General features: G+C 36.5%; 2 protein-coding genes across 2 annotated transcripts in view; one reads left to right on the forward strand and one right to left on the reverse strand.

Moving 5' to 3' along the window:
* Positions 1 to 33,397: 33,397 nt before the first annotated feature.
* stac.L (SH3 and cysteine rich domain L homeolog) lies at positions 33,398 to 118,507 on the forward strand. Its single transcript, XM_018267565.2, has 11 exons — positions 33,398 to 33,851; positions 59,188 to 59,470; positions 79,770 to 79,870; positions 82,083 to 82,164; positions 84,481 to 84,596; positions 100,051 to 100,129; positions 101,783 to 101,859; positions 103,391 to 103,473; positions 105,850 to 105,901; positions 109,400 to 109,537; positions 116,592 to 118,507. Exons 1-11 carry the CDS (start codon positions 33,744 to 33,746, stop codon positions 116,688 to 116,690), a joined length of 1,218 nt encoding a protein of 405 aa, XP_018123054.1. The 5' UTR covers positions 33,398 to 33,743; the 3' UTR covers positions 116,691 to 118,507.
* Positions 118,508 to 141,785: 23,278 nt separating this feature from the next.
* dclk3.L (doublecortin like kinase 3 L homeolog) overlaps positions 141,786 to 144,179 on the reverse strand; it is a 13,696-nt gene continuing 11,302 nt past the window's right edge. The window contains exons 4-5 of the mRNA XM_018267566.2: positions 144,111 to 144,179; positions 141,786 to 142,880 (exon numbers count right to left, since the gene is read on the reverse strand). The exon at positions 144,111 to 144,179 is cut by the window's right edge and continues 99 nt beyond it. Coding sequence (XP_018123055.2) covers positions 142,684 to 142,880; positions 144,111 to 144,179 — 266 coding nt within the window. The 3' untranslated portion in view covers positions 141,786 to 142,683. The remainder of the gene's footprint in view (positions 142,881 to 144,110) is intronic.

The raw sequence follows: 144,179 nt of genomic DNA on the forward strand, positions 1-144,179 counted from the left end.
AAGAATATATTTTAAGGACTCTGTAGAATGAAAGGTTATTCATCAATACATTTTCCTAGTAGACAAGACATTAAATATGATAAAAGGAAAAAGGATTGCAAGGGCCATGATAAAAGAATTGCTTGAACACTGTAATTTGTACTGGCAATGAAATTCCATTACTCTCATCAGGTGGCTTCACATTTAGTTGAACTAAAGGGCTCCAGGGCACTGCTTCTGAAGCTCATTGCAGACAGCTATGAATTTCTTTTAGCTTCCTCTGGATCTAGAATAATTGTGATTTGTTTGCAGAAAAGGTTGAACTTGAAACCTCAAAAACTACACGTATGTAAATTTGACGTGCAATATATTTACCTGTTTATGTTGCTGGTTACTAATTGTTTTATGGATTTAATTTAAAGCGGCCTGTCATATTATTTGTGAAGGAAGCATCCACATTTTAATTTCAGCGAAGCACTGGAAAGTCTTTTCTCTGAACATGGAAACTCATTGTGACCTCTGCTTGATACCGATAGTGTTAAAAGGTTAAAAGGTAGATTTTCATCCGACTGATACATAATGAAATACAGTAGACTAATTCCACCAACAAATAGCTTAGTGTTCTCAATAGAAATACCTAATATGTGCCTTCCTGTTTACTGTTCAAGCATGAAGACAGCAATGAAATGTGATGCTGAAAATATCATTAAATATGAATTTGTAAAATCCCATTACTGTGGCACATTTTTGATAAATTGTTCTGTTAGAATTAGCACACTGATATACTTACTGAGCAAGTGACATTTAAGGGCAGATTTATCAAAGTGTGAGATGGGGGGTAATTTATTAAAGTCCGAATCCCAAGAAATAAAAAAAAAATACGTTTTTTGTGGAAAAAAACTCAATGTTTTGAGATTTATTATACCCCAGGGAAGAAAAAAGTCAGAATCTGAAAATCTGGCATCTCAAAATTACCAAGGTTGTATATAAGTCAATGGGAGAGGTCCCTATCCTATTTGGAAATTTATGTGGTCTGCTCTAGAATTAGCACGATAATCTATTTCGGACTTTTTGGGCAAAAATTTTAAAAATTGTGGCTTTTCGGGAAATCTATGTGAATTCAAAGTGAATTTTCCAAAACTTCGAATTTCGAAGTAATTTTTGGGTACTTCAACCATCGAATAGGCCAAAATTCGATTTGAATTGTAAAAACTTTGAATATTCGAAAATCTAATGACTCTTTAAAAAACTTCGACACTTCGCCACCTTAAACCTGCCGAATTGCTATGTTAGCCTATGGGGACCTCCTACAACCTATAGCCAGTATTTGGCTAAGTTTTTGAAAATCGTTTTGATCGATCGAGTAAATCGGTCGAATCGTTCGATTCGAACGATTTCTACGATCGATCGAACGATTTGAAATCGATCGAAAACAGCTAAATTCACTCCAAAAAAACTTTGACTATCGAATTTCGAAGTTTTACCACTTTGAAATTTGACCCTTAGTAAATGTGCCCCGTAGAGTTGTATAAAATGATGAACTTTAACATTCATCCATTGATATATACCCCTCTAAAAATCCAATAGAGAGCAGGGGTTAATGTGATTGAAACACACACTTGCTGCCAGCACTCAAATGGTTAACTAGCATACAGACAGACTAGCGTTTCCATTCAGCATGCAGAGGGTTAAGGCTAACAGTTACACTATTTCAGGATAGGTTTGTTTAGAGCACTTCAAACTTATTAAGTTATATTTTTAATATTATAAAAATATGATATAACAGTGCAATTAACAAAAAGATGTTACAAAAAGAGACATACATTAATAATACAATGCAAACAGTTGTAAAATAAAAAGAGAAAAACATAGAAATCTATACTTTTAACAAAGAGGAAAACTAAACGGATAACTTCCAACAACAATTGGTCCTCCTAAGTGAATCCAATTCTTAAGGTGGCCATACACGGGCCGGTAAAAGCTGCCGACAGACCGAGTCGGCAGCTTATTGGCCCGTGTATGGGGGCCCCCGACGGGCTTCCCCGATCGAGATCTGGCCGAAAGTCGGCCAGATCTCGATCGGATGGGATTAAAAATCCCGTCGGATCGCGGCCGCATCTGTTCGTTGATGCGGTCCCGCGATCCGACCGCCCGTTTGGCGAACGCTAGGATCCGATCGTTGGGCCCTAGGGCCCACGATCGGATCAGCCCGATATTGCTCACCTCAAGGTGGGCATATCGGAGGGAGATCCGCTCGTTTGGCGACATCGCCAAACGAGCGGATCTATCCGTGTATGGCCACCTTTAGTCAGAAGAGCTGACTATTTATCAGTGATTTCAGGGGCATCAGGTAACTGCACACTCCACCCTTCCTCGGGAATGTAAGGGGTGTGGCCTAGCAGGACACAGATTGAGTTTTTTATGACCTCCTGTGAGTAGGAACTGGACCAAGAATATAATGACCATAACTCCCTATAGGAACATAGGAGAGAGATGATATTATATTCATTGGTTATTAATTCTCTCATGGATTCCATTGATACTAAACATCAATACTGTGTGACCTGCCCCTGCCAAGATATTCACATTTGATATACAGAGTACCTAACCTAGTCATGTTTGGACTTAACTGAAAGCTGATATTACTTTGAACCCATCACCAGTTTTTATACTGTTGGTACAACAGCTCTGGGTTCTGTGAGGATAAATATGTTTGAGGATATGTTGTGTGACCTTCACTTCACCTGTGAGGGGGCCTTGCTGGCAACTTTGGGCTTTCCCTCCTTCACATGGAATGGCTCAGCTAGGGCTTGGAGAAGGGCATCACAGCTCTGACCCCATTACAAATGGCTGACTCCAGACCTTAGTGAAGAGAGGCCTGTTTTATTAACTATAACAGGCCTGTATCATGACACATATGAATGAGAAATAATGCACAATTTTAGGCTCCACATATTACAAAAAGAATGCTGAGGATATCAGAGCCATGACTCCTCAATTTTCGGACCTGCAACTGTTGTTTGCCAGGTCCAAGAATTACAATCTTTAGGCAAAAATTAAGAAACCCCCACAAAATCTTGCATGCTAAATCCTTACAGTAGATGTTGTGAGAAATGTGTCAGGCTGGGATTCGAGCCAGGGACCTTTGGGTTTCTGGCTCTGTGCCTTAACCTTTGGACAAGGTTAACAGCCTATCAGGCTGGCTCACTCTCTATCACCGGGCCTTTGTAGCCCTTTCCCAGCAGCAGCCTGATTGGTGGGTTGGGGTCAGTCAATCAGGGCTTACCCTGCCCTTTATAAGACCAGCCCTCCTCACCCTCAAGGCCTAAGCATTGGCTTTCCAGAGCACTGTGGCTTGCCCCTAGCTCTGGTTTCCTGCTGTAGCCTTTTCCTTTGAACCTAACTTGTACCTTGTTCTTCTACTTTGCCTTGCCTTGTCCTGACCTTGCCTTGTCTGACCTTGCTCCTGCTTCAGCCTTGTACATAGACCTTGCCTTGAACCTTGCTATCCTGTCCTGTCTGCCTTGCCCACTTGTTTCTGCTCCAGTCTGCTCCTGTTCTGCTATGCCTGTTCCTTCCTGTCCTGTCCAGTCTGCTCCTGATCTGCTACACCCGCTCTGTCCTGTCCAGTCTACTCCTGATCTGCTATGCCCCCTCCATCCTGTCCAGTTTGCTTCTGATCTGCTATGCCCGTTCCATCCTGTTCAGTCTGCTCCTGATCTGCTACACCCACTCCATCCTGTCCAGTCTGCTCCTGATGTGCTGTGCCTGCTCCATCCTGTCCAGTCTGCTCCTGTTCTGCTTCCTTTGTCTGCACCATCCTGTACCAGTCTGACTCATCAGCCTCTTCACTCTGTTCCTGACCAACCTCTCTGTTCCTTGTGTGCACAGCCAGTCCCTACCTTAAGCACTCACCTTCCATCCTCTGCCTCCACAGTGCGCCCTAACCTCACCTTTTACAAAACATTACCCTTGCAAAAGAAAGGTTTTTGAAAATTTTGGTATTAGTACGTCTGTGTCAATGCTTTAGATTCTAAAATCCCTGGTATTTAGGGCAGTACTCATCAACATTTTCTGAACTACGTGTGAAGTCTAGTAGAAGGTATGTATGATTAAGACTCTGTTTCTAAGCTGTAATAAGCTGTATACTGTATGTCTGAAGTGATTAAAGCATCTGACCTTCAACAATCAGATGATGAACAGATCATTTCAGCTCAACACAACAGCTGACCTTCTGTACATCTGAACATATTTGTTACAATGTGACCTTTAGGTAGTTAAACATTATATAATGAATGGGATTCTCTAGAGTGAATACATTTCCTTGTACTGCACATAGTGGAAAATTGTGCTACTATTTTTATTCCTCTGTCCAAATAAAGCAGTGCATTGTATCTTTAATGCCATATGTATTACACTTGCTGTCTGTGACGTTCCTTGACTGATAATAAAGAATTTACTTTCTGTTGACATCATTTGTTTGGAGGGATTACATAGTTTAATATTTGTCATAAAAGGTAGCACAAACCATGAAGTAATGATTAAGCTGATGAATAATATTAATATTCTGGAATATTTTCCGCATACTAAGGAATATGCATTGTAGATTAATGCAAGAAAAAATTAGAATTATACAAGAAAAAAAGAATGTTGTAGTCCTCACAAATATACATTCAAAAATAAGTATATCTGTTATACCCTTCTTTAGGCAGAAATCATATGACATAATATATAGAATATATATGCAAGATACTGTATAATGACCTACTTTTGTGAAATGAATGAATAAATACAAGGATTCATTTCTATATTGCTTAAATTTGCCTTTTCTGTTGCTGTCATGAAATGGCAAAGTTCAGTTTTCATTTTGGAAAGTTTGCTAGGGACTTTGGCACATAGACAAAAAGCTCATCAAAATCCCTGGATCAATCAAAAAACCAAGTCCTGTTAATTATTCTGATGACCACATCTGAGTCATAGAATGCAGTCCCAAAGAAAATCCAGCATATGATAAATGAACAATTTATACAGGTTACCTCAATACAAGCAAGTAACACAAACTAAACTGTTGAGAATAATTGCTGCAAAAAATGAAAATGGTTACTTGTAATTAATTTATATCACGTGTTCAAATAGTACCGTTTGTCAACCTGCCTGACAGAGAAATTGCAGGTTCCATGGTTTCATTCCTAAATAAAATAAATAAGCAGACTAGTTGCTTCATGTCTGTAAACCCAAAAATAGTATAGATCTAGGATCCAGAAACCGTTATCTGGAAATCTCCAAATTATGGGACGGCCATATCCCATAGACTCCATTTTAAACAATTAATTAAAATTTTTGAAAATGATTTCCTTTTTCACTGTAAAAATAAAACAATACATTGTACTTGCCCCACATTAAGATATAATTACTCACTATTGGAGGCAAAACAATCTTATTGTGTTTATTTAATGTTAAAATTACTTTTTAGTTGAACCGGAAAACTCCAGGTCTTGACCATTTTGGATAACAGGTCCCATAGCTCTTAGCTCTTTAGACCAAAACTTGTATTGGTATTATACTGATCATTAATGGGTTTTAAAAATGTAATTTGTTGGTTGTTCTTACTAAGGGGCCAATTGAAGTAAAACCCATGTGAGTTTACTAATGTAAGTTTTCATGCCAAAAAAAACTTGGTAATTTTTGTAATTGTGCCCAAACAGGCTTTTACAATAAAGAAAAGCCATGAGAAATCTAAAACTGGAAACCGTTTCTATGAAAACTCACCATTATAGACATTCATTGCCATCTAAGTATTGTTTTTATTTTACCATGCAAAATGTATTGCAGCCGGCACGCATTTAATGCACAGATATAGAAAATGGTAGACTTATCAAGGTCACTGAAGTATACTTAGAAAAGGATTAATAGAGGCAGAGGGGTTTTTTGGAAAGCGTCAAATCAATTTAGCATTTAGAGAACATGTAACAAGATTTGTGGTTTTCTATTTTTTTTAAAAAAGCTCCAAAAATTGAGATTTATGAAGTGTAAAAACCACAAAACCACTAATACAAAACTTTACCAATTCAAAGTTGTTGAGGTCCTACAGAAGTCAAGAAGATGGGAGCTGTGCTGATCCTATTGGACCACTTTAAATCAACTCAGAATTTTAGAAGTTGTAGTAATTTTTTTTGCTAGGAATTGTTTGAAAAACTAGAATTTTTTAAGGTTTTCTACGTATTTTTTTAGTGTATCGTTGAGCGTAAATTTTCTGTTCAAAATTTTTTATTTGGATTTTTTAATAAATCTCATGACATCCGTAGTTTTAGAGTTTGTGAGTTTAGTTGTGGTTTCAAAAGCCTCTAAATTCTGACCTTTGATAAATAGGCCCTCACATGTAAGTCTCATAAATGGTCGGCAGAGAGATATAAGAGGTAAAACCAGCTACAAATAAGAATAAAAAGTATTGTTTTGCACTTCTATATAGTTGCACCAATGGTCCTTAAGTCTGTCTTGCCTCTTGCGTTAAATCCCATGTAAATACACATATTGATGCTATTGAACCGTGGAGCTATCATTGCCTTTAATTTGCCAGTAATTTCAGGGTATCTACAGTCCGTTAATAAGCACAGCAGGCTTGCACCAAAAGAATTGCACAAACATCATTTTGAAAATCTGTAAAAGTTAGTTGCAGCTTGCACCCATTTGCTATCACACAATCACAAACATGTTCATTTTAGACACAATTGCACCAGCTGTAACTCGCTGTGCAGCCACAAATATGAAAAAAGCTGCAATAAGGGCAAAAAACATGGCCATGTATGACCATGCACTTGCAGTTACAAATGATCCTTTCTATAAATGCAATTGCAGCTGAAAGCAGTACGGTACGGAGCATATTTATTAACATTGGAGACAAAAATCACCGCTGATTATGCTTATAGCAACCAATCAGCAATAAGATTTAAACAGCCACCTACCTACAAGTTAGAAAACAAAAGCAAAGATCTGATTGATTGCTATAGGTAACATCACTGGTTATGTTTGTTTCCAGTGTTAATAAATACAATTCATATGTCTGTAATTGACAACTCCATTGGGCCAGATTCAATTTGATCTGCAGCAATTAACTCTCCTCCAACCAAAACTCAGATTCCCAGAATGTCTTGCATTTTCTGTGATTAACAGACATGCGAAGGGGAAGAATAACAGAAACATGCAAGGCATTGTGGAATTAATTTCTGCAGTCAGGCAAATTTAGAAGGCAGTAGCAAAGAACAGAGAGAAACTGCATTCAGTTGCAATTACATTGGCAAATAACTGTAAAATGATTAAACAGTTTTAATAACTTTGGAAAATGGTTTAGAACTACTGGTTTAGAACTACATTTCCTTTCATTGTGCAAAAAACCTGAGAACTTCCCATTTAACTTTAGCTACAGCTAGATCACAGGTGTCCATGCAATTATTTGCATTATCTGTAAATCCTAATTAACACCTTTATAGGTTTTAGTTTAAATATGATTTTAAAGATGATGGAAAAAGATGAGTGTGCAACTCATATCTGCAACGGTTTGACTGTTTCATTTTGCCATTAACTAGGTATTCAGGCTGCAGTTCTACTAAAAAAAAAAACATTCTAATGTTCATGTATCTGATACAGTTATGCTCATTCCTGGTATAATGGAAGCAAACTGTAATAAGGCACGTTATGTTAGGACTAAAAAATATACCATTTGCTCCTGCCCTTTGCCCTTACTCTATTCCGGCATAGGGTTGTACAGAAGTCTTTGTCTGGCATCCTATTAAAGTTGTACAGGGCAATACATTATTTATGGGATTTTTCCTTTGTATCCAGTCTACTGTTGTACCGTATCTAGTTCACACGAAAAAAAAAAAGACATTGCTAACATATATTTTTTGTAATGTTAAAGTGTAAGCAATGAAGTGGTGAAAGTTTCACTTAGCACCAAAGCAAATGCTTGGCTTAAAATAGAGCACAGAACAGGAACACGAGAATAACATACTTACTAATGCTACTTTTAATTTTCAGCCATTCCCTGATGGCTGGATTAAGTACCAAAATAAAATGCACTACAGAGCTGCCCTCTTTTCTCCCTGTGACACACTATTAATGTGTTCTACTTTCAGAATGAATGTTACCTGAGGAAAAGCAATTACTTTTTTGTGTGCAGTGATATGCACCAATGTGTGTCTTTCCTAACCCATAGGGTGAAAAAGAATATATATATATATATATATATATATATATATATATCTCAATAAAAGACAGTTAATGGGAGAAAAAAGTCTATTTTCAATGGAACAAAGAGGCAATGTTTTATATCCGTTCTTTACAATGATGGCTGAAATCTAGGGCAGAGCGAAATTAAACAGACGTCTATGGCCTCTTTTAATTGCAGTTAATTATTTCTAAAACAATGAATTTCAGTCAGTGTCTGTCTTCTGACCCTCCAGTGCTCCCACAATTGTTTTTGAAATGGAAATGGGTATTGCCACCTGCCGAGTTGGAAATGGTGTAGGAGTGTAGTAGACAAAACACCCAGAAATATGCGGTGTGCTATTACCTTAAACGTTTTCCAAATTACACAATAGGAAAAAAATGCTGAAAAGTCTCAATTACAATCACAAACACAAGGGCAAAGCACTAAAAGGGATGAACAATTGAGCATGAACTGACACAAAGGCACTTGCTTGTAACAACATGTGGCAATTGCACTCATGTTCTGATAAATTACACATTATTCATGCATTAAACAAGGGAATTGTATCGAAAGGCTCTGCTAATGCATCAAGCATATTGGCTGCTAATGCCATTAATAAAACGATGCTTTATTAAGGCCAGTCTAAAACAAATCTTGCGGAAACTGCATCCATCTCAACTTGTAAAGGATTTGCCAAATGGACATTTGTATTCATATTAGTGTATCTTGCACATATTGCAATGGACACAACTTAGCATGTGACTGCAATTATGCTAGAATTATGGAAAGAAAATGTGTGTGTAAATGAGGCTTAAAAACTCTATTTAGGAATCATTGGAAGGTAATGAGCTAAATCATATGTTGTTCAATATGCAATGAAATGTTATATTATGGATGGGTTATAGGCAAGATATGATGTACATTACACATATTACGCAGAGAAGTGACACAGTCCTCTAACCTTTCTCTTATACCTACACGTATCTCACATTTTATAAAACAAATTGCAAGATCATGCATTACAGAATCACATTTAACAGCAAGTGTTTGAAAGCATGTGTTCAATCATTGCTGACCTTCGGGGTATGGAAGAACAAAAGGAAGGCACTGTTTTGGAGGCCTCTAGAGGTTGCCGAGATAGAAATACAGTACTTTTGTTCTCCTTTAAATATGCATTCATGCCTGGTTAAACAGTTTGTCCATATGGATGTTTTTTAGATTAAAAAGGAAATGGTACAAAGTTTTTTGGACAGGCATAAGTTACAGATTATTAGTAAAATTATATTGTGAAAATTTGTAGATAATCCACTAGTGAGAGCCAGACTAAAGATGGCCATACACCTTTAGATACACGTTTGATGACCTCAACAAACGAGTGGGGATCTTTGTTCAATTAAGAAGCCATGTACAGGGCCAAATCTTGGTGAACTGATCATTTGGCCTCCTGGACATTAAAGTAAATAAGGACTTGCTGGAAGTGACTGGTGTAACTAATAGGAAATGTAAGAATATTAGGAATTATGCATAAAGGAAAACTATACCCTCCAAGCAATGTAGGTCTCTATTAAAAGATATTGCATAAAACAGCTCATATGTAAAACCATGCTTCATGTAAATGAACCATTATCATAATAATATACTATTCTAGTAGTATGTGCCATTGGGTAATCATAAATAGAAAATTGCCATTTTAAAAAATAAGGGCCGCCCCCTGGGATCATACGATTCACAGTGCACACAAACATACCAAACAAACCATACATGTTAGGTCACATGAGCCAATTAACAGACAGAGTTGTGTCTTTTGCTTCCACACTTCTTCCTGTTACAGTTAGGGGCACATTTACTAAGGGTCGAGTTTAAAAACTTCGAAATTCGACCATCGAATTTGATACTTCGATAGTCGAAGTATTTTTTTCGATTGAAAACTATTCGAACGATTTTGCAAAAAAATACTTTGACTACTCAAAACTTAGCCAAAACTTATAGGAGGTCCCCCATAGGCTAAACAGCAATTCGGCAGGTTTCAGGTGGCGAAGTGTTGAAGTCGAAGTTTTTTAAAGAGACAGTACTTTGATTTTTGAATTTGAAGTTTTTTCAATTCGAATCTAATTTTGGCCTATTCGATGGTCGAAGTACCCAAAAATTACCTCGAAATTCAACGTTTTTGAATTCGAAAATTCACTTCGACCCTTAGTAAATGGGCCCCTCAGAGTTGCAGTATTTCTGGTCAGGTGATCTCTGAGGCAACACACAGACCATCACGAAATGGTGGTTCAAGGCAAGAGATGTAAAAGGCCAATATTTACTTTAATATATATATTCCAGTTTGGTAAGATTCTTTAATATACCACTTAATTTGATATAAACTTTCTGTTGCTTAAAGGGATCCTGTCATCGGAAAACATGTTTTTTTCAAAACGCATCAGTTAATAGTGCTACTCCAGCAGAATTCTGCACTGAAATTCATTTCTCAAAAGAGCAAACAGATTTTTTTATATTCAATTTTGAAATCTGACATGGGGCTAGCCATTTTGTCAATTTCCCAGCTGCCCCTGGTCATGTGACTTGTGCCTGCACTTTAGGAGAGAAATGCTTTCTGGCAGGCTGCTGTTTTTCCTTCTCAATGTAACTGAATGTGTCTCAGTGAGACATGGGTATTTACTATTGAGTGTTGTTCTTAGATCTACCAGGCAGCTGTTATCTTGTATTGGGGAGCTGCTATCTGGTTACCTTCCCATTGTTCTTTTGTTTGGCTGCTGGCGGGGAAAAGGGAGGGGGGTGATATCACTCCAACTTGCAGTACAGCAGTAAAGAGTGATTGAAGTTTATCAGAGCACAAGTCACATGACTTGGGGCAGCTGGGAAATTGACAATATTTCTAGCTCCATGTCAGATTTCAAAATTGAATATAAAAAATCTGTTTGCTCTTTTAAGAAATGGATTTCAGTGCAGAATTCTGGAGCAGCACTATTAACTGATTCATTTTGAAAAAAAAAAAAAATTCCCATGACAGTATCCCTTTAAGTATTAATTTTGGGGGTAAAGTTTTCCTTTAAGTTTAATAAAAATGGAAAGAATTTTACATTTGTGTTTCTAATTTTAATAGGGGTGGACATGTGTAAGGGACATATTTATTACATCCTGAGGTTCAGATTTAGGAGATATGATTTCAGAAACATCAAATGGGGCATTTAAAAAAACAAACAAACAGTTTTTTTGGAGGGAAGCCTTTTTTTTTGACAATTGAAGGTAGCGGCTAAATCAATCTATTCTCAAAAAAAGGCACATCACTAGTGCTATCCTACCCACACCAGGAGGAAGCTTCTGCTGAGGGCATCAATGTTTCCTGAGGTGTTTAAATATACCTGCTAATAAAATAAAAGAATCTGGCAAACATAATTTCCATCAGAGCTGGTTATTTTTAAAGAGTGAGCACCGAGGTTAAGGGTTCAACCCCCCCCCCCAAAGGATTTATTAGACCGAACTGTCAATCAAAAACTGACTCCACCTACTGCATGAAGAGAGAAAGGTTGCTCAGAGGGGAAGCATAAAGAGTAATTTGATTATTTCATATACAGTACATTTGATTATGTTTAGAAAGTTTCTTATTTTAATGAGATCAAGTGATAAAGGGGGTCAACCCTGAAACATGTTGTGTATGAAGGCACACATCTGCAGAGAAGCTTCTGCAAAACAAGTCTGCTTCTTTATCCACACCGTTATCATGATAAACAATTTTACTAAATGGTCTTTTGTTACCATTTTACACTGCTGTCAACTTTGGTATTCCAAGCACAGCTCTGACAATGCTGAATGTGCAATTTATTATGGCAAATGGTGACAGTCAAATGAATAGCTGCAACAAGATAGAGGAGGATTGTGAAAAAAGCATTAAGAAAGCAAGCCATGAATCAAGGTAAAATGATAAATATTAGTCTTGTCTAGCCCAGTCTGAACAAATAAGCCAGCAGCAGCCAAAGGTAATCACACACCACTAAAATGTGTTAAAACAATAAACATTATACAGAATACTGTACATGCTTAATACACATGATACTGCAAAACTGATGAATACTTCTTTTGTGCTCTGCATTTCAGTGTTATAAAACAAGAGCCATGAGAGCCATGGGCAAAGCACTAAGTATTGGAGCAAAATAAATGTGTTTAACCCACAAAGCAACATTTTTCCCCAAAACTTCAACGTCATTGCCAATTCTGCAAACTAGTGGCTGTGGTATTCATGCGCGGAAAATTGGTGGAAAACTGGAAGTAAGCAGCAGAAGCAGGAGAAGTGCTTTTAAAACAAATTGTGAGTGAATGGCATAACTTTCCCTTGCATTCACAAATGACCCTTAAACTCATCTAAATGCATCGGGATACAGACTTAGAAACAAAGATAACCAACAATCCCACAACACTTGTATCCAGTATTTGTAAAGTATAAGTGCTATATTTCATACCCCTAATAGCTGATTGTGCAGAATTACAGAACCGATTTGCACAAAATATGTGAACCTGCCCCACATACTTTTGTACAATACTGTGCCAAATACAAAGCTAAAAAAAGAAACGTTTTTTTTCAAAACTCATCAGTAAATAGTGCTGCTCCAGCAGACTTCTACACTAAAATCCAAAAGAGCAAACTGATTTTTTATAATTTTGAAATCTGACATAGGGCTAGATGTATTGTCAGTTTACCAGGAGCCCCCAATCATGTGACTTGTGCTCTAATAAACTTCAGTCACTCTTTACTGCTGTACCCCCCCCCCCTCCACAGCAGCCTAACAACAGAACAATGGGAAGGTAACCAGATAACAGCTCCCTGGGAGAACAGCACTCAATAGTTAAAATCCAGGTCCCACAACGACAACTTCAGTTACATTGAGTAGGAGAAACAATAGCCTGCTAGAAAGCAGTTCCATAGTGCAGCACTGGCTCTTTCTGAAAGCACATGGCCAGGCAAAATGACCTGAGGTGGCTGCCTACACACCAATATTAGAATTAAACAAAATTACACTTATTGGTCCAGGAATTAAATTTTATATGGTAGAGTGAATTATTTGCAGTGTAAACAGTGTAATTTAGAAATAAAAACAACTCCATAAAAATCATGACAATCCCTTTAAGTAAAATTTTAGTATGCTATAGAATGGCCAGTTCTTAGCAATGTTTCAATTAGTCTGTATTTTTTATTTTGCATATTTTTTTAATTATTTGCCTTCTTCTTCTGAATCTATTCAGCAGCAGATATCAAATGGAATCACAATTTTTCATGTTTACTAATTTACGTGGTTAAAAAAACCAAAAAAATATTCTCATGTCCCCACATTTAATCAGGGATACCATAATCCTTTAAAAGGACATAATATTCTTTCAGTAACCTTGTCAAAGGCAATGGCATCTGCTACTACCTTATGTTAACGTTCAAATGTTGACTTAAGGGCACAACTATGATACTTGAATACACTGTTCCATGTTCCATATAAACAGATGCTTTACTTAAAGCAATCCATCATATATTGCTTAGAAATATAAACAAAAGGCAATGTGCATTGGGTTATAGGCTGATTTTTTTAAATGCCCTTTCTTATGTTTGGGCAAATGACCCTTAAGGAATAACTGTCCTTAAAACATATGAGGGTTTTATTTTTAACTGTACTTGATCAGTAATAGATACAGCAAATATCAATTTGTTATTACTTCTGGTCTGTCTCATAAAAGGTAATAGTGTTGATGCTGACATTCTCTTTCTCAGGGTTTCCTAATCATACATGTACACCACCCTGACCCACTCCCTTTGTATATCCACTGACTAGGAATTTGGTATAGATTCTCTTCATACCCCCGTTCAATATATTAAGGAAAATAAGACATTATGTGTATTAAGCAACTAAAAAATGCCCTTCTCTGTAAACAAATCAGGAATCAACTGTCGTTGTTGGGAAGTTGGGAATAATAAGACCCACAGCAGGGAGCCAGCCACAGCTCCTGTATTAACTATAGCAAAAAAGTGAAAGTTGTGCTCACCATTAAACCTTTTAAACCATTGGGGGGGTGCAATGAGGCTGTGACCGCAAAGTTTATACAGACCAGAGATCCTCTGTATTCATCCATATCAATATATTTAGGATATTAATGAATTTTGTACATTAGGCTACTAAAAATGGAATCCGCTTTAAAAAAATAAACAGGGGTTGTTTCTCCATATATGGCCTTGTGTCCTCAAACAAATTTGATGTAGTTGACGACTTGAATTTATTGCAATATATGGACAAACAATCCCTGTTTTATTTCAAGGGGAGAGCTTTTTAGTAGCTTAATGCACACAATGTCTTTATACTTTTTTAGTATAGGTATGGGATCACTTGTGGAAACCTGTTATGCAGAATCATCGGAATTATGGGAAGGGCATCTCCCATAGAATATATTTTAAACAAATAATTATTTTTTTCCAATGATTTCTTTATGTATGAACACTATATATGTATGTATGTATGTATATAATTTTTTTGTAAAGTACTGTACAGGACGCACAGCACTGTACAATTTATAAAAGTAAAATATATAGTGAATAAAGTACCAATTTTGTAAAATATAAGGATATTGTTAGTTACCGAAGAGTTCCATGACCATAAAAAAAACAAGGGCCGAAGGTATGGTGATCTAAATTATGGAAGGACCACTTATCCGGAAAGCATTCCCGATAATAATATTACCACCAGGATTGTACAATTTACATTAGCAAATAAATGGACAGAGCTATGTCTTTTAATTAGTATCAAAATTCGTGTCTCACTAATTTGTCGCCGTTTCGTGAATTTTACGGGAAATTCATGAATTTTTCAACAAAACGGGAGAAATTCGCCCATCACTATCAATAAGTCATCCAAGACATTAATAGCATATGCACACATCATGCTCACATTATTGCCCAGTAGGGTATTTTATGATCTCCCAGCCCTCACAGTGAGGAACCACCTATGCTGCTTCAAATGAAAGTTCTGTTCCTCTAGTCTAAATTGGGGCCTGTGATGCATTCATCCTTTTTATGGGAAAAAAAAGATCCCCCGCTTTTTGGCTATAATGCCCTCTAACGTACTTGTAAACATAATAATGTCCCCTTGTTAACATCTTTTTTTTCAAAGAAAATTACCCCAACAAACACAATCTACCTTGACTGAATGCTCTGAACCCTGATGTTGCTTGTGATCTTAAATTGAATTTGTTTGTGATTTTCTTGCTGACCAGCCAGTCTAGTCTCCTTCTTGACTGCTCTTCTGGTATCTTTTTTTCATAGATATTTTTGCCACCTGTAGAAAGACCCAAGGCAGAAGAACATAGCAAATACTGTACTATTTGTGACAATAACCATGGAGAGAGAAAGAGGAAACAGGTCTGCTTCTAGATATAGTATAATGCTATAATCAGCATAAACAAGGACAAATATGCTAGATAAGGATATTTTGTACTGCATATTTACCCCAATGGAGACTGTGTTTTGTAACCGGAAATATTGCTCTTCCAGCATGGCAGAATTGCCAGGAGCACCCCTATGTGTATCTTAATAGATGTAGTAAGTGTACACACTGTTTATCAATCAACCAACCAACCAAGTAGTAGCTACTAATAGATAAGGCCCACTCGTAGAAGAGCTACAACTCAAGGAACTATAGTATGTGTTCAGTTGTATCCGTATAGTATGTGTTCAGTTGTATCCGCAGAGGCGACCAACAGAAAGCTAAAATAGTGTGTCAGCTAGAGAAGATAGTTTACTCTGCCTGTCATGACATTTATTTAAACCACATTGTGTGAATGTTAACTGTGAAGGCAGTGCTAATTCAAAGTAATAAACTAAAACAGCTTAGGCTGCTGTCTTAGGTGCATATTTATAAAGCTACTGTAGGTATTTAAAAAAAGACCTGCGTTGATATTGACCATGCATCTCTACTTCGACATGATGATACAATGCTTCAGATCACATGTAGTTCTAACGCTTTGTAATGCATTTTGGTTTATGTGTTTAAAATATTAGTGTGAAAATGGGCAGTAAAGTAAAAAAGGTTATGTAGAAACTGGCATTGTGCCCAGCTGCTTTTTATACCTCTTTTGCATTCTACTTCTCCATCTAAATGTGCATAGGCGGAGAGTGATATTTGTGTTTGGGGAGGCTAAAGGTGGGGACACACAGGCTATGGTACACAAGACAATTCATTGGCCATAGCAAACCAGTGCAGTCAAACCAAGTTTCCGTTCCACTGGCAGTAATGTTAATTAATGGTGGGAAACATACTTCGGGCTAATTTAGTGATGTGTATGTTTTCCCATCACAAGTCCCATTACTGCTGGTGGGAAGGAAACTAGGGATATTTTGTCTGCAGCCATTGCTCCGAATTACCATCTGCAACAAAATGTCCCGTGTGCTATTGCATTAAAGCTGATTTTTAATCCTGCGGAAGTATAAAATGATGGAACTTGGAAATATAGACTCCTAGTAAATGAACTTTACTTTTTACTTTAGTTTTGAGGTCAGGGTTAAATTACTCTGTATAGAATAAGTGAGTACTGGCCGGAGCACATTAAACATAGTAATAATTTAAAATAATAATAATAAGTGGGTACTGGTACCCCAAGTATATTATACACTTAGGGCACTAGATTTTGGCACCACAAGCATGTTAATAAAGTGAAAGACAGTGGATTTTGGCAGCCCAAGTACATACTGTGACTAGTAGTGGGCACTAATACCCCAAGTACATGACCCAAGCACAATGCTGTCAGATTAGGCACAGTCTAATCTGCTACCAACACAGGCACTGTTGGGAACGGGCCCACAACCATATCATACTGAATGTTAAACAATTTGGAACTCCACACACACACATTCCATTTTGTTCTCCTTTCTTTCTGGTTTTTTGTTATTTGCTTTTTATTGCTGTGTCTTTCTCCTGCTTTCCTCCACTTTCGCATTTATGTGCTCTAACTTTCAGTGTTTCAGCTTCCTTCTCCTACTCTGATCCAAGTTCTTCTTCTTCTGTAACACTTTTTTTCTGCACTTTCATATTTATCTGTTCTATCCCACCATGACTCATTTCCCCCCATTATGTTCTATGTTCACAAATAAAAATCATGTTCACTGACCTGCTGGTGTAAAGGCTGTGTAAGATAGCAGGGGGTGGGTGCTGATGGCAGCCATTAGGTTATAACACTCATAGGGCCAGAACCATTGGGGAATGTTAGTTACTGCATGCCTGGACACTATTCATGGCTACTGCACTTGCCAACAAAGTTTAAGGGCCAGAGCATGGAGCAGAAACTGGATTGGCTGGAAGGAGGTGCAAGTTTCATTCTACAGCCAATCCTATTAATAGCAGCTGCACCGGGACTTAAACTTAAAGCAATGCACCAAAGCTGTAGCAGATAAAGAAAATATACAGGTAGTTGATCTTTGTTGTGAATGTTTAAATATGCAGACACGCCCCATCTGACATATAGGCTGTTATTAGTATTCCCCATACCAACTCAAGACAGACTGCTCCAGTAGTAAGGGAGATATAAATGCCATTTTGTTTGTCTTTTTTTTCCTGTGTCAGGCAGGTTTGGGGAGGATTAGCCTCCCCAAGCCTTAATGAAAATGCGCCCATGTAAACGTGTCCTTTTCATTCCAATTAGGTTAGCTCTAACATGGTATGAAATGATGGTGTCATTTTAGATAACCTAGCATAAAAAAAATAGACAGCTAATAATTGTCATGGATTGCTAATTATTTCCATACTCTGACTACATAGTTTCATAACTCATGAATACACCATTTATTTTACACAAATTTTGACATATTTTAAACATATTTATGATAGTAAAACAGGGTCGGACTTGGCCAGCAGGACACTGGGAAAACCCCAATGGGGCACATCGACCCTGACCTGCTCCCTACCCAAGACTCTGGGTGCTGCTACCTCCCCCACTAGCCCTGACTGTGGGTGAAAGAAGAAAAAACATGGTAGAAGCAGAGGGGGTGGTGGAGGGGGGTTGCGTCTGGGGTGGGGTAGGGGGGTTGTGGTTGGGCCAAGGTGGCATGGGGCTCCTGAGGAGGCAATCTCGGTGGGCCCCAGACCCCTAGTCTGACGTTGTTTCTAGGAATGTAAAAATTAAAGATTTGTCCAAATCCCAGCCTTTTTGTAGGATTCAGATTGAACCAAATCCTTAGTATTCAGTTGAATGGAATACGAAGCATGAAAGCTGTCACTTTAAAGTACTACAGCTAAAGGTGAATGTTTTCCCACATTTATGCAGTTTTGAAGGGATTTGTTCATATGAAAATTATAACTTGGATTCAGTTTGGTAGGCTGGTGGCCAGTATAGCATTTATATAAGGGTGAGGGGTTTATATAATGTATATATTAGCAAAACAAATTATTGAAATACAAGAACATCCAGAATTACCTCTTTAACCTTTTGGTAATTATAAAATCCCATTCATTCACAGAGGAGCCAACTATGTCTAAAACTATTTAGAGGAATTGTTTCTGTACTAGGATCTAGACTCTCATAAGCTCATGAAGAACAAAGCTATTCATCAGATTTTGCCTGCATTCTTGGGGGGGGGGGTCAACCATACCTGCTGGATAGGAGAGGAGTAACAGCCACAATAGAATAATATGACTTACCTTTTTCCTACCACTTGCCAATACTTACTGCACTTTGATTTGACAATTTCCCATTAGGTCAATACAGAAATTACTGTATTGCTCTAGGGTTCCTCACCTCCATGTACATGTGTCTTCTGGATTCCCGCTTCTACCTATGGTGGGGCATTGGTCCCTGGGACCCTTAGCCTGTAATGGAGAGCTGGGAGTTTTTAAAGCAAGAGTTTCAATAGGCCCTACCTCGTACTGATGTATATTGGAATGGTGAAATATAGAAATATAGAATAAATGGAGGAATGTGATAAAAGTCAGTAACAGAAAAAATATTCGCAATGAGAAACGTTTGCCTATGCGTGAATTTAATTTACTGTTTAGCGACCACTTCTGACAGGTGAAGACAGTTTGGTAATTTTATAGTTTGTGTTCTCCAACATTGTCATAAACCAGATAGCATGAACATGCTTTTACAGCTACAGGGTTGTTGGGGCCTTGGGTTGTCTCTAAAATTCAAAATATAAGGTGCAACATTTCTAGTCATTCTTTGTGGTACTTTAGTTCTCTCTTAATGGGTTAGATTTGATAAGTGAATATGGTGCAGATCTCCAAGATGTGCCATCACTGAATGAGCATATCATGATGACAATATCAGTTAAAATTTAGCTAACTTGTTATTATGCATTAATAATCTGAAAATGACTGCAATTTTCCCACAGAGAAACACAGTTTACTATAGATGAAGTTTTGTTGAAAAATATTTCTGATCATTTTTAGATTCCAGAAGCTGGAATGGATACAACTTTTAAACACAAATTCCTGTGCTATGGAGTGCTGTTCAGTAGTAAAGGGGCACAGATGTCCAACAGTGAATTTATTGATACAAAAATAACTTGCAGAAATGTGTGACTTTAATCTCCCATTGTGCTAATTAGTCCTTACAGAGATGGCAATAAAATTCACAGTAATCATTGTGGAGATGAACTGTGAATCTCACTGCAGGGTTTAGGGAAATAAGAAAATGAGCCATTTCCAGTGATTTGCTTTCTGATTCATCTTCTGTCTCCAGGGAGCTATCATTTGCACTCATGTGTGGAGGCGGTTTTTAGTGGACTGCAGTGGGGCATAAGGTTGTTTCACTGGGAATATAGTAGAATTCCTTATTTAATGGTTCAAGTTTCACTTTAAGAATCTCTGAATATTTACTAGATTTTATTTTTCACTATATAATGGCAGCCACACACTGGTATATAAAACCAACAGTAACCAAGTATTTAATTATTTTTATAAACGGCAGCTTTGTGTATGTAACACTACATTTAGGGGCCGATTCACTAAGGTTCGAATATCGAGGGTTAATTAACCCTCGATATTCGACTAGGAACTAAAATCCTTCGACTTCGAATATCGAAGTCGAAGGATTTAGCGCAGATAGTACGATCGAACGATCGAAGGATTATTCCTTCGATCGAACGATTAAATCCTCCGAATCGAACGATTCGAAGGATTTAAATCCAACGATCAAAGGAATATCCTTCGATCAAAAAAAGTTAGCCAAGCCTATGGGGACCTTCCCCATAGGCTAACATTGACTTCGGTAGCTTTTAGATGCTGAACTAGGGGGTCGAAGTTTTTTTTAAAGAGACAGTACTTTGACTATCGAATGGTCGAATAGTCGAGTGATTTTTACTTCGAATCCTTCGATTCGAAGTCGTAGTCGAAGGTCGAAGTAGCCCATTCGATGGTCGAAGTAGCCCAAAAAAAACTTCGAAATTCGAAGTTTTTTTGCATCGAATCCTTCACTCGAAGTTAGTGAATCGGCCCCTTAGAGTTAAATATATAATATAGCGCATTTGTTACTTCACTTGCTTTTTCATTGAATTATAAAACAGAGTATTCTTGGAATATTTTATTTAATGGTTACATTTAGTGATGGGCAATGAAGGGAAAATAAATTTGGCAAGCATGGATTAGCGGCGAATTTCTGCTTTTCGCGGCCCGCAAATAAATTTGCGAAACTGGCGTGCATCATAAAAATTGTAGGGCATCAAATTATTCGGACATCCGTTGACTTTAATGCATTTGGACAAATAGTCGCACATATAAATATTGTCACTAGCATCAGAATTGACGCGCATCAAAATTATTTGACGCCCATTGACTTCAAAGTGTTTCTCGAATTTTTTCATTGTTTCGCAAATTTTTTGGTGAAGTTACATTATTTATTTTGTAAGAAGCTGTGGCATTTGCATTTTTACTTATAATTCCATTTAATTTTATATAGGGTTTCTATTTGAATTAAGCACTCTACACCAAATATATAGGTGCTACAAGTTACTGCCCTTAGGAATTTATAATCTAAGGTTTGTGGCTGAGGCACAGGGTCCATATAGGACTGATCTTAGGTTTCATCATGGGAATATAATTGAATGAAATAATATAACTACATAATATGTGATAGATTCCCTTTATAAAGTAAAAAAGAGCTAACAGTATCATTATCTATTCAAAGTAGAGAATCAGCAGGCCTGGATTTGTGGCAAGGCCACAAAGGCCCACGCCTAGGGCAGCAGAATTTGAGGGGTGGCATGAGCCCAGCCGCATCAAGATTAGCTACTAGCACTGTAGACGCATGTCAGTCTCCAGCAGGCCCAGATTTGTGGCGAGGTGTGCACTTGCATGCTCACGGGGGGGGGGAATGATGGGCACGGATAGCGGGCACTAGGACCAGAGGCCTCGGGATGCCCAGGGAGAAATCTGGCACTGGTCTCCAGTACTCTTCCCGACTATTAAGACTTGATTGCACACACAGGAAGGAGGAAGTGGATGGGGCCTGGCAGGGGGAAGGGGACGGCATCTGGCAGGAGGAAGGGGAGGGGACAGTGTTACGCAGCAGCAGGGGGAAGAAGAGGGGACAACACCGACAGGGGAGGGGGCAATGAGCAGAGCAGACATGGGGTGGTCAGTTTGTGAATCCGGGCCTGAGGATCAAAAACTGTGCCCGCCTAAAAACAGTGGGGGCAGTCCGAGGATGAGATTCTCCATATTCATGGCCCTCCTACATCTCTGTAGATGTACATAAGTTATATGAGTAGATTCCTCTCTAAATATACTTATGAAACTGCTTCATTGAATATATGCTTGGAATAGTTCACCTCAGCTCAAGTTGCAAATCTGTTACATACTGTTTCTGGGCCACACGAGTTGGGATAAGTTTAAGGATGTAAATGGAGATAATGATGTGTCAGATGAAAAGTATAATTATTTCAATTAGATAGAAATATAATGTATAAACCTTTTCGATAGTTAGGGGTCACCTATGTAGACTTACATCTTGCATTTAACCCATCACTTCTATAGGCCCTGGTTATGCAGGTGACCATCTGCTACTATTATTCTGTTAGCATCAGAATTATATAATTGTTTTGTTATAAATATTGGTGCCTTTTTTTTAAGTTATTCAGAACTGCAATTTCATGAAAGTTAACAACCATAATAATAACGCCTATTGCAATGGAGGGCTTATGAATTATTCATTGTTGCTTGAGATGGAGAAAGGTCAGATGAACTGCCTGCACTCTCAATTAAGAAGTTACAATTACAGGCAACTGATAAAAAATATCCCAAAGGCAATATCATGAATCAGAACATAAATTGTGGTCAGAACAAAAGGTTTTGTGTTATGTTTCAATACTTATTATTCTACAAATATAAGACAGTCTGAAACTGTCAGATAAACAATGGTGGCCACTGAAAATACTACAACACCCTCCAAGGGCTACACAAAGGTCATATAATATTCAGTAGGTTCCACTATGTGCTTCTCATTCTGCAGAGCCTAGATCATCTTTCCTGCTAACTATCTTTGTCCTTGAGCAATTTAATGAGATACAAAGAATTACTATAAACAGGATAGATATCTTTTTATAGACAGTCTTTACAAATAGGCCATTTTATATCTAGGGGAAAACTATTTTCATCATTCATTTAGTCTCCAGAAAAATAAAAGGCGGAAATGAGACCGAGTTTTAAAATATGCATGTCCACATTTTAACATTACCAGATTAACCTTGACACAGTTGGTTGGCAGGACAAAAAATACATGGAGATAGAAAGCCTCTATGGTAGTTTATAGCAGGATTCTAAACATAGCTTCCAAACACAGTTCACATTTATATCACTGTACTTTTATAAATATATGTTAATAGTAAAAAATAAATTCTGATTTGACAGATCCCCTGATAAATCTTGATGGCAGAATTTATTGTAAGTAATATTTAAGAGGTGTAGCAGCCCTGTTTGGTACAGATCAGTGGCTAAACTGTAAATTTGGTGCAAACTGAAGACTCCTACGACATCCACGTAAACATTACCAAACCAAATAGAAGAGTAGTATCTAGTAGTGGAAAGTGACTGGACTTCCAGAGGTATTTTAAAAACATTTTACCACTCCATACTGCAAAAGCACATTGAAAGGGTGTAAAAACATTTTCAAGCTTACATGACAAGTCTTAGTTGCTTTACACTTACTACACTATTAAATACTACATATTATCAGCGAATAAAAGCATTCGAAGTCAACAGTTTCATATAACAGCAAGAATTTTACTGAAGCAGGCTGTTCACATCATCCAAAGGTGAATTTCATCTTTTAAAAAAGAGGGCTAAAGTACAGTTACATCAAATAATTGATGATAGCCGTTTTCTTTTTTTCTTTTAACTCATGTAAGCAATTTATGCATATACAAAGGTGCTCCCAGATCTCCATTTTCTCTGGTTCTGAAACTGATAGGGATGGGGATTAGCCTTAGTGATAATAAAAAGAACAAGATTTTAACTGGAAAAAAAAAAACGCTAGTCTAATTTATTAAACTGAATCCACAGAGAACACCATGGGAGGCCTATACAGTATAGGTCAATAATAGATTTACTTAGAATCAGATTAGCTGTTATTGTATTTTACATATGCTTGTTTTGCATTACCATAAACATGTGATATGTGTGAATATATTGGTTGGGTTAAGCAGAACAGCTACAGTATAATGCTGTGTTTAGTGGTGTAACTCTATCTTGATACGTGTATTATAGGACATACACTCTAAATAAAAATAATTTTCCTACCAATACAGGGCCTGAATCCCCTCTGCTATATGAAAGATACTGGAATTTTGACGCAGTGCCTCCACCTCGTGGGAACCAAGAATAGCACCTATGGGTGGCCTCACTAGGAACAATAATAATAATACACACAATTGCAGCAAACACATAGAACGTTATATAACTTGCAGAAAAGTAAAAATTTGGTTGTCCCAACTTTTTAACCAAAATCTAGAATTTGCCAGGGCACACTTCACTAGGGAAAAGGACTCCAGCCTTCCCAAATGCAATTTAGGCCCAACTCTTAACTGGCTACAAAAGGGATTTACAACCATGACGGATTTTGAGACCAAAGGGGGACTTAACCCTGTGGACCCCTACAGTGGTAAGAATTTTATTGTGCACTTTAAAGAATTTCACAGATCATTGCCAAACATAATCCTCTAGAGCCCAATGTGCCCAATTTTAGAAGTTGAGATTAAAATAACAATGTCACAGAAAGAAGTCTGCAATGTCCATGGGCAGGCTGGGGGCCTATATAAGTAAATATATATTATGGACAGCCCTGATCTACAGGAACACATTTTTAGAGTGAGAGTACTTGCTATACGAAGCTATAAGAAAACATATTTAATAATTTATATTGTATAATATACATGCAAAATACTGAATCTCCTATCAAGGAGGCCTATTGAACATCATAGTGTTCTTATAATAATAATAAACCCATTAGATGCCCTATAGGTTATAAAATTATTAAACTTTAGGCTTGCAGATAAAGTTTATTTTTACAGAATAAATAAAATAGCTTTATCTCCCTGCTTTGTTTAACACATTTGTTGCATCTTTATTCTTTTTTTTCCCAGATATCACACTATTCATTATAAATACCAGAGACGTGCTTTATTTTTGGCCTGTAGCCCAAACCAAGCCATTATACAAGTGATATTCAGTTTACAGCAGATGGAATGAATCTCAAAATAAACTCAAATTAAACAAATTTATATTGTGAATCACGAGTTCACTCAACCACTACTATTGTATTGTAGGCATGGTTTAAAAGAAACTGAAATAGTAATGGTTTTAACGTAATACTGCAGTAATATTGTCAGTAGCAAAAATTCATATTTTAAGAAAGCCCAGCATACATGGTATCAGATAGTACTTTGACAGATATATCACGAATGCTTTAAAAATTAAAGTTCATTTATTGTAGTATAATGAATACTATATTCATCAAAGAACATGACCATAATAATCAAAAAAGAGTTAAAGGGGAACTCGGCTTCCAAACCAAAATTTTACAAAAAGGCCCACATAATAAAGAAACCCCTAATATACCCATCACAGTTACCTGTTTCTTCAAAAAGCCTGTATAAATGCCATTTTTTATGCTGCAATCGAGCTGGTTAACAGTTCTTCTCTTTCTGCATCATTTGAACTCCTGGCAGGGAAGGATGGACTAAAACACTTAGGCTTAGACAGCCTTAACATATAAGGAACATATATTCAGGACAATGGTGATTTAGAGAGAAATTCTGGAAACAAAGGCAGCGAGGCAAAGTTCAAACATGTTATTAATTCAATATTAATTCAGTTGTATAGTACATTTTAACAACATACCTAGAAATAAAATGAAATTAATGTTGTTGAAAAGGAATGTAGGGGGGGGGTATTGTAAGTAGCTGAATGGCAACAACAAACAAGTCAAACAAAATGATTGCAGCTGCCCAGCAAATATTTATCATTGTACACAACATTTGATAGAGTTAAACGGTTTTCAGATAACTTTCCAAACCCATAATAATTAATCAATGTAGATTTGCCCTGTTTGTAGTGTGTTCATCATTTTATTCACTATGGAATCTACACAGAAAGTTCAAACACTGGTTGTTAATTACAAAATTATACTTTCAGAAGAGATACGCAATAATGTCAGATAATAACTGACCTATAAAAAAACCTTACCATATTGCATACCTCCCAACTGTCCCTTTTTCGGAGGGACAATCCCTCTTTTGACAGCTCAACCTGCAGTCCCCTCATTTGTACTAGAAAGTCCCTATTTTCTCTGTACTGAACAGCCAGAGAAAGAAACAAAGTTTCTATCTTAATTGCCTTTTAGCAGAGAGCACAGAACAGCTAACAGGTGCAAATAAGATACTTTGTAACAATTTTGAGACACAAAAAACAGTTTAGATAGAGGAGAATTATTTTGAAACTTTCATAACCTGCCACATTTTGTAAAATGAACATGGTAATTAGGGGGTGTGGCCACAGAAATGGGCGTGGTCAAAAAATTTCACTGCGCGACGTGCGCAAAACATTTTTGTCCCTCTTTTTACTTCCAAAATGTTGGGAGGTATAATATTGCCATATATATAGGTAAATATTGCCTTTCTACAACCTTTACCTTGAGCCACCATGTTGTGCTCCCTCAGAGATCACCTGACAGTAAATAATGCAGCTGTAACTATAACAATAAGGGGTTCGGTAGTAAAAGACAGAGTTCTGTCCATTCATTGGCTGATTTAACCTATTATGTATGTCTTTAGTTTGCGTGTGAGCCAGGGGGCGGTCCTTACTATTTAAAATGGCAATTATCCGAGGGCACATGCACTCTTCTTTTAAAGGGATCCTGTCATCGGAAAACATGTTTTTTTCAAAACGCATCAGTTAATAGTGCTACTCCAGCAGACTTCTGCACTGAAATCCATTTCTCAAAAGAGCAAACAGATTTTTTTTATTCAATTTTGAAATCTGACATGGGGCTAGACATTTTGTCAATTTCCAAGCTGCCCCAGGTCATGTGACTTGTGCCTGCACTTTAGGAGAGAAATGCTTTCTGGCAGGCTGCTGTTTTTCCTTCTCAATGTAACTGAAGGAGTCTCAGTGGGACATGGGTTTTTACTATTGAGTGTTGTTCTTAGATCTGCCAGGCAGCTGTTATCTTGTGTTAGGGAGCTGTTATCTGGTTACCTTCCCATTGTTCTTTTGTTTGGCTGCTGGGGGGGGGAAGGGAGGGGTGATATCACTCCAACTTGCAGTACAGCAGTAAAGACTGATTAAAGTTTATCAGAGCACAAGACACATGACTTGGGGCAGCTAGGAAATTGACAATATGTCTAGCCCCATGTCAGATTTCAAAATTGAATATAAAAAAATCTGTTTGCTCTTTTGAGAAATGGATTTCAAGGCAGAATTCTGCTGGATTGGCATTATTAACTGATTCATTTTGAAAAAAAAATTTTTCCCCATGACAGTATCCCTTTAAGCTGAACAATGTAATGTATATCATACAGTGTGAGAAACTGATGCAAAGCACAAGAGATGGTTAGCTTAGACCATTTCTGAACCCTGACCTTCCATTAGACAGCCTTAAAAATTTTTGGAAAACTAAATACAGGCTACAGTTATCCAGTCTCATAGTTCTGTTTTATAGCAATAGAAAGATGAGACAGTTTCTGTACAGTAGAAAAGGTGTAAAGAACTGGTGTAAAGACCTTTACTCAATCAGCTGAAAATGTTTAGATAAATAGACAGTGTCCAAAATCATAACAGTTAAATAAAATGAGAAGACATAAACATAAAAGTAGCTTTTACTTACATTTTTAGTATGCCATCTAATTTTGTATAACTTTCATATAAATGTTTCAGTTTAAAGTTGGCCTGTTTTTTTAATAAACCCGTAGATCATATTAAACTTTAAGCAGAGAGCAGAGAGATTAATTTATGTATAGAAGCAGCACCGGTTTGGTTTACACATGAATGTTTACTCAGAGCATGTGGGCTACTCCCACATCCTAAACTTTTTGTTGTGACAGAGGCTGGAAGCAGATGGTTCTTATGTGGGCTGAGGAGGTATTAGAGAAACAGAAAGTAGGCAAACAAATCATTAAATTGAAAGCTACAGTCTGCAAGATTCAAATCATAGTGACAGTATAATACAGTATTTACTCATGCCTCATGAGGAAACTTCGGGCAACTTCGGAAAACGAAGTACTCCAATTGCCACCCTCCGGTGATTTTCATTCTAGCCGTTTGGGGAGATTAGTCCCCCCGAAGAAGAGGAGATTTGTCGCTGGGCAACTAATTTCTCAGAATCTGACCATGTGTCTCTACCCTAAATTGTTAGATACAGTCGACAAACATCTACTGTAAATATTTTTAAAGTTGCAATAATCAGTATGATATACTAGTTTTCACTGGAAGACTCTGCTTAGTTTGGGATTACATTACAGTTTGTGATGGGTGTTTCACCGCCAGAGAATAAATCTCCTGCTAAATTTCATCAAAAATTATTTGGATGCTCGTCCTAAAAGTCACTCACATCAACATCGGCGTGCGTCAACACTATTTAGACGCCCATTGACTTTAACGCCAGCTTGGACACGGGTGTCAATTTTGGTGAAAACGTCTGATTTCATGTTTTTTTCATGAAACTTTCCGATTTCACGATTTTTCTGCAAATTATTCGCCCTTTTGTAAATTTTTCGGCGAAGCGAAATGGGAATAAATTCGCCCATCAATAATTACAGTAGCTCTTACTGGAGTAAAGTCTGTACTGATTGACAGTCAAAAATATCGCCATGATAGAAGAATGAGGTTTTCAGTATTTCAAAGATTCAGGAGTTCTTTTAAGAATATAGAGGTCATTTATTAACGCCATTGGCGAAAGTGGGAATATCTCGACAGGGATAAAATCACAGCTGATGCGTTAACTTTTCTAATTGAAAATTGCCACTATTTTCCGTTCAAACAACAGAAAAAATTGAATTACAGTGGTGGTCCAATACAGACAATATGGTTACTAATTATCCACAAGTCTCTCTGGGTTCACTTCACCTGTGAAATTCTGGATATTTCACAAACTTAGGGCTAATGGATGGCAATTTTTTCTCTACTTGCTTTGACAGCCAGGGAAACCATGATATATGAATGGATTGCATCTCTGCGTACCATTTCTGTCCCCAATGCCTGTGCCATGCAATCCGATCTGACCTCCTGCTTGCCTGAGCATTTGTGATCGGGTAACCAAGAAACCCTGCACAAGTTTACTAATTACGCAGGGTTTCATTACAAAAAAGCTTGGCAATCTTCATGTTTGTCTGAATAGGCTTTGTTAATAAAGAAATACTTAAGGTGGCCATACACGGGCCGATAAAAGCTGCCGACAGACCGTGTCGGCAGCTTATTGGTCCGTGTATGGGGCCCCCCGACGGGCTTCACCGATCAAGATCTGGCCGAAAGTCGGCCAGATCTCCATCGGATGGGACAAAAAATCCCGTCGGATCGCGGCCGCATCTATTCGTTGATGCGGTCCGGCGATCCGACCGCCCGTTAGGCATCATTAGGATCCGATCGTTGGGCCCTAGGGCCCACGATCGGATCAGCCCGATATTGCCCACCTCAAGGTGGGCATATCGGAGGGAGATCTGCTTGTTTGGCGACACTGCCAAAGGAGCGGATCTCTCAGTGTATGGGGACCTTTAGGCAGCTTTGCAAAACCCAACTTGATTAGTAAACTCACTTGGGGTTTCCTTTAGGAGTGCTAAAGTACGAAAGCTCAGTCAAATGTTAATGGGGCCCTAATTGTTGCAAGGTTCAGATTTATGCGAAGATTGAAGATTTTGGGCTTAGCTACACATGTCTCAGACAGAATTGCAAGAGCACTATGGCTGCAGCCAGACAAGGTTGTTTCTCAGCCTGTAGATAATGCAAAGTTTCTGCTCTGAAATCCACTCGGAGTCTGATGCAACCAGGCACGGGCAGACCAAGCTGACCAGATGCCTTAGACAAAACAGCTAGCCACCTCCCCCCATGTGCATGCATGTGCAGCAGAAGAACCCAGACTATGGGTAGGCAGAAGACTCTTTAAAAGGTACCTCCCCAGCTCACCTCCATCATTGCACCCTAGGCAGGTGCCTCTTCTGCCTACTTCTTTAAGCTTGTGAGTTTCAATGCCTTTGTACTTGCATCATTATGTCATATGATAATTTGAATTTATTAATTTTCTATTTGTAAACACCCAAGAACAAAAAAGATTACAGTATGCACTCACATACATTGTGATAACATAGTGTCCATTTTGTAAACCAAATTTTGTACAACAGGCTTAGACGGGGACATTTGGGACCCACCAGAACTGTGATCCTCCCACGACCATTCTTGCATTGCTCCTCCTGCTCCATCATGTGTGTACGTGTGCTGCTGCTGTCATGTAATTCCATCCCTGACGCTGTTGCGGGAGAGGGGATGGTGCGGGTAGGTGAACAGGCCTGGGTCGGCGCCCATCGGGTGTTTTCCTGTCCCGCCAGCCCAGTGATACACTGTAAAACAAAGAATAGGCAGTTTTCACCTAAGAAAAAAACTGCTACATCCCTTAAATAGCCCCTTCTAATATTCACCTACCTTAAAGTGTAATAAGAATGATTGCTTTTTCCTTTTCACATCTGGAGACCAGCAATTTTAATTTCAGATGGGTCTATACTATTGGCAACCTGTCTTCTGCTCAATCTGCTGCACACCAGGGCCAACATTTAATATAGCTGCAAAGTAAGTAGTCTACTTATCCTGCTGCAGATCTACAATAAAACACAACCAATTTCCAAACCACAACCTTTCTGTTAAACCTGCATCAAGGCGCTGGCCAACAACTGGCACATATTTTCACAATATACCTCAACTATAGCTTTAAGGGAACATCTTACCAGAATTATTCAGCAAAATCAAGCCTACTGATGTCACTGTCACCCTAAAGCTGTGAAGCCAATCTATACAGATATTACAGAACCAACTAACACAGTTAATTACGCTGTCCACATACGTTTTCACAAAAAAACTCTGTCTGGGTTATAAACAATCAGACACAAACAACAGGAACTTTGTCCTTGTAGTCAATTCCATTAAGCCATTCTGCACATGTTACATATACAACCCCCTTTATCAAGTGTAATAATAATGTGGGCTGTCCCTGAAACATGTTGTGTGGAAAACTGTAATAAAATGTATTACAAGGACAAACTACCTGCTGTGAGAATCTGTTTCAATATTTTTAAGCAACAATCTATACAGATAAGCCAGCACATACACCTACTACAACTGAGCAAGCCAACAAAATGATAGAAGACTGATACATTTCTCAGAGTGAGATGATGTATTTATCAGAACAAAAGAGTGGGCGGGACCATTGCATAACACAATTTGTATGAGATGATGTACTGCGTGAAAGGGTAAAAAGATTTTTTTTTTTTTGATTAAATAATAATTAGAAGCTTTGTAATATGGCAATGCTAATAATTGTAGCTTTCCATTTACCAGCTGCCCTAAGATAAGTGACAGCTGTGTGAGTGAAATATTTTCTCTACAAAAATACGTTCAAGGGAGATTCCTTCTTAGTGCCAGGTTTCTGATTACCAGGGGTAGTGGTATTCTTTAATATTAGTTTATATAAAAATGATCAGCACTTCTAGCTAAAGTCCCGATACAGTCATTGTAAATGCTGATTGAAATATCAATATAATTTTAGTTAGACTAAAATGTATAAACAAACAAGCTATTTCAGTATTTGTGCGTGTGCATACCCAATATAATAAAATTACATGTAGTATTTGGCCTCTTCAAGTGCAAAAACACATTGGTTGTGTTAACAAATTATAGAGAATGTAGGGCTCATTTATGTAAAGTACAACCATTTTTACCCTTGCAGAATGGCTTCAGGCCTCTGTGCTGCAGCTAGACCCTAAATAGAGTGTTGCCTACACCTTCTGTGTTCTAGACTTAGCCCCTGATCATCCATAAAATAAAATTTAAAAAAAAATAAAGATTCTTAAAAAAACAAAAAGAAATATAAGTTTATACCTAAAACTGTTATTCATCAAACTTCGATGTCAAAGTTTTCAGCAATATACAGTATCCACAGTTCAAACAAGAATTTGGTCGAGTTATACTCAGCCTCTTAAATACAAAAAAAAAACAGGTACTGGTGTATGCTTAAAGTGGGAAGCAGGTAAATGTTGAGTCAACATTTCAGAACACCATGTGCCCTTTTTCAATAAAATGCAATAGCACCCAATATTTGCATATATCTATGCTTGCGTTTTTATTGTAGGTACAGAAGAATGCACCCAAGGAAGGACCCGTGTGGTCTGAAACATGTAGTGCTCTAATAAAGTACACCAAGTTTTGAAAAAGCTCTCCGGTTGTTTGTTTGTGTTACAATTTTGGAGGTGGCTACTCTATCAACTGTTGCAGAGCCCCATTGAAACAATTGTAACTAGCTGTGGATCAAGCTGGAAAATGTTTACCTACTAGATACAGAGGAGCCCTTACAAAGAACAGCAATGGATTTCTGCAACCCTTCCTACAGTATCCTAGGTAACAACTTCAGTGTATGTATCCATCCACAAACATACTCTTTAAGAAAGTAGTCCATCACTATTCATTGTTCTTGCTCTATCTATCTAGGGCCATGTGACCTCCCCTAAGTTAGTTCTCCACCACCCCTAGATATACTGCTCAAGATTTCTCTCTTATCAAATTGCTGAATTTCATTTAGCACATCGTTTTTATATTACTGTCATTATACCTTATAAATGCCAAATATACAGGGCAACAGCCTTAAGGGGAGCAGCAGGAAATTCATAATCTCTGGTATTTTGTATGATTTAATATGTAGGTATAGTACAGATATGAGTTATTGCAAGTTCATGATTTAGGATAAGGCTGCATTTTCTGGAGTTATTGTTATAGACATTATATGAAGTTTAGTCAATGTAGCTGCTATCTGCCTACCTATTAGTGTTGTGGGGACAATTTATTAACACTAGGCAAATTTGCACATGGGCAGTAACTCATAAGGACCAATCAGTAACTGTCTTAGATTTTTGAATATGTTACTGCCCAGGTGTAAATTTGCTCAGTGTTTATTATTAATGAACCCCTTTCTGTCTTACACTTTCTATTAGTATATCATATGTCTATTTGATAATTTAGCTATTATCTATCTATCTATCTATCTATCTATCTATGTCTCTCTGTTGTCTGTGTTTCTAGCAATATCTATAATGTCCATCTATTTCTCTCTCAGCATATCATGTGTCTCTCTCACAATTTAGCTCTCATTTGTCTGCCTGTTTTCTAACTATGTTTTGGCTTTATTATATACCTATATCTATCCATCTCTTTGGTCTATTTGTGTATCCATTGTCTGCTATCTCTCCCTATTTTTCAGTGCTCAGCTACATTCTAAAAGGACAACTTTTGAACTATTCGTGTTTTTTTTTTATTCTTCTTTTCAGTGTAGCTGGCTTAAAAGAAAGGGCAGTTTCTATATGTATAATTAACGTTGTGTGCAACTTATGTGCATACACACTTCATTAGTAATAGCTGACAGTGGCACATGCCTATGCAAGTCATCCTAGGCATTAGTTAGGCTGCTCCTCCCTCATATGCCTCATGTGTAAGCAGCTCAGGCTTTCTGCTTCAGCTCACTTCTATTCTGGTCACTGAGGCTGACAGCCACAGCTCTATGTCCCATACCTCCAGGCTTTTTTACTATAAAGGGAGAACACACTTCACCCACACGCAGCAGAGACCTACACAAACAATTCTGGTACACAGAGAGGATATTTTAAAGCAAACTGACAGCGTGGAGAACAAAAGGCCAAGCATTTAAAGGAAAGCATGAAGGGGTTTCAAGCTAAACAAAAGAAGCATGCTGCTTTGCAATAAAGGACCAATGAGATGCAGCTTTTTTTCCTCTTGAATTAAAATCCTTACACAAAATATCACTGTGTACTCTGACTGGAAAGCAGACAGAAATGATTCCACCAAACAGCACTATGGAGGATACTGTGGAAAAAGAGGATGAACTTGGGGGTATCGAACAACCTCACTCTCCAGCCTCTACAAGCAGCCAAGAATCTAAGGTATGCCACTTTGCTTCACTTTGCTGAACAGAACAGGTTGTGTAGCAACTTGCTTTAAATCAGAGCATGACCTATGTGTGCTTGTTATATTGCATATTCTATATGGACTATAATTCTGCCAATTCATGTGTTCATCTGTCATTGTTTAAAAAGAATTATGTTCTGATGGCTCTGTGTTATTCCCTAAACCCAGAAATTGTAGGCTGCTATATTTTAGCACCCAAAGTCCACCTGTAGCTGTTTAGTGACACTTTACTTCATTTACTCATTAGTTTCCTAATTTTCACAAACATATTTATATATGATACAATATCACAAGCATTTCATTTTACGCTAATGCAATGTTTTAGTGATTTGAAATCATATATGGATAACGTTCTTCAGAGAGCATAGTGTACCATTCCTAGTTTTGAAATAAACTCTGATCTTAATGCTGCTGAAATATATGAATGTGTAAATATCTAGGGCACAGAATTGCCAGGAGGGATACAGAAACAGTGACAAAAATGTGGGGATGATATTCCCTACTCACTGTTATCACCTTGTAACCTGGTCATCCAACATTGTTGCCTTGTCCTGTTAAGGTGCAGACAAAAGTGTTATACTGTTATTTTGGTTACAAAGTACCAACATGGCACTGTGCAAATGGGACAGCAAATAAACATCCTCTTGAGGAAAGACTTTAATAACAATGTGTGATCGCAATATGAATTATTCTATTATAGCATGAGGTTATCAGCTGCGGTAGTTTAAATGACTGCTACACACAAAGCTCTATGTAAAGTTAGCAAGGGGACAATGACATGGACAGAGTGTCCTATATAAACATATACAATCCCATTTCTATGTGTCAGTGTTCCCTCGCAACCTTAATGCCCTTGCTTCCCCCTTGACACCCATTTGGTCAGCAGCTTCTTTTGTCACTTGCTGAGATGGTCCTCTAAAGTTTTTAGAGATCATTATTAATTTAAGGAAATTCTGGGCTAAAAACTAGTGGAAATAAAAAACGAGGAGCTCATCGCCACCAAAGCAAAGGACCTCCCCAATTACAATACGAGTCTTCTTAACATATGCAGGAATGTCCCCCATATTCCCCTAAATAATTCCTAAATAAATAGTCCAGAATACGTATAGAATACGTATGGGACCTGTTATCCAACATGCTTGCGACCTGGGGTTTTCCAGATAAGGGATCTTTCTGTAATTTTGATCTTCATACCTTAAGAAAATCATGTAAACATTAAATAAACCCAACAGACAGAATTAATTATATATCAGTTTGGATAAAGTACAAGGTTCTGTTTTATTATTACAGAGAAAAAGAAAATCTTTTTTTTAAAAATTTCGATTATTTGGATTTGGAGTCCATGGGAGATCGCCTTTCCATAATTCAGAGCTTTCTGGATAACAGATCTCATACATGTACAACACAATTTCCTTTACACACTATTTAGGATGCACAGGATAACTCCACAAATGAATCTCTGACGCACTGAAGTAGAAATGAGTGAATATTTAGACTGCATGGGGTATACAGGTACACAAGGGGGGCTATTTACTAAACCTTAAATTCATCTGGTCTGACTTTTCGGGCCAAAAACTGAAATGTTTCTTGGAAAAAAAATTGAATTTTTCAAGATTTATTATACCCCGATGCTGCAAAAAAACAGAATCTGAAAATTTGCCATCTCAGACCTGTTGAGGTCCTGTATAAGGCAATGGGAGAGGGGTCAATCTCAATTTGAAGATATTGTGGTTGGCGCTAAGTTTATCTCAAAAATCCCAAAAATTCAGAAACCGTAAAAAAATCAAGCGGTTCGGAAAAGTCCAAACAATTCAGACAATATGGGTTTTTACTGTTCAAATTTATTGGGTTTTTTCACAAACTGATTAATTTGAGTTTTTTTATTAATAGATGAGCTAAAATCTGCATGGGAGTTTGGTCGTAGTTTTTCTTTTTTTTAATAAAATATAAGATAAATTTGGAGTTTAGTAAATAACACCCTAAGGGGTCCGTTTACTAAAGTGCGGTAAATCTGACTTTAAGTTTCCGCATGTTATCGCTGAGAATATTTTTACGCCAGAATATTCGCAGCGACTAAGTTTACTAAACAGCGATGCGCTCAGAAGTCATTGCGATCACTTGCGGTAACTACGTTAAGGAACCAGCTTACGTTAGCGGTAATTTTAGCGAGTTGCGAATTTTCTGGCGAAAAATTACGTTTTTGCGAATATTTATGCTATAAAATAGTCTTGTTTTATGGCGGTTATTATGGCAATTTTTACTGTGACATTTATGGCCAGAAATGCATCTTCAAAACTTATAAACTTTATTGACTGATGATTAGACCATCCAACAACATCACCAGAGTAATACCAATCAAACATGTCTGCATCATATAAACTCTTCTGCCAATAGAATCATAGGAAATGATACCAGTCAATCTCTTTGCTTCATAGAAATGCACAGTTTAATGTAGCCAATCCCAATGAAACCAAAAAGTGTAGAGGCTGACGAATCCTTGGACTGTGATGCCACTGCCAATAATACGACTCTGAGCTGAAACTGCTGCTGTTGTACCAGATAGAAGCAGAAGCCAAAACATCCTGTCAGCAATAGCTACAGATCTCTCTCCTGTCAGCAAAGAATGATGGGTAAAAAAAAAACATTATTATGGGATATTTCCTGCCCCTTGAGAATTTTCTGGCAGAAAAAATACTTTTACGCCACTTCATATGTGGCGGTAAAAGTTTGCGAATATTCTGGCGTTAATTTTGTCTTTAGCACATTTCGCTGTTTAGTAAACCATGCGTTAATGTGTACGTAGCGTTATTTTCAGCAAATGCGATAACTGGCGAACAATTATTCTTGCGCAAGAAAATTCGCAAATTTATATTTACCGCAGGTTAGTAAACTGGCGATAACATATTTGGCGAAAATTCTGTCTATATATTGTGCGAATATTTTTAACGCACTTTAGTAAACGGACCCCTATGTGTTAGGAGAACTACATTCATTTTTTATGTCACAGTGTTGAGCTATGCTTTGCTCAGAGACATAAAACAATTTACTAATCTGTATAGTTTGTTACATCCAGCACATACACCATATGTTTATCAAATTTGCATTTAAACCAAATCCTTTATTATTTTCTGTAGGCATGTACATCAAAATATTCAAATCAATTTGTGTAAATCTCTTGTTCCTAGATATTAGAAATCAAATGCAAGGTTATATATGGGCATACTGTAGGTCCTGCATTACAGTGGTCAGAATGTCTATGTGATTGCATAACCTCAATGTTTTCAATCACAAATAAAATTATTGGACAAACTTGCATTTTTTTGCCATTCATGGACATTATTAATACTAAGGTAAAGGACCTGTTATCCAGAATGCTTGGCACCTGGGGTTTTCCAGATTACTTTCTGTAATTCTGATCACCTTTAAACATTAAATAAACCCAGATAGGCTGGTTTTACCTCCAATAAAAATTTATTATATCATAGTTTGAATCAAGTATAAGATGCTTCTTTATTATGACAGAGAAAAAGAACATTTTTAAAATGTAATTTATTTGGATAAAATGAAGTTTATGGGAGATGGCCTTCTTATAATTAGGTGCTTTCTGGTTTACAGATAAGGGTTCCCATACCTATATTAGGTTGCTAATTCAACAAAATATTTTCCTTGTTTTAAACAGGCTAATAGTGCAGTGGAGTATGGTAAAACTGCACTGTAATATCCTTTTCTTGATCACATTAAAACATATCATTTATCTACTGTACGTGTAATAATCTTCTGTCTGCTTCAATACCACTCCTTATTTGAAGCAATTATATCCATTGCCAACACCTGTCTTTTGGATGTTTTTATTTTTACAGCATTTACCATTTACAATCTACTTATATTTCAGTGCTACTGTTGGCTTCTCTCAGGACAGCTTGGAAATGAAAATGTTCTGTACATTTTAAAACAGAATTTACAGGGACAACATTTATTTGCCATTTATTATGTTAATGGTGGCAGTGGCCTATATAATAGATTCCAACCAACCTAAATTATACCAGAAAAATATATTTAACTTTAAATGTGTAAGTTCCATTTATCTATGAGGGTTCTGAACAGTGGCCTACTCCCAGATGATTTAGCAGAACATTTTGTATCAACACCATCTTGAATACAGGCCCACTGTGTCATAATCTGTACAGATACAGGTTATATTAAACAGAAACTAGGCATTTTTTCATTTTTGCTTGTTTCAAAATTACTCTGTAATGATAAGAAAATATAATGCAAATAATTCCAGCTAACCCAATATAAATCCATGTCGATATACAACAACATTTTGATGTTTTCATTTATTTTAGTACATTTTAGATATTGTGTTTTAAATTACCGAAAATGTTGAATATTGCTTTTCAGGGCCCACTATATCTACACTCATTTAAGTCCCTCATGGTGGCTTTGTAAAAATATGCAGTAAGAACTATCTAGGAATCACTGTAGTATAACGAATGACCTTTAAGGGGGGGACAGTACTGCACTACATTCAGTATTTACATTTGTAGCTAATTGATACTCTATGAACCAATTAACTTAATGTGTGGCTTTTTTGAAGAAGCCGGTGTTTGGTAGAGAGATGCCAAAGTTTGAGCCAAGATGTACAAGTTTTAGCTAAATTCAGGAATTCAAAATTACAAGCAATGTTAAATAAAATACACTGGTACCTTGATGAGAAGTGCAAATATAGGAATAAAGGTTTCCATAACGCTAGCTGCTCAGATATCCTCATCTCTTTTCTGAAATAGCAGAACTGAAACCAAAAAGAAAAAAGTTTTACACATAACAAAAATCTCCCTACACACCCCAGTGCTGAAATTACTGATATATCCATGCGGCCATTTATGAAGTGCCATCAATACAACAAATTGCACATTAATAAATAGCCACAATTCTGCACACCTAAAGGGCAGCTACTGGGGACAGCCTACATATATTCTCAGCTATCTCAGTTCCTGTTGTGAAGGAAGACCTGTTGTCCTGACACCATGCATGAAACAATTACTCCAATTATAACAACCAAGCTCCAAATATACAGTAAATTAACTGCAACCAGAAATGATATAGAGATGGGTTGAGGGAAAAACAATAAATATCATACTTGGACTAAGCAACTAACATTATCTTTAACGTGATTTTAAATTCTTACCCTGGAAATCACATACTTGTAATATTTCTGTGCTGTTTTTTGTATTTATTTTTTCTGCATTAATTTACACTTCTGCCTTTTTGTATCTTATTGACTTGTCTGTATCTATATCTTTTGCATGTAACCAGTAGATATATGTTTTTAATATCATAGTTTTATATGTACATAAAGAAATGTAAATGCCTAGTAAGTTATCATAGAACACTTTATTAACAAATAGAAATGAATGAAGGCAGTGGAGGTACAAATGTCACCCAATGAGATGCAGGGCTGGAAACATAGTCAATTATAGTCCAGGTTAGCACCAACAAAAATCAGCTTTGAAATTGTGTTTTACAAGATATTAAAGTAAAAAAAACAATGAAAACAAATAAAATATTAAGAAAAGACCTTCAAAGTGTAGTCACAGTTTAGTGTCATATGTCTACTCTTCTCAATAATTTGTCATATATACCACCCCTTTCTTAGTTTTTTCCTATTTTTAGAAGTCAAGAACTTCTTCACTTACCATTCCTTAGGAAAGGGGCGTATTTATAGCTATGCACATATCATGAATCTAAGTACAGAGGAAGCAGACCCTGCGGTTGCAGGGGGGCCCAGGAGGTATAGTGGCCTCTTGAGGCCCTAATTCATATACATTTTCAATAAATATTGGTAAAACAAGTCAACCTCTAGTCATTTTGGAGGCCTGAAAAATAATAAAAGTAATATCTAGTTACACCACTGGCATATATCTTGTGTAAAACAAAATCTCATCAACTGCTTGAGTGCACTTCATGCTACTCAATTAACTGGCTGAAAGTTCATACTGTGTGCCCAAGAGCAGGCGTTTGGGGGGCTGATGTTAATTACTACCTCTACAGCTACAAACTACAATGGAGCATTGTTTTGAACTGTTGTATGCAAATTTAACCTTAATATAGGAATGTTACTACTACCCTTTGCTTCCATGTTCTTCTGAATGTGATTAGCCAGAGAGAAAGTAAAAGCATTGGGTACCCCAACTCAGAAGTGAGTATCGCTGCAAAGAAGCAGCATGGCTGAGCAGAAGTTAACACGGTTTCCTTGCAGCTTTGGGTTCCCAGGTTTCATTCCTGCCAGGCACTATCAACAATAAGTTTGTATGTTTCTATATGTGTCTGTGCGAGTTTATGAGCAAGGTTTATTGGTTCCTGATGAAATTGGAGTGAATGGAATAGGGACTATAGATTGGAAGCTCCACAGGGCAGGGACCAATACGAATCATGAGCAATCACTGTAAAGTGGTGTTTAAATGTGTAATTGCTATTAATGTTGATAAAAAATAATGCTACATGTTTGTGCTGTCTTGCTAAGGACTGCTACATATTACGGAAAATTATTATTTGTCAAATTTAACAGAGGATATGGTTATTGTTGTTTCAGAAGTATACTGTATGTTCATGAGGTAAGAATGTTGGCCATATTGAATATTTGTCAGCCTACGACCAGTAATGTTAGAAAAAATGGAGCAAGTGCAGATAATAGGTACATCTATGGGATCCGTTATCTATAAAGCTCCGAATTATGGGAAGACTGTCACCCATAGACTCTATTTCATCCAAATTTTTAGAAAAGTATTTTTCTCTGTTATAATAAAACAGTATCTTGTACTTGATTAAAACGGATCTATAATTACAGTAATCCTTAATGCAGGCAAAACAAGTCTAATTGGTTTATTTAATGTTTACATTTATTTTTAGTAGACAAGGTGTATAGAACAAATTCCCATATAAATGATCAACTAATAGATTGGTGAATGGCTCAGGGGTACTTCAGGGCCCCTCATGATTCCCTCTTTTGCATAGGAGCATATTGCAAGGCAGTAACCTGATGCACACTGCATCTGAGGCAAGTGACATGACACCAACTAGGATATCTATTTTTTTGCCATGTGTATCAAGTCTTCAAAAACAGCCAGTGAGTTCCAATTATATTTTAAACAGCATCATGAATGGGAAATCAAGTGCTAGTGCTGCTTTCTGTATGAGAAAGCAATTAAGATGCAAATAAGGTATATCCATTTAACCTTTGATTTAATGACTTGTTTGTTATTATGAAGGCACTCTGATATGTAAATGCCAAGGGCTAAAAGTCATCACTAAAGGAGCAAGTTTAAGTTTAAAGCTTGTAAATTATATTACAAGTCACAAACTAAAAATATTTTCCCGTAAAGCTCCTTCCTTCCATCTATGTTATCTGGGTGCTCTATCCCTTCACGGTCCTGCTTCTGACATTCAACCATTAACAGTAATAAATCTGAGGCAAGAAATCCAGCAGCAATTCAAAAGCAGGATTTTTTTCCATGATCTATCCTGCATGTGCAGCTGTTTTTTAGGGAGACAGTCCCTTATATAAGCAGCAGGCTTTGGAGGCCTGTACTGGTGGCAGAAGCCGGATTTACATAGTCGGTGCCCCTAGGCCCACTGCCGTTTGTCACCCTTGTGGATTCGTGGAAATTTTCATCATCTGGACTGGAGCAATGGAGATTGTCACACGGGAAATTTAAAAAAAATCATTGTCTCTACAGCGCATCCCCAGTGTTTTTGAACCAATGTGGGTGTGGTTGGGTACAAGCCACCCCCCTTAAATCCTGCTACCCTAGGCCTGGGCCTAGGTGGCCTTTCCACAAATCCAGGCCTCACTGGTGGGTTATTACATTTAAGTCTACAATACTGAGTGAGCATTTCACTTTTTTGATGTTAACAGAGACTCTTGATTGTGGCCATAGTGTGTTGCATACCATCACCATGTGCTGTTTTGCTACAACATAGTTGTGCTATCATTCCTGTGGTAGTGTGAGCCCTTGAAGGTGCTGCTATTGCTAAGTAAAACAAATTATATATTTTACATTTTGTATGTTGTTTATCATACTTTTTTCCCACTGCGTATGATTCTGCATGCCCCTGCAGTGACATGTCTAGGATTCTTGCACCGTACCATACATGTTACCAAGGCCAAATCACTTTATAAGATAGCAAAGAAACTTATATGTAGAAATACTCTGTAGATTAAAATATGACTGGAGTTATGATGACATCTTGGATATATCCCACATTAAATAAAAAGTGCTATATTGATGCATAATAATGATCAAACGTAGATTTTGCTTAAAACTGTGAGTTTTCACAGTTCAGAGATCTAGACACAATTCTCTGATTTCTGCAAGGAATGAAATTATCTAGGACTTTCATATAACAAAGACATTATGGCATTACAGCTCTTCTTCGCCCAAACCTTTGTTTTTTGCATAATGAAAGAAAATGTAATTTTAAGCAGCTTTCCACAGTACATTCATTAAACATTTTTAATGGCATACATTTGGGAGCAGATTTATTAAAATTTGAGATTAGAGTTTACCACATAAAAATTCTTTCAGTTTTTATTAATTCCTATGGGATTATCAAAAGCATATTTGTTTATGTATATTAACTTTTCTGGGGTAAACTCTGATCACACATTTTGATTAATCTGCCCTTATTTGTAAATGTGGCTGCAGTTTCAAGCAGTGTTTGTTTATCCCTTTCTTTGGTTCAGGCTCAAACAATGTAGCAGGAGTCGGTTACCGTCTAGGTTGCCTTGCAACATTGTTTCAAGAGCCAGGAGTACAGACATTCATTTTAATAGAAATTACATTTTCAAATAAGCTTAAAACCACTAGAAATATGAATGTATATTGGAAAGTTGCATAGAATTACATTTTCTTTCAATGTGCAAAAAATGTTTTTGGGTGCAGAACCCCTTTATAATCTTAACAATTTAACATCTGTAATAATTTGCAGATGAAGATCTTATACCCTGGCATTTGCTGGGGGTATATTAAAGCTTGAGTCTATTACAGTCACTTATAATATTTAGATGCTACTTCTCTTACCTATTTGTATTAGGTTTGTTCAGTGGTGTAACTTGGCATGCCAGGCACCCTGGCAAAAATGTTTTTTTCTGGGACCCCCTCTGGTGAGCCAAAATGCAGGTCACCGGCGATGCACGTAAAATGAAGGTTCACATGTGAAATTGTGGGTCATCTGTGAAAGAGGTGTGGGTGAGAGGGGGTGCTAGCGGTGGGGGGAGAGGTGCGAGTGGCGAGGAGGTGCAAGCAACAGAGAAGCATAGGGGTGCAAAAAGTTTAAATCCATCCCTGTCAGTATCTGTTGTGCTTTTGCCGTAAAATATGCAAGATGACTTTGCGGCTCTTTGCACTCTTTGATCATTGCCTGGAAATATGAGCAAAGGACTGTGTCTTAAAATACTTTCATAACTAATTATAGGAGTTATTCCCAAAAAAAAAGGTTTTTGAGAGACTTTTGAGACTAAATTGCCTAAGGAACTTTCACAATCGCCTTCCAAATTGTTAGTGATGGTAACGCAGAAACTGTGGAAAGCAATAATGTCAGAGATTTCTTACAGGCTTGTGCTTGTAATGTTGTCATATGCCTGTGGGTAAAATTGGGGGGAAATATAATAAATGGTTTTAAGTTTATTTTTATAGTAACTCATTATAGCCAATTAGCAGGTAGTATTTACTAGTCAGCTGTTTAAAAATGAACATGGGTTACTAGATTACATTACACCAATGTGCAGAGACAAACAATCCTGTATCATATCTATCTTCTCTTACATTGAACAAAGTTATATATTTTCCTTTACTTTTAGTCTAGCACTAAGGGCTCTTACTGACGAGCGGTTGAAGCTGAGCGCAGGAATAGACGCATAAAGCTTTTTTCAATGGGGCTGTACTCACACAGGCGTGTGTAGGCGCCGAACGCAGGTTGAGATGCAACATGCTGCATTTTTCCTGCGTTCGGCGCCTACACGCGCCTGTGTGAGTACAGCCCCATTGAAAAAAGCTTAATGCGTCTATTCCTGCGCTCCCCTGCGGGTGAACGAAGAAAAACGGAACGCAGGGAGCGCAGCTTCAACCACTCGTCAGTAAGAGCCCTAAACCTTATAGTTCTGGAGTGTAGGTGTTAGTCAAATGCTAAATCAATTTAAGCAGTATTAACTGCTCCACCCGAAAGGGGAACTCCGGCTTCCAAACCAAAATTTGATAAAAAGGTCCGAATAAAACAGAAACCTCTAATATACCCATCATAGTTACCCGTTTCTTCAAAAAGTATGAATAAATGTCATTTTCTATGCTGAAAACTTGCTTAGAACTGTTTAACAGTTCTTCTCTTTCTGCATCATTTACAATCCTGGCAGGGAAGGAGGGACTAAAACACTGATGTTGCAAATTGTAACAACTTCTCCACAGTTTACAGACAGCATGCAGGAACTACATAACCCAAAAGGTATTGCACTTATCCTTATTGAAATCACATGTGCAGAGAATTGTGGGGTTTGGAGGATGCAGTCTAAGGACAGATGGCTGCTGATACAAAGTAACAGTAGTCAGCCAGCTCAGCAAAGTAGTCAGACAGATCAGCAGGAGAGCAGGGGGCTAGGCTTAGGGAACTGTTCTAAATCATTACAAATCATGAAAAGTCTACATATTTTTTAATTGATGTATATTGCAAAGTTGCTTAAAATTATCTTTACTTTACAAAAAGCTCAAGTTATGTTTTTGTGGAGTTCCCCTTTCACACGCTACGTTGGCACCAAATTTGTCTGACATTGGACCAGATTCAATTCAGTGAGAAAAAGTTATCTCACGGTTTATCACATGAAAACTCATGGACGAGATTCAATTCGAGGAGAAAGATGTTTTCTCCAAATTCAGTTCCAGTTTTCTCATATGATAAACAGAGAGATAAGTATTCATGAATTGAATATCAAATTGAATCTCGTCCATGAGTTTTCACGTTATAAACATTTTTCTCACTGAATTGAATCTGGTCCATAATCTTTTAATAGTAATTGAACAATGCCTTCAATCTGGCAATCCCTTTGATTTTACTGTGGGTCTCATTCTCATAAGCAACTGCTTCATGCACTATTTTTGATGTAAGGCTTACAGTTAATACAGTTGCTAATTGGTTGTGTTTATTTTCAGCATAGCTATTTCTCACAGGCAATAGAACATTTAGTTTAGTGGCCCTTTCAGAAACATTCTCATCCTAACTTTCTAGCTGTTCTTTCGGTCTCTCTCTGCAAGCAATCTTTACAATGCATCTTGTTAGTGTCACACAAGGAGGCTGCTGCTGTTCTCTTTATACATTCATTTTCCTTGTGAAACAGATTTCATGCTCTGCAGATATCTGCTTCTCCAATTACATCTTACCAACTCTTACATCTTACCAATGCTTTTTTGTGTCACTGCCTACCTGTCATAAATTCAGTACATTGCGGCCTTTAGGGCTCATTTACCAACAAGTGCTAAAGTGCAGTTGTCAACCAATCAGCAACTAAAGTCGCTACTACAAGTCTGATTTTCTAAATGTCATGGTTGAGGAAAAAAAATACGCTTGATTTTTTTAGGATTGTAGGTTTTTTCTCTCTAACTAACTTATTTGAGAAACAAATGTGAGACATTTTTTTCATAGAATTAAATTCACACATTGAAGCATGTATTTTCAATGAGGCTGAAAATCTAAAATGTTTTAATAAACTGGGATAATAAAGTTGTTAGAGACAATTCCCATGGACTTATACGACTATATAAACTCAGCTTACACATATATTGTACTATACACTTCTCATTTTCAGTTCCATTTTTATGGTTATATTAATATCATAATGTTTAATACCATTTAAAACACTGGCCCACGCTGCATTTCTTATTATCCGTAGTCTTCAACACTATAGAAATGATTTTCTGGTGTCCCTGTAGAATATCATCCTTTCATTAATGTATTTAACATGTCTTCCAGGTTACCCCTCTTTACTCACTATTTTACTCTAGCAACATGACTCTCAAAAGCCAAACAAAACAAAAAAAGGTTTTATCACTTGGGGGTGCCAATTTTTTAGGCTTAATTTGAACCCTAAGTCATTTTCACTGGAAAAAAGCATTCTATTGTTCTAGTGAGCACACTGCCATATTTTAATCTGTCCAAGGAATCCTTTGGGTCTGACAAGGCTGTGTGCATGCACACTACAGTAAAAATGTAAGGAAGGTAAAAATGTATATATTTTGTGCATGCATACAGCCCAGGGCCACAGCAAACATGAAGGAGATGGTGGTGGGTTTTTTTTCAGTGAGAATGAGTGCCAGGCCAGGGTCAGAAGTAATCAATTTAACGCCACCACCAAGCCCTAATATGTAATAAAAGGTATTAAGTTTGCCCAGGAGCAGCCAGTACGATTTTGGCTTTTAAACAGGTGACCAATAAATGTGACCTGCTGATTGGTTGCTATGGGTAACTGCTCCTGGGCAAACTTAAATTGTTCAGTATAAAATTGTTCAGTATAAAAATAAAAACTGGATAATCAGAGAGGCTGTGCAAAATAAAAAATGTTTCCAATATAGTTAGTTAGCCAAAAATGTAATCTATAAAAACTGGACTAACAGGATGTCAAACATAATAGCCAAAACACTACTTCCTGTTTTGCAGCTCCCTTGGTTTCCACTAATTGGTTACCTGGCAGCAACCAATCAGTGACTTGAGGGGGAGCCACATGGGACATAACTGTTGCGTTTGAATCTGAGCTGAATGCTGAGGATCAATTGCAAACTCACTGAACAGTTATGTCCCATGTGGCCCCCCTTCAAGTCACTGACTAACTCCAGTCCTTATCGATTGCATTTTTGACTAACTAACTATATCAGAAACCTTTTTTATTTTGCACAGCCTATTTACCCAGTTTTTATTTTTATACTGAACTGTACCTTTAATGGCTTTTATTACATAACCCCCTAGGACCATTAGGGGTAGACAGGCAAGTGTCTAGGATGCAACAGTTGGGAAGGCGGTCTCTTGGCAACTACATTACCTCTTCTGTCTGTCTACGCCTAAGGAAAACTTTGTTACAACGAGTTGCCGGCTAAGGAGCAGCACAAATCGCACTTGCAGTCAACAAAGATATTCTAAGACAATTAGTTATTCTTTATTTTATACATTTACAAGTTATTTTGTTTAGTTAGTATGTTTGTTGTTTGGTTTAATTTACCTCAGCAACCAGGCTGTGGTTTGAATGAATAGAAGAGGGTCTTACATAGAAAGAGAGGCAATAAAAAGATGAAACCAGTTGTAAAGTTGCTAAGAATAGGACATTCTATAACATATTAAATTGTAACTTAATGGTGACCTACCCTTTTTATGGAGTAACATTTTCTGGACAAAGGTCAATTGGTCATTTCATGTTATACAGTGTGAGCTTGATTTAGAACATCTCTATAGCTTCCTAATTTATTTGTTTAACAATATAATTCCTCTTTGACTTTTTCTGGTAAGCAGCATTTTCTGCCTCTCACTCTTTCACAGCCTGCTAGCATGCATCCACTAAGAAGAATAGCAGAGGATTTTTAATGTGTGGGAGCAAAATTGCTAAAAAGCTCTGTACCTACTCGCTGAATGTGACTCGTGTGACATTTCTATTTATAAACAGGTTTTGCAGTAAACTGAAAATGCTTAGACACACTACCTACCTGTTTTTTACCCTCTAATACTTGATATATTCTTCTATATTCTACTCTATATTCATGTTCTCACCAAATGTATTAAAATAACTGTTAACTGAAGGGTCCAATAAACTATTAGCAGCACTCAAAGCTGGCTATGAAGTTTGGGTGAACCCTTAAAAAACAGAGTTTAGGAATGTATTTCCCCCATGAATATGCTGTCTGCATTCATCAGTGCTGTATTCATAAGGGGCAGGGGAGAGGCACATATGCATCCAGCCTTCCACCCCCTAAAAGTCTACATATGCAAGGACACAGCCCCGATGGAGCCCTATACTTCAGCCAGCCCCCGGACATAAATGGTTTTTATTTGAGCACTATAGGGTGTACTTTTTCTCTCGTGTCTAGGGTCAAAATAAGTGACACCTAGGGGCACATTTACTAAGCTCAAGTGAAGGATTCGAAGTAAAAAAACTTCAAATTTCGAAGTTTTTTTTGGGGTACTTCGACCATCGAATAGGCTACTACGACCTTCGACTACGACTTTGATTCGAACAATTCGAACTAAAAATCGTTTGACTATTCAACCATTCGATAGTCGAAGTACTGTCTCTTTAAAAAATACTTTGACTACATACTTCGCCACTTTAAACCTACCGAGCTACAATGTTAGCCTATGGGGACCTTCCCCATAAGTTTTCTAAGGGTTTTTTGATCAAAGGAAAATCCTTCGATCGATTGATTAAAATCCCTCAAATAGTTCGATTCGAAGGACTTTATCATTCGATCAAAGGATTTTTCCTTCGATCGTAGGATTTGCGGTAAATCCTACGAATTCGATATTCGAATTCGTAGGATTTTGCCTTGAGGGTCAAATTCGAGGGTTAATTAAACCTCGATATTCGACCCTTAGTAAATGTGCCCCCTAGAGTTACACTATATTATTAAACATGTTTGTTAGTTATGGAACTGTGAGAGATGATCCCAATAAGGGCTTTAAATATAGAGAAAGCTTGCCTACAAGATAAAATAAACGTTGTTACTGCACAGTGGGATTATTATTTTTAAATTCATATTCTGTTCATTTTCTTTTTTTTATTTATATCAAATTATCATTAGCCCTGTCATGATTAAAAAGTAGTTGTGTTATAGTAGGTACTAGGGGGCCGATTCACTAACTTCGAGTGAAGGATTCGAAGTAAAAAAACTTCGAATTTCGAAGTGTTTTTTGGGCTACTTCGACCATCGAATGGGCTACTTTGACCTTCGACTACGACTTCAAATCGAAGGATTCGAACTAAAAATCGTTCGACTATTCGACCATTCGATAATCGAAGTACTGTCTCTTTAAAAAAAACTTCGACCCCCTAGTTCGCCATCTAAAACCTACCGAACTCAATGTTAGCCTATGGGGAAGGTGCCCATAGGCTTTCCTAAGTTTTTTTTGATCGAAGGATATTCCTTCGATCGTTGGATTAAAATCCTTGGAAGCGAACGATTCAAAGGATTTAATCGTTCGATCGAAGGAACAATCGTTCGATCGTACTATCTGCGCTAAATGCTTCGACTTCGATATTCGAAGTCGAAGGATTTTAATTCCCAGTCGAATATCGAGGGTTAATTAACCCTCGATACTCGACCCTTAGTGAATTGGCCCCCAAGTGTACACTGTAGAGGGTTCTCGGTTTTCGCTGAATGTCAGTAGGCAAGAACGAGTGTAGAAGGTGATTATATGTTAGGTATTGACTTGTATAATAACACAGGTATGGGATCCCTTATCTGAAAAACTGTTATCCAGAAAGCTCAGAATTATGGGATGGCCTTCACCAATAGAGTGCTTTTAATGCAAATAATTTTCATTTTTAAGAATGATTTCCTTTTTATATGTAATAATAAATTAGTATCTTGTACTTAATGGTAACTAAGCTGCATAAATCCATATTGGTGGCAAAACAATCCAATTGGGTTTATTTAATGTATCCAGCTCACAAGCATTATGGGTAACAGATCCTATAGCTGTACCAAAAAAAAGTGAAGTTGAATATATTGTTTCGCTCCTGGACTAAAATAAAGCATAATGTTTTTTCCATCTGTACTCTTTTTAACAAAGTTTAACTCCATTAATCAAAAGCATTTTGATATAACATTTACTGGTATAGGACCTGTTATCCAGAATGCTTGGGACCTGGGATTTTATAAGGGATCTTTCTGTTATTTGGATCTCTATACTAATCTACTAAAAAATGGTTTAACTTAATAAACCTAATAGGTTTCCAGGTAACAGATCCCATACCTGTATATTTAATAATACCTTGTGTAAAGTAAAACCTCAACAGTAACATTTTGCTCTGAAAAACAAGATAGACTTACAGTGTGTTCTGTTTATTAAGAATATAAAGATATTGTTGACTAAATGGCTTTGTCCATGGCATCACCAACACTAAGGGGCAGATTTACTAAGGGTCGAATATCGAGGGTTAATTAACCCTCGATATTCGACCAGGAACTAAAATCGTTCGACTTCGAATATCGAAGTCGAACGATTTAGCGCAAATCCTGCGATCGAACGATCGAAGGATTATTCGTTCGATCGAACGATTAAATCCTTCGAATCGAACGATTCGAAGGATTTTAATCCAACGATCGAAGGAATATCCTTCGATCAAAAAAACGCAGGCAAGCCTATGGGGACCTTCCCCATAGGCTAACATTGAGTTCGGTAGCTTTTAGCTGCCGAACTAGGGGGTCGAAGTTTTTCTTAAAGAGACAGTACTTCGATTATCGAATGGTCGAATAGTCGAACGATTTTTAGTTCGAATCGTTCGATTCGAAGTCGTAGTAGTAGTCGAAGGTCGAAGTAGCCCATTCGATGGTCGAAGTAGCCAAAAAAACACTTCGAAATTCGAAGTTTTTTTAATTCGAATCCTTCACTCGAGCTTTGTAAATGTGCCCCTAAGAATAAGGGAATATATGGACACAATAAGAAATCTTGGTGATGTCTATTTCTATGAATATCTACAATGCGCCATGTCAGATGAGGCTGATATTAATGTGAGTTTTATGAATACTCATTGGAATAATCATTGGGATCTTGGTCCCTATACAACCACCAAAGATTTCATTGTGATCACAGCCTGAGCACAGGCAGATGTCTTTTCTCAGATGTGATGAAAACATGCATATTTATCAATTCTCTCATTCTTTCAGTCTATTACCCAAATGCTCCACCAGTCTACTCTATCAATCATTTCATTAACATTTGCACTGCATAAATCTATCCAGCACCAGATTCAGAGAAATCCATCTAAACGTATCACGCTGAAATTATATTCGTTCGGTTGTAATTCAGTGCTATATAAAGAAACGTGCAAATTCTATTTTTATACAACAGAAAAGCTATTCAGGTATAAACATTTCAGGATTACATTATGGGTAATTGAATATAGAGTAGCTGAAGAATTATTATGTGTGGGAGACAAATTACCAAAATGCACGTTACCTATGAAGGTGACGTGCAATATGACATTTTAAAACCCAGCTGCAGTAAACTATTCAGATATAAAAATACAAACTTGAGAGTTTAACATATAAATACTTTTAAATACAAAAATAACTCTTGCCTTATATGATTACTTGCCTCTTTCCTTTATTGTGATATTTTTTTTGCTAGTTCTGACAGTGTTTATTAGTTATTAATCAGTTTATCAATCCCACAGAGTGGGTTTTTTTTTGGTGTTTCTCTAAACTATGCTCTCTCAAAAACAAATTAAATGGGCAGAATGAGTCATTGTTCAACTTGAATTCAGTGAATAGGGCTTTTGCAGAATTATGTAATATAAATCAAAAAAGTCAAGTTCCAAACCCAGTGTATTCTCCAGTTCAATAACAGATAGGCTCTCTCCAACCTCTGATAAATGCAAGTGTTCCAAAAAAAAATTGCTAATGATCGTTCCTCAACAAAAAGAAATTGGAGAAAAAACAAGAAAAATATAGTGCAGCGTTCTTAATAAAATTACACCTCAAGTTGATTCTATTCACACAATTATCAGTGTAATGTTCCCCACCGTAAACCTTTAGTGCAGGTGAAAATAGTTCTATGTATACTGAGGGGCACATTTACTAAGCTCGAGTGAAGGATTCGAATGAAAAAAACTTTGAATTTCGAAGTATTTTTTTGGGTACTTCGACCATCGAATAGGCTACTACGACCTTCGACTTCGATTCGAACTAAAAATCGTTCTACTATTCGACCATTCAAAACATACTTCGGTAGTTTAAACCTACCGAGGTTCAATGTTAGCCTATGGGGACCTTCCCCAGCACTTTTTTTAGTTTTTTTTGATCGAATAAAAATCGTTCGATCGATTAAAATCCTTCGAATCTTTCAATTCGAAGGATTTTATCGTTCGATCGAACAATTTTTATTCAATCTATCGATCTAAGTATTTGCGCTAAAATCCTTCGAATTCAATGGATTTTACTTCGAGGGTCGAATTCGAGGGTTTATTAACCCTCAAAATTCGACCCTTCATAAATCGGCCCCTTAATGTATACTTAAACACCATCAGAATTGTGCGCTGTGTTCACCTGAATACCCACACAGTTTAGTCCAGTTTCTGGTAGTCGATTATACTCACAGACTATACTCTCCCACTATGTGCTGGGATGTCTGTGGCGGGTTTTTTTTGGAGCGGTTTTCCTGCAGTGTGTGTTGGGATGTCCGTGGCATGTCTCCCCTGCAAGCAGCTGTCCCACCGTGTGTGTTGAGATGTCCGCGGCATTCCTCAGACCTCACTGTGTATGTCTGTAATTGCTTCCCCTTACGTCACCACTGACGCATTTCGTCAAATAGGCTATTTGGCAAAACACGTCAGCTGTGACGTAAGCGGAAGCAATTACGGACATGCACAGTGAGGTTTGCGGCGTTCCTGAGACCTCACAGCGTATTTCTGTAATTGCTTCCGCTTATTCCATCGGTGACGCGTTTCGCTAAATAGTCTGGAGTTTGTAGCAGAAAATATTGAGATAAATTTGGACTTTGATAAGTAACCCCCCTAGAGTCCAAATCAACAAAACACACACACATTTTTGACTAAACCCTCTGTTTTACTCCTGTCCATACGTATTGTTTTGAAGAAGCAAAAGGAGGCTGACTGGTTCTTAGCAATCAGATGCCTGCAGCACAAGACACAGCAAGATTCCAATGGCAAAGACAAACTTGGGGAAGCATAACTGAATTTTTCAGAAGAACCTAAGACATATTCTGTTTCAATGCTTTCCAGAACTCAAAAACCACAATATGCCTCATGCACATCAATCTCTCTTATATTTATAGTTTTAATTGCTCTTTAAAGCAAAGCCTGGCAATTTTCAGAGAGCAGCTTTAATTCCTATTAAATTTTTCCTTTTTACATTTCATGCACTGGGTGACATTAAGCATGTAAATTATACAGCACTGAAAGACACACATTACCTCACAAATATCAAAGCGCTTATATTATGCTGGGGTTTTTCAGCAAAGCAGCTGCACATACAGTATTTTTTCCCTTGTATACATTCTCCTTAATAATAACTCCACCTAAATAAACAATGTCAAACATTCACTAGTTTGGTTCATTTCACAAGTTTCCTTCAATAAGTTTATGAAAATTAATAAACAAATGAAAAAATAGTCTAAAATTATATTTAAATCGTATTACTATTATTATGCTTAAAAGAAATTATTTATCATCCTCATGTATCTAATAGGATTTTGCTAGGTGAATTTCAGTCAAAGTTGAAATATCGCAAATAGGAAAAGTTGTAAAAAAAACAGAAAAATCTGTAAATGTTGGCAGATTTTTATGTGTCAGGGCTTTTTGTAAAGGAATCATGGTTTCAACAACTACATCATTTGTTTATTAAAAACATTATTAAATATAATATTTATGTGTGTGTGTGTATGGAGAGATGGAGAGAGATATAGATAATATAATAGAATGTTTGTGTACAATAATTTATTACAAACATTAGGTTGTGCTTTTAACAGGAAAGTGTCATTTCCTTTATTATTAGCAACTTCTGGTTAAAAATATCTGACCTGACCTGGATTGTGTAAAACTATTAACATATCAGTTTCAGTACAGCCTAATTATCAATAGTGCTGGCCAGTGAATGGGGCGGAAATGAGTAAGTATGTTTAAAAAGTAGAAGAAGTGGCTTTCCTTTTTGTTTTTCATTATACAGTACATGAACAGAATTCAGTGCCTTAACAGCATGCAGTAATCAAAAATACATTTTCATGGTCACCATATATTCAGGCACATCTCTTCTGCTCAGTATCAGCTGGAGTCCTTTGGGGTTCTGGCCGCATGTGTTTACAGTATGAACCAAGGAATTTTCAGATTAGATTACAATGAATTCATCAGAACCATATAATCTGAAATGTTACTGCTGGAGTGGAAGATCATTTTCAAGTTAAAAAATAAAAGTAATACGGTATCTTAGGAAGTTAAGAAACCTTTTCCTCCTATTTTTAAAACAGATCAATTTACATATTTTTGTTGTAATTTGTTTTGCATTGGAAGCTGCCAATTTTAAAGTAAGTGTTCTTACTGTGACTTTAAGGGCAGAGACACACTGAGAGATTCGGGGAGATTTCATCGACCGTCGACTAATCGCCTCTTCTTTGGGCGACTAATCTCCCCGAAAAGTCTTCCCGCTGGCTAGAATCGAAATCACCGACAGGATGGCACTTGTTTTCCAAGTCGTCCAAAGTTGCCTGACGAGGAAACTTCAGGCAACTAATCTCCCCGAAAAGCTTCCCGCCGGTTAGAATCTAAATCGCCGGCGAGAAGCTTTTCGGGGACATTAGTCGCCCGAAGAAAAGGCGATTAGTCGCCAGGCGACTAAATCTCCCTGAAACTGCTCTGCCCTTAAGGGATTCTGTCATGATTTTATGGTTTCATTTTTATTACTAAATTATGTACATTGCACATAATTCCTTCTATCATTTCATATTTTATTCTTGAACCGATAAATATATTTTTTTTGGTTGTAATATTGTTGTGCAGGTCATTTTGCCTAGTCATGTGCTTTCAGAAAGACCCAGCACTTCACAATGCAACAAGCATTCGAAATAATTAATATTGGGATTTTTGCATCTATCAGTATTTTCTAGTTGGTAACACACACACACATCAGTATTATATTTGGCAATGGGTTTGTGATTTTGGTTATTCCCCTATTCTTTGTGACCTATACTCTTACTAGATGAGTGGTGTCACTCCAAAATCATAATTATTGTACCTGAACTGTACTGTACCATCACTTTACACCAACCAAAAAGATCTGTACATTCATATCACACCCATTCTCCCACATATGAGTAAATATTTTTTTCTGCAGGTTACCAAGCATATCCTCTGTAATAGAATTAGTTTATGTGATCTTTTTATTTTGTGCTATGGATTAAGCATCACTCAAGTACTAACATTTAGCAGTAGAAGGCCTTAATCATATTTTGGAAAAGAATAAGGATAGATGTTGACCAAAATAACACATTCAAAGAATTTTAAAAAAGATGTTCTCATTAATAATAAGCATCCTATTAGGGGGTGCCTAAAGTAAATTAGCTGCACATGTTAATTGGCATGGCCCAACTGATCTAAATTGCAGGCAAATCAATAATGAATGCCATTATAGTTGCTCTTTGAATCTGTAATTTTCGCCTCTTAACTCGTTTTAATGAGGTGTGATTGCCATATCCCCTACTAAGTTCACGGAAAAACATTCCGGTTGCAAAACGGTGACTCATTACTTCAGCTTCTGGAATATATTTTAATAAGGCAGTTAATGGAAGCACCCTTTGATAAAATGTTTTTATTCCAGTATTCTATTTCTTCAGATAAAATAGAGTTTCAGTTTTATTCTTTAAGAGAGGTGAAGGGTCATTTAAGAAGACCCCAGACTGAAGACCATTATTACTGTCTGCCACAGGGATCCATGCACCCACCCAGGGTTGGGGAGAGGGAACAGCTACAGTACATACCTATTCTTACCTGCCCCAGCACAGGCAGCATTGTATTCTAGGGGAAGTGCAGAAACATGTGCCACAGGAGCTGACAGGTGCTCAGTGTAAAAAAATATGATGACTTACACCTGTTTTTTGCACTTTTCTCCCTGCCCCGTTGTTAGTTAATAAACTCTATGAAATATTATACTTTAGGCATTGAGATCCTTTTGACAATTTCATTCAATGAGTAATGCAAATTTCCACCATTTCATAAAGTTGCCGGATCTGTTGATTTCTGCCATTTCCTTCAAAAGCTTCAATATTTAAAAGAACTGTTTTCAATACTCTTGATTCACAGAACAAAAACATTATAGTACAGCTGTCATGTTAATCACCTTTATTGTTCTTTGTGGGGGGATAGTAACTGTCTGTTATTTTTAATATCTTTTTTTCACAAACATTTTCTTGTGAAGCTGCTGTATTGCTCAAGCGATAGAGAGTTATAAAGTAAGCACGGACACATCAGTAAACTAAGTAAATGTTGCCTTTCTGTCTGGCTGTTGCCTAGGTCAAACAGCAGGTTGGCACTCAGGTTGCACCTTCATGGTATTTACATGCTAATGTCATCATATATATAAATAAATAATTTGTGAAAAATCCATAAATAGGCATTTTCACAATTTTACATTAAAGGGGTGGTTTACCTTAAAGTGGACCTGTCACCCAGACATAAAAAGCTGTATAATAAAAGTCCTTTTCAAATTAAACATGAGATTCAAATATGAAAGTGTTCATAGCTGTTAAAACTCCTTTAAAAATCTGAGCTGTCAATCAAATTTGGGCTGACCCTCTATGCCTTAGGCACTGATGGAAACAAGATTCAAACAATTTATACAGTGTAATTAAAGTTAATTTTGCTTGACTAACATAATGAAATAGGACTTTGAATAATTTTTTTGGGTGACGGGTCCCCTTTAAGAGATACCGACAGCAGAAATAAAACTCTTTTTTACATCTATCATAATATTGACAGGCTGAGAAGGGACAGTCAGGTTGGCAAAACAGTCAGGTTTAGAAACTTCAACTAACAATAACTTATAAAAACAAACCTTTAATGTACATTCATATTTTGAAAAGTATTTGTTTAGTGTCAGTATCACTTAAGATAACTTTTAGTATGTTCTAGAATGGCTAATTCTAAGTAACTTTTCAATTGACCTTTGTTTTTTCTTTTTTATAGTTTTTTAATTATTTGCCTTCTTCTTGTGCCTTTTTCCAGCTTTTAAATGGGAGTCACTGACCCCATCTAAAAAACAAATGCTCTGTAAGGTTACACATCTATTGTTATTGCTGAGCATATATATATATATATATATAATTAGATTCTTGTAAAAGGAGGGACCCCTACCTCTTATTCAAATCAATGCACAGTTGCTGGGGTACTTTGAACCAAATTGCTGAAATTGCAACCTGGAGAACTGTGGAATAAAAAGATAAATAACTCAAAAACCACAAATATAAAAAATGAAAACTGCAAATTGTCTCAGAATATCATTCCCTACATTATACTAAATAAGTTGGGTATACATCATAAATGGAGCTAAAATGCCGTATTTTACAGGTATATACTGGACTTAAAGTTTGAATTCTTTGAATAAAATCTAGTCTAGGGGAGATGGCCTTCCCATAGTACATAGCTTTCTGGATAATGGGTTTCTGGATAATGGACCCCATAACTGTAAAAGTATCCCACAGATTTTGGGAGTGTTATACTGTAGCTATGACAATTTTACTTCTGTATATTTTTTGAGATGACAAATTTCTACAGAAGACATGTGGTTGACCTATCAATACAGCTATGAAAAGTGACATTTCAGTTATCCAATTATATAAGCTCAACGGGATAACATGAAAAGTGTACTAATTTATATTACAGCCCATTCTTTATCATATATATATATATATATATATATATATATATATATCTATCTTTCTCTCTCTCTCTATATATACTGTATACATACATATATATGTGTTACACAGAACTTTACAGAGATTGCTCCATACTTATAATGTTCTTTTCACACATGTTTCATAAGGAGCCAGTATGATGGCACTGCAATTCCATGCAGATAGTGCTCAGGTCAACACTGAAAGGCGGTAATACTGAGTCACTATTTATCTTTTAAGTGTCAGAACCAGTTCCTTTTTTCAGCCTAACCATTTTTTTTTTACCTCTACTTCTAAAAGGACTATATTCGTTTTCAAAAACTCAGATGTTTTTTCTTTCTTCAGCCTAGCGGTTATGTAACCTAAGCCTCAAAAGTTGGCTAACACACAATAATAAGCGACCTTCTGCATATATAGTATATAAGCTACTATTTCATCACTAGTAGTACCCCTAAAGAGGAATCTGAATTGTAGGTGGTTGATGGTATAGTATTGTTTATGTGTTGTTCGTATTTAAAATCATAATAAAAATCGAATTCAGGGAATATCATGCCTCAGTATCAGTTTCAGAATTATTTTATTAGCCATTAATAAAAGGTGCTGCCTTTGCTATTCAGTTTATTGTTGGGTTATATGTGGATGTAAAAAAACATTATAAGCTTTTATGCACGGTTCAGAGATTCAAGCATATTGGTTCAGTGCCAGTGTCACTCCTTGGTGAAATTCAAACATGCAACTGACTTTACTCCTCTGATCCTTGTCAGGTACGTAATCAGATTACCATCACTCATGCACTCCTGCTAACAAAACAGAGGGTGAAGGGAAGGGGAGTTGTATAATGGAAATCATATAATCTACCTCACAAGGACCAAACATGGAGTCGCTCCAATTTCCCTGTTTGACCGGTTTAGTTCACAAAGTAACAAAAACTATAGATTTTTTTTAGACAATAGAGAAAATGGATGTTCATCACAAGCCATAAAGTGGCCATAATCGGGCAGATAAAAGCTGCAGATATCAGTCCTTTAGACCTATTCGTGTGGGGCTTTTCCTGTGACCGGGGACAGCATCAGCTAGCCGATACGATCCTACGACCTGTTGGCTTCCATTTACTTCATTATAATCTAGGGCCTAACGATCGGATTTACCCAATATCACCCTGCCTTTGGTGGGCATATCGAGTTAAGATCTGGTTGTTTGACAACCTCACCAAACTAGTGGATCTTATCGTGCATGGCCATTTTTATTCATTGAACTCATGTTAAACAAGATGTATACCGCCATTTTAAGACCTGTCTGCCTGAGACTCTAGACTCTAGACCAGCATTCTCCCACCCCTTCCCCACTTTCACTGTAATATAAGTACAGACACCTTTCCTCCTTACTTTAATTAATATTTACTCTAGCTAAAGACAGTTACAGTAGCTGGCACCATGCTGCAAAGCATTATTGCTTTGAGATTGTTGACACATATTGGTCCATGGTGCACCCATAAGAGAATAATTTGAATCTAATTTATCATTAGGTTGTGTCTTGTATGTCTCAATGCATCTAAAATATGAAATGAAAAGTAATAATATTATCCGATATTGAAATGTAATCACAAATGTATATTGCATACACATAAACACAGTGTCAGATAGTTCTTGTGTTTCCTTGCAGCTACAGAAGCTTAAGAAATCACTTTCATTCAAGACCAAGAGCATCCGAAGCAAAAGTGCAGAAAACTTTTTTCAAAGGACTAACAGTGATATGAAACTCCAAGTTGACCTGGAGCCGGAAATAAACCCAATTTCTTCCAACCAGATTCTACCCTGTGAGAGTCAGTCCTCTACTCCAACCAAATCAACTGTCCAGCCAGCATCTGATAGCAGGTCTCATGCTTTCCAAGAACATATATTCAAAAAGCCCACATTCTGTGATGTATGCAACCACATGATTGTAGGTAAGGTTTTCATACCAGGGGACATTTCCTAAATTAAGAGAATTATTATCCTCACTGTAATAGAGATAAGTGCCAATATTTATTTTATTTTATAATAATCTTTTATTGTTGAAGGAACACTGTGTGTTTTTATTATGTTTGTATTTAGAACGTGTCATCAATTGCTATACCAAGAATCCAGCGCTTTTTGTATGATGATTTTTATTAATCATATCACCCCCAGGCATTGCCTTGTTACTTCTATGTACATGTAGATGTCAGACATTTCGGATTTTGTTTTGTCTGCTGTAACTACATGATACTAGATTCCACTGAGAATAGATGTTTCACAGTTTTTATTCATGTTTTTGAGTAAAGATTTAGCAAGAGATTTTCAGGGAGGCTGGATAATTGGATCTAAACTGCTAGATGCATTGCTTTTGATGCTGCACATCCTAATAAAAGCCCTAAGGTTCCTAAACCTCAAGAGTAATTAGGACACACGTGACTGTCTCTCATTGGATTTCTTGCAGTGCTAGAGGAATAGATTTCATACAGATCATGTGTACAGTATAGTACAAAATCTTAATTTCTCAGCAGTATTATGTGTCCTGTTTCTCTTGCCTCTGTTGATCAATGTATGCTTATTGCTATTTACGCCAGATCACAATCTAATCAAAACCACTGAGCTTTACTCTAGCAAACAAAGAAGGGGTAATTTACTACCCGAAGAGCAGGGAGCACCCTGGCTCCTTATATCTGCAGGTGGAAGTTTCAGCAGGTCTCTGTGTTTTGGCAGCATTATATTTAGATATAATGTATTATATCTCTATATATATATATATACAGGTTTGGTAGTGGGAGGTGCTTGTGTGTTCATCAGTGCTCATGTATTATTTGGTCTCAGTAAATTACCCACCCTAATATTTTTATTGGTACATGTATGAGATCCGTTATCTGGAAACATTATCCAAAATTAAAATAATCCAATTTGGAAACAATTATTTCCTTTCTCTTTGTAACAATAAAACAGTAGCTTGTACATAATCCCAACTAAGATATAATAAATCCTTATTGGAGACATAACAATACTTTTGGGTTTAATTAATGTTTAAATTACTTTTTAGTAAACTGGAGATATGGAGATTACGGAAATCCCAAATCTTGAGCTTTCTGAATAACAGGTCCCATACCTGTACTAGAAATAATTACAATACTTTTTTTAATATTATGATAAAAAAAAATAACCATCCTTTTAGGTTTGTGAGCCTCTCACAGTTTTGCATTGCAGTGGAAGTGACAATTTTTCAGGCAGTTAATACTGAGACATTTGGGTATATAAACATCTCTGATGTACTGGTAATTTGTACTGCTATTATATTGATTGCCAGCAATTTGAATAGGATAGGATATGCACTGAATCCACTATTTTGGATTTGGCCAACCCCCCCATTCCTTTGCAAAAGATTTGTCAGAATACTGAACTGAATCAAATTCTAATTTTCATATGCAAATCAGGGTGGGAGGGAATTGTTACTTCCTTGTTTTGTGACAAAAGGTTACATTATTTTAAGGATTCAGATTTAGTTCGGCCAGGCACAAGGATTCGACCAAATTCTGCTGAAAAAGGCCGAATCCTGGTCGAATACCAAACCTAAATCCTGGATTAGTTGCATACCTAGAACAGGACACAGTGAATACAGTGCAACAAGATTCTTTGTGATATATTCCTGCTAATAGAGGCTACTTGGTTTGTGACAGAGCACTTTCTGTATGTGAGGAGAGGTAATAATTTCTATACATTTTGCCAGTATTAGTCTTCCCTAGATACAAAGGAACTGAAATATGATTCTTGTATAACCCTCATAAAACTGACAAATTCACAGTTTTGCTGTTAGAAATGGACTAATGGATTCCAAGATACAAAATATGCAAATTTCCCTGCTTTAAGTTTTTTGAAGTACTGTATCTACTCAATGTTAACTCTACAGCACTTACTGCTCTAGAATCCTACTAGAATTGATCAGGTTATTGTCTTTTTTTTCCTTTCTACTATATTACATGGCGACTGCATTATCCTTTCCTTGCTTAATAATTACAGAACATTTCCTTTATGCAACAAACGAGTGGAATGTACGTCAGACCATTGCTTCGTTTATTGCCACAGGTGTTAAATGATGTTTAGCCTAGATGCACAGACAAAAGATGCAGTGCAGAACATAACCATCACGTGCCATCTGGCATTTCGAACGACAAAAGAAAAAACTGTGGAAGCTGTTGTTTTCTTCTCAGAAATTTATTTTAGTTTAACTGGCATTTCAGATGTTTTTTCAAGATTAGGACAATATGTTCACCAATTGCACAGGCCATCAACTTGTCAAATTAAAACAGGATTTATCTGAGTTGAATTCATTGCCTGCCTTCTGTATATGGGACGATGGGAAAAGGCTTACCCCATTTGATGACAGCATCATCAATTCATTATGGGTTTCACATTTTCTTAATCATTTATTTATAGATCACTTCTTTTTACCAATGGTTCTATGACATTTAGATAATTGAAAAGTCTAATGAGTGGATACTGATTAAAAAAACACACAGGAAAGCTTATCTTTACTATTTAGGTCCAACAGTCATGACTGGATATAGAGCTTTGAGGTGAAGCCTAATGAAAGTATTTTTTACTTCTTATTTTAGTGTGGGTGAATGGCATAGGTTAAATAGGTGTCACAGTTTAAGGGGTAGATTTATCAAGGGTCGAAGTGAAAATTCAAATTTTTGAATTCGTTTTTTTAGTGGAATTCAACTACGGAATAGTTATTTTTTACAAACTCCCATGAACTCGAAATTTGACCCTTGGTAAATTTGCCCGAGTGAAGTGAGAGACTCCTTATATTATGTCTGTGTATACAATGACAATAAAATGCCTGAAATGATTAAGGGCCTTATTTATCAAAGTGCGAATTTATCAGACTGTTTTAATCAAAAAAGTCTGACCAAACTAGAATCCACGATTGGACCTTATTTATTATTAAAAAAATCCAGATTTCATCAAATCAGGGACAAATGAGAAAAAATTTAGCAAAAATCCAAATTGTACAATTTTGTCTGACTTTTTTATCCCAAATTGCTCTATTTTTTCAGGCTTTTTCCTGAAAAGTCTGAATTTTTTTGTTTTTTGCCCAAAAGGTTAAAAAAAGTCAGATTTTCAGGCTAATTCCAGTCAGTAACTTCCTAATATGATAGAGACCTCTCCCATTGATTCGATAGGTTCTGAGATGGAGAATTTGCAGATTTGGACTTTTTCCATCTTCTGGGTATAATAAATCTCAAAAAATTTGAATTTTTTTTCCACTTCGGATTTTATAGTAAAAAGAAAAAGATTTTTTGTGTTTTTGGCATTTGGACTTTAATAAATAACCCCCTTAAAGTCACTGTGTTTTGTTAAGGATTTTTAAACAGGTTCTTATTTTTGATTATTTCTCAAATTAAACAAAATATCTGGAGTTTTTTTCAGAGGTAGCAAGAATTTCTCAAAGATCACAAAATTTAAGTGCCAAACTTAACAGAAAATGTCACACTACAGTGCCAATGACCTGCTTTTTACCTGGGTTTAAAGCAAAAGGACAGGCATTCAGGAAGGGAAGGGCAGTGCTTGGATCACTCTGCTCTTGTGCATCTGATATCAGAATAATCAGAAACTTGGTAAAAATATTTGATAAAATAGTTCATTATATAGTGTCACCAGGAAAATTCTGGTGATGTTGCAAAAATCAGTAGCAACATTTGCCTGGTATTTTAATGTGAATGTATAGGAGATAAGTGAGATGGCAATTAAGCTGAGTTAAGGGGGTTTTTATGAAAAAAGGAACCGATGGCAAATGTTCCCATCCACTGAAGTTACTTCCTTAAACTTCCCCCTGCCACATTTAAGCAATCTGTGTCCAAAAATGGCAGTTTGTTAATCAAATAACCATCACTTATTCCTGCAACAAATCCCTGTGGAGTGGAGTGAATTCAGAAATGGCAACTCATTTATTTAAAGCAGTAAAAAAGGTACCCCAATTCATCTTTCCAGGAACCCAGCTCCTGCAAAATTCTCTAAGTAAAACATATATAGAGGAATAGTATCCCTTCAGTCTATGGCTTTATATTGTACTGAGCTGCCACTTACTATTTCACAATTTACTGTGTTCCTGTGTGCAATCCTACAAACTATTGTAATATGCTGCAGCAATTGAAATACACTTCAGTTTGAAAACACTGCATAATTGTGGGTCTTTTCCTATTCCTTATCTTCATAGCACTGCACTTTCTACAGCAAAAGAAAATATCATAAAGGAGTTAGGATGAGAAATAGCTTATACTTCATACTGGCATTTAAATTGCATCTACTGTATATTGTATCTTGGTGGTACATAGTTAAATCGGGTTTTAAAAAGACAAAGTACAAACCCTCCAAATGAAAACCCAGCATCCATACACACACCCCTCCCTACTTTCACATAAATTATATATACACATATCTATACTAACTATAGAGTTTAGTATCACAATAGCCTTTGATGTTATGTCTGTATGCAAAGCAAATCCAAGTATTGATTCCCATCCAGCAAATTCCAAGTATTGATTCCCATCCAGCCATGGCTCTAAAAATTCATCACATCATACCTCCCAACTGTCTTGTTTTTCATGGGACAGTCCTGATTTCATGTTTGATCTCCTCCACGGAACAGCCAGAAAAAGATACAAAGTTTCTAAAACTCAATTAAATAAGAGGCTTTTGGCAGAAGCCTAGAATAGGTGAGCTGCACTTAAGAAACTATTGTAACTATTTAAGATAAGTAGGTCTCTTGTGAAAACCCTTCATAAGCAAAACTGGAATAACACATAAAACCTGACCCCCCAAACCCAAAGAAATGTTTTCAAACTCTCCATAACCTGCCTAATTTTGGATGTGGTATTTAGCAGTGTGTGGTCATTAAATGGGCATGATCTAAAAAATTTCATCCCTACGCACCAAATCTTTTTGTCCCTCTTTCTTTTTTTACAAATGTCCAGCATCTCAGACCTGTGAAGGTTTTATATGACAATAGGAGAGGTCCCTAGCCTATTTTGAAGTTTCTGTGGTGTGCACTGGAATTAGCCAAAAAATAGGACTACTTCGGACTTTTGGGGCAAAAAATTCAGGGATTTTAGGAAAAAGCCCGAAAAAATTGTACTATTGGGGGAGTTTGTCCCCATCCGATTGAATTGTACTTTGTTAATAATAAATAAAGGTCCAATCGTCAATTCTAGTTTGGTTGGACTTTTTTTTTTAATTTAAATACTAAAAAAATCAGATTTTTAGAAATAAGGCCCTGAATGTGTACCCGGGTGATTTTTCCCTACACAGCAGAGGCAGTTTATATTTATGAAAGTCTATCCTTGTTTTTATGGTTTTTTTATGTTATCATTACCCCTCTTTGGGGAATTCAAGTAATTTATTCTGTGCCACCCCTTAATGGGTACTTTTGCTTTGTTTTTGATACACTTAACATCATAATTTGCCTATTGATCTTTTTTTTTCCTCATGCTTGTGTCAGTTTTGGTTGGTGGCATTTGCGGGATATGTTCAACTGTCTTGCTTCCTTCATTTCTCAGTATTTAACAAATTGTACTGAGGCTTTAAGCTGACCTAGTTTAAAATGTGTTTGGTGTTTCTTTACTATCTATTCTCTGCGGCAATGCATCCTTTCACACACAGTACTTGGCCAACTAGATAGGATTGAGAATGTGATTTAGACTTTTCAAAGCACTGAATTAATAATGTATTATTTAGCAGATACTTTTATCTGGCAGAGAAGGAGGGTTTGAGGAAACTCAGACATTGATACAAATGAATGAATTATAGGATTAATAAACAGTAGCTATATTATGCATGTTCTTACAGAAATACACAAAGTTATAGGGTTCCATATTTATTGTACAACCTACATTGTAACCCTCCTTAGGGTTCTCAGAAGCACATGAACCTGTGCATGGAACATATGAATTCTGCACATACATATGTACACGTGCAACTCAGTTATAATGTTGCAAAGCTGCAGAAATGTTATGAATTTGCCCTTAATAAAAAAAGGTATTTTTAGACACTTTTTTCTAATGTGCAAGGGATATGAAAGTGTGAAAGAAGAAACAAAGCCATTTTCTTTCCATACAAAAAAAGGTATTTTAATTAAAGTTTTAAATAGCCAAACTTTTTTTCTGCCATGTAACCTAACAAAACTTACCAAATGCATGATTATGCTACAACATATATGTTTTACTTCAGACCTAGCCATTTATAAAACCATGGTCCTATTGGTATTTACTGCAGGGTGAAGATAGCGCTAAGTTTTTAAATTCATATAATGTGAAACCACAAAAATTAAGTGTCTGTTGAAGTTGAAGATGTGTTTTACTATTAATAAGCCCACCTCCTCATGTATAGCTACATAGTTAATTTGGGCTGACAATCAAGTTTATTTTGGATAAATCTGCTCGTTCATGTAAGGTTTTGCATCAATGTGCAAATTACAGACAGTAATGACCTTCATAGGGAAAGCACCTCATACAGTCTTGGCTGGATTTTTTTAAAAAAATAGTAGAGACAGTCATTATTAATAGGAAAAAAGATAAATTTTTTTACTTCAAATGATGAGTAGAAGGTATAAATCATTTAGAATTTGATGGATTAATGTATCATGGGTCACAAAATGCTGGCAAATACACTTACAATAAAGGAAAGCCCTGGAGCTATAAGTGCATGACAAGGGGTCTGAAGGGCTGCATGACAAGGGGTCCAAATGACCAGGAGCCAAATTATACTGGTCTTGGTTAGATATGGGCAGAGTCACATGTAGCTTTTTTTAGGTGAGAATGAATTTATTAATGCAGGAGATGGCTTGGCCCAGGGGTGGAGTCAGAGGAGGATGTGATGTCAGAGGAAGAAGCAGTTCACTTCCATCATCTGAGCAGGTAGAAATATCCCTCCTTCATTTTGCATATTTTGCGAAATGTCAGAAGTTATATTTCGTTATCTTTTCATATTATCTATAATTATCAGAATATGGATGCTTTTCCTGAATGTGCTGTTACTTTGTCATTTCTGTATCTTTATGCAGTTTAATTGTCAGAGTCAGAGTTAAGTGTCAGGATTGTATTAATTTATGTTAAATGAATGATATGAAATGCTTGATCCAGGTAATGTTTCCGATCGCCATTGGGGCCAGGAAGGAATTTTTCCATCTTGAAGCATAATTGCCACTGGTTCAGGCTGGGTTTTTGCCTTCCTCGGAATCAAAACAGTGCACATATGATTTTATATTTTAAGTTTTATTTGTCACAGAAGCGGTAGGTCCTTGCAAGAGAACTGCACAGGTAAGTTTAGAAGAGGGAGAAAGGAGATTCTCTCCTGTGACTGCACGTTGGATTGATTGATACAGACGCTACTACTGGTTGTGCTAGATGACAGCCTGCTTGGATTTCCTAACATCGAGACACTGTAGATGCAGGTCTGTAAGCAGGGCTGCTGAACTTTTCTCATGTTGGCGGGAGAGCATATTAGCTTGTTAAATTCTGGCTTTAGAATATTGCCTCGGATTAAACTTGCATGGTCCTATTTATTTGATAAAATGTGAATAAATGCTGTGCCATTTTACACCCATCTCTATCTCCTGGTTTCATTAAGGTATATACAGTTAGGCCCATAAATATTTGGACAGAGACAACTTTTTTCTAATTTTGGGTCTGTTCATTACCACAATGAATTTTAAATGAAACAACTCAGATGCAGTTGAACTGCAGACTTACAGCTTTAATTGAGTGGGTTGAACAAAAAGTGGTACTATGATACTAAACTAAACTAACACAAATGGCTCAAAAGTAATTGGACCATTGACTCAAGGGTTAATTCATGGGCAGGTGTGGGTAATTCCTTTGTTATGGCATTATCAATAAAGCAGAATAAAGCACTGGAGTTGATTTGTGGGGGTGCTTGTATGTGGAAGATTTTGCTGTTAACAGACAACATTCGGTCAAAGGAGCTCTCATTGCAGGTGAAACAAGCCATCCATAAGCTGCAAAAACAGAAAAAATCCATCTGAGAAATTGCTACAAAATCAGGAGTGGCAAAATCTACAGTTTGGTACATCCTGAGCTGTCCATGGAAGACAACAGTGGTGGATGATCGCAGAATCATTTCCATGGTGAAGAGAAACCCCTTCACAACAGCCAAACAAGTGAACACCACTCTCCAGGAGGTAGGCGTAACGATATCCAAGTCTACCATAAAGAGAAGACTGCATGAAAGTAAATACAGAGGGTGCACTGCAAGGTGCAAGTCACTCATAAGCATCAAGAATAGAAAGGCTGGAAAAAACATCTAAAAAAGCCGGCACAGTTCTGGAAAAACATTCTTTGGACATATGAAACCAAGATCAACCTCCTCCAGAATGATGGCAAGAAAAAAGTATGGAGAAGGCGATGAACAGCTCATGATCCAAAGCATTCCACATCTCTATAAAACATGGTGGAGGCAGTGTGATGGCTTGGGTGTGCATGGTTTGGACAGAAGCAGCCAAATGAATTCTGAGGTGTTCTGAGACAATGTCGGCTCAAATCCAGCTAAATGAAGTCAAATTGATTGGAAAACGTTTCATACTGACCCAAAACATACAGCCAAAGCAACCCAGGAGTTTATTAAAGCAAAGAAGTGGAATATTCTTGAATGGCCAAGTCAGTCATCTGATCTGAACCCAATTGAGCTGCATTTCACTTGTTGTAGACTAAACTTCAGACAGAAAGGCTGACAAACAAACAACAACTGGAAGCTGCAGCAGTAAAGGCCTGGCAGAGCATTAAAAAGGAGGAAACCTAGAATCTGGTGATGTCCGTGAGTTCAAGACTTCAGGCTGTCATTGCCAGCAAAGGGTTTTCAACCAAGTATTAGAAATGAAAATGTTATTCTCAGTTTTTTAATTTGTCTTACGTTTGAGCCCCTGAAATGAAGTGATTGTATTAAAAAAGGCTTTATTTCCTCACATTTTTATGCAATCTTTTTGTTCAACCTGCTGAATTAAAGCTGAAAGTCTGCAGTTCAACTGCATCTGAGTTGTTTCATTTAAAATGTATTATGGTTATGTACAGAACCAAAATGAGAAAAAAATGGCCTCTGTCCAAAGATTTATGGGCCTAACTGTAATAATAGGGCTCAGCGGGATAGCTCAAGGTGAAGGGTCAAATTGAGGAGCCCCCTTGTCATTCTATGCTTTAAGTATGTAAGAAGGTATAAGAGTGATTTTATTTTCTTTATCAAGTCTAATTCTACTTATTCTACTAATCTACTAATTCTACAATTTCATACTTATTTTAGATTTCAAGATAAGGTTTATAAACGCACAATGCTTTATTATAAATTGTTGGCTTCCTTTTCATTACTTCCCTGTTTGACACTGCAAGCTTTTACTCTGTTTCCAATTGTCTTGCAGATACTGTATGGCTATTTCCTTTCTAACACCCACACATAGGGAGAGAAAATGGTAAAGCTGAATAGAGCGGCTTTACCCTGCAACTTAGCCCCTGCAGGGTAAAGCAGAGAGCCACAAGCAAGAAGACAGGCATCATAAGTAGCTCGTCATAAATTATGTGATTTAAAAGAAGTTGCATGTGTTTGCATAGCAGAACTAAAAAAAGAATGTAAACTTCAAAAGTGCTTTAACTAGAACTTACAGTATGAGAAAATAACATTTTCATTCAAACAATATCCCTATACAAATACAAGTGTTATATAGTTGATTTAGGTTTAGAAAAGACCAAGGTCCATCAAGTTCTACTCCAAACAAAACCAAGTACACATACTATATAAACACAGTTATACAGATGTACTGTATCTATAAATTCACATATATAAACTATATGCACACCAATACCTATACAGTACGTACTAACTGTAGATTCTAAGATCACAATAGCTGTGGATAGCTGTCAGTGAACTCTCTCCAGCCCTGCACACTGCAATGCATACTCAAGGTGAGGCCTTACCAGGAACCTATAAAAAGGCAAAAAAGTGCCAACTCATCCCTTAAATAAGTCCAGGAAAAACATTGTTGTGCAGAAAAATCAAAAGCTTGTAAAAAACAATTTAACCACTGAATGTAGAATACATGTATTACTCAATTTTTTTGATTCATTAAAGGGGAATTGTCGTGAAAATGAAAATCTAATATACACTTCATCATACTAAAATAAGAAACTTTGTAAATACAATTAATTCAATATTCTGCTCCGTTTCTGAAATAATTACGTTTATCTTCACTTTCCCTCTCTCAGCAACTGTTTCTAGGAGTAGCAGTAGTGAAGATAAACTTGATTTCAGAAACAATAAGGAATAATTAATTGATTGATTGATTGAAAAAGTGCCAACTCATCCCTTAAGTTGATGCCCTTTTTATGCAAGATACAAATTGCGTACTTTATTTGCTTTAGTAGTCACTGAATGACACTGCCTAGAGTTACACATCTTCTTATTAACAAAAATACCCAAATCCTTCTCTTAAGGATGCCCCAACACACTGGCATTTACTGTACAACCCACACTTACATGTATGTTATTTCTACTGAAGTGCATAACCATACATTGAACCTAATTTGCCAGTTTAGTCAAATTGCTCTACAAAGTGGCAGCAACTGCATGGAATTATAGTTTTGCACAATTTAGTATCATCATCAGCAAAAATACAGACAGTTCATTCAATGTCCATCTTAAGGTCATTAATAAACAATTTAAAAAGAAAAGGGCACAGGACAATATTAGAGAAATTTGGACTTTTATAGCATTTCTTTTTCAAATGCTTGTTAATATAGTCCAATTAAAGGGTAATTGCACATTGACTCTTCCCTGTAATAAAGCAACAATCCAACTGCCATTGCACTCCACTGAAAACTATGGGATTTGCCTGAAAATGTTTTACCAAATACATAATTCTCCAGTTGAAATGAGATGGGCAAAGTTTGAAATCAGTAAAGAACTGAGAGTTGTAATCCAAAATTGAGTTTATCTCAAATAAATCCAGGAAAAACGTTGTTTGTAAAAAACATAATATACACTTCATCATACTAAACTAAGAAACTTTGTAAATACAATCAATTCAATATTCTGCATCGTTTCTGAAGTTTATCTTCACTTTCCCTCTCTAAGCAACGGTTTCTAGGAGAAGCAGTAGTGAAGATAAACTTGATTACTTCAGAAACAATAATGAATAATTAATTGATTGTATTTAGAAAGTTTCTTATTTCAGTATGATGAAGCTTATATTAAATTTTCCTTTTCACGATAGTTACCCTTTAACCATTTTTCCAGAGCTTGGAACACCTTGTCTACAATGCATTGTTGCATAGAGGGCAATTGGTTACAGTCAAACTTCTTGTTTAGTCTGGTATCAGAGAGTTCTGTTAGTAAATAGATACATACTGTACATAGTTGTGTACAACCAGGGCCTGCCTTCATTGGATAGTTTCAAAATCAGATCACCTCAGACATCTTCCCACCACCCAACTATTTGAATACTCTGGTGTCAGATTGTTGTGTTAGTATAGTAGTCCTTGTGGAGTACAGTCAGGGCCCTGTCCCGCACTGGCTGGTGAAATCAGATCATTCCTAGACATTATTTCTCTAAGACAAGATCTAAACCTTCATTGGACTGAGTACAGGTTGATTTAGAAATGTACAGAAATTAAATTACTTTTTTGTAATGATATAAGAACAGTGCTGTAGATATTATATTTTAATGTGTTCTCCAGGTTGTGCTCTTGGTTAATATGAGTGGTTGTTCCCTCAATTCTGCTGATGTAGATTGTATTTGGTATCTGTTCCAAACTCGGCATAGTCTTTGCGTTGTGTTTTTGAGCCAATAAATAATTTATTTGCTATTATCATATGTCCAGTATACAGCAATATTATTGCTGTCACACTGTCTCTAAAATATAAAATATAATGAGAGCCGTGGCACCAACAGTGAGACAATGATTGGCACAACTGAACAACACAATGAAGGGTGGAAAGTCTTTAAGGAGAAGGAAAGCTACCAAGGCTGTTTATTACCAACAGATTAGCCACAATTGTGCAAGCTAGAACACTTTATTTATTCTATAGAATGCTTTAGCATTAACAGCTCTAAAGCTCTCTGGGGCTCATTTATCAACACCGGGCAAATGTGCCCATGGACAGTTTACTAGAGCAACCAATCAGTGATTAGCTTTTTAAAGCCAGCTACAAGTAGAAAAATTAAGCAGCAATCTGATTGGTTGCCATGGGTTACTGCCCATGGGTTACTGCCCATGGGCAAATTTGCCCAGCGTTAATAAATTACCTCCTCTCTGTTTGTTTAGGATAGCAGCTGGCATATAAGATTGTGACATAACTTCCTGCTGGCTCATAGCTCTGGGCTCAGATTACACCAGGGAGGGGGGAGAGAAGCTAACTGAGCATGCTCACGCCATTGTCCTAGAGGTTTAAGATGAAAACAGGAAGTCTGATACAGAAGTCCATGTGTACACAATAGAAGGACAGAAATGTGGTGTTTCTTTTGACAGAGGACTTTAGCATTACTTTGAGGGTTTATTGGTGTATTTATATAGACCTTTTTGATGAAGCTTACTAAGTTTAAACCTTTCCTTCTCCTTAAGATATTTTAGTAGATGGTGAAAGGTAGCAATATGATTCTGCAGCACAATATTTATCACCACCTCTTCTCCAAAACATGTCCAACTTTCCTTGAAATTTTAACTTTTACCTGTTTAGGTAATTTTTTCGGTAACTTGAGAAACATCTGCACAATTGAAGGATTAGAATGAAAAAAACTTCGAATTTCTAAGTTTTTTTTTTGGCTACTTCGACCATCGAATTGGGTACTTCGACCTTCGACTACGACTTCAACTTCGAATCGAACGATTCGAACTAAAAATCGTTCAACTATATCGACCATTCGATAGTCGAAGTACTGTCTCTTTAAAAAAAACTTAGACTACCTACTTCGCCACCTAAAACCTACCGAGCACCAATGTTAGCCTATGGGGACCTTCCCCATAAGCTTTCTAAGTAATTTCCGATCAAAGGAAAATCTGTCGTTCGATGGATTAAAATCCTTAGAATTGTTCGTTTCGAAGGATTTAATTGTTCGATCGAAGTAAATACGGTAAATTCTTTCTACTTCGATATTCGACCCATAGTAAATGTGCCCCCTATAGTTTTCTATTACATGTAACAAGAATTTAGAATTTTTCATGAGGACGTGAAATAAAACATGTCCCCTCCCCCTCCTAGTTTTTTGTTTTAACTTCAGTGCATAAGACACTATAAAAAGGAGGCAAGTTCAATTAATTTTCAGCGTACTTGATTTATCAAAGCATTTACATGAAGTTCAAGGAGAAATAATGCTTTGAACACGTTTTCCTTTGTTGTCATTCACTGTTATAATGTGCAGAAGGACAAAAAGGTAGATTGAATCATTGAAGCCAAGTGTCCAACTATATTATCTTTTTGATGCTTGGAGTACATGATACATCAAATATATAGCAGATGTTTTTTTTACAATGATGTTTGTCATTGTACAAGTGCGTAAATCAAAACAAAAAAAAAACCTGGATGAACACTGTGATGCTAGTTCTAAGAGCAGAACATGAGTGAAATGTCATGTCACATCAGATGATTACATTTGACATACTTCACATGAGCTGGTTTAAGTTGATATTTGCTTTAGTTTCAGAGAACCCACTGAAAAAAACATATCCTATATTTCTTTAATATGGTATTTCAGGTTTAGATATACTGGTGTTGTGATACATAAATCTAAAGCTCTTTTATGCTTTGTCTTATGATCTGCATTGCATTTTAAGAGACATGGATCAAATTAGTGGCTTGATTGATAATGGAATGGCTAAAATATCATTTAAATTGAGATGCAATTAAGTAGCACTTCTCCATGATTTTAGCTACAGGCATTTGAAGTATCAGATAGGGAATAGCTTGTTTTATTATATTATTATATTGTACAAAATAAGCACAGTTTTATTTTAAGTCTTAGTTAGCGCATGGTGCTAATTATAATACACCATTTAACTCGCTATTCTACAAAGGCTATTATATAGGGCCACCATTATAATACATGAAGATTGTAGTCCAACAATTACGTTTAATCTAGTAAAATCTAGTAATCTAGTTAAATCTAGTAACCATGTTTTACAATAATCCTTAATGAGGCAGAGCTGTCCTAATTCATGGACCAGAATTGTGACATGGCTTAAAAGTAACAGTTCTGTAATACTTACTTTTATTTTGCAGACTCTTTAGTGTATGTTTTTTTGCAGGAGGAGAAACACCTGGGAATACCTCCTGCAGCCCCCATTGCAATACTATGTGGTTTCCGCTCATGGGTGCAAAATATCAGTAGAGAAGCAGGTACTTCCTACATTATAGCCAACTGTAACTGATGTGCAATTGATATGGTCAAAATTGCTTCAAACTTACCAGAAATATGGATAAATGCATACATTTACAAAAAATGGTAATGATTTTACCTTGATATGGTATGGCAACTTAGCATCTTTACAACTTTACAACTTGATACCGAAAAGCCTTGTTTTGAAAACTTTTGCACAAGACCATACAATTTAGTAATACTAGGGAGCTGTGAATGTGCATTGATTAATTCATTTTTGGGTACTTGGGACAGAAATACGGGTTAGAAATGCAGAGCAATGTATGTTTAAATTGTGATTGTATGAAAATCTGATATCGTAAATACAAAGAAAACTCGACAACACTACTTTTTTAGAGGCACTTATAAATGAAAAGATTTTAAAGGGTACAGCAATAGTTCTTTTAAACTATACTTTGATGTACAATATAAAACATATGAAATTATTTCTTTAGCAGAGATTTATATTGTAGTAAATTCTAGCCCAAATTGCAAATCCTCAAAAGCAAGTCATACATGATGTATACTTTTTTGTCTCTAAATCATGTTGGCGTGGCTACTAGCATCATCACTCTGTGCACAGGGTCTTTATATCATGATGTCAAGTAAGAGAGAACAGGGAGAGAACATATGCTAAAGCTAGCACACCAACCTGACCAGTCAACAAAAGAACCGCAATATCATTTTGCTTTTCCATTGACTCCATTGTACTTTGACAAAATGTTACTAACTTAGCAAAACAAAACAGGCCAGTATTGCTCATCATCACCCAGAGTTACTGTTTAATCCTTCAGTACTGTATAATTGAACTTCAAGCTTCCTCCTAAATCCTGACTTAAGCTAGCCATAGACTCAAAGATATCGGCAGCTTTATCTTCCCGTGTATGGCCACCTTTATGTTCCACAAGCTCATAAACCCTAAAAGATTGAGAGACCTGAGAAGTTAAGACCCTTAGATGGCTATGAACAATCTGAATTAAAGTTCTAAATTAATATAATTTGATATGAGTGATAAATATATCCAAAAATGTATCAGAATTGACCAATCAGAAATTCATAAAAAAATATTTTTATATTTATATAGGAACAAAATATGCATTTTGGTTTGTGTTGCATGTACTCACCCTTGTACTTAATAAGGAGCTGTTGGCACTACCGTTGCATGTTTTTTTCAGTGTCACCTTTTTATATAAATGAAAAACTCATTTGAACCTTAAAAATATGTTTGCCACTATGGCTGCTCCAATTCAGTCATTGGTGATTTTCATTAGGAATGTGTATATTATTTGTGCGGGCACTTGTTATATTTATGACCTAATAATATGAATGAGCACAGATTATTTTTTTCTTCTAAAAAAGATCTTTTCAAATGACCTTCAAACGCAAGCTCTTTGTGAATTATTGATAGAAACCATCAACAATCTTTTTATTTTTTAAATTCCAACACTCGTTTATTGATCATCCATTATTGTTCATTCAAATAGTAAATGCAGCCAATAACAATGTAAAACCAGTAAGAAATTATCCATGGCTGAATGCCGGTTGAGATCGTATCACCAGTGATTCTTTCTCGGTGTACTCTGAAATCTGAAAATAAAGTAATAAAAAATGCAGTTTTGTTCACAGACTCACAACACGAGGAGTACAAATTAGTAAAGTTTTCGGTCAGAGCTATGGTCTTTCACGCTTTAGCTAGTTGGGTAAATATTCCCAGTTTATTGGTATTGTTATATGAAGGTTTAACTAAAAAATGTATGCATTTTGTAGGCTAGGAGCTTTAACTTTTACAGCCCAGATAACCGAATAAAAAAAATTCTAAAAACCTCTGAGAGTTAGAGGAGCGTTTAGTGGTAAACAGGTGCCTAAGGTCTTATAAGATTTGAAATAATCATGAAATTATTTTTGTGTACTTTGCACCAGATGCCCCATCGTGTCACGTTTATATACTATATCTTAGCACAATTTATTCAGGAGTAACCTAAAGGTGGCCATAGGATGCACCAATAATATTGTACAAAAAATTTCCGTATGATATCTAGTGTGTGTGTATGGTGGGAGACGAGCCAACCGATATTTGCAGAAGACTTGGATATTGGTCTGCTTGTTGATCTCACTGGCCGGAGTATTTTTAACGGGCTTCTTCGAAGGCACCACAACATCTCCCATTGCTAGTGCTGAATCATCAGATACAGGTAGAATTCTATTGTTTCTACCTGTATATCTGAAAAGACCAGCTCTGTATATGCTAATAATACATACAGGGAGGAAAAACATTGAAACTAACCAGAACAGTGGAAATTTTACACGTTTAAAACAATATTAAATTGTAAACGTATTTTTAGAATGTAGCCATGCATGCAATTATGTTGACGGTGCCATTAATGATACATAAGTGCAATAAGATAAATAGTTTTGTCCTCAGCTATTCACCTACCTATTAAATAATACAAGAGGAGTTCAAGCAGTAAGATCAATAAGATGAAAGTTACAAATCTATCCAAGAAAATATTGTTAAACTAGAGGAAGCTATAAAAGAGGCCGAGGTAGCAAACTTTGAAACATTTGAAATACCGGTAATACAAACATAATTCAAATTATAACAATGACAGAGGTCCTGTTAAGTTATCAAGCACAGTGTCAGCGTTATGCGTTCCTTGTGTGTAAACCATCTTCAAAGGGGACTTATACCTATACAATGCTATTTGGTAGTGAAGGAATGTGAGAATTTTCTACAGTTGCAATAGGAAATGAGCTTCCATGCCCTTTTTTAAAGTATACTGTATTAGAACATGAACTGTTTATGAATCATTTGTTCTCAATAATATTTTATTAAGCAAATATGGACTGCCTTGTGGTGACAAGGTGACAATGTCTTTTCTAACTTACGATGGTTTGTTTGGAGAAGAAACAATCCCTTTGTATACAGTAAATGCACAGGGGGAGTACAATAAAATCTATGGAAGCATATTAATTAACAAATCTTCTAAGAGGAGATGAGGGCATCCCCTGAGATTACCATGAAGTTAGAAGAGAGGTATTTTTTACAATAAGAAGAGAGAGGATGTGAGACACGGAGAACAGACACCAGGCTTGGAGGAGGGGCGGCCATGACCATGTGCAGCCGTGAAGTGGATACTGGGTCAAAGCATTGCAGGCGGGGGGAGGTACAGACTTGAGGGCAGAGCTGAGGGAGCACATTTTGTCCAGGCTACAGAGGAGAGGTCAGCCATTTTAGGATGGCAGACAACAAGGCAAAGTTCCCACCCACCCTCCCTGGGAATGGTAAGTGGTGATTTTCAAGTCTGCAGGCTAGCTGTGACTTTGGTGTTCTTGGAGCAGTTAAGTACACCAGGTAGTTAGCATGGTATGGGGCACAGACAAAGTCTTGTGTAGGTGGACAAGGTGGGGGTATCGTCACAGCTAGGGGCAGGGCCCTTGTCAGTCTGCCATGGGGGTGATAGTGGGTGCCACGAGAAGTCAGATATTTGGCCAATGGTTAAACCCCTAAGATGGGTGGCCAAAGTTGGTGGATTGGTGGCAACCTATTACATGAGACAGGTTGGAACCTTGAGAGCATCGGCTATTGGAGTCACAGAGTTAATGGGCGGCTGTTTCTCTGAGCCAAATGGTTGCGGCTAGAGGACATCAAGGGCCAGTGTCGTGAAGGGCAGGCTGACAGGGGCTCTATATATTGTTGTTGCCAGTTATGGGTATATATTTATATATTGGCAAATATTATTATACAGAATTTTATAAAACTGATGAAAGAGTTATGTACCATTATTAAATGTTACATGGTTATGCTTGCATATAGATATATATGGATGTTTTTGGTTATGTACGTTGTGTTACATTATTGGTAAAAAGCTGTGGCCAGTATCATGTCAAATAAGTTGGTCGTGTGCAATCTTTGTACCAACAAAAGCTACAGACACATTGTTTCTACTTCTACAGGGGTCTCTCTCCATTATTTAACTTCTAAGTTACAGAGCAACTCTCCTTACAGTATGTTAAGTCATGCATGTATTTTAGCAATGCTCTGGGAGAAAGGCTCTTTTACACTAACATTTTGATTTTAAATATTAATTCACTCTCAAGTGAATCCATTTTCAGTACTTAATATCATTCGCTTTTCTGAAACAAATTTATGCCAATGAATCTATAGATTCCTACTAAACCAATTAAGTGTTTATTGTAAATAGAATAAAAGTTACAGCTTACAGGGATACCGAGTGGAAATGTAAAAAACTCTTTTACAGCTACAGTGGAATATATTAGCATTAATGTTTATAACTGCAAACTATAATTGCTAACAATATATTGCTTGACAAGTTCTAAAATGACTGCCTGTTTGCTTGAGCGGCAAATAAACTGTCACACTCTTACATACTAGTGTTTTTCTAGTTCGTGTTTCGTATTTATTACCATGACATCAATTGCATTAAGGTATTCTCTTTGTATGTCATTTTAAAGCTGTTAAGGCAATATTCAGCAAGAAAATAGCTATAATTTGCACTTAACTGAGCACTTAATAGTTAAACACTATGACCATACGCAAGACTAATGGAAGGAAGCTTATGATATTTTGAATTTTACCAACAATTACATTTGCCATATTTAGCCCATCCAAGCGGTTTAAATTGCAGTGAGTAGCTCGTCTTTCCACTGATGGGTTGTCAGGATGGAACACTGCCAAAGTCAATGAGAAATAGCAAACATTAAACAGATTCACAGGAACATTTCCCCAAATGTTCTGTTGTATTCTCGAACTGCAGTTGTAAGATAATGGTATGAGGTGTGAACTGTATGTGTGAGGCACAGGGTTCTTTATCTCATTATAAATAAGTACAGGTATGAGATCTGTTATACAGAATGCTAAGGACCTGGGGTTTTCCAGATAATTGGTCTGTCTGTAATTTTGATCTTTATACCTTAAGTCTAAAAGAAAATTATGTAAACATTAAATAAATAGGTTGTTTCTGCTTCCAATAAGGATTAATTAGATCTCAGCTGAGATTGTGTACAAGGTACAGTTTTATTTTTACAGAGAAAAAGGAAATCATTTTTTTGGATTATTTGGATAAAATGGAGTCTATGGGAGGTGGCCTTTCCGTAATTCGTAGTATTCTGGATAACTGGTTTCCAGGTTTAACAGATCCCATACCTGTACCTTAATATTCATTGCAAAGTGCATGAAAATTTTAATTTTGAAAACAGCCCAAAGCCTATGTTTTTTAAGTGATTAGACAGGCACTGCAAATATGTTGCCTCAAAAATGTATGAACCAGAAATGTATTGCAAGCTGTGAAACCTTTTAATTACATAGAGTCCAAGTTGTAATCATCTCTTTTCTCTGTGATAACATGTCTATGTCCAGTCTAATATAACTATCTAATATGGATGACTGCAGCTCAAATAATAATGTAAGCACCCTTCCACCAAAAATAAATGATGTGGTGATGTAATTTGGATCATTGATGTATTGCAGTGATCGCCTCAGTAATATTAAACACAGCAAAGAAACAGAGAAATATAGTCCAAGGGAAGGATTCCTAGCAGATGCCTGTATCTTTTCATAATTAAATTTTTTAGTCGCAAGGCTTGTTTAACCGTGTTTGCTTAATTCATTTCATTCACCTTTGTAAGAGCCAGTTCTCCTTGTGAGCAACAATACCCATTGCTGCATCCATAATAAGATATTTCTTGGGGAAATGTTGTTGTTTTTGCAAATTGTCTAACAGGCTTTGTAACTGGAATGGATCAACCTTGATGGATCCATGGAAACTATTGATTTGGGTTAATTAAAAATCTGTGTTCATTGACAGGAACAAACACAAAGCATGGCCTGCGATGCAAAGCTTGCAAGATGAGCATCCATCACAAATGTACAGAGAGCATCAGTTCTCAGAGATGCATGGGAAAGCTGGTGAGTTGAAATTATGGTGTGTTGTTAAATGTAATCATTCGTGCAGATTTTCGAATACATTGTACATAGAAATGTTATTAATATTGTGAAAACCATATAAAATATTTCAAATCAAGAAATGTTACTAAAATGATTGGCTAAAATACACACAGGTGGTTCATTTTAATAGTTGCAAGAAATCAACAAAAAAGTTGCAACAAAGTAATTGATTTAATAAAACAAAAAAAAACTTTTGAAAAGTAAATGACTTATTTTTAATGCCTAAAAGAAGTAACAAGCAGAATTCTGGGTCCCTGCCCAGAATAATTTGCAATAGGAGGGAATGTTGGAATATTTTAACGTGAGCTGCGACAGTAATCAGTGTCAGACTGGGGTGTCCGGGGGGCCAATAGGACTGCTGCCCAGTTATAAGCTTCATCTCCTCTAAACACCATCCCCACTGCACATTGTACTTCTTCTGTGCGGCTGTGATCGACAGAGTGCAGGTGTTCACTGTTCTAAGCAGGGGATGCTGGTCTGGGGCTGCATGTTTTTTTTTTTTTCTGGTGTCCTATCAGTCCAGTCCGACCCTGCCAGTAATGTAGGGGCTATGGCTGAGGAGCAGTGTATTTATTAAATGTTAAACCCAATGAAAAACACACTTCTAAAAATCCCAAAGGAATGCATTCAATGTGGGTGAGTTTTTTGTGGCTAGCTCTAATTTCACATTTTTATCTGCCCCTATATATTACTAAGGGATGATGATCACAGTTCAATCTAATTTATTGCAGGCTGTGTGTGCCCTTTGTAAACTTTATTGGGGTTGTGTAGGAAAGGCACTAGTTTTGGCCAGGTATCCCATAGCAACCAATCAGTGGGTAGCATTTACTGAACTAAAAGCATCTAATGTGGTTGTTATTGATAATTGCACCGGAACAAACATAATGCTTTTTTTTTGCAAAAAAAGGGAACATGTAAGACAGCACTATACTGTATGTAAGAATATTTGCCTCTCTTTACCATAATTTGTTGTGCACAAATGTATACTGATAACCCCATCACTCACCAACCTGGAAAGAAGATTTCAGGGTAGTATGACTGAGGAGCATTTTAAATCATTTTCTACTGTAGGAACACAATTATGCTAATATGAATCAGTTTATTGTGTAATTGGCTGTATTTCCTTCAATAAAAGAAAAGGTCATAACAATAGCAAGTACATGGTTGGAGTCCTAGCTGGGGCCCTAGGGCAAATATTTCCCCAGTGGTCATGGAGTTAAGAACCAACTGGATCCTGAAATAATCTCAGAGGTTAGTGATTCTCGTCTTCTAAGCAAGAGATAAGGAGTCCGTAATTAATACTAATCATTTCAACTGCCCTTGTATGACAGTCCTTGCCCAATGTAGTATATCATTAACATTTTTGCACAAAATTGGGTTAACAAATGACATTTATTTCATGAACATGTTAACCTTAGAGGTATATCAGGAAGGGACATCTGCTTAAGTGAACTCCATCTTCAGGTTGGGGGTTTGGATCTCCTAAGAAATAGTCTTCATTAAAGTTACTAGCACATTGACTAGTTTCCAGGCAACTATTGCCTGTCAAGTAATAATACTGTAGGTGATTTCATTGCAAGTCTGATGAGGGCAGTCTTGGCCAGTTTGGTGACAGGTATATAAGCTATTTAAACATGCAATTCTGAAAATGTCCAAAAGTGCCCTGTGTGCCATAACATTACCCTTTTTTTTTAAGCCTTGTCAATAAATCCAAATGCTACTTGGTGCTATGAGCTAATTCCAAAGCTTTTTGGTAGCCAGTAGGCTGTCTATTTACAAAACTCTGCAAACTGATTTAGACTCGAAAAAACAGTACAAAATATGGGGTAAATCAAATGGTGTATTGATAGAACTATGTATTTTTCCTTATTCGTGGTTTGATGCCACACATCCATTAAGACCTGTCATAACCCAGATGCAAGTCATTTCTAGTATTAGTACAAGAAGCTGTGTAAAACAAGGGCATAAAGACCATTGATGGTGATGGTTTACCTACTGCATTTTCAGGTGATTGCTACTTTTGATACCAAAATTTAACACTGGGCTTTGAGTTCACCTAAGATCAATTCATTACATTTTAACAAAAAAAATGCCAGTTCAAGGCAATTATTAAAAATAAACTTGGCACTTCCCCTTAATGTTTGATGGAATAATTGTTTTTGTTTTGTTTTAGCCAAAGGGTTTTCGTCGCTACTATAGCTCTCCTCTTCTCATACAGGAACAGTTTGGGTGCATTAAAGAAGTAATGCCAATAGGTAAGTGAACATTTTACAAACTTTACCACATTTGCTTTCATCACAATCGGTAACTATTTCTGTGTTAGATTTGTACATATGCATTCTACATGACTGAAGATTTCTAAAGATGCAAAATGATGCACAATTTTCCAGACATTATTATTCTGCTAGAAATATTTATTCCTCCTGAACAGGTCATCGGTACCAGCTGAAACAGCAGCAGGATGATAAGGCAGTTAGTTGGGTTACAATTAGAAAATCTAGTGTGGGCAAAAGGAAAAGGGTGGATACTGCTAGATTGTGTGAAGAAGATGGGAGTGTAACTTTGTATTGGCAGTTCAAGATGGGGCTGATCACTCTAGTAGTGATGGGGAGGAGAGCTAAACCAGGCCAAAACAGATTGTGATTATAGGGGATTCAATAAGGAAAGTGGATACAGTAATTGAACAATTTGTTGTCTTCCTGGTGCCAGGGTTCAGCATGTGGTTGATCGGGTAGACAAATTGGGTGAGCTGGGCATGACCCAACTATACCCAACTGTAGTACTAATGACAAAATAATTGTTAGATGGAGGACCTTAAAGAATGAGTTTAGGGATCTAGGCTCAAAGATTAAGGGAAGGTCTTCCAATGAAATCTTTTTGAGAAAATTTGCCATGTGCAAGTTAAGGGAGCTAAATGCATGGCTCTAGTCTTGGTGTAGGAAGGAAGGATTTGGGTTTCTAGCATACTGGGCTGATTTTTCCTTGGAGGTACAACCTATATAGTCATGATGGATTGCACCTCAATGGAAGGGGGTCCACTGTTCTAGGGGTAAAAAAGGCTAAGAGGTTGGAGAAGTGTATAAACTAGGCAAGGGGGGGGGTAGGGTGAAAAAGAATTATGGGGAAGCTAGGGTAGACAATAGCAGTGGGGTTAGTAAGGGGTCATGGGGGAGGCATGAGGAGGGCATATAGTTTACCAGCTAGGGAGATTGTTCTGTTACAAGAAAAATACTAATAGTGACTTTAAACCTAATTGCTATGCCCTTTTTAGGAGGGACAGAGGGATTAAAAAGGGTGGAGGAATTTGCCTTTATGTAAAACCTGAATTAGAGCTGCGCTCTAAAGACACAACCACGGAAGGCACTAGGATGGGAGTGGAATCCCTTTGGGTTGAGATTTCGACTGGGCAAAAAAGCTACAAAGAAAATTATCATTGGTGTATGCTACAAACCACCTTGAAAAAGTGAAGAGATTGAGGCCCAACTACTATTACAAATGGGGACTGCTTCACAATGATGACTTCAATAATATAGTCAGGTTGCAAGTTGGAACAAGCTAATGGATTTGTAAATATGCTTAAAGGCCACCTCTTTAGACTAGAGGAAAATAACTTTTATTTGAAGCAGTGTAGGCGGTTCTTCACAGTGAGGACATTGAGGTTGTGGAATGCACTGCCAGATGATGTTTTGAGGGCCGATTCTTTTAACACCTTTAAGAGGGGCTTCAATGATTTCTTGAACAAGCATAATATCCATGGCTATAGTGATACTGAAATCTACAATTTATATAGCTATTGGTATATAGTTTCAGTGGATGTGTGTAGGTATGCATGCTGGGATTTATTTGGAGGAGTTGAACGTGATGGACTTTGGTCTTTTTCCAACACAACTTAAAACTATGGAACTATGAAAGCAACCACAAATTGTGCACACATTAGTACATTTAAAAAAAAAGTACATGCACCACACATACCTCTTGCTTGCCCAACTTTCTTGAATGAATTAGGAGCACATACATTGATGTAAGGGAACAGTAGCCTAGAAAGGGTTCCAAGAGCAGTTTGTGTCAATGCCACAATATTTAGCCACAACATTTTTTTGCATGCCCTTATTTTATCACAACTGTATAATTGTAACATGAAAACCCATTCTGTACCCTATGCATTTGCATCTGAATCCATTTTTCTGATGATCACATCCACAGGGAAAAAGGCTTTGGATAATTATTTCCAGCACTCTTATACTTCATGGTAACTAATCTGCATTCATCCATATTAATGCCAAAACAATCCTATTAAGATTAACAACTTTAAGGTATGGCCATACAAATAACAGAAAGATTCCTTATCCAGAAATCCCCAGATCCCGAACAATCCAGATATTAGATCCTATACCTGTAGATCTTTACCTTTAAATGTGTAATTTATAGTTGAGACATTGTTCACACCCAAAGCAATATCTAAATGCCCCATGGCAGTTTATAAAAAGTAATTGAATTGGGTGTATAATGTCTTTCAAATTGAACAATGCCAATCCCATATTAAAACTGGAAATCTAATTTATGTTTTTCAGCATGTGGTAATAAAGTGGACCCCGTGTATGAAACCCTACGGTTTGGGACATCTTTGGCACAGAGGAACAAGAAGAGCAGCTCTGGAAGTGGGTCCGACTCTCCCAATAGGAACTCTGTAATAATTTGCTTTAATTAATGCTGTTTTTGATGTCTAGTATCTTGTTATGAGTGCTAAAACAAGACTGAATATTCATCCCAACCACCTTAGAATACACACTCAAGTCTTCTTGTTTAACTATCTTTTATGTACAATTGTTTCTTATATACAGTAACAACTAGGAGATCATTTTAATTAGCGAGAGCTAATTCTGCTCAGGAAACCTTAACTAAATCTTGTCTCGATTTATAGAATATTACCTTTAAAGTGCCTCCTGCATACATTTCCTTAGTAACCCAGCTTCACTGGACAATTGAGCAGTCTGGTAGAAAGGATGATTTTATATTTCTCTCATTGCTTAATTTATTTAAGGATTTTGATAATTGTTTGCAATGTGACAAAGAAAACTAATGTTTTACAAAAACAAGGAAGGACAAAAATGTTGGTATTCTGAGATATTGGAGACAAAAGTCAGTTGTGTAACTTAACAGGAAAATTCTTGAAGATATTCAAATGGTACAAGATCTAAATCTTGAGTTACACTGATGACTTTCTTTATGGATGATTTCAGTGCATCATGGCCAAGACCCACACCTAAAACCTATATTAGCTATAGTGTAGCTAGTTTCCAATTTGAAGACCAAAATACCTAAATGCAAGTGTTATTGGGGTTCGTTAACTAAAGCACGGTAAAAATATTCACACAAAATATAGACAAATTTGTAACCAAATATGTTTTCGCCAGTTTACTAAAGTGCGGTAAATATAAGTTTGCGAATTTTCTTGCGCAAAAATATGTTTTCGACAGTTATCGCATTCGCTAAAAATAACGCTATGTACACATTAACGCTTGGTTTACTAAACAGCGAAAGTGCAAAATACTAAATTAATTTTTTCGCCAGAAATATCCCATAATATTTTTTTTTTACCCATCATTCTTTGCTGACAGTTGAGAGATCTGTAGCTATTGCTGACAGGATGTTTTGGCTTCTGCTTCTATCTGCTGCAAAAGCAGCAGTTTCAGCTCAGAGTCGTATTATTGGCAGCGGGCATCACAGTCCAAGGATTCGTCAGTGTGCATTGGCAGAAGGGTTTATATGATGCATAAATGTTTGATTGGTGTTACTCTGGTAATGTTGTCGGATGGTATAATCATCAGTCAATAAAGTTTATGATTTTTGAAGATGCATTTCTGGCATTAAATGTCACAGTGAAAATTGTCATAATAACCGCCATAAAACAAGACTATTTTATAGCATAAATATTCATATATTATATTGTCGCCAGAAAATTCGCAACTCTCTAAAATTGCGGCTAACTTAAGCTGGTTCATTAACGTAGTTACCGCAAGTGATCGCAATGACTTCTGAGTGCATCGCTGTTTATTAAACTTAGTCGCTGAGAATATTCTGGTGGAAAAATATTCAGGGGCAGATTTACTAAGCTCAAGTGAATAGTTTGAATGCAAAAATATTCAAGGTTTTTTTGGGTACTTCGACTATCGAATTGGTCAAATTTTTGAAGTAAAAATCGTTCGACCATTCTATAATCTAAGTACTGTCTCTTTAAAAAATCCTTCGACTCAATACTTCGCCAAATAAAAGCTACCAAGTTGAATATTAGCCTATGGGGACATTGTAGACAGGTTTTGGGCACTTTTTATGATCGAATAAAAATCATTCGATCGATCACTTAAAATCGTTCGAATCGTTCAATTCAAAGGATTTTATCGTTCAATCGAACGATTTTTATTCAATCGAAACTTTTGCACTAAAATCCTTCGAATTCGATATTCTAATTCGAAGGATTTTACTTTGAGGGTCGAATTCGAGGGTTTTTTAACCCTTGAAATTCGACCCTTGATAAATCTGGCCCCATAAGTCAGATTTACCGCACTGTAGTAAACGGACCCCTATGGCATTAACTCTGCAATGCCAAATACTTTGGTAATTTGTAGTTTATTGAACAAACAATAGATAAATTGGCTTTGCTTGTCTAAATCCAATGTATAAAACCAGAATCAATTATGTAACAATATAAAACACACCCCCTAAATGCAAGCACACCAAAGATAAACTACTTGAACATAACAATGTGATCAAAAAGTAAGGACATATTGTAGTGCTGTATCTTTCTCTCTTTTTAATATGAATTTTATTTTGATTGATAAAGGCTATGAAAACTTGAAACGTGATCAAAAGATTCCTTAGTACTTGCAATGGTTTTTTTTAAAATCCATGTAACACAAAACATTAAACTACTTCATACAGTATACATTACATATATATCATATACATTACATTTCAGTTATGTAGTGTATTGTAGTGTAGTTATCATGGATGCATACTACTGTGTATCTCTTTAAGAAGTTCTAATAAGTAAGGTCCTTTGAGGCAATAGAGGGATTTAGGGCCCACGTAATATAGTAGACAAATAATGTTATTTATATTGGAATGGCTTGGGTATTCAGATGCACTTCATTGTACTCTATGTGCAGAATAAAATACTACATTTACAAATTAGGATTGTTGGTGTAAAAGATATTTATAAAGACAAACAAATTCTATTCATAGAATTATTTTCACTTTTGAAGGCCCTTCAAAGTCTCAACTACTGCATAAGTTTACTTTTCATTGAAATCATCCTGTTTTATTCCTATTTACACTTCTATAGGGAATTACAGTTTTGCCACTGTTGAGCATGGTTTTCGTATTTATAGTAATAGTCAGCGAAATATCAGGGCAGGGCAAACTGCTGACCACATGACCCAAGAAAACTTTTGTTCTGAACATAATGTGAGTCAAGGTAGATCATCCTACATGAAATGCACTGCATGGGATAACAGTATATGCTGATGAGATAGTGCAGTCTTATCTGCTATTGTGTTTGAGAGGAGCCAGCACAAAAATTACCAGTGAAGCCATTGATCCCAATGAACTGCAAAGTCACTAATGTGATCTAGCCTATAAAGTAAATCATCAATTTATGTTTATTATAACATCTCCATTAAGGCAAATATATATTTTCTAATAGAACTGCATTAATTTCAGTTGGTCGGGCTATTGCTATCGAGTTTATTCCATAGCCACTTAGAAAAACACATGGCTATTAGTACATGGTTATGTTTGGTAAATGCTTTTTCTTATCTTTATGAATATTTACATTTGTAAATGTGTGTGTTCTTGCTACATATATAAATGTTGCATTCTTCTGCAAGCTTTAATTATTTTAAAACATTAAAATCTACAATTACAAGTTTCAATATTGGCTATATAATAGTGAATACTCTGGTACTTTATCAAAAGGAGAAATATTTTTCTGATATTGAATAAAATTTCATTAAAGACGGTGCAGTAGTTCACAATCGGTCATACAGTGTGTCAAGATGTAGACATTTTATTTTTGTAGTGTGTATTTACCATAGCCTTTTGGGTTCATGATTTTTTTTTTACTCTTGCCAAAGATACAGGCATGTGCTGTTTGTAGTTCTAAAGACTGTACTTTACCTTATGTAAATGAATAAAAACATTTCTGAAAAATCAAACAGTGTTTTTGCTCGAAACAGTCTGTATGTATGAAAGCTTAGGGCAATGCTGATAGTGTATAAACTATATTTTTTATTTTTTTACCTGAAGCTAAATATTTATATACAGGTATTGGATCCGTTATCTGGAAACCCATTATCCAGAAAGCTCAGAATTATGGAAAGGACATCTTCCATATACTAAATTTTTAAAAAATGATTTCCTTTTTCTCTGTAATAATAAAACTGTACCATTGTACTTGATACCAACTAAAATATTATTAATCATTATTGGAAGTAAAAACAGCTTATTGGATTTATTTAATGTTTACATGATTTTCTAGTAGATTTAAAGGTATAAAGATTGAAATGACAAAAGGGATCCATTACGGCAAGATCCGGAAAACTCTAGGTTCCAAGCATTCTGGATAACAGGCCCCATAACTGTATGTCGTTATTTAGCCTCCGTCATGAGCTCAAGTACCATGTTTTATATGTGTTTTTTCCTTATTCAAGTGTTTTGTGTCTTCTAAATTTCAGTAGCACATGTCTATGAAGGTTTTCATTCATCCAGGCCATGGTATATCTAGTTTAAGTACAGTTAGGCCCATAAATCTTTGGACAGAGGAAACTTTTTTCTAATTTTGGTTCTGTACATTGCTACAATAAATGTTAAATGAAACAACTCAGATGCAGTTGAATTGCAGACTTTAGGCTTTAATTCAGTGGGTTGAACAAAAAGATTGCATAAAAAAAGTGAGGAACTAAAGCCTTTTTTTACACAATCACTTCATTTCAGGGGCTCAAAAGTAATTGGACAAATTAAAAAACTGAAAATAAAACATTTGACCGCATGTTGTCTGTTCTCAGCAACATCTCCCACATACAAGCACCCCCCCCCCTCAAATCAACTCCAGGGCTTTTATCTGCTTCATTGATAATGACATAATGAAGGAATTGCCCACACCTGCCCATGAAATAGCCTTTGAGTCAATTGTCCAGTTACCTTTGAGCCCATGAAATGAAGTGATTGTGTTAAAAAAAGGCTTTAGTTCCTCACATTTTTTTATGCAATCTTTGGTGGAGGAGGCTAAGCTCCTGATGCAAACAGAAAAGGCTGCTAGTTTGGGGAAAGTAATGGTAATGTGTAAGTTTAATTACCCAGATATTGACTTGATCAACAGTACTGTCAGGGCAGTTAATGGGAACACAAATAAAAACTTGTTGCATGACAATTTTATAGCACAGGTTATTGAGGAGCCAACCATAAAAAAAAGCTATGCTAGATCTAGTGAATTCTAATGACCCAGAATGTATAGCAAATGTTCAGGTATTCGAACCCCTGGGAAATAGTGACCATAATGTGATCTAATTTCATGTCTGGTTCAAAAAACAAATATACACTGGGGCAAAAAAAACCCTGAATTTAAGTGCCTTAAGAGCTGCCCTTCAGAGCATAGATTGGGGCATTAAGTTTTCTGCTAACAACATAAAACAGCAATGGTTGTCATTTAAAATATTAAATTGTTACTGTTTTTAATTTATTCCCTTAAGAAGTAAATGTAGAAGCACAAAGAACCACTATGTGGCTTTATATGGAAGTAAAGAAGTTAATAGGAAAGAAGAGAAAGGCATTTTAAAAACTACAAGTCAGTGAGGACAGAAGCTGCATTTAACAAATATAAACACTATAATAAATGTTGTAAAACAGCAATCCAGAAGGCAAAGATAGAAAAGCGGAGGAGCAGATTGTGGCAGAGGCTACGACTAAACCCAAAAAGTTTTTTAAGTATATAAATAGCAAAAAGATGCAAAAAGAGTGTTGCACCTTTAAATAATGGTACCAACATGGTTGTAACAGATACAGAAAAGAGAAATGTACTAAATCAGTTTATTTTCTTCAGTGTATACAATAGAGACGTCAGAGTTGCCAGACCAACCTCATAGCTGCACTGTTTACTAAAAATTTATGTGAACAAGGCGCCAGGACCAGGTGGAATACACCCTCAGGTTCTAAGAGAGCTTAGTTCAGTTTTAGCCAGGCTTCTATTTCTGAGTTTCTTAGACTTTGTTTTAGCTGGTGTGGTACCTATGGATTGGAAGAGCTGAGGTCATTCCTATATTTAAAAAGAAATTCTGTTCTCAGTAGGGATGCACCGAATCCAGGATTCGGTTCGGGATTCTGCCTTTTTCAGCAGGTTTCTGATTTGGCTGAATCCTTCTGCCCGTGCCAAACCGAATCCGAATCCTAATTTGCATATGTAAATTAGTGGTGGGGAGGGAATTTACGTGACTTTTTGTCACAAAACAAGAAAGTAAAAAATGTTTTCCCCTTCCCAACCAAAATTTGCATATACAAATTAGGATTCGGATTCTGTTCAGTATTCAGCCAAATCATTCATGAAGGATTCGGGGGTTCGGCCAATCTAAAATAGTGGATTCGTTGCATCCCTAGTTCTCAGCCTGGCAATTATAGGCCAGTAAGTTTGACATCTGTGTCGTGTGCAAATTATTTGAAGGCTTGTTAAGGAATCAAATTCAAAATGTTGTCTTAGTTAATGGCATTATGAGCAGCAATTAGCATGGCTTTATGAAAGATAGGTCATGTCAGACAAATTGAATTGCTTTTTATGACGAGGTAAGTAAGATGCTGGACAGTAGGGGAGCACTAGATGTGATCTATTTGGATTTTGCCAAAGCGTTTGATACAGTGCCCCACAAACAACTGCTTTCTAAACTAAGGTTTGTTGGGCTTAATGAAGTCGTCTGCACATGGATAGGAAACTGGCTACAGGTTCGGGTACAGAGGGTGGTTGTTAATGGTACATTCTCTATTTAGAGTAAGGTACTTAATGGGGTCCCTCAGGGCTCTGTATTGGGCCCACTTTTATTTAACTTGTTCATTAATGACTTAGGGGAGGGTATTGTAAGTAATGTATCAGTGTTTGAAGATGACACAAAACTGTGCAGCCCAATAAATTCCATCCAGGATGCAGCATGGTTGCACCATGACAAACTGGCAATCTGGGTGGCTAAGTGGCAGATGAGATTCAATTAAAAGGGGCATAGATTCACAGGAGCATGGGGTCATTCTTCCACTGTACAGTGCTGGTAAAGCCCCATTGGTCCAGAGAAGGGCAACTATGCTAGCAGTTGTGAGGAAAGATTGGCACTTAAAGGGTGATATGATAACTATGTATAATTATACAAGGGGATCATATAATAATATCTCTAATGTTTTATTTGCCAGTAGGTCCTTCCAGCTGACACAAGGGCACCTATTCCAATTAGAAGAAAGGAGGTTCCATCTAAATATTCGGAAGGGGTTTTTTACAGTGAGAGCTGTGAAGATGTGGAATTCTCTCCCTGAATCAGTCGTATAGGCTAATACATCAGATAGCTTTAAGAAGGGGTTGGATGGCTTTTTAGTAAGGGAATACAGGTTTATGGAAATTGGAGAGGCTTCCAATTGGGTTTTTTGCCTAACATATAGAATTTAGGTTGATAATTGATTTTTGAATATGACATATAAACATGTATATACTATGCCTGGAAAAGGAGGACAATGATTTAGAAGTGTCTTGAGTATTAAACATAATACGTATCTGTTATCTGAAAAAGGAGGGATAAAGCCTGTTAATATTATTGTATGAGAAATTCTGTGAAATAGAATTTCTCTTCACTGAAATAATTACAGCCATTAAAGTAATTCTTGTATGAGTACACCCACTAATGGATAGGCAAATGAAAGAAATGCTTTCATAAGTCAGTCATTAAGATACAGCTAAGTCACTAGGCAACTGGTATAGTTTTTACTTGACTGTTGCCAAATAAATATATAAGGAATAATGTAGGCTATATGCCCTAAGGGAAAATACAAAAATATAAGTCACTGCAGAGTTCCAGGACTATGTTAAAGCACAAGTTATGACTATACACTAGAAACAAAATGTAGGGTATTCTAAAGGACCAGTTCTACCAGTGTTCTATCTTGGGCACCAAGGAACTTGAAGACAAATGCAGGAATACTACTGAAAGTGCAAATATTTTATTTGCAACCCACATGATATATTTCAGTCACTGCAAATCATTTTTTAAGTGAAAAAAATGCCTGTTATGCACTTTCAGCAATATTCTAGCATTTGTCCTCCACTTCCTCATTGTTTGTTTTCTGCTCAATTTCTGATTTCCTTTATGATAACTCATAAGACAGGTTTCTTCACAAGTGCAGTAATGTACTATAGTAGACAGTAAACATAGAACACAGTTTATCTTCTAAACTGTTTTTTTTTAATCAATGCACATAGCACAATGTTCATTTTCATTGGAAAAGATTTGTGGTATGACTATCCCAAACTCTGCTCCTATTGTAGATATTTTATTAAGTGTAATCTATATTTTGTGCAAGTTAAACCTGAGAGCTAAAACCTGAGATAAAAAAAAAACCCTTGTCAGAAAATGTGTCCATATTTATCATGGTTTCCTAGCATTTTAGTTCCTTAGATAAAGATTTATCAAAGCTCAGGGATTTTTATTTTCTCATTTTATCACCAGTAAAAAATATAAACTGTCAGATGAATTTTACCATAGTTATCATGCTTTCCTGGGTGAAAGATGTGCAAGACGGATTTACTGATTTACTAGTTGGTGGCTGGATAAAGCAACTACAACAAACAAATCAATATTACAGGATACATATTTTTATTAACTGTTATTTTAAAGTAAGGGTTGTTCATTTAAGTGCTGTAGTTTCAATCTGCCTGTGGTGTTTTTTTAGCTGCACTTGAACAGACTGTACAGTGTAAATAGAATCCCTAGGACTTTTGTGGAGCTTGCTTGTGTGGATAGCTACTTTGTAAGTGGGTGCTGTGTAAGTGGGGATCATAACGTTGAAAACACAGGAATATAAAACAAAAGCATTTTGAATAAGGTGCAAGTTTGTTATAAAATTATTCAATTTGTTCACTTTTGTTTGCACCATAACTTGGATAATGAGTGCCAGCAAGATTAAAGGCCACAGATCTGCCAAGTATGCAGAATTTTCTAAAAGTCTCTTTTAGTGATGGGTAGAAAAGCAGGACTAGGCCTAGACATATTGTGGTTATAGGAATTATATCAATTATTTAGCAAGCAGATAGGGTAATCTGTTGTCAAGATCGCTACAACCAAACAGTGTGCTGTTGTCCTGGTGTTAGGGTTCAGCATATGGTTGATCAGGTAGAAAATCTTTTGGATAGGGCATGAGCCAGCAGTTTTGGTACATATTGGCACTAATAACAAAATTAAAAGTAGATGGAAGACCTTAAAAGTGAGTTTAGGGGTTTAGGTGCAAAGATTAAGGAAAGGTCTTCCAATGTAATTTTTTTTCCAGAAATTTTACCTGTGCCATGTGCAACTTTAGGAAGACAGTATGAGCTTAGGTAGCTAAATGTGTGGCTAAAGTCTTGGGCAAATTCACTAACCTGCAGAAATCCGCCAGCGCCGACTTCGCTCACATCGCAATTTAACTTACTTAAATTTTGCTAAAGCCAGGGTCGGACTGTGCCGGCGGGACACCGGGACTGTGGACCCCAGCTCTCGTGGGCGCCACAGGCCCAGACCCGTTCTCCATAGCCTGCACTCTGGTGCTCCTTCGTGACTTTCAGAAGAGAGGGGGGGCTTTGAGGCTTGGGCAGGGGGCCCCATCACCCCCCCCAGTCCGACGCTGCCTAAAGCATTTGATCCAGTACCACACAGAAGGTTACTGATCAAATTAATATTGTCCTGGAACGGAATATTTGTACTTGGATAGAGAACTGGCTTTAAGTATAGATTACAAAGCATAAATGGAACATTTTCTAATTGGACTGGTGTTGTCCGTGGAGTACTGCAGGGGTCTGTCATTGTCCCTTTGCTTTTTAACTTGTTTATGAATGATCATGTGGTGGAAACTCTATCTTTGCTAAAGATACTAAACTGGGCAAAAAAATAAGTTCCATGAAAGATGCTGATGACCTGATCAAATTGAATATTAGTGTATCAGTAAATTAGTTTTTATATGTGAGTGTACAGACAGGTCTGTATTGATTTGTGGTTATATGTGTACTGACGTTTCTTTGGAGGGGGTTGAACTTGATGGACATTGGTCTTTCTCGACTAGGTTAAGTTTGTAATAAATTATTCACAATGTGAAAAACTTTTCATAGCTTTTCATCTTCACTGAGTGTACTTAGCATCCATTCAAAGTTGATGAACACTTTTGGGAGAAAAAAGTGGGGAAATTATTTTCCCCCCACTGGAATCTTCAAGATTTGTGAAGCTCAAAAATATAGAAATTTAGTATCTAAAAGCTGGTGAGTTAAAATTTTCAAAAACAATTAAAAAATATTTACTAGTAGAAACAATTTGCTCCATTGGGACCAAATTGGATTTTAGGACCTAAAGTTAGTTTAATATGTGTATCAGTAAATATAGTTTGAGATACAGATAAGTTCGAGTGTTCAGATAAGGTCTGTATTGATTTGTGTTTATATGTGTACCGAGGTTTCGTTTCTTAGGGGGTTGAACTTGATGGACATTGGTCTTTTGCTAGACTCAATTAAGTTTTTCATCTTCACTGTGTACTTAGCAACCATTCAAAGCTGAAGAACACTTGGGAGAAAAAAAGTGGGGAATTTTTTTTTTTTTTTCAAATGCCAGATTGGGAAAATGTTTTTAATCATGAATCATGAAAATTTTTAGAAAACTTTTTCAGAATGTTAGAAAACCTTTATAAGGACCTTTATTAGCATTTAATTCTAGTTTTTATCGCGATTCAAGTGTTTTTCCATGGAACTGGAATTTCCAAGATTTGTGATGCTCAAAAGTATAAAGATGTGGTATCTAAAAGCTGGTGATTTTATGCAGATGTCAGTGGGTGTTGTCAATGAGTTTGTTTTTTTGGTTTCTTTTAATTAATATTTTCAAAAACAAAAATTTACAAGTAGAACATTTTGTTACACTGGAAAGTCATGCAACTCAAGGAAAATTTATATAAAAAAATTCTTAATATGGGAACATTTCCAGACAATTACATTTTCTTCACTGAATATGCCATGCAGACAAAGGAAAGGTTTCCAATCTTTATTAAATCTGCCCCTATATTTCTGTATTCCTTCTTTGTATACTTTCTTTCAAGCTACTATTATGATTGAGGAGTGTGGCTATCTGTCTATTCACTTTCTATGCACTTCTTATAACCGATTGCCTACTAGCATTCTAAATATAGGAATATCTCAAAAAATTACTAAAAAAGTATTTATTAATTACCTTTAGGAGTTTGATCCACTTTAAGGGCTATGCTCTACCAGAGTGGCCTATGCAGTATGTACACAGTATAAGTTGTGTGTGATTTTACACTAACGTCCCTGTGTAAAAGTTGAAGTTAAATAAATCACATGCATATACATACTATATATATATATATATACATTCGAAAATGCTGACGCACACCAGGATTTTTCTTCAACAATGCTTATTTTATTGATCGACGTTTCGATCCCCAGAGGGATCTTTATCAAGATAACAACACACTGAACTGTGAAACATTATAAAGACTCACCCACATGTGACCCAACACCAAAGCACCTCCCACAAATTCAATTGAGTGGGTTAACCCTTTGTGAGCCATATGAGGCAATTGGTTAATTGTGTAGGGTGATCTGGAAGACAAAGTGCATAGTGCCATAAGTTAAATATTGTTATTATATACATAAAAAAGTGTATTCAAAATTTAAAAAAATTGTTAAAACACTATATAAAATCAATGTAACTAAAAATCCTGTTTGCTTATTAAACAATTTATGGTTACATACATCCTATTAATAAATATACAATAATGGCAATCACGGTTAAATAATTCACCTTATTAGGTGCCAATCCAGCCCAATATTATCGTCACATATAGTGGATTACAAAAATGAATTATATGAACAATATTCATTTAAGCCACTAGGGGCTGTTGTATTTAATGTCTTAATCCAGAAGACCTCCCTTTGTGACAGCAAGCGGTTCCAATCACCTCCCCTATTAGGTTCTGGTACCATATCTATACCCATAAATCTGAATGTAGGTAATCTATGCCCCATTTTCAGATAATGTTGTGGTAGGGGTAGATCTGATTTTCCCGTCTCAAATGCCCGTTTAATTGAAGATCTATGATTTCCCATCCGTTCACGGAGCGTATTCTGTGTCTTACCCACATATGATAAACCACATGGGCATGTTATCATATAGATAACATGTGTTGAAGTACATGTGATGCGGTGTTTAATCAAAATTTCCTTGCCAGTATGGGGGTGTCTAAACGATATACCTGCTGTCATCGACCTACATGTAGTACAACCAGCACATTTATAGCAACCCTTTTTCAATTTACTTATGACACTACTGTTTCCTGCGTAACACTTGATGGGATCAGATTGCATCAAAAGGTCTCTTAGATTTTTGCCCCGTTTATAGCCCCATATAGGTTTTTTTGCCACATTTTGTGCTAATTTTTTATCGCTTTGCAGGACCGGCCAGCTATTTTCTACAATTGTTCTGATAGCATTCGAACCCGAGGTGTAACTACTTGTCACTATAAACCTGTCCTGTTCTTTTGGCTGCTTGTCCTGTTTTGATGTTCTTTCTACCATTATATGTTCTCGGGCCTTATTAAGGGACTCTGTTAGTATATGCTGTTTATAGCCCCTCTGTTTAAAACGAGTAAATGTATCCAATATCTGTTCTTCCCCTATAGTGCTATCAGAGTTATTTCTCATAGTTCGCAAAAACTGTGAGAATGGAACAGCCTTTTTTGAGCTGGGGGGATGATAACTTGTGGCATATAGCAGTGTGTTTCTATCGGTGGGCTTACGATACAATTTGTAACCCAATTTGTTGTTAACTCTAAACAGTTCAACATCCAAAAATTGTATACATTGAGTGTTACATGTAATTGTAAACTTAACAGGTGTATCCAGTGCGTTAATTGTGTCCACCATATTTAAGAGCTCACTTTCTTGTCCACGCCATATTAAAAGAATGTCATCTATATAGCGTAGATATAATAACAGTGAGTCTCCAAACTGGGGCATAATGTTACATTGTTCAAAGGCTGACATGTAACAGTTAGCATATGCAGGAGCCATTGCAGCACCCATTGATGTGCCTTCTTTCTGCAAATAAAAATTGTTTTCAAATCGAAAATAATTATATTTCAAGGCTAGTTCCAGAAGTTGACACATAAAATTAATGGGTGGACCTGCATATGTACTCGAGTTATGTAACGCCCAATGTACCGCCTCTATTCCCTGTTGATGGGGAATAAATCGTATATATATATATATATATATATATATATATATATATATATATATATATATATATATATATATATATATATATATATATATATATATATATATTGTATATGTACAGTATATGCCATTTTTTCAGATCCTGGGAGTGCAGCAGCTTTGTTTTGTTCTTAAATGCTCCTGTTGTTGGGATATACTGTATTTAATATATGGTGCTCCCCAAGTGAACTACATATATAAAGTTAATTTGTATTGGAATAACTTCATGTGTTGCAATCCTTAAAATCATCAAATAGCAAGCAGAGGTGTTGGTTTGAAAAGTCACAAAATTCGGATTAAAAGGTGACAGCACAACATTCCAGTTTTTATGCTGTTTTTCTGTAAGCGAACATCCCTTTTTACACCAGAATTTCTTCTTTTCAGCTACGTATTTGCATTAATCATTATGCAACTGTATAAACTAATCAGGATGGTTTTGAAGTGTTGATGTTTTCACCACTTTGATCTAAATTGTATTTTTTCTAAATATATGTATAAAATAGGTTTCTTCTCTAATAGATCATTAAAGATGAATGATCATTTAAAGGGAATTATCACAGAAAACAAGATATAAAATGTTCCAATACTCTGAAAAAAAAAAAGAATTTAGGAACACTGATTTGATCTTGTGTTTACGTTTTAGCAGCCTGAAATTACCAAGAGGAGAAATTGGTAGTCTGGGTCACACACATAAAAGGGCATTGATTTTTCTCCTAAAAAGATATTGGAGATATTAGGGGGGCAGTTATCAACATTCGGATTTTTATCACGATTTGAGGTTTTGAGCTAAAAATCAATTATATTATCAAATTATCAATCAAATTATAACTTCAAATCAAAAGTATTTTTTAAGATAAAAAAATGAAAAACTTAAAAGTGAAACTTTGGCATCTAAAAAGTTTCTAGTCATGTAGAAGTCAATGGGAGTTGTCCTAGGCAAAATGTAAACTATTTATTGAATTCAAAAATTTATGAGGGTTTATAAACTCTCAAATTCAAGATATACAAGCTTTCTACAACAATTTAATTCATTTGAGTTTATATATTCAGATTTTTAATAAATAAGTTAACATTTGTGTTTTGTTTTTTTAAATGGTGAGTTTATTTGAAGTAGAAAAAAAATCTAGAACATTAAACTATCCAAATTTTGATAGTTGAGGCCCTAAGTTATTGCTCCCTGGTGCATCTTACATCACGGATTGGTGACACTTGAATACAAAACAATTGCACTGTGTAGCTTATGAAAAATCCTAAAAAACGATTCCCTTTCCTCTAAATAAGCATGCAGAAGGAACATTTCTGTTAAGACCATTACATAAGAAGAACAAGTATGTTTTCATAGAAGGGAGCAGTTCCATATATTAATCAAAGTTCAACTTATTTTGAATTATGAAGTGGGGACGTTATGTTTTATGACCTTGGTTTGAGTAAATAATACTGATCCTGGATATTCTGTTTAGGGCAGGGAAGCAAGGTGACTTCAAAATGTATCCATGAATGGACACTTTTCCATGTCTATGGTCCCAATTCAAGCTGCTGAAAGGCAAATATAAATATTATGGGTGGAAGAGGAAACTGTATGGTACCTCATTCTGCTGGAATAGAATCAAAAAAAAAGGGCCGCATTTAAAAAAAATAAACTATTGTTTTAATACAATAATAGTTTTAATTGCCTTTAGAACAGTAGTTCTGACTGAGTACCCACTATATTAAATATTTCCATCATATGGAATCAGTTGCGCTTTACTTCCTAGTTTGTCTAAATACCCAGATCTGTGGGATGCTGATATCATACTACTTGCTAATAATAAAACGAATATTGTAAATAATTTAAAAAGCCATTAAGGTCCAGCCATTAAGGTCCAGCCATCGATTTATCTTCAGAAGTTTTAAAGTATTGGCCTCTTTTATATCTTTTAATAATCTGTCCATTGTAATAAATAAAAATAAGAATAAAAATTGCAATACTACTAGCTAATCAATTCATTTGCAATATCTTTGACATATGCAGGTTACAGTCCTGGCATTGGATAACAACATTTTCACATCGGCCTTTTTCAAATTAAAATAATTAAATTAATGATAGCATCTCTGGGTTGCCAACTTTGGAGAGGTTACCCAAAGAGCAAGTTCTGTTTATTTCCACGATAACCTTGGTTATAATGAATCTTCATTGTGTCTCTGCTTTGTTTATAATCTATAAACATTCATTAATTCTTTCTTTTCTGGCATTCTTGGATGCACCTGCCATTTTTCCCACCAGCCTTTCTATGTATCTGATGTACAGTATAATTTAAACATTTTTTTCTATGAGGATCTGAAAAAGAAATTCTTGTGAATATGTTATATATTTATATATTTTATTTTCTGCTTCCTATAATTTTCTTCTCTTCTCCATATTTCTTGTTCTTCCGTATTACTCATTTAAAATGAAAAATAAATGGTTTAAATAATAATGTCTTCCTGTAAATTCATTTTAATTTCTCATTTTCTTGCTTCTTTTTCTTACATACTGTCTAACTTTTCTTCCTATCAATCTCTCCCTCACATTGTTACTTTTCTTCTCTTTCTTTATTCTCTCATTCTATTCCAGACTACAGATCTACTTGAAGTACCAGAAGAGAGTGATTGTGCATTCCTACCAAACACAAGTAGGCAGCGCAGTAACAGTGGTGAGTCAACTTTGTCTTTTTTGTTTTACTTAAGATTACTATACTTTTAGAATCCAGTTGTAGCAATTAAGAATTAGCCTATGTTACATGCCTCTGGTAAGCACAATAGTGCTCTTTTAAACCAAAATTCTGGTTTAAAAACTGGGATTTTGGCTCTAGGAGTTACCAGGAGATGCTTTTTTTGCCACCCCTAGTAACTCACAGACTGCTCTTGACTAAGGTGAATTTCTCAACTTGCCTTATGGCAGCAGCACCACCATGCTTTAAGCTTAATAAAAATTACTCATTTCACACACCAAAACTGTATTGCATTTTAACCAGTGCTTTGTAAAGAAGGAGAATTAATCTATAGAAAAGCAGTTATGTGGTCAGGTGGGACTAAGAATGAGCTGATGAACTGACATCCATTTTTTTTTAAAAGAGCAAACATATTTTTTTTATATTTCATTTTTATTTATGACATGAGGCCAGACATATTGCCAGATTCCCAGGTGCCCCCAGTCATGTGACTTGTGCTCTGATAAACTTCAGTCACTCTTGCAGCTTACTGCTGCACTGCAATTTGGAGTGATTTATCCCCCCTCCTTCCCCCCCCAGCAGACCATCAGCAGAACAATGGGAATGTAACCAGATAACAGATCCCTGACAGATATAGGAACAGCACTCAATAGTAAATCAATGTCCCACTGTGACTCCTACAGTTGCATTGTGTAAGCGAAACAATAGCCTGTGAGAAAGCAGTGCCATAGTGCAGCACTGGCTCATACTGAAAGCACATGACCACGCAAAATGACTTGACCTGTCTGCCTACACACCAATATTGCAACTAAAAAAATATATAAAATATATACTTGTTTGGTTAAGAATGACATTTTACATGGTAGAGTGACTTATACATTTGTATGTTGATGCTTTTATTGCAAAAAAATGCATTAAAACAATTAGGTTGGACAAATTATGTATAATCAGAATCATGGCTAGATAGCATAAGTATTCTGATATAATGTGCCTAAATGTAATTTCATTTTGTTCTCCCGCTGGATGGACTCTGCACAGCATATGCACTCCCACTTCATTTTAATCTGATCTGTAAAATGTTGTTTTCAATGCCACATTAATGCTTTCTTCTAAACAGTATATATCCTTACAATAATACAAATTGGTATCTGGAGTAAAGAAATAGTTGACATACCCCTTCATTTCTTAACAGAGGACACTGTATATTCCATGACATACTTTTCCTCTTTCTCTTTCCATTAGTAGAATGCGGGATAGGCTGTGTTTTTAGAATTAATGCTTTTTTTCCATTCACAAGATGCACATTAGAAGCAGAAAGTATTTGTCTGACGTTGTGACAATTTATTATTTGTTTGCCAAGAACATTTTCATATTTCCATTACGTAACATTTTCCCACCCTCATAAAGTTGGCAGTTAGCCTACAAAAATAAACTGATTAAAAAGGTACAATGTCTGTTTAGGTACAGCAGGTTTTGCCTGCACAAAACAACAATTAATGTTTCAGATGACCCTTTTCTAAAATATGTATACATTCCTTTACTTGTGCTTAATAAAATTATTGTAGTTTAGTAGTGATTTCAGTTGTTCTATTCGAGGTACAGCCTTACTCTGCCTTGCTATTATTTTCTCTGCAGTATTTAGCTACTTAGAAAATGGCACAGACTGCTTCAGCTTCAGGGAAGGCTCAGAGCAGAAGAACATTGCATCTGTGGTAAGAAACTATTTTTAAAAGTAACAATATTGTTAAAGAGGTGGCTCACCCTTAAAGTCAACTTTTAGTATGTTATAGAATGGCCATGTCTAAGCAACTTTTCAATTGGTTTTCATTATGTATTCTTCATATTCTATATAGTCACTGACCCCATCCTAAAAAATATGCTTTATAGGGCAACACATTAAGGGGGCCATTTACTAAGGGTCGAAGTGAATTTTCAAATTAAAAAACTTTGAATTTAAGTAATTCTTGGGTACGTCGACCATCGAATTTGATTTGAATTAAAAATACTTCACAAATTCGACCATTCGAAAATCGGAGTACTGTCTCTTTAAAAACCGTTGACACTTCGCCACCTTAAACCTGCCGAATTGCTATGTTAGCCTATGGGGACCTCCTAGAACCTATAAAACCTATAGCCAGTATTTGGCCGAACAATTTTTTTGTAAAATTGTACTATCGTACGACTAAATTGTACGATCGAAGTACGATCAAAGTACGATCGTACTATCTTAAAAATCCTTCGACTTCGAAAGTCAGACTACCCTATTCGATGGTTGAATTTCGAAGTTTTTTTTAACTTTGAAATTTGACCCTTGATAAATCTGCCCCTAATTGTTATTGTTACTTTTTATTACTCATCTTTTTATTCTGGCCCTGTCCTATTTATATTTCCTATACATAATTTGAGTTAATAACAAGGTTTAAGCAATGTAGCATAAAGGTTACACTATGGGACAGCAGTTTGACGAACTTTACATGTATGGCCAACTAAACACGATAAAAACATTGTGATATAATTCAAATCGTACAACTTTGCAAACTAGACTTTATCGAATTGTTGCTGCAACAATTCAAATTTATCGTGTGAAAACCAGCACAGATCACAATGTTGAGAAACATCTTCAGGGACATCTGCCATTGACTCAACACGACCTTGACAGGTTTTAGCTGGAATATTTTTGGATTTTTAGTAGGTTTGGGGTATAATAAATAAATCTCTAATATTTGAGGTTTTTTTCCCTCTTAAAATTTGAGTTTTCCCCTTTAAAAACTCAACCTATTTATTAAACCTCAATTTTTTTTGGTCACGTAGTGTTGTATTTTAAACAGTCATTTCACTAAATATAACATTCGCAGAGGACAAGCAGGGATTTTTAGAAAACAGGTCAAAAATGTAATGTGAAATGTGGGAAAACATGGTATAATATATGAGAAGAGAAGGTGTAAATGCACCCTAAATGCATTATAAATTGTAAGGACTGCCGAAAACAATGTAAAATGCAGGGAAAAAAATGACAAATATTATTTAAATGAACAAATCTATTTTATTTTACAAAGGTGAACATCCTGTTTTACCTTATATTTATTTAAGAAAGACAACAACAATTTTAAGATTGTGTCCTGGTGATAAGGTGGCAGGAGCTAAGAATATTCATAAATTTGTGACAAAATGCTCTACTTTTTGCTGTATTTTGATTATACACAAAACATTAAACCTGTATTTGTTTTTGTTGTTTTTTTGCAGTTGCCTGTAAATAAGGATTCAGCAGATAGTTTTGTTGCATTGTACAAATATGTTCCACAAGAGACCCAAGACTTAGCAATGAGGTAACTTCACAATAATGATTTGAATACACATGAGCTGTAACATTTAAAAGTTATGATATTACTAACCATCACAGATGTCAATGATATAATGGCTCCATTACGCATGCAAGTAACAAAATAAGGCCCACATCTGCCCAAACACTGCAAAGTACAGGGCTCTTGATCGCAAGGGAGGTCTAGAATTAAACAAATCCATTATCTGGAAACCCGTTATCCAGAAAGCTCCGAATTACGGAAAGGCTGTCTCCAATTGAGCCCCTTTTATCCAAATAATCCAAATTTTAAAAAATTTGTTTCTTTTTCTTTGTAATAATACAACAGTAGCTTGTGCTTAATCCTGACTAAGTTATGGTATAATTAATCCTTATTGGAAGCAAAACTAGCCTAATGGGTTTATTTAATGTTTACATGATTTTCTAGTAGATAGTGGATAATAGGTCCCATACCTGCACTTAGAAAAAGTGTGTCTTCCACTATTTGTGGGGCACCTGGTATTGTGCTGGAATTTAGGGGTAAATAGTGCATTGTGAAATTAAAAAAAAATTATTTGCATAAGCATTCTGATCCATAATATTTGTATGTAAGTAATCTCTAAATCTATACCATATACCAGTATGACTTATTCAACACGTATATCATAACTTTTACTACCCTCACTGTAAATCAAAGCAGTGGCTAACTAGCTGCTGCCAGACAGAATGTGTACCCAGGCCCCCTGCTGCCCTCCTTCAGACCAGCACCTGCTGTATGCCCCCCCACACCTGTATTTCCTCCACCTTGTCACCCTCAATATGCTTATCCCTGCTCCCTCGGGCACGAAAGAGGTGCAGGCATGGGTGCAATCACACCTCCTGCACCTACAGTAGTTGCTCCACTGAAGTAGAGCCATCATTAAGGATACAACACTTTTTGTTATGCCTTAAACCATGTTCTGCATAGTAATTTGATGTAGACCATCCAGAATCACAGAATGTATTACATCTCTCCAAGATGTTTTTTCTTAATAGTTATTTTTTTTTTTTCTTACAATTCAATTTATTTTAGTTAATTTAATATTTTTAAGCCCATATCACTATTTTATTATGCATTCCATGAATACTCGAAATGGCAAATTATTTAAACAAGTAGATATATGAGTCACGGTGGCTATTGTACCCTTGTCTCCAAATCCAGCTTTACAAAGCCTTCCCAGGTGCAGACAACTGATCTGTATTTTCCAGAGATTATTCATAGTCCCAACACTACGGGGCACATTTACTAAGGGTCGAATTGTAGAAATTCGATAGTCAAAGTTTTTTTTTTTAATCAAATTTAGCCATTTTCAATTGAATTCAAATCGTTCGAACGATTTTCCAAAAAATAAACTTTGACTTCTAAAAAGGTAGCCAAATACTGCCTATGGGTTCTAGGAGGTCCCCATAGGCTAACATAACAATTTGGCAGGTTTAAGGTGGCGAAGTAGAAAAATTTTAAAGAGACAGTACTTCGATTTTCGAACGGTCTAATATTCAAAGTTTTTTGTAATTAGAATCGAATTACTTCGAAATTCGAAGTTTTTGAATTCGAAAATACACTTTGGATTCACTTCAACCCTTAGTAAATGGGGCCCTTAATGTGACAGCTAAGCTGACTTACAAACATCTCTGATAAAAGTTGCTTGCATACGGCAAGCAGAATCAAAAATACATGACATATTTTTTGTGCTGCTAAAGCCATGAAAGGAGAACAAAGATATAAAAGGAAGGAATGTCAGACTGTCTAAGGCAATGGTACAGTGGAGAGGAACAGTGTAGCAAGGGAAAGTTCCAAAGGTGAACATGTATATCCTTATAAAATGTAATTTTACAACTTACTGATATATTTATAGTATTTGCTTCCCTTGTCTGATATAGAAGATCATGATGTCCATAACAGAGACTTTCATCTTTTTTTCAGAGGAGTCAAGCCACTCCTTACAGTCCTAAATCAGAGCCTTTTGTTTAACATTGTTGAAACAGTAAGAATACTAATATTCAAGGGGGTTCCAAACCAGCTATTAAAAAATTCACCTTAAATTTGACCTTTACACCTAAAGCACATACCATTTATTATAGCAAACAAACTTTATTAGAGGGGTGTTTTATACCTAATAAATCTACTCACACTACTAAAGGCCCCCTAGGACTGTGCATACCCTGACACTAGTTGTCTGAATGATGCATAAGCTGGGGGCATTCCAGTGCACAATGCCTTATTTTCTCCCTTCAAAGAGTGCAAAGCATTAGGCAACATTTATACAAAGAATAAAGTGCAAAAAAAAGTCCACTTTACGCCTGTTTTTGCACTTCAAGTTTAAAAATATTTTCTCATCTCTGAAAGTGTCTATCTTTGTTTCAGACCCGGTGATAAAATAATTGTTCTAGATGATTCCAATGAAGATTGGTGGAAGGTATGTGTTACTTTTGTAAAACTTTAATCGATTCTTTTACAAATATTTTTTATAATAATTTATATTTCTTCATTGCCATTCAAGTGAAGTTTGTAAAAATATTACAGTGTCAAACAGCATCTTATCTTATGTTTATCTGTATTTTGTGCAATGCAATTGATTGCAGAACTTGAACATCATAGTTAGAGGACCTATCTCAATTTTGATTTAAAGGACAACTACCCCTCCACCCAGCTTGTATTGACCCCTCCGCTAAGCTCCCTCTCCGAAACATTTATTCCATTCGAAAGTTCCTCTGTGTGTGGACCTGCCTTTGTCAACTTCCAACGGCCACACAGGGTACACTGTCAGGGCCCGAAGGCACAATTTGGAGTGCGGACCAAGGAGGAAGCAATTAGGCAAACACAGTTCGTGGTACAATGGATTAGGCAGAAGAATCATCAGTTCAGGCAAAGGTCGGTCAAGGCAGCAAGATACCGTGGTCGAGGTTTCAGGCAAAGGTCGGTCCAGGCAGCGAAGTATCAAGGTCGAGGTTTCAGGCAAGGTCGAGAATCAAGAATCAATATTTAGAAGACACCCAGGAACTCTAGATAGAAGAACCTATACTCGGGCGCTGAGAGAACCTTCTGGCGTCCTTAAATAGGTGGGTTTTCGCGCCAAAACGTGCTAGGTGACGTCACAGGACGTGCGACAGAATGTGCGTCAGCACGTTTTGGACGCCAGCGTTAATGCGCCAGCGTAATTATGCTGCGCGAAAACGCCGCATGGCCTCTTCTGGGCGCGGCCATCTTGGACACACGGAGGACGGCCAGGACGCCTTACATACACACACAGGGAAACTTTTGAATTTAATTACATGGCAGGAAGGGAGCATGAAAATGGGGCAGTGGAGGTTTGTTCTCCTTTAAATGCACTTTGATCTCGAAAATGTTAACTGCACCTAGGACATGGTTGCTTCTTTTATGTATTCAGAGGTTTGTTTTTCCCATGATCCTCATGTAATCAGACCATGCCTTCAACTGATTTATTGCGAGTGGCTTCTCAGAAATCACTGAGAGAATAAGAAGAACTTTTATAGGAGTTAAAAATAATTATAGGATAAAAGCAATAGCAACACCTCTATAGTCAGATAGAATTTATAGAAGAGTAAGTAACCTCTTAATGGATGCTGGGAAAGTACTGCAAAACATATATAATTTAACCTGTGAATGTTTTCGTTAAGTAACTACAAAGTATTATAATAGTTATTGTGCTTTTGATTATGTTTTACTTGATTATAATTTGTGTAACCCTTATTAAAATATTAAGTGGACTTAATTATATCACTACTAATTATATTATCCATTTCTACAGTTTCAAGTAGCTATAGATTCCATAACTGCATAAAGCAATGCTTTTCTGCATTTAAGTGACTTTTGTTACTTTTAACTTGAATGTATTGATGTATTGAATGCATTGAATGCATTGAATGCACAGATCTACAGTAACATGATCCTGTGACCTCTAGCAAGAATTAACCTAACCCAAAAAGACCTATTCCCTCACTTTACTCATCTTTATTAAATGCTACTTTCGCATTACACTTCACAGTAACGTACTGTATGCTAAATTGCTGAGGCAGTATACATTTTAAATGGATACATGTTTTCTATAAGGGTGAATACATTGCCATATGTATGCAGATTTGTAACAAAAGAGCTTACCTCTGTTGTGGATGTGAGCAAATTGCCACTTTAGAGGCCCACATTAGAGCCCTGGAGCAGCAACATTGCATTTGATTGACAATCTCGAGAGGAGTCTCTTGCACACTGAGTAAGACCTAGTGGGGTCACAGTTTTGGGGGAGGAGAACAGAAGCAGGATTATGATGCAGTCAGATTGGAAACAGTTAGGAAGCCTAGTGTGGGTAAAAGGAAACGAGAGGATGATCCAGGGTTTGTGCATAACAATAGATTTGCCAGATTGTGTGATGACACCAACCTCTAGAATAGTGGTGTGGAGGAGAAAAGGGCTAGTCCTGAACATATTGTTCTTATAGGGGATTCAGTCACTAGAAAAATCGATAGGGTAATCTCTCATTTAAATCGCTATAACAACAGTTTGTTGTCTGGTGCCAGAGATCCGCATATGGTTGATCAAGTAGACAAATTACTAGGTGGGGCAGGGCATGACCCAGCTTTCTTGGTACTAATGACAAAATTAATGATAGATAGAGGACTTTAAAGAGTGGGTTCAGGGATCTAGGCTGTAAGATTAAGGAACTGTCTTCCAATGACATTTTTCCAGACATTTTACTTGTGGCACATGCAACTTGCTAAAGTCTTGGAGCAGGAAAGAAGGGTTTGTTTTCCTAGAGCAATATGCCATTTTTTCCTTGTGAAACTCATCTGTAGCATTTGTGTAGGTGAGCATTTAGGTAATAGTGATCATAACATGGTCTCCTTTGAGATTATGTTGCAGACAAAACCCTATAAAGGTAGCAACTGAAACACTAGTGTTAGGGCATTACTATAATATATTAACTGGTAAAGGTTTTTCACAGGGTTTAACACAGAAGGAAAACTAAATGTCTTTAAAATGCTACTTAATAAAAATACATCAGTATATCACCCTTGTAAAGAATGAAAGAAGTTGCAAAGCAAAACATTTATGGTTTGATAAAAGCGTTGGGTGTTGAAGTTGGAAAGAAAACATGCATTTTTAGATTGACCTATACTAGATATGCATTTAATGCATTCAAGTTAGCTGGGACAGCTGAAATGTTTATCAGGGACAATAAAGCCAATAAAGCTTGCAAAAAAACTCTTAATTAGTGCCTCTAATAAAACCTGGATTGTTATCACTTCCTGAGACAAATTATAGAAGAGATGGAAACGGGAGTGCAGAAAGAGTTATATTAATCCAATATTGTTTAATATTTCAATTGTAAAAAATGAATTAAGCAAAGTTGCCCAACAGTATAATAAAGTCCTCAGCCAACTTGTATTTCCAATCCCCCCCTTTGATATCCATTTGATATCTGAACAGCTCAAAGCAGATACAGGTATGGGATCCGTTATCCCATTATCCAGAAAGCTCTGAATTACCTGAATTATGGAAAGGCCATCTCCCATAGACTTCATTGTATCCATATAATCCAAATTTCAAAAAACGTATTTCCTTTTTCTCTGTAGTAATTAAAAACAGTACCTTGTACTTGATCAAAACTAAGATATAATTAATCCTTAATGAAGGCAAAACTAGCCTATTGGGTTTATTTAATGTTTATATGATTTTCTAGTAGGCTTAAGGTATGAAGATACCTTTTTACGAAAAGACCGGTTATCCGGAAAACCCCAGGTGCCAAGCATTCTGGATAACAAGTCCCATATCTGTATTAGAGAAATCAGATCATTTTAGTCCTATTATCAAGGCAAAAGAAGGCCAACACAGTAGCCAATATCTGGCCATTAATAGCTACTACAAGCAAGTGTCATTAAATATGTGCCCCTTTTTTCAGGGTAAAATAGAGGACAGAGTGGGATTTTTCCCTGCCAACTTCGTTCAAAAAGTCCAACAAAATGAAAGGCTTTTCCGATGCAACAGGACATTTATTGGATGCAAAGAACAAGGACAAATAACGATTAAAGAAAATCAGGTATGGTTTCCATACTGGCTGGTCACAGTGTAACCACATCTTAACATAAAAAAAATTACATTTGAAGCACTGATACATTCATTTCATGTTTACTGACTTTTCTTATTAATATAAAAAGCATAAATACAACAACTTGCTTTAGCCTAAAAAATTGTCCCTATAAAAAATGAAAAGAAAAAGAATATAGCTTATATATCAAGATCTGAAAGAAATTATTGTAATTATTGTATCCTTAGCTTGCAAATAGTGAAGTAGCATCACAGGGTGATGGCTTCACAGGCATGGGACTATAGAGTGGCGAATGGCAATTGATCTCCATGTCAATCTAGGGGAGTCCTGCCCATTTTTCCTAATTTGGAAAACCCGGGCAGCCCTTCTGTCTGGGTCTGTATCTGACAGATCTTGACTGGGATTCAGCTACTTTCAGTCAGTCCAAGTTCAAAACCAAAATAATTCAAAGCTCACCCTAATTGATTACAAGCTTAGGTGTATCTACAAGACAGAGCCTAGTATATCTGGGTCTTGGATGTTACAAATCCAAAGCCAAGAATTGTCAAGTCTAAGGAGCGGTCGGGCAGCATTACATATACATTTCTACATGCTTCCACCTTGCATACTTTACCATTGCTAAATTGATTTCAAACTGTATGCATTGGTTGGTGGTAAAAATTAAAATCTATTTTGCCTTCAGTAGCAAGAGAGACCAAATTACAATCAATTAGCTGACATATGTAAAACATAGGAGTGTTCGCTACAAGCAAAAATAGGATCTAAACTTAATTATTGTAATATTTCACTGCGGCTAAAAGAAAGCTATGTGATTGAAAAGAGCAATGCAATAGCAGCAATGCAATTTTCCAGCGGTATAAGTTAAAATAATTCTTTAATAACTCTCTTTGGAATTTTCTGTACGTGCCTCTAATAAAGCACATTGTTATTACTTCCTAAAAATGGAACACAGATCCTGATAAATGGAATTGATTTTGTGTATATGAATTTTCAGAATTATTATTATCCTGTGTACTGTTTGTTATGATTTGTATATATTAATTTGAGATGGGCTTAATGTGTGTGTATATAAGGAATAACGCAAAGTTGTGAAATGAGTCACAGGGGAGGCAGTTGTTATACAGCAGCACTAGCCCACTAGCACACAGCAAATCACAATACAATATTCTTCATTAGGAAACTATCACATAGAAAGCTTTATTTACCGATTGTGCATTTAAGACCTGCATTAAGACCTGTTCAATGGTGGCATACTTTCTTGGTGCAAAAAGAGCAGTTTTTTATTTAGCAGTGTTATTACCTACTGTACATTGCATATGTGTGCAAACCATAAAATCAAAACTTTTGCAACTGCCAGATGGGCTGCTAAAAATCTTCATGGGTTAATCTAGTAAAAGATAAATTAAATTTACATAATGTGGAAAGTTGTTAGCACAGGAAAATAATTATGTAGTTAATATTTTTTGATTAACTAATTTTATTATTGTCTCATCGGATGCTGAGCAGCCAGGAAGGTTCAGATTATTGCGTGCACAGTTGTCTGTATCTTTTACACCCGGAACCCTGATAAAAGGGTGGAGGAAGCACAGAGTAAAGCCTATGAAAAGTGATTTTATTGTAGGCTGCAACTCTTACAGGGCACAGATAAAAAAAAAGTTCTCTACAGTACACACACCCTCTCATAAAAAGTTGTGCTCATGGGGTTGTTGCAAATAATCAAGCTGCTATGTAATGAAAATCTGAATTATTAAATCAGCCTTCTATTGTGACTTTTATATTCTATATATTCTTGTGTGTCAGTCTCTAAGCTCAGATACAGTAAGTGACAGCAGCACAATATAAGACATGGGGACTACTTGGGACATCTTTGGCGGCACAGAACTTCTCTTAAAGGGATTCTGACTTGGTTTTAATGGTTTTATTTCTAAACTACATTTCAAATAATTCACTCTACCAAATGTTATTTTTAACCAACAAATTTATTTTTTTAGCGGTACTATTGGTGTGGAGGCAGCCATCTCGGTGCATTGTGCCTGATTATGAGCTTGGAAAAGGAGCCTGCACTTCATTATGGAACTGCTTTGAGGCAGTTCTCCCCTTCTCATTGTAATGCAATACAACCCAAGTCATGCTCCCTAAGCTGGGGTTTTCCTGCTTGGGTGCTATTCTCATGTCTTTTAGCAATGCAAACAAATCCTTCAGCAGAGGTGTCAGGGAGCTGCTATCTGGTTAGCTGCTCATTATTTTGTTGATAGGCTACTGATGGGCAGGGGGGCAGAAGGAAGGGGGTGATATCACTTTAACTTGCAGTGTAGCAGTAAAGAGTGACTGAAGTTTATCAGAGCACAAGTCCCTGTGTTCTGGGTTTAGGTTGAAAAAAGACAAAGTCCATCAAGTTCAACCCCTCCAAATGAAAACCCAGCAACCATACACACACCCTTCCCTACTTCCACATAAATTATATATACTCATATTGATACTAACTATAGAATTTAGTATCGCAATAGCCTTTGATATTATGTCTGTCCAAGAAATCATCCAAGCCACTCTTAAAAGCATTAACAGAATCAGCCATCACAACATCACCCGGCAGTGCATTCCACAACCTCACTGTCCTGACTGTGAAGAACCACTTTATGGGTAAAAAGGTCCCCTGCTATTTGTCTATAATGTCCTCTAATGTACTTGTAAAGTGTAATCATGTCCCCTCGCAAGCGCCTTTTTTCCAGAGAAAACAACCCCAACCTTGACAGTCTACCCTCATAAATTAAGTCTTCCAACCCCCTAACCAGTTTAGTTACACGTCTCTGCACTCTCTCCAGCTCATTTATATCCCTCTTAAGGACTGGAGTCCAGGGACCTATAAAGAGACATAATTATGTTTTCATCCCTTGAGTTAATGCCCTTTTTTATGCAAGACAGAACTTTTTGCTTTAGTAGCCACAGAATGACACTGCCCAGAATTAAGACAACTTGTTATCTACAAAAAACCCAAGATCCTTCTCATTTAAGGAAACTCCCCAAAACACTGCAATTTAACTTGCAATTATATTATTTTTGCAGGTAAAGTTTCTGTACCGTGTTAGCCAGTAAAAATGTTACAGAGCAACCCTTTTGAAATAAAAAAAATAACAAAAGTGGCACAAAGGTGATACCTTTATTGGTTAACTAATATAATCATAGCAGGCTTTCAGAACATTTTAGTTCCTTTTCCAAGCTGATTACCTTGAAAAGGGAACTGAAATGTTCTGAAAGCTTGCTATGATTATATTAGTTAGCCAATGATGGTATCACCTTTATACCACTTTTGTTATTATGTTTGCATAACCTTGCATTTATCGACATTGAACCTCATTTTCCAGTTTGCTGCCCAGTTTCCCAACTCTGCAAAGTGGCAGCATCCTGCATGGAACCTATAGTTCTGCACAATTTAGTATCATCTGCAAAAATAGAAACAGTACTTTCAATGCCAATCTCCAAGTCATTAATAAACAAGTTGAAAAGCAAGGGACCTAGTACAGAGCCCTGCAGTACTCCACTAATAACACCGGTCCAATTAGAAAATGTTCCATTTACCACCACTCTTTGTAGTCTATCTTTTAGCCAGTTCTCTATCCAGGTACAAATACTATGTCCCACGCAACATTCCTTAATTTAACCAGTAACCTTCTGTGTGGCTCTGTATTAAATGCTTTAGCAAAGTAAAAGTAAATCACATCCACTGCCATCCCAGAATCGAGATCTCTACTTACCTTCTCATAAAAAGAAATTAAGTTACTCATAGTATTATGATTTGCTATGAAGTCCAGTATCTTATGCTTTATTAACCCTTCAAAAAGCTTTCCTACCACTGATGTCAGACTAACTGGCCTATAGTTTTGAGGCTGAGAACGGGATCCCTTTTTGAATAGCGGCACTACATTAGCAATTCGTCAGTCTCGCCGCTATACCAGACCTCAAAGAATCCTGAAAAATAAAAGTAAAGAGGCAATCACAGAGCTAAGCTCATTAAGTACCCTGGGATGAATACCATCTGGCCTCGGACCTTTGTTTATCTTAAGATGTTCTAGTGTCTTTTGAATTTCCTTATGTGTGAATCATGCATCACTAGTTGCACTACCAGAACTGGGACCATCAAGAAGGAAACCTTCATTAACTGGTTCCTCATTTGTGTAGACAGACGAAAAATAAATATTACTTTGGCACTTTGGCTATAGAGTATCTAGTAGAATTAATCAAAGCCAACTGGACATTTAGAGTTTTGAAAACATTTTACTGCTCATCTGAGTGCCTTCTTCAGTTGACTTGAAGTGGAAGGGAATTGTCCGGCATTTAAAGTAGTCAAAGACATCAAATCACAATGGTTCTATTAAACTTCAGTAAGGTGTTGGCTGAAACTCACAGATGTGTGAAAGTGTGACTTTCATTGAGGAAGGTGTTAAAGGAGACATATAGGATAACATATATAGGATATATCGTGCTGAGTTTACTTTTGGCTAAATGAACATTATCTTCAAAAATGGCCCCTTTATTGAGCTCCCCAAAGATGTTCTCTGGTCCCCGTTTCAAATGAAGGGTGGGCGTGTCCTAATGGTCCCTGCCAGAAGCACAGTAGGAGCACCTGCATTCACACAAGCAAAGGCAGACTTCAGTTCTCTATCAGGTTAGCTTAGCTACCGATTGGTTCCTAGTCTACAGTGCAGTGTGCCACCGGCTTCTATACACAGCCTTGGAAAGGAGGCATTAGGAACTGGAACACAACTTTTTAAAGCGCATTCCTTCTATACCTAAAAGAGTTACAGTAAATGCACTGGTACATTCTTATTTGTTACATAATATGTTTCCTTTAATCTTTCAATGTACATGACTGTAAGTGTGAATTGTTGTTAAGCCACCGTGGTAAGGATGTCAAAACAGCATTGTATGTTGATGAAAAGTGGTGTTACAGGCCCCCTCCTCTGTTCGGGATGGTTTTTCCATTTTGGCATAAATTGCCTCTTTTACACCTCTTTCAAAGCATCTATACTCTCTATCCAAAATGTGCACATTGCTGTCCTCAAATGATTGTCCTTTTCCATGGAGATGTAGATAGGCTGCAGAGTCATGGCCTGAGGAGTTAGTCCTTCATTGTTGGGCCATTGTTTTGTCTCCCCAATATAGATTGGAGCATTCTTCACTACACTGGAGACCATAGACCACATTGCTCTTCATGTGCTTTGGTGTTGGGTCTTTAGGGTGCACCAACTTCTGTCTTAGAGTGTTGCTGGGTTTGAAATACACAGGGATGTGAGGTTTCTTAAAAGTTCCACTAAGTTTTTCTGATGTTCCATCCACATACGGGATGACGATGTGGCTTCACCTGCTATGCTCCTCCCCTCTATATCTTGATTTGGTCTTTTTGCTTGGCTTTCATTTTTTTTGGTAATGGCCCAGTCTGAGTATCAGTATACTCACAGACAGCACCAGCCATGAATTATTTGGTTAAAACGCCTTTATTAGGACATGGGCTCTGAACCAGAAAATCAGCAACTTTTCACACTGCCATGAGTCTTTTATCAAGCTTGATAAAAGACTCATGGCAGTCTGAAACTTTGTTGATTTTCTGGGTCAGAGCCCATGTCCTAATAAAGGCATTTAAACCAGTGAATTCATAGCTGGTGTTGTCTGTGAGTATACTGATTGAAGAGAACAGTGTAAAGTGGACATTGTATGACTTGCACCAGATTGAAGCCATTTCCTGGAGCGTGCTGACTAAACTACTTCCAGTCTGGGTATCTACAAGTTTTCAGAGCTCCTTTCAGATATTTGGTGTATAGTTCTTATAACCCTCAGTTTATGTTTATGCCATTTATTGTCTTAAGGTATGAAAAGTATAATTAATTGAAAAAACTTGTCAAAATAGATAGCAAAAAATATGAAATTTATGCTAACAACATTATAGTATGGTGGTAAATTTGGAGTACCAAAAGGGGTTGTGGAAGCAATTCAAGGCTAAGTACAATACATTAACATAATACAATACATATAAATTAAGTATAATGGAAGTACAGGTATGGGATCTATTATCCAGAATGATCAAGACCTGGGGTTTTCTGGATAAGGGATCTTTCCAGAAATTGAATCTCTATACTTTGTCTACTAAAAATCATTTAAACATTAAATAAACCCAACTGGATTGTTTTACCTACAATAAGAATTAATTATAACTATTGTTGGGATCAAATTACAAGGTACAGTTTTACTGTTATACAGGAAACGGAAATAATTTTGAATTATTTGATTAAAATGAGTCTATGGGAGATGGGTACAACGAAATTCCACAAATTTCAGATTTTTTCAACTAGCAAAATATCTTACAAACATCAGAAAATTATGAGTGATTACTTTTTCCTGAAAGTATTTCAGAGGCCTCAACAAATAATGACAATTTAGAAAATCTTCATGTCTAAATAGCAGAATTTTTTCACAGAAAATGTTTCCACTTTTCTAAGCATACCATCATGCTTATTAATTTTAACACCAAGCATGACTGTACATTTATTGGAATATTTCTTGAATGTTTAGTTTAACAGTACAACCAATAACTTACCTAACCCATAAACACATTATTCATACAGTTTTGTCACTGGTGCATGCAAGTGTCAAAATATTCAAACTGTGGTGCAAAAATGCCATATTTGGAAAATCAGCACAACTAATAGCCGGAGTCTGCCTTTAAAAACTCTTATCCAGCCTGTACCATTCCAAAAATTTGATGAATTAAAGTTTGTCACTACATTTCCTAGTTACAGATTCAATGCAAGATTATGTCAACTCGTATCACACTCAAACAAATATCAACAGCATGCAGAGGGTTAAAGCAATCTCTAAGCTGTAAACTCACATTTTGATAAATGTGCCCCTAGGTGTTCGTACCAACGAAGCAGCTATATAAATAAGGATTTAATATAACAACAAATTATACAAATTTTTGAGCAAAATGAACTACACATAAACATGTCTCCTGCATCACTACAATGTATTTTGTCTTTTCTTTCTAAACTAGATTTGTGCAAGTTCAGAAATGGAACATAATGGCTATCTGAGAGTAAACTGTGGGAAGAAAAATGGCTTTGTGCCTACAGATGTGCTGGAAAATATCTGACCAGCTTTGAAGTGTAAGAAATTGGACAAGCTCTCTGGACGCAGGTTGGATTCTGTTGCATCATGGAAGATGAGGCCTATTGACCTACTTGGAGAAGATAAGCAAGACAGCAGGGGACTGGTTTACCTATTATGATATTTAAATAGGTTAAACATTGGAATCAACTGCAATGAAAGAGGTGCTCAGTAACAGGAAGTCAAACAAATGCAATAAACCCCTCTGCATAGCTTAAAAAGAAACTGCTCAGATGGGTTTTTGTGTTTTTATGGACTAGACAAATATGTAGCAACAACTCTGTATGGCCCTCTCCTAGGTGGCAACATTAAAGAGGGAGCTGGGTTTGAACGTAACTTACATTAGGATGAAACTGGCAAGCGTTCTTAAGTATAAACCTTCTGTTTTGGATGTGAAGTGAAGACCAAATTGTTCAGTTTGCGTTTCCCACATTCTGACCTAGTCATGAATATTGTCTTCTTCTTAGGGAAACAATTTTCTGTTTGTTTATATAGTTTTATCAGAGGTCTGATGTTGTACAAGAATTGTTTTTGCACAAGTAAATGTTTTTGTAGAAGATAATTATTAAGCATACAGATGTCATCTTCTCTAGGTTTTCTTTGACATTTATCTAGAATTTAGTGATGTTAAACTTTATCTGATTTATGTTTAGTGATGTCTTTCTTTCTCTCTTTCTTTCTTTCTTTCATCTTCTCACTCCAATATAATGGGGTTTCAATCATCCCATCATTCCCAAAAACTTAAAGTTCATGACCAAATAATTCTATGCATTGTCTGCCTATGGTGTTTTTTTTAGATTTTTGTAGATTAGTATGTCAGACAGTCTTTAGTTTAACAATTTAAAAATTTAAAGGGGAATTACAACCAAAAACAGCTTTGCCTATTGAAAGAAATTATTATTCTGAGTTGAACTATTTTATAATTTATACATTAAATACAAAATTTCAGCTATTGATCATTTATTTACATGTAACTACAACTGAAAGCATTTTTGTTAATGTTGTTAATTAACTCTTCTCCAGGTCCGTTACCCAGCTGGCTTCTGCTACATTGATTGGGAGTATGAATCAGAAAAGCAGTAAACAGTCAGACAAATACTGTTTTTAATAGCAACTTCATTTCCACCACCCCCTTCTGAAAATTGTATATCAACATTTTGTTTAAAACTACATTTTCTTTCATTATCCAAAAACAGTTTTTAAAATTCACTGAATATAGTTATTTGTATATTCAGCAGAGATGCTTATTATACGTCAAGAAAATGTATACATATGGAATGGGTCTGCATTCACAGGAATTGGCAAGTCTTTATAATGTTAATAAAAACTGCACCATAAACGGAGTAAGGTTTTAGAGTGCTCAACATGGTTTAAACAGGGTGTGAAAGCTTTCTTTAATTTATTTAAATATTATCACCATATATAATCATATATTGTATATTCAGATGGAGGCCATTGTATTGCAAAAGTTGTAAGGCAAATGGCCATAGCATCTCATACTGCATTTCATTTTCAAATGATTCTTTTGGCTCTAGATTTTTTCTGCCTGTATTCGCTACACAATGTAAAAAAGACTATTCATTATAAATTACTGCAATAAAGACACAAATTAAATGTAGTTTTTATTATGATTTCAAATTATTTCACTAGGGGTCTATGCACATTTTGCCTTAAAATATCACAAACATGGTATTTGAGCTGAAGACAGATCTTGGTATCAAAGGAACCAAATATTTACAAAAACTTCGAAAATACAGAGAAAGCAGACCCTGCAGCTGCAGGGGGGCACAGGAGGTATAAAGGCCTCATGAGGCCCTAATTCATATAGACAAATAAATATTGGTAAAACAGGTCAACCTGTAAACATTTTGGGGGTCCATTAACATCTAGTTACGCCACTTGTAAAATTACTTTTCTAAAGTAATAGAACTCAATACCTACATGAAAAATATTATTTATAATGGTAGAGATGTTTTGCTTATCCACACATTACAAACAAGCGTGCAAAGAAGCAAAAAATAAAAAATCAATTTTCCATTAATACCAAATGAACTAGAAGTTTCCTAAAATAATGTTATAGCATTTTCCTGACAATATTTCTGCAGGGTTTATATGAATTTGCCATCCATTTTGTTTTTATGCTGTAACTTAAGTCTGTTAGATCAATGGCATATGCATTTGTTCCATTATCATGGTCTTCTCAAACAGGACTAAGGCAGCCACATACCATCCCAGGAAATGCTGATGTCCATATTCACAAGGATATCAGCTAAAGTGTCTACTGTAGACATTGGATTAAAAATGGGTAGTGTCTGCCAAAGATTCGTTTGCTACTTTTTCTTTAAAAATACAGTTACTACCTGTCTAATCTTTGTTAACTTTTTCTTGTGTAATTATTTTTACTGGCTGGACTGGTAAAATGCTGACCAGGCAACAACTCTAGTTGAAGAAAATTACATTTTGAACTGGCCGTTAGTTTATCCAAGTGAACCTTTTGAATGAAAAGTCTTAATGCCATGAATTCATTGTTTTTATTATTACAACTATATTTAGATTTTCGGAAATCTTGTTTGATCCAACAGATTCTGTTTCCACAATGCTAAACAGTTTGTCACCAAATAGAATACTAAACACAAACAGAAATTCGTTTAATCAAATGAGGTCCTATGAAACAGGAAGAATGTTTTTCAGGCTATATAGAAGACTGTATTGTTACAAAAATCTGTAATATGAAAATACATTTTCCAGAAAGTACCATATATATTTATGTGTCTATATAAGTGTGTGAAGTGCCTTGCAAACTTATTATATTGTAAAGTTGTCATTTCTTCTGAATTAAAGTTATATATTCACACTTTTGTCTACATAATACATTATTAAAAATGCATGCTTTCAAATTAAAATTACAGATACTCTTATAAAGCCCGCAGTTATAATAAGAGGGATTTTAATTTAATAAAGGTATGTCCTCAAGACATAATTTGAATAGTATGGAACTTCAACTGAACATTCATTTTAGGTACCAGAGGGGGTGTGCATAAAAAAAGCATCTTAAACGGAATGAACTTTGTTGGAGAACCGCAAGCAAGGTCATCAGGCCTTGAGTGTTTTGGGGAAGTTATTATTTAAGTCTTTTGGTAGAAATCAATGCCCACCATTTGTATGGCCATTTTAACAACCCCAAAAAACTACCAAAGCTAAGTACTCTTCCAACGTAAATCAATTAATTAAAGTGTATATGGTATTTTTTTTTTTCAATTTTGGAACGTCGTAGGAAGTTTAAATTATGGTAGAAAAGTTCAATATTCAATTGCAACCACAAAGTTGTGCTCTGCCTTGGGCAGAAGTGTTTTGGTGCTTTGTGCTTTGGCACTTGTGTTCAGGCTTTAATAAATGTGACCTACAGGACCTGAAATGGAGGGTGTTTTCAATATTCATTATTTGCATAATTTAAGATAACTGTAGGCAAACTGGGAAAATCTTCATTGGTGCCCTTGCCCTAAAGGTGTGAAGTAGCAGCCCCAGTCAAAAATGGTTTAACTTTTTTTTAAAGCTGGTATTGTGCTGATCAGAATTGGAAACAGCCAGGAATGACTAATGAGCATACATTTTCATACAGCCTGCAATTAGTCTTTATATGTTTGATTGTGTAGGAATGTTACTTTTTGTTCTGCAGCTTTTCCAGTTTTAACTAGCATTGCTTATGTTAGGATAAATGACAAATAGATGGCCTGAATAAAAATAAAGATAAAAAACCCATCGAATTTAAGTTTCAATCCACAAACCCCAACAAAAATCAGACCGATTGAAAATATGGTTAAATTATTTACATCTACAACATACCAGGACGTAGTATTAGCATAGCTACATAACAGCAATTCAAATATGTATGGTTATTTAGGTTGTATTTGGTGCCTGGCCAAACCTTATGCTGGCAAAGAAAAAACATTTATCTATTATTCATCAGAAAATCAGTTAATTCGTTACATTGAATTACAAGAGGCAGTGTGAGTTGATAAATGAACGTTACTTAAAACTAGACTATAAAATAATCACATGCCAGGAAAACAAATTTTGTTTATTCATCATCAGTTTAGCGGCAGCAAGGTATGCAGTGCTTTACATTAATGTATGACAAACAGGGTCTTAAAATAATTTAACAAAAAAGGGTTACAGAATAAGGGAATAAGAGGCCTGCTCACAAGAGCTTGCATTCTAAAGGAGTTAGGGAACTCTTGAAATTTAAGATGAAAACAATTGGTGATTTAGGATAAGTTGATTTCATTTGGGAAGGAGATGAAGTGATGTGAAGAGAAGAGAGGGAGGAGGGAGAGTTGAGATATAGGGAGAGGCTTCAATATTAAAGGCCTTGAATGCGAGTATTAGTAATTTGACTCTACAAGAGTTTGGAAGACAATGAAGAGAAATGTATTTAGAAAAACAATTTAATGTGGAACGCCTGCAAGGAATAAACTGCAGAAAATAATACGAAAAACTTGTATCTAAACTGAGTTAATTTATAGAAGCAATGTATACAGACACAATTTGGCTAGGGCTTGTATGTGCAGTTTACAGGACAGATGGAAGTCAACAATAATTCCAAGGTCACTTGCCTGAGTGGTTAACTGAAAGGTGATGTTGACTGTGAGTGAAACCTAAGGTACAGGGGAAGATGTTGGCGGAAATCTAATAAATGCGGTTTTAGAGAGATCCATTTCAGGTGGCGCTGTGACATCCAAGAGGTGATAGAAGAAAGGTGATAACTAACTTGGGAAAGGACAGAAAGAAAATCTATCATCACCATGAAGGTAGTACTTAAGTCTGAAAGACTGAATACGTTTTTTTTTCTAGAAAAGTAGTATAAAGTGAGAGGGACCGGGCAAGGGGTAGGAGGCAGAGAACTTAAGGTGCGTGCCTGGTGCCCACTTAGCTTTGTGCCCTAGGCATGTGCCTACTCTGCCTACCCCTAGACATCAACATAGATCTGTAGATCTTGTTCAGTTGACCCTGTCCTAAAATGTTTGCATTACATCTACGTGTAAACGTCACTGAAAGATTTTTCAAACAATAACTTGAGAGGTGTGTGAGGTGTCTGTCTGTTACAAGACCTAGGCACTTGCAATGTCTCATGTACATTTACCTGAGTATGACACCTTGTGCTCCCTTGGATTGTAACCCCTAAAATAGTATGTTTTTGTTTCAGAAGCTTGACTTTGAAAGTGATAACCAATTAGAAAAGTTCTTTTATATTACCCTATTCTGCTAATACTCCCTTAGACCGTTCAATTAAATCACCAAAGGGGGCACACCAAAAGGTGGGTTAAGACAGATATTTAAATTGTAATACCAAAAGCACCAATTATTAAAATAGTTTTTCTTCATTTCTCAGCTGTGCAAATAAGCAGACAGATAGTTGCAAGGGCAGAGAACATTTACAAATAACTAAGATATTGAGATCACTTGCAAAGGCACGCCAATAGATTTCCATATACACATTAGCAGCAGAGCAAAAGTAGAACTTAAAAGGAAAATTGCTTTGGAGAATAGGTCTGTCAGTGTGAGCAGTGGAAGCAGCAATGTTATTTATATGCCATATTTCTCCTATGCTTGATGCATAATGCATGCTGCGATTTATTCATTGTTTTATGACCCATAATTGCCTGATAAGTGCATTTCTGTGACAGGGATTTTAAACAGTGAACAGGTGGCGCATAACACACAGTGGAATATCTTTAAGTAAAAACCTGTAGACCGACACAGAGCGTGAGGTGGTGTTGTCTAACATGAACCATTTTGTCCATTAGTTCATCCTGGGCCAAAATAATTTGATTATCTTTAAATACAAAAATCATGCTTTTTTTTCTCACTCAAATGCCCACATCATTTTGTGATTCATCCTTTCTTTTAACATGTTCAGCATGTCAGAATCATTCATTACCATAACAACCCGTAAGCACATTTTGCCTTGTTTAATTAACAGTGACTCATTGATTGATTTCTGTCTCACTATGAAAGACATCAGAAGCTTTGTGTCATGCTTTGTCCCTTAATGTTTGTTTTAAGGCAAAAAGTGGAAGAAGGAGTGAAAGTAGTCAAAGCCAATACCTATTATTTCTATAATCTATAGTTTATTCATAATAATGATTAATAATGAATTTTGACATTAAAAGCAGTTGAATTTTTAGTTTACAAAAAGGAAGACAAACCTTCTGACCTCAGGCAACTCACCCCAAAAACAAAACTTCCACAGGCCACTCAATATGCACATCAAACCTATACCACAAGCCGAGTACCCACATCAAACCTCTGTCACTGACTCTGTACAACCTCTCTGCAGCTCATTGCTTGTTAGCTCTGTCTATAAAGAGTACATTCAAGAATGCAATCCCCACCAGCTGCACCCAATGCACATGCCTTTCCTGCCTTTCCTGCCTTCCCCAGTTCTACCCCTGCCACTTACCATAAGGATACAATAAGAATTACACTAAAACAAAATCCTTGGCACTTTAATTATTGTAAAAACATATCAGATAGACAATTCATCATAAAAATCCAGCTTATGTTTCAGTTGAGCAAACAAAATTCTTTCTTCCTTGGGATGTAACTAAATACAGGGCTTAGTCCCAGCCCCTATTTGCACATTACAGAATACATAAAAATGTTACTTCACCTTTGTAGCACAAAACAAGCACCTTTCCAGGGTTCGCACTGCTGCTCTTGCTACTCACTGGTCTCCAGCAGATTTCTATTTGCTAATTATTCTCCAGGTGAGTTTATTCACAGGACTCAACCCCTTTTTGAACTGCTGTGAGCCAGCAGTGAAAGGACATGGGTCAGGATTAGGGGTATGTAGGGGTATGTAAGGTGTGTGCCTGGCGCCCCCCTCAGCGCTGCACCCTAGGCACATGCCTCTTCTGCCTACCCCTAGTTCCGGCCCTGAATTGTATATATACAATATATATATATCCCATACCTGTATATATATACAGGTATGGGATCCCTTATCCGGAAACCCGATATCCAGAAAGCTCTGAATTACGGAAAGGCTGTGTCCCATAGACTCCATTATAATGAAATAATCTAAATTTTAATTTTTTCTCTGTGATCCCAACTAAAATATAATCCTAATTGGAAGCAAAACCAGCCTTTTGTGTTTATTTAATGTTTACATGATTTAAGGTATGAAGATCCAAATTACAGAGAGATCCATTATCCTGAAAACCCCAGGTCCCTTGCATTCTGGATAATAGGTCTCATACCTGTATATATATATATATATATATATATATATATATATATATATATATATATATATATATATATATATATATATATATATATAGTGCAAGAAGATCCGCACTCTCAGGGCTTACAAAGAGTAAAAAAAAATTATTGCATGGGACTACATTGTTTTACTCTTTATAAGCCTTGAGAGTGTGGATCTTCTTGCAGCAGTTATAGATAATTAATTGGTTCTGCACCCAGGCATATTGAACAATTTAATCGAGAGTGCCGGCAACCCAGACTGATGTTTTCGGCCAACCCAAGGCCTTTCTCAAAGGAAGGCCCAACCCAAGGCCTTTCACTTTGAGAAAGGCCTTGGGTTGGGCCGAAACATCAGTCTGAAATAAAAAAAGTTTCTCAATTTTAAGTCCTGTGAGTGTGGATCCTTCTGGAGGGATATATACAGTATATATAACTGCTAGTTGATTCAGAAGAAGGGGGGGGACCCAAAACACAATTGGAAGCCTCTCCAATTTGCCTCAGTGGGGGGAAAAATTCCTTCCTGAATCCAAGATGGCAATTGGACCAGTCCCTGGGTAAACGTGTACTAGGAGTTGCCTTCTCTAACCCTGTATTCCCTCACTTGCTAAAAAGCCCTCCAACCCCTTTTTAAAGCTATCTAATGTATCAGCCAGTACAACTGATTCAATGAGAAAATTCCGCAAATTCTCCCTGTCTTCCTTTCTTCTTAATCGGAATGGGTGCAGTGGAGAGGCCATTGTCTGATCCCCTTTAAATAGACACCTTGACACAAAAACCCCCTTGGCAATATGGGACAGGATTAAATAGTCTTTAAAATGAATGTCCCCTTGCCTGGATTCCGGCTGCTCCCATATATCAGAACCCCTTGTTTATTCTGGAACTATCTGTAGCCTCTTTTCAATGGTGGTATGATAATTACCTCACCAGGGTAATTAAATTTTTCAACTCCAGAGGCACACTGACCCAAGCAAATTTACAGGAGCGACACCAGCTAAAGCAGAGTCATTCGGGGCAATCCAAATCCCTCCTAAGATGTGGGTTCGGGGCGTTGCACCCGGGCCAGGGATTCCCGGCAGTGAGTAACCTGTGAACGAATGCCTGTGTTAGCAATTGTTTAAGTGAAGGGTCCAGGGCAAATGCACCTGGACCCACCCAGTAACGGGGTGAGCGGTTATTTGAACATGTTAATTTATATTGTTTCACTGATATTGTTTTCACTTTTAAAAAAAAAAAGCAGGAGAGGGGTTCCCAACCCCTAGCTCGCGAGCAACATGTTGCTCTCCAACCCCTTGGGTGTTGCTTCCAGTGGCATCATAGCAGGTGTTTATTTTTGAATTCCTGGCTTAGATGCAAGTTTTGGTATACTGCCAAACAGAGCCTCATGTAGGCTACCAGTCCATATAGTGGCTACCAAACAGCCCATCACAGCCCTTATCTGACATCCCTATGGACTTTCTCATGCTTGTGTTGCTCTCCTACTCTTTTTAAGTATGGCTCACAAGTAAAAAAGGTTGGGGACCCCTGATTTATATAAAGGTTGGGGACCCCTGATCTATATAAACAAAATAAGTATATCCCTCAGCACAAAAATCCCAGTTGTCCTGCTCATCTATTCAATGCATTTCCATTTTGGGTCCAAAGTCTGTATATGTATTTAAGAACTCCTTGAATATAAACAAGCAATTTTGGTTATTATTGAAATTTTTTATGATTTATTTTACTTTATTTTTCTTTAAATTTATTTTACGTTATGTGACAATTATGTTGTGTAATAGAAAACTACAATAAAAATGTATTGTTGGAAAACAAAATGTTGGACAGAGTGTAGACGTTATGGGTGAGTTTCACTGGGGATTTACATTGAATCCTTGCTTACACCTGGGGGCACAATTACTAAAAAGTGAATTGTGTTTTTCTGAAATTTTCGCTAAATAGATAATTCACAACAACATCACCTATTTACTAAAAGACGAGCAACACACTTCTCTAGTGAATTACCTTGTCGCTGGAGAACTATCACCAAGCGAATTTTTGCTCAGGTGAACAATTGTAAATCTGTAAATTCATTACCCTTTTCACCAAAATCTATTTTGCCAGGTTCTGACTGGCAAATTAATACAATAAAGCTACAGCCTCAACATTATTATGTCAGTGACATCATATCCTGTATTCCAAAAAAAGTCAGAAGAAAAAGTCAAAATGTTGGTGTTTTTCATAATTAAAGTGGGATTATGTTCACAAGTTGTAACTGTTAAAAATATTTTATTTACCATTTTTTTAACATTTGAAGCTCATACCCCATTTGTTTTAGGGTGGCCTCATGTCTAGGACAACAGAGGATCTCTGTTTTCATTTTGCTTTCTTAGACATTTTTAATAAGACGTGGCCATTTCCAGCAATTTCACCATCACTAATAAAGACATACATATTTGGATTTGAATTAAGGTCACTGTGGATTACCGCTATGAAGCAAACAACAGAAATTCTTTATACACCTTGGAGGAGGAGGAATCATGTAGCAGGTCAATACTAGTGTCACAAGAAATATGACCTACCTAATTCTTGGCTTTATGTACTCATTTGTCAGGGTACCCTTTGGCCCTAAATATGTTCAGGACTGTATCACTCATTTGTTGATAAACAACTTCATCAGATGTTATCCATTTGCATCTCATCATTTAACTTTTAGGTCAACCCAATGTTCTTGGTGGATTGAAGCTGCCAAATTGCAAAACGCTATTTTTTTTTCTACTGTTTTTCTATATAGCCTAGTTGAAAACTTATTGTTTCTTCAGCATATTAACATATCTAGAAACTCTGCCTTGGTCAAACTGTACCCTGAAAGCATAGATTTTGGTTGTTTGTTTTCAACAGATGACTTAATTTTAAATTCATTTTAATAAATAAACAAATTATTCAATGCACCTGGATTTATACAACAAAATATGATCTCGTGAGAAAGTGAGTGAACATTTTGTTTATATACAATAAATATTACATATTTTAATGATTCAAAATGTTGCTTGAATATGTTCTTTTCTATAATACAAGGATGTATTATGAGGAAATATTATGAGGACAAGATATTATTATGTCGTGACACTTAGATTTGCTAACATGGTTTCTAATATGGCTCATGAACTAATTATAGCCTAATTAAATTTATATTAAATGACCTAAACTTAATTTGACATAAGACAAATCCCAGATCTCGACGGCATGTATACTGCTGTAAACGAAAGGGAATGTTTTTTTATCCATTCTTTAGGAATATGCTGGATAGGCAGTTATAGGCAATAGATGATAATTTAATGTAGAATACATAGAAGTCAAGGGTAAAGGCCTGTGTTCAACAGATATTTGGTTTTCTAGATGGTGCATTACCAACCTTACCAATTCCACACTGTAAAATAAAAGTAAGCACCATATGTAATGAAAATGATGGCATGTGTATTATTAATAAGGTAATGTAACGAAAATTAAAACTAACCCTGATGGTCCAGTGGTTCGGCGGGGACGCCCGCCGCGCCAGTGGCAGGGACACCCGCCATGCCAGTCTGTCTCTGCCACCATGTTGGTTCCTTAGGGCGCGCGCGCCCGCGTCTCGTTGTACTTATTGTCGCGGACGCGCAAGCGTCTGACGCAGACGCGCGATGGCGCGAAATCTTGGCGCGCTATGAAAGGCCCAGTTGGGCTGCTAGACCTTGCCCGTAGTTTCCTGCGCCTTGTGCTAGTTCCTGTTTGTTTGAAATCTGTTCTGATCTCCTGTGATCTCTGAAAACCTGAACCTTGCCTGAAACCTACTTTGATTCCGCTTGTCCCTCCTGATTGACTTCCAGATTTGACTCCTGCCTGTTGTTTGATTCCGATTCTGCCTCAATCCCATCTGATTGATTACCCGGTTTTGACCCTAGCCTGCCTGACGATCCTTGCTATCTACCTGCCTCGATCCTGCCTGTCTGACCACGAATTTGCCTATTCCTGATTGTACCGAGACCTTTGGCCTTAAAGACGCTATCTACAGTTGTGCCCCTCTGCCTATCCAGAACCCTCATCTTGCACCTCTCGTTTAAGTCCAGGTGGCATCCAAGTAAGCCGAGGGCTCCTCCTGAGACCAAAAGGTGGTCACACTACTGGTGAAACACGAGCCGAGACCAGGGTGCTTGGTGTTTGTTCTGGTGTTGGGTGCCGACCGTAACAGGTCTGGAGTTTGGAATGCTTTTTCATTTACAAAAATTTCGTTGTTGTGTATCTGGTACATGAGATGTCTTGTATCTTATGGGACTGGGAGTCCTACTGATCAAACATACAACCACTCCTCTGGACCTGACACCGCTTTACTTTACTTTGCATATGCACATTCAGGTTCAAATTCGGTTCGGGATTCGGCCAAATCCAGCGTAAAATATTAGGGATCCCAAAAATAAGGATTCAGTTATCAGTAGTAGTTTGAACAACAAATAAATAATTGCAGATAAAAATCCCTCCAAGGTGTGATTGGAAAGATAGGATGGCAGAGATTGTTTTTTTTTTTATTTCTCATTATTCTTTCCATTCAATAGCCAAAATTATGTTTCTAATGGGTGCTGACATGCTTGAGATAACACTCTGCCTATAATTAGACAGAACCTGGAGAAAATGAATATATTTAAATAATTAAAGGAATTAGGAACTGTGAAAGACTGTCCCAGGAAGGATTATATCATGTCACCCACGCAACATTCTTTTCAACCAGAAAACTTAACATGATTAATATTCAGGACATGGTAGGCTTTTTATCATTTTATTGTATGAATGAATCTCGATACTTGGATAAAATAACACAAATAATTCTGTTATATTATTCCTTTAAACATAGATGGCACTATAACCTATAACAGCCAAAAGCTAACTAAACATGTAAACAATTCTGATGCAACTGTAAAAACATGTAACCAAGCTGAATTGTGCCAATGCTTAATACTATTGCAACATTTTGTAAATTCACAACTCTTGTTGTAAATAAAAACTATTTTCACACCACATTTCAACAAAAATTTTTAAAAAATCTATATAATTGTTCTCTGCTTTGCTATGAACTGAATGGTTTAAGATTGATTCTGGAGGTGTAAATAACTTATTTGATAAATCCGTTATTATCTGGCTATATATTTGAGCCTTCAATACGATACTTACATCCAACCACACTGCAGCACTTCCCATGGTTGCCTAGGCATCGATCCTGCCACTTTTGATGATTGGTGAGCAGCTACACCTTCTAATGCTTGGGAACCCTGAAGCAACTTCCAACCTGGCCCTGGTAGTTCCAGGATAGCCTCAGCAGCTTTTGTCAATAGGTGCATGGGATCAATGCAAGTGTTGTTTGGAACACAACCCCCAGTCTGAAAAACCAAGATACAACCCCATTTTCATAAAACAACATCTGTACTTCACTCACAGTGGACTGTGGACACAGTGGCTAAATTATCAATACTATGGTGAAATATAATGAGCTGAAATCTAAGTTTTAAAGGAGCCTGATTTTCACCTATTTAAAGAGATATGCTCCATCAATTCTCAAACAGACTCATTTAAATGATCAGGAAATATTGACCCTAAAGAAACAGTTTGTAGGCTGGCATTTCCACTCACCTACTACTCCTATTGGAGAGGGTGTCAGTCTTAAGATGCAAGAGTCTCACATTTGAATTAATGGAACTACACATAGACCACTATGGCAGATACATTGTCTCCTGGCAAAAAAAGCAATTACTAATAATATATCTGTAAATATCACCACCATTTACAGTGTCCATTCTAGATCTACAACCCTTGGAACACTGTGGAATATGTAAATTAAAAGAGAATTGGATATGGAAATCATTTAAGCCCGATAACCAAATAGTACCATATCATATGTTGAAACTAAGAAATTTGATTGATGCTCCTTTTGAATTTGATGAGTGGGCATGGAGGGGGAGACTGGACACAGCAACCCCTACCTAGCACCCCCTTCTGCCTGTTTGCACCTCCCCATTGTACAAAGGTAGGAGAATTGCTGGGAAGCGGGGATTTCTATACAGCAGACCTCACAGTCCAAGGCCCCCCATGACCGCACAGTCTGCTTCCTCTATAGCCAGCATTTCAGAAATTATATTCAATTTCCTCTGAGGAAGTGTCCACTATTATTAATAATCTGAAAACTGCAAAGGCAGGTGGCCCTGATGGCCTAACTCCTTCTTTCTACAAAATTATGAAAGATAAAATCTCACCCTTTTTAACAAACCTATTCAATGATATATTATTCTTTGGAAAGAGCCTACCTTCTAGTGAAATATCAAATCTTAGAGTTATCCCAAAAAAAGACAAAGACTTATCCCTTCCCTCCTCCTATAGGCCTATTTCCTTGTTAAATCAAGATATCAAGATACTATCCAAGGTCCTTGCCGATAGGCTTTCTTTAATTCTTCCCTCTATAATATCCGAGGCCCAAAATAGTTTTATTAAGAATAGGTCAGGAGTAAAGAATATTAGGGCTCTGATCCATATCTTATACTTCGCCAAAAAACATAAAATCCCCAGTTCTATTTTTAATATTGATGCTGAAAAGGCGTTTGATAATATTACCTGGGATCATCTATTTGTTTGCCTTAAGAAATTTGGTATCACAGGCCCCTTTTTCCAATATATCAAATATCTTTACAAAAATCCCAGAACACAAATTATTTTGGGGGAGCTAGGTCGCCACCTTTTGAAATATTTAAAGGGACAAGACAGGGCTGTCCTTTGTCGCCCCTTTTATTTAATATTGCTCTAGAACCGCTAATTCGTTTCCTTGATCAATCCAAGTCAATTTCGGGAATTACCATTAATAGAAGACATCTCAAGGTATTAGCCTTTGCCGACGACTTATTACTAATTTTAAAAAATCCTGAGTCCTCACTTAAGGTTGTTTTTGATTTATTCCGAGACTTTCAGTCCTTCTCTGGTTATAAAATTAATGTTGAGAAATCGGAAGTAATGAATATTTATGGTTCTTTTTCTAAATCTTTACTTAAGAAATTCCAACTTAAAAACCCAAAGAATCAGATCAAATATTTAGGATTAATAATTCCATCAGATCTAAATAATTTATATTCTTTGAATATCACTCCAGCCTGTCAAAAGGTTTTTTCCATGTGTGAAAAATGGGCTAATTCTCCCCTTAATATAAAGGGACGAGCACTCTTTTTTAAATCTTTGATATTTCCCAAGTTAATATATCCATTAATTAATCTCCCCTTGCTTATAAAACATTTTGATATTAAGAAACTTGACTCTGCCTTAAATAAATTTATTTGGAATGGTAAAAAGGCAAAAATTGCACTTCATAAATTAAGAGCTCCAGTTAAACTAGGAGGGTTAAATCTTCCTAACTTTAGAGCTTTTAATTTATCAGCCCTCACTAGATACTGTATTGAGTGGATCTCTCAAGGCAATAAATTTACAAACCCTGACATCGAGATCTTTCAAGAACCCTTCTTCGATATTTTATCTGTTTTACATAGCAAATGGGGAAATGTTCCTTGTGACTTTAAAAGGAATCCTCTTTATCGTGATTCTATTTTTGTGTGGAAACATTTATTCTCTCAACATGGGTATAGTTATACAGAAACCCCTTTCATGCCAGCAAAGCTCTTACTTAAACCCTCAGATTATCAAAAGTCTGATTCCTTTCTATTTTCTGCTAAGAGAAATTTACTAGTCTTAGTTAAAGACTTATTTGATCCACATAAGAAAACTTTATTGTCTTGGTCAAAACTCAAAAATGAGTACAAGCTTAATGAATCTGATAGATATTATTACTTAGCTTGTCAATGCGGTCTTTCTCTACTGCATGATAAAAACAATTTGATTTTAGCTAGCAGATGATTTGGCAGAATTTTTGGAACGCCCCTTTTTGATTTCAATTAACTCTTTATCTAAAAAATTTTGGAATATTTATGGTACAGACTCACATCCATTATCTAAATCGTCCATTAAATGGACTGAGTTTTTACAATGTCAAGTGTCTCCCTCAGATTTGGTGAAATCTATTAATACTTATAATAAATTAATTTTGGCAGAGAGTTGGAGAATACAACACTTTAAGCTTATTCATTTAGGATATGGGAAAATGTTTGCTAAAAGTACCTCTAACAGTCCTATATCATTTTGTCCTAAATGTGAAGAGACTAATGTGTCAATTTTTCATTATTTATGGTCCTGTCCAAAAATTAACCTTTTTTGGAGGGAAGTTACTAATTTTTTGAATTCTAGACTGAAGATAAAAATTAAACTATCTCCGTGTATTGCTTTACTGCATCTAGATATGAATATGCTTTCTGCAAATCCTAAGTCAAATATTATCTCCCATGAGAGTAAATTATTGACTTCCTTTTTTCTAGCTGCTTCTAGGAAAGCTTTATTTAATTTCTGGTTACAAAAGGAACCCCCCTCATTATCGGACATCATCTCTTATATGAATCAGCTTAGTTGGCAAGAAGCCTTAATAACTAAAACTAAAGGAAGTATTTCCAAAGATTCTTTTAGGCTGGTTTGGTCTCCTTATTTTGAAATCTGTAACTCCAATACTGGCGATCAAATAATGCGCTTTCTTCAATAGTTAGATGACCTATCTGACACTCCAGATGATAAATGGGCTTTTTCTTTCTTTTATTACTTGTGCATCCACTGGCTTAGTTAATTTTTAGTTTGTTTTTTGTTATTTTTCATGAATGATATAGTTTTGATACTATCATGCCATTGTCTCCTTTGCAACATATTTTCTTCAGCTGCATAACATTTGTTGTCATTTTGATTTCATTTGTTTAATATGAAAATCAAATAAAATATTTTAAACAGAAATTATATTATACTCATATACTCGTATATGAGGTTTGTTTTTGTAAGAACACATTTTATTTTCATAAAGCATGCTGTTTAGTCTTACATTTCAAAACACTTGGCCCAAGAAAAACAGATTAAAAAAATTTTTTTAAACAGGAGACAGGTTTAGTTTCCATCTTTCAGAAGAGAACCAGAGTTCCACTAAGCACCAAAATATGTACATGCCTATTTCTCGCGAGATTTTCCGATCTACAAAAAGCTGAGGTTTGTTATCACTTTCCAGTGTATCCCGATGGAATCTTGCAAGTTTGATAGAATTCTTAAGAAATAGTAGAGAAGTACAGTACAGAACAAATTGTTCAGTTATCCAATGGAACGAGCTGGTGATCACATGATTGTATATTTTTTTATCCAATAACATTAATAAGTTAATAAAAAACAGGAGTGTATGTAATGTGTCCCAGAACTATAAAACTAACATTTAAAATAATAACCTCCAGGGTGCAAGACTTAGTTCTATAATTACATCTATGGAAGTCTGGATGGTTCTAATACTCTGCATACAAAATAAGAACACCAAACTGCCAGAAGATTAAACAAAAGACTAAAAAAGTTACCATTGTGAAACAGCGATGGTTACGCAGGCAACTTGAGGCGATCATTGTCTTTTTCAAATTATATATTAATTTAGTCTCTGGAAAGGATAACATATCTTTTGTCTCAAAATGTTGTTGATGCCATTGAAGTTCATAACCTTAGTAATTATCCAACACTTATCTTCCAGTTCTCTGACAGCTATGAAAGTACAGAGGTTGAAAAGGCTTGCCAGTGCTGCTGTAATTAAAGCACTTTGTGTTTATTGTGTTCTTCCTCATGACTAGTAAATTCTTGAAAACATTAGCTGTATTTGATTATATGTAAACAGCGACTTTCCTGGTAGGAAGCACCTAAACACTGCTCACTTACATAAAGGTTTCATTACATGTGTATATTCATACTGTTTCACCAGAGATTACTTAAGGCCATGAAAGCACAGGGAGAGAAACAAATGAGATGATAATTATCAAATCAGATGGTAAGTGCCTACTAGAGAATTGTTTTGAAGGAAAATCTTATTAACAAATTGTACACAATAAGTTAGTTACAAGGAGTATGCATGGTTTTAGTAAGGAATTGTCTTTCATTAAAAAAGCACATAGAAAGATTGTGTCTACAACTCCAAGAAGGAGTTCTTCGTCAGCAATAAAAAGTTATAGAATTATCCTCCACTATTCAACTTTCTAGCAAGAAAGAGTATTCATAGTTTTAATGATTTTTACAGAGAGTGATTTTGTGCTGCTCCACATTCTAGAATGCTAATATCAAGAGAATAAATATGTTGTATACTGTAAGAAAAGAACTTCTAAAGGGGCACTATGTGTCACTGTGACACGTGCCGGTGTAAGGGGCCTGAAGGCTCAGACAGAGGTAGCAGACCAAGGAGGAAGCACAGTCTCACCAGATCGAGGTATCCAAGGGGTTAAGAGAAGGCAAAGTCAGGTCCAGGCAATAAGGTCAGTACAGGCGGGTAAGGTTCAATACACTGTATAAACAGGCAAGGTCAAGATCAGGATCAGATAACAGAAGAATATACAGTAGCGCACCCAGGAACATATAGTAGGGCAAAGTCTGGAGTGCTCTGGCACCTTAAATAGCCCTTCATTGGCGCAAAAAACATACTTGGTGACGTCATCACGCTGGCGTCTTTGTGCTGGCGTCTTTGCGCTGGCGTCCAACCCGGCGCTGGCGTCTTTGTGCTGGCATCTAGATGATGACGTCACTGAACTGCGCCCAGGACGATCCGCATGGAAGGAAGAGGCGCCGCCATCTTGGGACGGAATGCAGCCATGCTGGTAAGCCTCCCTTACAGCCGGAAATCGTCCAGCGCTCTTACCTCCCGGCATGTCTCTTCCGGCTTGCGGCAAAGGGTCCGGCGCTGATGTCACTGTCTTCCATCTGATGCCGGCATCACCGCGTCAGCATTGTGATGTCATCATGCAGCGCGAAATTCAAATTTTGGCGCCAAAGTTTAAATAGCCTAATCGCCATTTTAACAGTGCCCAAACTGGCTTCTGTTACAGATCCTGCTGAAGTGTTTATGCCTAGACCCTTCTGCCTGATTGACTAAGTTTTTGCCTAATCCTTGCCGGTACCTAATTTCGGACTTGTTTCTATCTAAAATGCACCTTTTCCCCTGTGGTTCCGCAGCAGAAAGCCCGGGGCCCCAAAAGGGCGTAGGTGAACACCAGAGCACCACAGCCGCTATGTGAGATCTGTGTGCCATGTAGTGACACAGTGCCATGTGACACCATCACGTTGCAGACAGGTATTAAAATGATAAATAAAGGACGCCAGAGACCCAAGTTCAATTCTTGACTATAGGTTCTTCCTGAGTGAGTTCCTGGGTGCACATTATGCTGTAGTGACTGATCATTGGTTCATGACCCTTCTGCCTGTTGTTTATCATGCTGTTTTGCTGTCTGCCCTGACTTTCTTGACTGGATATCGACCTTGATCTGCTTAACCCTTTTGTACCAAGCATTCAACTATTTCCTGTCACTTTGTACACCAGCTTCCTTGTTGGTCCAGACTTCCACATATTAGGTCCTGGCACTCTTGCCCTGCCTTTCCTACCTATCTGGGAGAGTAGTCAGTAAACAGGTAATGGTCAGTTTAGGCAGCAGACTGGAATGGTCAAGGACAGGCAAGGGCCTAGGAACAGTAAATAAACCAGAAGCACACCCAGGAACTATCTAACTTTAATTTATATTAACTATTTTTAAATATTTGAATTCCACACCAAACTAGATGACGTGAGAAGCGGGATGCCAAACAAAATGACATGTGCACCAAAACCAAGAGGACGGGTGTGCCAACTTTTAGGGAAAAAGCTGCGGGCATCCCCCCCTCCCCACTAAGTGGGAGCCTCATCATATATAAGAAAACCAAAGATATAGCTTGAATTCTTTGCATTGTTATGTTCCACTGGGCCTTCATCTCCAAAATGTGAACAGTAAAAATTAGGGATGTCCACAGCCATTTGTAAATGAGAATAATGATATTCATGGGCTTCTGTCTAACAAGGGAAAGTGTATGGGTTTAAAGCCATAGGGATTGTTTAATGAATTGTTTGGTGTAAAAATAAAAACTCGATAAATAGATAAGATGTGCAAAATGCTTTCAATATAATTTGTTAGCCAAAAATGTAATGTAACTGGAGTGACGAGATATCTGACATAATAGCCAGAACCCAACTTCCTGCTTTGCAGCTCTTATTGGTTACCAGTCAGCAACCAATCAGTCACTTGAGGGCGGGCATATTGGTCATGCTGATTTATACCTTTGAATCTGACCTGCATGCTATGAATCAAAAGCAAATTAACTCAACTGCTATGTCCCATGTGGCCCCCCTTCAAGTTGCTGACTAAGTAAAGCTGGCCATAGAGGTGCAGATTATTTGCCTATGTCAGACCAACGATTGTCTGTGCCAATCTTCTGACCTGTAAAGAACCATTCAAATTAATATAAAGTTGTAAAGAGAACAAATCACATGATGCTCTGGCCATTAATTGACAGACAGCAATTGTACGAAAGTTATGTCCGACAAATAACAGTGACAGTCTCCCATTGATATTGTCAGATAGGTAGTACATGCAGAGATATTATCGTTAGCCAATATACTCTTTTAACCTGCCCGATCGACACTCCGCACACTGGCCAAAAATCATATGACACACACTGGCCAAAAATCATATGACACACACTGGCCAAAAATCATATGAACCTTCGGTATCTTTGCGTCTATGGCCAGATTAAGAGGTTAGAGAGATGTAAAGCAGGAAGTTGGGTTCTTGCTATTATGTTAGACATCTGGTGACTCCAGCCTTTATAAATTACTTTTATGGCTAACTAACTATATTAGAAACACTTTTTATTTTGCACAGTCTATATATCTATATAATGTGTATCAAGCCTCCTTGAAAAAGGTCCCCATGTGGGACTGAAACGTCTGATAGAATTCTGTATAATGTGAAATAAAAGGGCACATTTTCACTACCTACAGAGTATGCTGATCATGTGTTTGTAGCTGTTGGTACTAATAAAATATTTGATCTGCCTCTTTTGAGGCTACAGCATCACCCTGTGGTGGATTCTCAGAAATGCAAGCGATTCGTTCTTATTTCTTGTAACATGAATTCAAATGCTCGCCAGCATTCTTTAATTCATTTTTTTTAACTTGAATACAGAGAATTACAAAGGACTGTGTACATACATACACAAAAAAATACTTAGTCTCATAAACATTAACTGAAAAACTAACAAATATTTAAAGCTATACAATACATTTTGCTACAGTCAGCACATTTGAGTTTTTTCAACACATGAGCATTCTTTATTTCTTAACTGAAGGGATGTGTAAGATGTTTATGTGTAACTTTTGGCAATGCTAACAGAACTTTATGAAATTGCACAAGAAACCTTTTTTGCTGTTTAATTTAGTGAAAATCCATTGTAGTCTTAGTAGCATGAAACACAAATGAATCTTCTTCTTAACATGCTAGATTTTAGCTGTATGACAATAGTTATAACATCTGTTATCTGGAAAGCCGTTACCCAAAAAGCCATTATCCAGAACGTTCCAAATTACAGGACCATCTCCTATAGAGTCCATTTTTAGACAAATAATTATAATTATCAAAAATGGTTTCCTTTTTCTCTGTAATAATAAAACAGTATATTGTACTTTATGTTAACTAAGCTGCATGAATCCATATTGATGGCAAAACAGTGCAATTGGGTTTATTCAATGTTTAGATTATTTTTAGCAGATTTAGGAGATGGCAAATCCTTTTCCAGAAAACCCCAGGAGCTGAGAATTCTGGATAATAGATCTCACAGAATTTTAGAAATCAAGGCCTATTGCATAATTGCTTGAATCTACAGTATTTTCATCAAAAATATGTTGAGGGGGTAAAGTTAAAATGTTCACTTTGCTATTAAGGCAGCCACTACAGGTATAGTATCTGTTATCCGGAAACCCATTATCCAGAAAGTTCCAAAGGCTCCATTTTATCCAAATAATCCAGATTTTTAAAAGTGATTTCCTTTTTCTCTGTAATAATAAAATAGTACCTTGTACTTGATCCAAACTAAAAAAGAATTAATCCTTATTGGAAGCAAAATCAGCCTGCTGGGGTTATTTAATATTTACATGATTTTCTAGTAGACCTGGGGGGGGGGTTATTTAATAAATTCTGAATGCAAATCATGAAAAATGTGTGTTTTTTTTTTATAAAATCTGACTTTTAAAAAATCACAAATTTTTCGGAATTTATTAAACCACGAGGATGGAAAAGTCAGAATCTGAAAATCTGGCATCTCAGACCTGTCAAGGTTGCATATAAGTCAATGGGAGAAGTCACCTCCTCTGATGAAGCGCCCAATAGTGTGAAACGCGTCAGGAGGGAGTGGCTGACTGGGGGGAGACACTGCATTGTGGTGTGTTATGTTAAAATGCCATGTACGGCATCACTAATGTGAATTTTATTATGGTTGAATTGCACTATTAAATGTTTTAAGTGAGATACTGTGATAAGTAATATGTGGTATTGGACCTGTGCACAGTTCTCACTGAAAGATAGCATACACCCCTAAAATTACACTGTTTCTATAATGGGAGCTAGGTTACGTGCGCTGGGTTTCGTGCAATACCCCGAAGTTTTGAAGTTTGAAAATCGGATGAAAAAATCTGAAAAATAATGGTGAAATTTGGATTTTTCCAGCAAATTTTCGGGAATAAATACACGTTAAAAAAACCTGAGCGGATTTGATCGGAGTTTGAAGCAAAAAATATTGACATAAATCGGACTTTGATAAATAACCTCCTAAGAGTATGAAGATCCAAATTAAGAAAAGATCCATTATGCGAAAAACCCCAGGTCATGAGCATTCTGGATAACCGGCCCAATACCTCTATTACCAATGCTGTGGCACTGTACCTTTTCAATGTGTGAAGAAAAAGCTCTCTCATTATCATTGTACATTTCTACATAGCTGTAACATCTGAGGGGTTTGTTGTAGCATATTTTGCATATTGTTTTTTAAGAGACACAAGTTCTTCACAAAAAAGGTGGGAAAAAAGCATAAAAGGGTCAGACATGATAAAATAGAAGATTTGGTAAATAAGCTTGCAGCTTAATTCAAATTCAACACTTGGTTGTGTAACTCAAGCTACACAAACAGCAATGGCATCAATTTTAAGTGGCCTCTTAGGAAACTCAAATAACTCCCTAAGAGGCCTATTTTACATCCCATGTTTTTTCCTTTAGGGGTGTATGGATGCAATCAGGTATTCCCTTGAGCCCCTCTTCTGTCTGCAGAAGCCACATTGCACAGCTATATGTACCTGTAAACCTTGCAATCTGATTTCCCGAGCACAACAGTAGTCATACAGTGAGGGAAAAGATATGGATGGCCTGAGCCCAGAAACCACCAGAAAAGCAGTACAGGTATGGGACCTGTTATCCAAAATGCTTGTGGACCTGGGGTTTTCCAGATAACAGATCTTTCCATAATTTGGATCTCCATATCTTAAGTCTACTAGAAAATCATGTAAACATTAAATAAACCCAAGAAGCTGGTTTATCTTAGTTGAGATCACGTACAAGATAATGTTTTATTATTACGAGAAAAATGATTTTTAAAAATATAGATTATTTGGATAAAATGGAATCCATAATTCAGAGCTTTCTGGATAACGGGTTTCCAGATAACAAAACCCATACTTTGTTCTTGATCACAACTAAGATATATTTAATACTTATTGGTGGCAAAAAAATGTATTTAACATTTAAATGATTTTTAAGTAGACATAAAGAATGAAGATCCAAATTATGGAAAGACCCCTTATCCGAAAAACCTCAGGTCCCGAGCATTCAGGATAACAGGTGCAATACCACATAATGGATCATTCTGTCCACTGTTTGTAAGAGCTCGGTTATAACCCTGGTTTTTAAAAAGTAGTATGTAGTTTACTTTACTTTATTAAGCTGTAGCTGAAACAGTTGCTTCCTACAAGCTCACTACAGTTTTGAAGTCTCTTAGTAGCAAAAGGTCTAGTCAGCAAGGGAAGAAAGTGAGCCCATCAAGCCCATGTCCACTAACAGGAACTGACAGTTTGCTACTGGATAACTTAGAAAGCTGAGCTGGAGGGAAGAAGCTACTAGACTCCTTCTGTCAGTAGAGCATTACAATCCAAAGCAGACATACGCTATGCAGTATGGTATCTATTGGGGGCACAGTCTGCAAAGTCAGTTAACCATCGGCACAGCAGATCTGCATTAAACCTGAAAGGGATATGAATGCTCACCAGAGGGAAACAGATCAACTGATGTTATAAGCTATATAAACATATACATTTAGGCCCATAAATCTTTGGACAGAGACAACTTTTTTCTAATTTTGGTTCTGTACATTACCACAATGAATTTTAAATGAAAGAACAAGAGATGCAGTTGAACTGCAGACTTCCAGCTTTAATTCAGTGGGTTGAACAAAAATATTGCATAAAAATGTGAGGAACTAAAGCCTTTTTAATACAAATCACTTCATTTCAGGGGTTCAAAAGGAAATGGACAAATTAAAAAACTGAAAATAAAATGTTAATTTCTAATACTTGGTTGAAAAGCCTTTGCTGGCAATGACAGTCTGAAGTCTTAAACTCATGGACATCACCAGACTCTGGGTTTCCTCCTTTTTAATGCTCTGCCAGGCCTTTACTGCAGCGGCTTTCAGTTGTTTGTGGGCCTTTCTGTCCGAAGTTTAGTCTTCAACAAGTGAAATGCAGCTCAATTGGGTTCAGATCAGGTCACTGACTTGGCCATTCAAGAATATTCCACTTCTTTGCTTTAATAAACTCCTGGGTTGCTTTGGCTGTATGTTTTGGGTCATCGTCCATCTGTATTATGAAACACCTCCCAATCAATTTGACTGCATTTAGCTGGATTTGAGCAGACAGTATGTCTCTGAACACCTCAGAATTCATTCGGCTGCTTCTGTCCTGTGTCTCATGGATAAACACTAGTGTCCCAGTGCCACTGACAGCCATGCACACCCAAGCCATCACACTGCGTCCGCCATGTTTTATAGAGATGTGGTATGCTTTGGATCATGAGCTGTTCTCCATACTTTTTCTTGCCATCATTCTGGTAGAGGTTGATCTTGGTTTCATCTGTCCAAAGAATGTTTTTCCAGAACTGTGCTGGCTTTTTTAGATGTTTTTTAGCAAATCCAATCTAGCCTTTCTAATCTTGATGCTTATGAAAACATTCCAAGCAAGACACAGACAATAAAACCCATTGGAAAATATACAGTATTTATTTATCCAAGTAATATGGAAAGCTTGCAAAAATATAGTATAGTATACTTGCATTACCCTCATCATTTTAAAGTCTAAAAAAATTTCTTTCACTGTTTCAGCTTGCAAGGACCACCCTGAAGCATTCGTTAGGTTTAAGGCTGTGCTTAAACACGTGGCATTTACTCAAGTGTGCTGAACAAAGAACTCTGGCTTACAGCAATCTCTTTACATGTTAATAGTAGAATATCCCCAGTTTAGTAGGGGGGTTCTCCTATTTACTTTCCTATAAACAACAACAAATGAATGAGAACATTATATTGTTCCTCATTTCATAGTTCATTTATACAATCATTGAATCTATAATGAAAATAATGAAGAATAAAATGACTAAAATATTCTGTTTGTATGAATATTCCTTTGCTTAAAGGGGTGGTTCACCTTTAATTTAACTTTTAGTATGTTATATTTTATTCTATGCTACTTTTCTACATTGGCCTTCATTTGTTTTCATTTTTATTTGCCTTCTTCTTCTCACTGTTTCCAGCTTTCAAATGGGGGTCATTGATCCCATCTAAAAAACAAAGGCTACAAATGTATTGTTATTGTAATCTGTATAAAATATTTTACTCCAAAAATGGTGTAAAAGTTGGTTCAAAAAGTTCAATTGCCAATCTTCACAAAGCAAATATTCTTCATTATGTCGTAATTAAAAATAAATCAATGTTTGCAAATTGGATTTTTGGTTCCTTTCACATTGCTTTAAACATCCTGGTACTAACAGGATTGATATTGCTAATTATGGGTATGGGACCTATTATCCACAATGCTTAGGAATTTTCCAGATAATGGTTCTTTCCATAATTTGTTTCACCATACCTTAAGTCTACCTAAAAACTCTTTAACTATTAAACAAACCCAGTAGAACTGGTTTGTCACCAATACAGATTAATAATAGCTTACAAGGTACTGTTTTATTATTAATATTATTATACAAAAATAATTTGAAACCATTAGAATTATTTGATAAATGTAGATGGAGGTGGTATTCTCATAATTCAGAGCTTTCTGGATAAGAGACCTCACCTGCATTATCCTACTCTTTAAGTTAAAAGTATAAAAGGTATTAAGGATGTCAGTAGTTAAAATAAATAGCTTCACTTCAAAGGGCTGCCTAAGCCATGCTAAATCTATAGTTGCAAAAATAAGTCAAGAACTAACTGTATATAACAGTGGAATGTAATCTACACTGGTTCTATCAAGGAGAAATATATACTGTGATAAAGACAAAAAAATGTATGATACAATGAAGACAAATAACAATAACTGCTATAATTACACTAGAATATGTTTACTTATGATGGACCTAAAGAATATTATCAATGAGATCATTAATTCTCTGTATGAATAACTAAAACGTAACATTTAAACTAGAAATAAAATTCCTGATGCCTTATTTTCCAAAAGCTTGTCACTTGTCAGCATCAGTCACTTCTTTCTTTTGTCTGTTCCTGAAGTGACGCTCAATATTTACGGTTACTTCTCTTTGTAGATTCCGGCTGTTCGTTTGTCCCCTTGAAGTGACCCAGCTGTGCTGAAGGACACACTTAGCAGAGTACCGGATCTTGGGATTAAGCACTAGAAGCTTGCTGATTAAATCTTTAACTTCTGTTTATGAAGAGAAGGAATAAAAGGGCAGTTTAATAAATAGCTTGCATGCAGGATTGGGTCTGGTCAATAGTGCCCTATTTCAAAGGTTTGGAGATATGATTACATTTATAAAAACGCAGTCATATTTATATACTTTTTGCAAAGTATATTCTTTAAAGGAGAAGGAAACCCTGTAGAAAAAAAAAACGTACCCCCCACCCTACGTAGACCCCCCTCCCTCCTTCCCCCAGGCTAACTTCCCCCGGGGGAAATGCCCCATACATAGTAACATAGTAACATAGTAAGTAAGGTTGAAAAAAGACACATATCCATCAAGTTCAACCTTTTTTTTAACCAACTATCTGCCAGTTGATCCAGAGGAAGGCAAAAAACCCATCTGAAGCCTCTCCAATTTGCCTCAGAGGGGGGAAAATTCCTTCCTGACTCCAAAATGGCAATCGGACTAGTCCCTGGATCAACTTGGACTATGAGCTATTTCCCATAACTCTGTATTCCCTCACTTGCTAAAAAGCTATCCAACCCCTTCTTAAAGCTATCTAATACGTTATACTTACCCCGGGGAAATGTCCCATACTTTATACTTACCCGGGGAAATGCCCCATACTTTATACTTACCCTTTGTCGCAGATTCTGGCAGTGGACTTCACCGCATCCATCTTCCGGGTCCTCAGTAAGCTGACTGGGAGATAGGTATCTCAGCGCAGTTGGAGCAATTTGTCGGTTCTCAATAACTGCGCATGCGCCGAAATTGACAGAGATTGCAGATCTCCCAGTCACCTTACCGAGGACCCGGAAGATGGATGCCGTAAAGTCTGCTGCCAGAATCTGCGACAAGGGGTAAGTATAAAGTATGGAGCATTTCCCTGGGGGTGGGGCAGTTAGCCCAGGGGGAGGAGGGAGGGGGATCTACATGGGGTGGGGGGTATGGGTTTTTTTCCCTACAGGCTTTCCTTCTCCTTTAAAAAGTTTTTTTTCTTTTAAACAGAGCACAGTTGTACATTGGGGCATTATGCCTATGTAGACTATACAACAATGTGTCTTTCTGCTTTCAATGAATATTTCAATGAAAGTCCAAATACAGATTGTTTGCTTTAGTGCTGCAGTTCAAATATTCCTAGAATCCATGAAGTTCGATTTCACAATTTTACCTTCATTTAAAGATATTTAACCTTTTAGATATGTAAACCCTTTTCTTGCATATGATGCAATAACAATAACCACTGTTACCTTCTGAAATATGATCCCAGTAAGGTGAGAGAAACTCATATTCTCCACTCTGTATAATTTGGAATAGTT

This window comes from Xenopus laevis, chromosome 6L, assembly GCF_017654675.1.
Source record: "Xenopus laevis strain J_2021 chromosome 6L, Xenopus_laevis_v10.1, whole genome shotgun sequence".
Classification (NCBI taxonomy): Eukaryota; Metazoa; Chordata; class Amphibia; order Anura; family Pipidae; genus Xenopus; species Xenopus laevis.

Excerpts from the sequence above, each read along its gene's own strand:
- stac.L (XM_018267565.2), top strand. The coding sequence starts at position 33,744 with ATGATTCCACCAAACAGCACTATGGAGGATACTGTGGAAAAAGAGGAT. Across the intron at positions 33,852-59,187 it reads CAAGCAGCCAAGAATCTAAG|CTACAGAAGCTTAAGAAATC; the intron begins GTATGCCACTTT and ends GTTTCCTTGCAG. Across the intron at positions 101,860-103,390 it reads AGAAGAACATTGCATCTGTG|TTGCCTGTAAATAAGGATTC; the intron begins GTAAGAAACTAT and ends GTTTTTTTGCAG.